Genomic DNA, 116954 nt, shown 5'->3' with positions numbered 1-116954 from the left:
AGAAGTCTCAGCCATTTACTTCCCCGTTTGAGCTACAGCAACAACTCATGCTGGTGGACATAGAGGATGAGGAGAGCGAGTATGTGGAGTACACAGGGAGGACCATCCGGGCCAGTACTTTACTCAAGTCTGAACGCCCCCAAACGCCGGAGGTTGAAAAGAAACCGAGAAAGATGGTTGCTTGGTTGGAGAAGGACAGCGAGGTGCAGGAGGAAGTATGGGCGAGCGAAGGGGTGGAGGTCCAGGGGCCCACTCCTACACATGATGAAGTCGTTGCTCTGCGACGTCCTCCCAGCCGGAAGCCTCAGCCGTTCACTTCTTACTTATTTGAGTCACCTTCGCAACTCAGCCTGGTTGACATAGAGGATGAGGAAAGCGTGAATGTGGAGTACACAGGGAAGACCATCCGGACCATTGACTTACGCAAGTCTGAGCGCCCCCAAACGTCGGAGGCTGAAATGAAACCGAGAAAGATGTTTGCTTGGTTGGAGAAGGACAGCGAGGTGCAGGAGGAAGCGTGGGCAGACGAAGTGGAGGAAGTCCAGGAATTTAAGGAAGAGGAAGATGACCCCAGTGAAATGGGAGACTCCAAGGCCATACAAGGCCATTTGGATGATGTCTCTCAGATCGATGAGCTCACAATGAAGCTCGTCTGTGAATCCTCTACTGAGACCCAGCACAATGTGAACGTCCAGAAAAAGAGCAAAAGAAAAGTGCCATTTGTTCTGTTCACCTGGGTGGAGGAGAAGGTCAAGAAAAGGAAGGAGAAGAAAATAATCAAGGAGAGGGAGCGAAGAGAAAAAGAGTTGCTGTTTGAACGCTACATGAACGATCCGAAACTGAAGCACTTGTGGATCAACAAGCACAACCGCAACTACAACTCCTCCTAATGCAGATCATCGTCCCTCTTCACCTTTAACCTGTGTAAATAAAAAAGTGTGCAAACTAAAAGTTGAAAGATCCATGACTCTTCCTGACAATTAAAACAAGTGTAATAATGAAGTGAATCAATTTGAACTAATTTGAATAATTGTTAGAACTGCAGCAGAAAGTGATTCATTCAATGCAGTTCACAACAGTGGAGTTCACAGATCATTATATTCTCTGATGTGGATCCATCAAATCCATCACCACCATGCTAGTCGTTTCCTGTCTGCTGTTGTTTTTGGCAACAATTGTATGTGTATATTTTTACAATGTCTTATTCAGTCAAAGACTGCACACTTCATGTGATCATATAAATCTATATGTGAGAGGAAATAAATTTAATTTGTCTAAATAAAGGTTGTGTTAATGAGACTAGTTAAACAAAAAAACAAAGAACTTTTTTTTTTACCGGAAAAACATAGGAGGTGCCTGGAGTCACTGCTTTAATGAGTGAGCTGAATCCTTCATTCAACAGATTAATTTGACATAGCCTAACGTAATTAATTTAACTTAGCAAACAACTGTATATATGAATGGATAGCCTAATAGCCCTTTCCGGTCATTTGATTTTTAAACAATGCAATGAATGCAGCAATGCACTACTGTTTCAAATGTTATTGTACACTTTTGTTGTACACTGTACACTATTGTACACTGGCAGTATGCAGTACACTATTACATTAGAAGAATATAGCTAATGGCTCTATTGACTTATTGATGTGATGTGAGTTACAAACATTGAGTAAGTCAATCACCTCTTTTAAATTGTTTCTCCAAAGTTAAACATTTAATTGCCTGTCTGTCATTGATCTCAGAGGTTTTTTGTCTTTGCATAACTCGTTGTGTCAGGATAGGTACATCAACTGGAGCTGCAATCCTCACAGGTGTGTGAGCATTGAGAGATACTGAGTTAAAGCTTGCGGTTACAAAACTTAGTGCTAGCAGTGTTTATAATCTAGAATGTGAAATTGCAGGGTTTGCAGGATTGGTCATTCTGAGGTGATTCACCTTCAGTAGGAATACAGTGTTGCTATGCGGATGCCACGATGTTCTGAGTGATTAGTGCGTTGCTATGCAGTTGCCAGGGTATTTTTGGTGGGGGTTTTTTGTGTGTTATTGCTGGGGTGTTCTGGGTATATTGATCTTGTTAAGTTCAAAAGTAACACTCTAAATTTGGAAAAATCGGTCACACTTTAGATTAAGCCAGGCTCAGGCTACAGGAGTTTTAAAATAATAACCGATTGTGAAATCAGGTTGCATCATGCAGATAAAGCCGGGGACACACTTAACGGCTTTAAGGGCGTTTATGAATGTAATTTGATACTCAGGCCCTACAACTGATCAGCAAATCTTCACAGAATTCTTTCTCTCAAATCTCAAACATGCACACACTACAAAATTTGAAAATTGTAGCGTATCACACACACTACAAGATAGCACCTCAGGTGACTCACAGTGAAGCGGATGTAAACATGTAGGCCTAGGTAGCAGATCTTCATTGACATCTCAACAGTTAATGTTTACATTTGCTAGCAGCTTTCTTGTTAAAAAAACAAAACAAAAAAACAAGGCGATTTCTCCCCACCTCTTGTCTTTGTCCGTACGGTTGTGTAATATTTTCGAATAAACGTTATAATCGCGTTGTTAGTGAAGCCTACACTTCCACACACTATAGAGTGCCGAAGTTATGATGTCACTTTGTAGGCCAAAACGCGGAAGTGAGTTAGCATTTTAGCACTTCCGGTTCCCTCGCCCTAAAGTCTATGGGTTTTTTGAATGGGTTTTTGCTAAATCGCCTGAAATAAGGTCTGTGGTTAACAAAGCCTCTAAATATTTTCACGTTTTGATCTATGACATAAAACACACCAGTTATAACCTGCTTATGGTTTTTTAAACTTTATTGTGTCTGCTTGTTTTTTAAACTTTATATAGGCTTCAAAATGTATACATTTTGGATTAACTTGTAAAGATCTTGATAGACAAAACGTGTAAGGGTCACAACTCTTTGTTGAACACAGATCTTATTTTTTGGGAATTTCCAAAAGTCTATGGGGAAAATGCATAGCTTTTCGAGCGAGGGAACCCATGCGCCGCTAACTTCCGAGTTGTCCTACAAAGTGACGTCATAACTTCGGCACTCTATTACGCCATCCGTTTGTTTTGCGATTTCAAAAGTGCTCTCATTCACTTCTCTTATTGGCTATCGTGAAAGAACTGATGTAATCATTGTTGTAATCGTCCCGATTTAAAATGCTAAATACCTACATGTTTGATAAAACCGGGGCGGCCCCGATGTGGCCACGAGCAGATCGTGGGTTTAAGATTTGATCTGTAGAAGATAATTTGGGCCGAACATCGGAACAAAAGATTTTTTTCTTAGATTAACGGGAGGGGTAAATTGTGCATAAACTCCTGTAGTCTGAGCCCGGTTTTAGGATCCAATTCTCACTACTATGAATTACAACGTTTGCCTCAATGAACTGCTAATTACTGCTTATTAAAGTTACTTATTAGTAGTTGTTAAGTTTAGCAATTAGGTAGGATTAAGGGATATAATATGATCATGCAGAATAAGGCATTAATTGGTGCTTTATAAGTACTAATAAACAGCCAATATCCTTATAATATTCATGCTAATAAGCAACTAGTTAATAGTGTGAATTGGACCCTAAACTAAAGTGTTACCGAAAAATCATAATGATCTTTTCAATTAACAAAAAGTTATATTGTTGTCATTGCCCTTGGCACAAAGTAATAATCTTTCACCTCTCAACTCATTGTAACAAGTAGTCTTAAAATAGTTTGAACGTAGAAAGGCTGGCACAGAATATGTTTAAAAAAAAAATATGGGTTGCGGTTATTTTTAATAGTAGCCTATGAAAAAATTTAAATATGTGATTTACACACACACTATAATAAACTCCAAAGTCCAAACTTCACTCAGTTTTTCAAATTTCTTAAGTTCATGACTTATTGTGAAAAAGAAGTGCACTTTATTGTATTGAATGTGCACTTTACTTCAGATCTTAAGTATATACCTATATATATATATATATATATATATATATATATTTGCAGATAATTTAATATGAATTAAATAAAAGGCCATGTAAATTATGTATTTTATTTATTATAATTATTTATTAAATTATTATTTCATTTAAATTATTAAATGAATTAAATAAGTAAGTATTATGCTTAAAGAGAAGTACTACACCTTCTTGACTATGGGCCTGCCCAAATACCCACATTTGCAGTTTTTGCACTTGACCACTTGTCTACTCTACATGATGTATTTCCTGTTATCTCACCGAAAGTAGTAGGTCATCCAGGTTTTTTTTACCTAATCTTTAAGTACCATGTACTTAAAGAGTACCATGAATTAGAACATACTTATTTTATCATATACTGTTTATTGCCTACTATATAATAGTGAAGTATGCAATTTCGGATGCAGCCCATGTTTCTTTAACACACTTAGGCTAAGTACATTATTAAAACGTGCACTTTGTAATAATATCAGATTAAAAGTATTTCTTAAAAGTGAATATTAAATAGTTTAATAATGTTTAGCTGAAAACATTATTCAGTTAACACTTATATTCTTTATTATTTCCATAATACTCTTTTTTTTTTAAGTTTGCTAAAGTGTACTTGTACTTCACAAGGGTTGGTTGAAATAATGTAGCACTTCAGGCTTTAGGTTTGTCCCAAGTCAAAAGAGTGATGAATGATATTGGTTTGACATGGCTCAGCACTTCTCAAATGTAGGCTAAGTGAATTTTTTTTTTAACAGTTGTGCACTGAATTTTGATGTTTATTCAAGTCTTTAACCCTAAGCGTATACCACTATATTTGCAAATAGAACAATAGAAATCATGCACTAGTCACTGGTTTGTCTCCATAAGGCTGAGACCAAATGCACATGTCTGTATCTACCTGGCCACAACTGCTTGCTCACGCTTGAGTGCTTGAACCCTTAACAACTCTCACAGGGCCAGTCATTACAATTACTCACTGATTTTCCCTCCCAACCAGGTGAACATAACATGTTGTCTCAACAGCTGTTCCGTGAAATGCCTCGAGCATCAAAAAGGTTGTATGGCACATAGTGGTGCAAAGGTCATGGTTTTGTTTCACAGGAAACACTGATATGTACTGAATGTAATACAAGTCACTTTTGATGAAAGTATCTAGATAAATGAATGCCTGATTTTAAATCTACACTGCAGTAGTAATGATGTAATACAGTGCTAGAAAACCTATTGGCACACAAGAGTAATGCTGAGCTTATATGAAAAAAGACTGTCCTCCCCAAAAGTTGAATTGAGTTGCCTTGAGCTGAATGCATAAGTCGAAAAACAGAAGCGATCTTGAAAGGGAAGAGCATGATCTCCATTGACACCAGTTGCTATGCGCAGGGCAATACTGTGAGATGGTCATGCGGTTTACCTGGTACACATGAATGAGCATGCCCATTATGGCCCTGCTGTTACAGATATTCAGAGATCATTAAACAGAGTGTACAACCATAAGTAGCTGCATTTAAGTTCCTTACCCACACTTAAAAAAGAAATGTATATAAAAATAAAAAAACGATATATTGTTGAAAGAACAAATATATTAATGAAAGCAAACAAATCTCATTCTTATAACTATAATAAAAACAAAACTAACATTTTTTTGAATTGTTAAAATATTTATACATAAGATACATTGTAGTATTTGTTTTCATTTTTGCTGTAAGTATATATGGCAATCACCACTGAAAATGAATAGATAGATAGACAGATAGATACATACATAGATGGATAGATGGATCCGCATGATCTTATGTAGATCTCAGAAGATATTTTGATGAATGTTGGTGTGTATGTGTGTGTGTACAGTGGGGGAAATAAGTATTTGACCCCTTGCTGATTTTGCAGGTTTGCCCACTTACAAAGAATGCAACGATCTATAATTTTAATCATATGTACATTCTAACAGTGAAAGACAGAATCCCAAAGAAAATTCCAGAAAATCACATCATATGAATTTATTTAAATTGATAACCATCTGATGAGGAAAAACAAGTATTTGACCCCCTGGACAAACAGCATGTTAATATTTTGTAGAAAAGCCCTTATTGGCCAGCACAGATGTCAAACGCTTTTTATAGTTGGTGACAAGGTTTGTGCAAATTGGGATGTTGGCCCACTCCTCCCTGCAGACAGCCTCCAAATCTTTCAGGTTCCGAGGTTGTCGCCTGGCAACTCGAATTTTAAGCTCCCTCCAAAGATTTTCAATTGGATTCAGGTCTGGAGACTGGCTAGGCCACTCCAGAACCTTGATGTGCTTCTTCTTCAGCCACTCTTTTGTTGCTTTGGCGGTGTGCTTAGGGTCGTTGTCGTGCTGAAACACCCATCCTCGACCCATCTTCAGCTCTCTCACTGAGGGAAGGAGATGTTGGTCCAGAATTCCACGATACATGGCCCCGTCCATCCTCCCCTCAATACGATGGAGTTGTCCCGTCCCCTTGGCTGAAAAGCACCCCCAAAGCATGATCTTGCCACCACCATGCTTGGCGGTGGGGATGGTGTTCTTTGGGTTGTACTCGGTGTTCTTTGCCCTCCAAACACGACGAGTTGAGTTGAGGCCAAAAAGTTCTATTTTGGTCTCATCTGACCACATCACCTTCTTCCAGGCCTCTTCTGAGTCGTCCAGGTGGTGAATGGCGAACTTCATGCGGGCCTGTACATGTTTCTTCTTGAGCACATGCAGGGTTCCTTACTGCAGTCCTTGATGAGAAATAACATAGCCTACACTAATTACATTTATGTTACCTCTAGATCATGAGGTCATTGGTTCAGTTTGCATTATGCATTATGCATTACCTTTGTCAACCAACACAGCAAAATAGGCAAGGAAACCTTTAGACATAATAGAATCTCCCTGGTTCCTCTCTCCGACTGAATAAAATGAGTTTTGATTGATCCATGTAAATCATTTATCAATGATTCAGGTTTTTTGTTGTGTCCCAGATGGACACAGCTGAAAATACTGATTTTTTTAAAGAATGTGCTATCCTTCTGTGAGGAAAATAAAAACACTGATTCAAGGATACACTCCACTGATGAAAATAATTCTGTGGTGAGGTAAATACTACAGATAAATGTAATTTCTACCTGAATAAGTTAGTTCAGGCAAGATTAATAAAAAAAAACACTCAATTTAAGCTTGCAGAAATTAAAGAGTAAATCAGCTCTACTCAACTTTCTGATAGTGGGTTTCCCATCATGCACTGAGGCATGAATAATTAATAAGGTTGCATTTTCCACTGTTTTCCAGCTGTATTTGCACTGTTTTGTTGTTAGGTTTAGTAACTTGCCGTTTTGTGACATCCGGAGTTCATTTTCTACTCAAAATGACACATTTCCTCAAAAATTATCCAACGAATGTTACCGTTATTGTGTACCAAGTATTGAGATCTCTGTATTCGGGTTTATGACACATTACTTCTATTATGTAGGTATGATATCAACTGCACAAAATCAACTGTATATGTATTGATGTTCTGAGAATATTAGAGAACTTTAAAATCATGGCTTAATGCAGTGTTATATTGTTTAAAGGGGTGGTAAAACACGATTTCACTTCTCTAACTTTAGCTAGTGTGAAATGTTGCTGTTTGAGCATAAACAACATCTGCAAAGTTACAGACCCCAAAAGTTCAAAGCAAAGGGAGATATTTGCTTTTAAAGAAAAGGACTACAACAAACGGCTGGTAGGGACTACACGACATTCCTCCCGGGTTAGTGACATCAGCAACCCTAAAATGTACATAAACCCGCCCTCGGGACACAAAGTCCATGTTGAGAAGAGGAAAAGTTGTTGTATAAGAGTACATTTGTGAGTCAGCTCAAACTTTAGCATCCTTCTTTTCACATGCAATAAAAAGTCACTCTTTGTGCATCTCACAACAGCTCCTATATGAGCGATTTATAGATTATCATGACAGAATATGCTAATTGAAGATAGTTAACTCCACATCAGCAACATAAATTCATCAACTAACCATTCAGAGACGTCCTGTTGCATTCTACATGTTGTCACTTCTTCTTGAGTCTCTCCATCTTTGTCTGACTCTGTTTTAACATTAAAGGCAGAACAGTTTCTGTCATTTTAGTGTGTCTGCGTGAGGTAATCACAGCTGCTAACACACAAGAGAGCTTGAAACCCCGCCCTCTGAGGCAGCTCATTTGCATTTAAAGGGCCAGGCACAAAACGGTGCATTTTTGCTAACCCTCAAAAAGTGACAAATTTAACATGCTATATAAAAATATATGTGGGGTATTTTGTGCTAAAACTTCACACACACACACTGGGGACATCAGAGATGTATTTTACATCTTGTGAAAAGGGGATTTTACCACCCCTTTAAGTAAAATTGACTTGAAACAGAGTATTGCAGAGTAAACTTCAACTAAGTAGAAATTACTTTAACTAGCCAAGGTAACTTTACTTATTTTCTTTGTTAATTTTGCTTTAAAACTTAGTTAAGTAGATTTAACTTAATTCCATAGGCTATGTGACTTTTACTTTAAAAATCTGTGTGCAAAAACTTGCAAAAGAAATTTAAATAAATGTTACTTATTATTTTTTTTTCAGTGTACAAGAAAAGGTTCCGGGGGTTCAATATAGAACCATAGGGTTCTGGACTAAGTTTTAAAGAACACTTAATGCCAAAAAGGTTCTATAAGGAAACTGTCTTAAATTATTGCATACATGTTCAAACAAAATTAATTAATTAAAACCATTACAACCACCCAACATAATCTTTAATTTTTATGAATTCATTCGATCTCATTTGTGTGCTTTCGCACAATTTACACCCCAATGATTGGTATGTTTAGGGAGGGACCTTCATGCTTACTTTTTTCTAATAATAATCTAATGATCGTAAAAGGTTCTATATATGAAGTGCCCTTTACTGTAAGGTTTTAAAGAGCGTTTTCTTTAAAAGAGTTTATAAGGTTTATTATATTTACTATGAATATTCAATCAGAAATCATTTTGTTTAACTGTTTAAATCCAGTTCTTTTATAAAATCAGGGCTCTATGCTAAGGATTTTTTGTCTAAAGAAATGTTGCACGTAGATGTAACAAGCAAAGTATTTATAATAGGCTACTCTAAATAACACTAAAAATAATGTCTGCTGTTGTTCATAAATACCAGTAGTGATATTGTATGAGGACGTTGTCATGTCACTGGAACTAGATTCATCAGTGTCTTATAGTGAGCCAAGGTCCTTACTGTCCTTACTAGTGCCCGAATTCGTGTACACTATATACTGATTCACGACCTAGGAAGCTATGACACTGAGACGCACCCATTGTCTTCACATTTAAATCTTAATGTTGTGGCCCATTTTTGGTTCCTGCTAGGTTGTAGTGTTTCTATCTGTTTCTTTAGCAGCTGTACGAGATGCATATTGTGTAAACCTAGGTAAAAGCTGTTTCCCACTCTCTTTCACATTAGAATAAAAAAGGACTCTGCTACAGAACACATACATATGCACACAGGCTGTGATACATTGAACACTGAGATGCAAATGGCCCTGTGATTGTTTTGTAAGATGCCATTGTTTGCATGAATAACTGGGCGTGTGCGATGAGACATCTTTAGCACTCCTAACCAGGGCACATCATTCCTTTATGTGGTTTCCTTTTGGAAAACATCCCTGTTATAGGCCTACATAAAAATAGCAGATTATATCACATTTGTAAGTAGGGGACATTACAAAAGCTTACTTTATTCATAAAAAACTATAGAACCATGTGCCCCGTCAGCAGTATCCAAAAAATGGAATATTTTGCTTGGCTCTGATTAACTTCATATGAGGAAAGTTTTGTGTTTAAACTCTCCATAATTAGACCCTTTGCTCCATATGGAAATATGTTTTTGAGTGCTTTTGCCATTTAAATGTTTGACTTTTGACCACAATGATCCAAATTACCTGGGTTTCCCGGCATGTAATATTATTGGACACATGAAACCATTTATTTGACAATATAAATAAATTACCCTTACAAAAAAAAAAAAAGACTGTCTGGTACAGTGATAGTAATACCATGGTACTTTAAATTGACTTTTTACTTTTAAAGATTTATATTTAGATATGCAGGAAAGTGAACAAATTATATATAGTATATGTAATATTTGTTGTCTTCCTTGTCTTTTCTGAAATAAGCATGTGAATACAATTGCATTATTTGGTTTTATTTGTTATCTTTCAAAAACATGCAGAAAACCAGTGATTCAGTACAATTCTTACTAAAAATATTAAGTAGACCTGATCAAAATATTAAATAAACTTATTTTCCTAATTTATAAACATAACGCTGTCATATTTGAGTTAAAGAAAATAATTTAATAAAAGAAGAGATGGGTTTGGCTCATTGTAAGAAATGAGCAAAGAAACACATTGGATTAAAGAGTACTAACAAATACATTGAGTCTGGAGAAATAGGGCTATGTAAACATAAGAAGATTTGCGTTTTTACTACAGTTATTGTTGCTATGAGGAATACACATCGACTCTCGCGAGATTTGAGTTTGAACTGAATGTGAGAAGAGAGCGAGACGGATGCCATTGCCAGTGAGTCAGAGCCAGAGCGAGCGGAGAACGGGACACAGGACGGCCCGACTTCAGTCCTACAAAACAACTCCCTAAAGTAGCCGCCTTCTTACACCACACTCGGAGTTTTTTGCCTTTATTTGTTACTTGGAATGAAATGCTTTTACGTGGATGACTTGAAAGGTGAGTCGCCGTTGTATATCATGGTATTAAAGGCTAGTTTGACGGGTTGGCTAACGGTCGTGTGTTCGCTTTGTAAAAGCGAACATTTACACTAAAAGTATACGAAGACTATTCTCACTTTTGTATTATTAAACGCAAATAGCCGCCTATTTAATGTTGTAACGTTACGCCCGCTACCTGGTGTACAGGGAAGTAAAATCGCTTTAAAGGGCCCGTGGTGGGTCCGACATTAGATGGACCTAACGTTACCGAAGGCATGTAGCCAGCTATCGCATTGTCATTTGTTTCTGTTTGTTCAGTTTAAATTCACACCTTTGTAACCAGGAAGTCTGTTCAAATTAAAATGTACCTAGCGTTATCATTGCAGTTAAATGTCACTAACGTTAAACCTTTGATCTGCATTATACAGAGAGATTGTTTTTTGATTCATTGTTAATGGCTTAAGTTAGTGGTTCATTTTGCAACCGATTGCACGCCTAATATTTATTGCAAGTTAACGTTACACCAAATTGTATCTCAGTCATTTGCTCAGTGTATTTAGACTGTTGCTTTCACATATTGTACGTTGGATCTTTTTTCATGTAATGGCTAACTTCACTTACACGAACTAGTACACTTATGTAGAAATCGACTGTGTTTTGCTGTAAACGAGAATTCAGATATGTTGATAAATGGCAGTCTTACGTCATCCAGTGAGTGTGTTCAAAGGCTGGTTTAGTGTAAGGGTTATTCCCCAAGAGAGTTTATTGTAGTAATTTTGAGAATGAGCTAATTAGTGTCTTGGATCATAGCTGTAGGATTCCCGCAACTGTTTTAGCTAAAACTAGTGTTAATCTCAGAACTATGGAAACTGGTGGTTGAGAGGTGTTGACCTGAGTCTGGTGTAAATGTTGATTCAGGATGCACTTTGATGTATTATTCTAGGTCACTGTTAGAGGTGTCAGATAAAGAAATGTGAAATTGTGGCCTTGTGTGTGAACATACTGTCGTGTCACCAACCCTACAAAGATCTCAAGAAGTTTGGTCTATTCTCATCATTTTGGCAGTGGGGAAATGGAGGATCGGCATTTGTTGAAAATCCTGCATGGAAGCAGCTTATCTTCAATGTCTACCAATGTGGTCTGATTTTGATCTGAAACCGTCACAGAGACACGGGTCATATTGTACCCCAGAGAAACAGTGGGTGACCGCAGACATTTGTCATAGTGGATCACATAGTGTTTTTGAAATTGATTATTATCTTGGGACAAAATAGAAATTGGTCCTGATCAATTCAAATAATTTAATTTTCGTATACATTTATGTTTATGGAAGTATTTAATTTTTTATTTTATGTTTATTTATACATTTTATATATGTAATTTTATTATTTATTGTGTAGACTTAAGTCTGAGACATTTCATTCAGGATATACTTTGCAGTATATCAGTTCTTGCTTTTGTTGGGAATCGAACCCATGACATTGGCATTGCAAAAGCCATGCGCTACTTTTTGAACTACAGGGAAAACATTGGTATAGACCTGCAATATACATGTGTGTATATGTGTATAGGTAATATTTATCAGAAATATTATGACTTATAAATAAAGTCAGACTTTAAAGCAACAAGTTTGATACTCACTCATACCCTTTTTTCCTGGGTCAAAAATTTTGAACAACAAAATTACACATTACATGGAAAAGGGACAGGTCTATTATTTTGTATTTACACTCCAAGACTCATTTGGTGTACAGTATCAAATTGTTTTGTTCTGTCCATTACTATGATCGTTTATCACTGTCTTATCGGATTCAATCATGCATTTTAATATGGTTGGCAATCCAGAAACTTTAAAATGTGTAGCCTAGTTAGCAGCATGAAAATGTATATATTCTATATACAGAAAGCGGGCACAAATTCATGCCATTATAATCACACTGAAGCTGTTGATTACAACGCAAGGTACAAAAAGTTGCACTCATGCACTGAACCACTGTTTTGAGCGGTGTTGAGTGGATTCTGACTAACAAAACGCTTCTGATTGGCCGTTGCGTTTCCAATTATTTGGCACCACCTTATTATAACGGCCCACGTATTAAAAATAGTCGAGTCTAAATAGGGCTCCGGCTCATAATGACATTTAATGCCGTCAGCCGGGATCAGACACAACGTGCACGGGTTGGCCTTGATTTTTGTTTTGTTTTGTTTTTTTGCCCGATCCGGTATTCAGTTTCTGAACGGTGTAGGCACAAGCCAACAGTTTGGTGACGCTGTCTGAGCCTAATGTCATAACTTTTAATTAGTCAGGGTAATACCGTTTACCCTGGTAAAATAGGGAGGAGGTTTGACGGTATCAAAATTTGGATACCGCCCAAGCCTACTTCTCAAAGTGCTTACCTAAACACTTGCGGGAGCATTTTAAAGCAGCCGGCTACCAGCAGGTACTGGTACTGCAATATCTTCACATTAAATTATCAAGTAAACCTTCGGCAGTGGCTGTCAAAATATTTTCAATACAGGAAAAACCCTGATTATGCCTATGTGTGTCATGAAAAGCAGTCTTTTATTTAGGATCAGGATTCAGATGTAGGCCTACACACCCGGCAGCGCCATTCGGCGTCTGTCCGTGGCGCCCAGCTACGGCTCAGGACCTTGTTCAAAACCCTGCCGTGCCACAGAGCCCCATTTACATAGTTTTATATTAAATATACATTTATTTGTCTCAAATCGTCATTAATTTATATGCTGACTTCACCCTGTGCTGCAATATACATTTAGTTTTACATTCATTTACAGAAATCAGCTGCTTGAATAAAAATTGCTGATGTTATCGTATTTCATATTTAACGGCTCTGATTTTCAGGTGATATTCTCAATTCATTCAGTTAAGGGATGCTATGAGGTAAAGTGTGCAGACGGCAGACTTAGCAACGATTGTATTTAATTGTACAGTACAATCATAACATAGTACAGACATTATCTTAATTCACTAATGTCCTTAAACATAACAATATTGCTGGCCATCCCCTTTATCATCAAAAGATGGACCAAGTACAGACATTATCTTAATTCAATAATGTCCTTAAACATAACAATATTGCTGGCCATCCCCTTTATCATCAAAAGATGGAGCAAGTCCGACCTTTCGCGAGCTGAGGACCGCAATGTTCCATGACAAATAATAACATACCATTCGTATTAGAGATGTGCGGATGGGCTATTATTATTTAATTCGGAACCGCATCACAAAACTCATCATCTGTCCGCCATTCACCCGCACCAACGTTTTTTGATCAATTTTCAAAACCGGTCTTTGAAACCATTGCATTGTGGGGCTTTATGAGTGCACACATAAACGCTGTGGTCATTATAATGAGGCCCTGACCTCTGCACACAAAGAATTCATCAACTACATTACAAAATGAGAACCAATGCTTAAACACTCATACCCGAGGCAGGCAAAAACATTTGTTTCTACAGCAAAAACTAAGTACATTAATTCTTGTAGGAAAAAGTTGTCACATTTTAACTGTGTGTTAGCACACATTGGCCATAGTGGTACTACAACAACATCCCTTGCCATTTTGAGGCATGACTGGCCTTCAACATACACAAACTCTTATTAGCTCAGTTTGGTGTGTTTAGTAAGCCACCTGACTGCATGGCACTTCCAGCTCAGGCATAAAGCGGCCATTGTTCTCCCACTACGCAGAGAGAAACAAGCCCAAGACTTTGATTAAGGTCAAGAACAAGACCATGGGGAATTCGTAAACAAGATAAACACACACGGATCACAACCTCAGACTGGTTTTCTCCTAGAGAACTTTATCATAACCTTCTCAAGCAGATCCTCTGCTCAATTGTGGTTTTCCAACTAGCCAAAACTGGTTTAATAACCGGTGACAGAGTGAGAGCTATAGCTTGGCCGGTGTGCGAGCCGCGGAATTGTTTCGCATGTAATATGGCTCGTTGCGGCGTGAAACTCTCGTCTATCCACTGGCAGGTTAGGCTAATTAGCGACACGGGGCTAACACTGCTTGTCCAAATATCCGTGGTGAAACTAAACGCAGAGGAGGCTTGCAGTAGGCTGTGGATATGTTTTTGCACGGAGTCGTGTAGTTTAGGCAGCTCCGTGTCAATCATGTACCGGCGGCTTGGGACATCATATCTGGGCTCCAGAACATGGAGGAGACGCAGGAATCCCACATTTTCTACCTCCGAGAGTGGCTGGTCACTCAATGCAATGTACTCGATAATTGCCTGTGTTATTTTCACAGCACGTGGATTGTCTCTGGACATTTTATCTCGTCTTGCAAGAGTTTGCTGCAGCGTGGGTTGTGTTGGTTTAGAAGCGTGGGTAAACTCTTTGTACTCGTTGTCATGTTGGGATTTTAGGTGCTTGATTAAATTACTTGTTAAATGCGCTACCTTTTGAGCCTCCTCTGGACAATTTTGCTGAGCACAATTTGCAGTCCGCCTTTGTTTTGTCGTCTTCATTCACTTTGAAATAGTTCCACACGGCTGAAATGTCTCGTCTCACCTCGCCTTCTCCCCGCTCTGAGCTGCAGCCGGGGCCTGGGGGCGGGCACTCGGCGCCTGTGATTAACCCCTAACACGCCGCTCAAACATAGACATTTCTCAGACTGTGGTATCGGTCCCCGGTATCGGGGGACTTTTAACGAGTACGAGTACTTTAGAAAATGTGGTATCGAGGCCGATACCAGATACCGGTATCGATATCGGTGCATCCCTAAAATCGCGTAATCTGACACAGTGACTATCGTAAAAGACAAAAAAAATCGTGTAATCTGAACCAAGCATAAAACACAATATCATTAGACATAATCCATGTCATTGGACACAACGTGCACACATGTGCAGGCCAATGGTTTTTTTCTTTTTTTTTCTCGGTGATGACGGTGACGAGCTCAGACCCGCGGTTGGAGTCACGTGACCGCGGTAATGCGGTAACCGTCCCAGCCCTTTTCCTGATATCAAGATGCGTAATCCGCCAACCAAAGCTTCACACTTGCACAATTCTGAAATATCTGCTAAATGTTTTACTTATTTTTCTCAACCTGGCAAACGTGCGGTCTGTCTCCAGACTCTCCACTCTGGATAAAAGCGCTGGCTTTCTGAAAACACTGGTAAGCTTGCTGTTTAGCGATCTCCATTTCGATATTCTATTCACAGAAAAGCGTATTACATCAAGTCTGTGTTCATTTACGAGAGAGAGAGCATGTATTACCTCATTCTGTGCCACGTTTTTCTATTAACAGTGAAGCGGTGAGTTTAATTGCTTCATAAACAGTGGTTACCAACTCCTTGTTGAGAAAGATGTAGCTCATCAGTGGTGAAGCTATTTTATTGATAAAAATGGCTGGGCAGTGAGAAGTTTCTGTGTTGCTGAATGTTTCTTAACCTGTCCTGCGTCATTACCTATATTGTTATAGTGCCGGAGTCGTGATGTAGTATTGGAGCATCTGTATCAGGATACGTGTCATATTGTGACTTTGTTGCTGATACACAAGCCTTACATTGTTATAGCCTAGTTCGCTTTATATTTGCCATACTAGGAGTGGGGCTGCTGTTTTTATTTTTTATATTTGTCTAAATTTCGCTGTAATAGCATTTTATTCTATTAGTTAAGTTTACTTGTCCCATGTCCCAATGTTTTCTGTACATGAAAATGCTTTTCTGTGTTCAGCCTCTGCCCACATTTCTGGAAGGGAGAATTTTTATCTACCGCTGTGTTGACTGCGTCTTGTGACACAGTATTCGGGAAATCCAGGGAGACACGTGTTTATTGAAGGAAGTGTGTACATAGTGTCTTTGTAACTCCATTACTATGAATTTTAATCTGGAAAGGCTCTATCTATCTTTTGAAAAGGACAACAGACATGAATCACCTGACGTTCATGTAGGAGAATAAACACAACTGATAATGTTGATTTATGTATACTGAATTTTTCCACGTAAGCCACTTATGCATTTACGTCATTTTGCATGAAAGCTCTGTTGTAATTTCCTGAAAGCAACAGATAAATCTGACCCAAACACTTTCGCTAGAGCGCTCTATATTCGGAGACGAGTGGGACATGATGGTGATGCACTGTTATGAAAGCCACATGAATGCAGTTATTTTGATGCAGAGGCATGACTGCTTTTTACATTTGTTTCAATTTGTTTGTAATACTGTTGCCAGTGAAGTTTAATTTTAAACTTCTGCATTCATGCTCGCACACAGTTAATATTTTCAGCTTCACTTTACCAAGCAGACATTTTGTATAGCAAACGCTTATAGAAAGTCTCTGTTTAGCTCTCATCAATTGGAGCTAAATCTTACTGCTGAATGACCTGGGGAGGCCAGCTGAACTTGCAGCGTCTGGGTCAGGTGGTGACGTCTTAATCTCCGTCCTTCATTCAGGATCTGAGAGGGGAGCTCCTTTTAGATTAGCCACTCAACCTACAGCAGTATTATTACTATCATTCAACAGAGTTTGTTAATCTTACTGTGTATCATGATATTATGATGGCAATGTTGGGGAAGAAGCTTGAAAACTGTCGATTCCCAATCATAATTTCAGTTTGTAAGGTAAGTTTCACTACAGTCAAGCCATTGTTCTGATAGATTAATAAGTTACTAACAAGCCACTAAAAATACATTGCAGCTATTTCTGCAGATAGTATCTTGATGCAGTCATAGCCTGATTTATCGGGCACAAAAATGTGAGGGTCCTTGGAGTAACAGCCTTAAAGGGATAGTTCACCCAAAAATGAAAATTAGCCTATGATTTACTCACCCTCAAGTCATATGAGGTGTATATGGGGATTATAGGGATAGGCATTTTTCAAAAAATATTGTTTTTGAATATTTGGGCTCATAAAAACCGAATATTTTATTTAAATGACGTTTAATGAGAAAGAGGTGAAAAAAGTGTAATTTAAAATATTTTTTTTACGTTTTTGTCATTTCTGGACAAGCTTATGGTTGGGCAATATACACAAGCTTATGATACATCTTAAGGCTTTCTTATAGTTTAAACATTAAACAATATGTGTAAACAAAAAATATAAAGAACAAAAAAGCTCAAACGGAAAAAAACACTAATAAAGCAGACTGCGCCAATTATCGGACAGAACATACATATGCACTCGAGTCAGAATATGGTTATCGTGTTTATATTGTTTCACGTTCATGTTGTGAAAAACAATAATATCCACATGCTTGAGTGAGAGAATGCGTTGTGCTGCCAGACGTTGCAGAGACTCGAAGATAACCGCGTGATAAGCGAAGTTTCTAACAGCACATTGCATTTTCTTTTCTTAAACCCGTCTCCCTCGACAAAACTTAAAGGAAGCATATGTCTCAAAATCATTTTGCTATCAGTTAAGTTATCATCTCTGATCACTCACACTACAGCTGCGCTTACCTGCTGTCGTAAATGCAGTAATGGACAGCTGTCTTTAATCATTCGACTAGTGTTTGGATTTCCTGTGATTTCTCATTCTGGTGGTGATATTATGATAATTCAGTTTCAATTTAAGTAATTTCATTTTGTAATATAATTGAGTCCGATAATTTAAATATAAGTAATTCCAAACTTCACGAGGCAGACTACGAGATTTTGAGATCAAATACATTCCACTTGTTAAACACGCTCCACAGCACCACCCAGTGCATTTAACTGACCCTTCGCTAAGCCACGCCCAAAAACCGCCACTGGCCAATCGTGTCTTAGCAACCGTAACTAGGCACGGGAGGTCTGGCAAGCTGTAATAGACGTGCTAGACGCGAAAGCTTGATAGGCGTAGCAACAGTAACTAAGGAGGGCGGGGCTTAGCGAAGGTACAATTATAACTGAGTTTTAGTGCTTGGGGTTAATCATGGATTTTTCGAATAATAATTTCAGATCGAAAATTCGAATATTCATGCATGCCCCTAGTATATGACATTCTTCTTTCAGACGAATACAATCGGAGTTATATTAAAAAATGTCCTGGCTCTTCCAAGCTTCATATTGGCAGTGAATGGCCGTTTCCGTTTTTAAGTCCATAAAAGTGCATCTATCCATCATACAAGTGCTCCACACGGCTCCGGGGGCTTAATAAAGGCTTTCTGAAGCGTGTTGCGAAATGAGGTGGATATAACGGAGTTGAAAATGTAGTAATGAATTTTCAGATTTATTTTTGGTAAAGTATTGGTTTTACTTGACAAACTAGCCAACTGAATGAATTAATTTTACCTGCAAATGCCATTTTGAGTGAACGTTTTAGGAGGGCATTAGATTGTTTCTTCATTTTGTCTCATGAGCAGCTTGCACAATAAAGTGTGATGACGTTTATCACAATACTCTAGTACTTGTTGGAAAAAGTAGCTTGTTACTGGAAAAGCTGTTTTAAAAAAGTTTTACTGAAAAGTTAGTTGGATCATTACCCCCAACACTGCCGGACAAAGTATTGATGTTTAACTGTTTGTTCTGTTCTTTATGTAAATGCACAGGATACACAGCGTTTTTTTATTTTTTATTATGTCTCTTGGCACAAGCACTGCTTGGTAGCCAGAGGTCATTTTGCTTGGTAAATATTGTATAAGGGCCATTGAACACTGCTAGCTCTACCTGTACTTGTTAAGTATCCTGTGTACTTTCTACGGTTAGATTGGAGACGGATTATACCAAACCTGAATAAGCCTTTTTATTTTAGCTGCTCAGCTGACAGCAGTTTAGAAAGCTCAGGGCTTTTAGATTTGGTGTGTCATGCTTAATATCTGATCAAAGCTCTGTGTCCGGCATAAGTATCAGTGTGATCATAGAAGGTGAAACATGGTGAGTGATCAAGAAGTAACAGGGCAGGCATTATGAGTAGACCGAATGTACGTTGTCACGGTGAGGAAGTCTGTCCTTAGTGAAGAATGTTCGAGGAAATTGCTTTAATAAGCTCATTACAGAAATCCCACTGCATTCTGTACACATGCCTGCTTCTCCTGAGCGTGTGTCTGTGTTTTTTGAAGCAGCTGGGACAGTGGCAAGCGCTCTCCTGCTGCCATAATCGGTAATTGTGCTGATGAAGAAAAGCCTATTTGGTATCTTTGTCAACACACAAACGCAGAGCAGATGAACTTAGTCCCACAAAATGCTTAGCTGCTGACATCATTTCCTCCCGGCCCTCAGCTGACTAGAAAAAAGAAGGGTAGGAGTAGAATGTTTTATATTGTGCTGGTGTCTCCGCCCTGGCTGTTGCTTTGACTGCTCTTTCTCAGTTGCTTTGGGTAGAGGGTAATTCTTAGCAACTTAACTAGTTTACATGCTTCCATGGAGTCAGACGTTACTGTAGTGGCCCTATAAAGCTTAAAATGTCTCGCTTATGTGAGCTGCTCTTTATGATGCTGGCTGCTATTTTATATGAGCCAAATGGCTTCCTTGTGCAGTGTTTCCCACAGGATTTTGTGAAACTGTGGTTGGTGGACCTTGGTCCCTAGGGTATGTGGGAGAAAATTACCCTAAATTTCTTTCCCTCCCGGAAGAGAATTTTGTACACTTTAAAGTTAAATTCATCTATCTTGTGCACTTTGAGAGTTCAAAATTAAGAGATCCAACCCATGATCAGTGTGTAAATTGAATAAAGAAAAAGTCTGCTTTTGACTTGTATCTGGGCTCAAACCTCTTTTCAGTTGTGACACAGTGTGTTTCTACAGTACACTACATTATACTACTACTAATAATAATTATAACGTTATAATATTATTCCTAAGACACTAAGAGCCATAAAACAAATGAGCTGAAAAATAAATCAAAATTTCATAATTAGTTTTGTCCTAATTTCTATCCATGCAAGAGATAAACCCCCTGAGCTTTTATTTTGACGGAAACTGCAGTCGAGCTTTTATTTTGATGGAAAACAAGTTAACAAACGGTACTCATTACAAATCTAATGAAATGCTGTAATTGTGAGCTATGCAAATGTGAAAATAATGCATAACTGCGTTCCCAAATGCACGCTAAACTCATCACATGCACAGATGGAGTTCACTGCATTCATTCACTGTGAACTTTTTTTAAGCTGATCACGTGCTGATAGCGTGAGTGAAGTGCGCACTTCTCTTTGCACAGCTCTTTTCTCTTTAATGTCTATGAGTAGTTTAAATATATTTTTGTGTCGCTACAGTCTAGTTAATGAATGGGAAGCACTGAAATCTATTTGTAGTGGTCAATGTTGATATTGTAGCGAGCCGACACGGATAATTCCATGTATGGAAAACACGTGAGAAATGGAGTCGCAAAATTAAATTGTACATTCAACAGGTAGTGGGGAAGTGGTATATTATGGATTATTGCTTAATTACTGACCTGTGTTTTTTTTTGTGTCAGTTTTAATGCTTTCTATTAGATTATTTCTATTAGCTAGAAATATAGTCTTTAGAAAATTGCTGTTCTCACGATCTCACGAAAAACAGTGTAATTACCTTGTTTAACTTTTTGGGTTTGCTTTAGTGATGCACTGAAATTTCAGAAACTGCTAATAAATTCGGTGAAACCCAATTTGGTTTTGTAGGGCTTAAAGCCCCGATATACTAGACTGGGTAAACCCAGCTCGATCTGCCGGCTATTTGATTTCGCCTTGCAGCTCAGGCTGGAAACCTGTACATTTTTCTATCCTGCTTCTGTTACAAATCCGCGGGGACCAATCACAAACTGGCTTATCCACCTGATGTGCTATTTGCGGATTTAACACGATGACGATAGAGAATCCTATCCTATTCCTTTTAATCTCTCGACGATGGCTCAATGGCTTTTTTAGTTTGGCAAATAAATCGCTTGAGTGGGTGTAAATACCACTCACTTTCATGTTTTTTTACCAAACCTGCAAAAATCTTTCAATGCCATTGCTGCTTCTGTAAACCCGCTGATCAATGCTACAAACCAACACGTTTGTTGACGTTTCCTGCCTGGAGTTTTCGCGTCGCTCTGTAAATGCAAAGTATGTCACCTGGATCGTTGGTCTATCCTATTGCGTACAGATTCATTTGAACTATGCCCGTTGATCACGCCCCTGTGCAGTAGAAAATACTGAGCAGACTCCCCAGACTAATGTTCAATCTTAAAAGATTGAGCTTGGACTGGTGATAGCCAGACTACCGATAATCAGTACTACAAGCGAAATCGAAGAACAAACTAATGTGACAATTTTTTTTTAAATCTGAATGCGACCTCTGAAGGATTCAGCCTTCAAAACGAGACGGCTTCTGTTTCTGAAGAGTATTTAGGTGTTTTAAGCAGCAATTCAAACTTTTGTATTCACAATGCCATTCATCGCAGCATTGAATACTTAAATACTTAGATTTAATAGGCTATTTATTTTCAAAATTACACATTTTTACATTTTAATCTGGACTACAACATGCCCTAGATATTGTTTGATCACACTTTACATTAAGGCTCCATTAGTTAACATTAGTTAAATCATTAATTAACATAAACTGACAATGAAAAATACTTCTAAAGCATTTTTTAATCTTAGTTTATTTCAGCATTTCATATTAAAATCATAAGTTGTAACAGTATTTGTAACAAGGTTCAGTTGTTATGGAAAGAAGGATGAGGGAACCGGCGAACATTTGAAGACTTTAATTTTTAAAATAAAACAAAATACAAAAACAAAAGGAACCGCCAGCAGCCCCTCGCTGCTGCGAGTGTACATTGATATTGACTACCAGCCATATACAGGTTCTTCTAAAAAATTAGCATATTGTGATAAAGTTCATTATTTTCCATAATGTAATGATAAAAATTAAACTTTCATATATTTTAGATTCATTGCACACCAACTGAAGTATTTCAGGTCTTTTATTGTTTTAATACTGATGATTTTGGCATACAGCTCATGAAAACCCAAAATTCCTATCTCAAAAAATTTGCATATCATGAAAAGGGTCTCTAAACGAGCTATTAACCTAATCATCTGAATCAACTAATTAACTCTAAACACCTGCAAAAGATTCCTGAGGCTTTTAAAAACTCCCAGCCTGTTTCATTACTCAAAACCGCAATCATGGGTAAGACTGCCGCCCTGACTGCTGTCCAGAAGGCCATCATTGACACCCTCAAGCAAGAGGGTAAGACACAGAAAGAAATTTCTGAAAAAATAGGCTGTTCCCAGAGTGCTGTATCAAGGCACCAGGGGTGCCGCTAAGGGGGGAAAAGTTAGGACGATTCTAAGGGCCCACACACTTTTGGGGCCCCCAGAGATTGATTTTATTAATGGAATGGTTGGGGTAGGGGGCCCAACCTCATATTCTTTCATAGGGCCCAACATTTCTAGCCGCGCCCCTGCAAGGCACCTCAGTGGGAAGTCTGTGGAAAGGAAAAAGTGTGGCAAAAAGCGCTGCACAACGAGAAGAGGTGACCGGACCCTGAGGAAGATTGTGGAGAAGGACCGATTCCAGACCTTGGGGGACCTGCGGAAGCAGTGGACTGAGTCTGGAGTAGAAACATCCAGAGCCACCGTGCACAGGCGTGTGCAGGAAATGGGCTACAGGTGCCGCATTCCCCAGGTCAAGCCACTTTTTAACCAGAAACAGCGGCAGAAGCGCCTGACCTGGGCTACAGAAAAGCAGCACTGGACTGTTGCTCAGTGGTCCAAAGTACTTTTTTCGGATGAAAGCAAATTTTGCATGTCATTCGGAAATCAAGGTGCCAGAGTCTGGAGGAAGACAGGGGAGAATGAAATGTCAAAATGCCTGAAGTCCAGTGTCAAGTACCCACAGTCAGTGATGGTCTGGGGTGCCATGCCAGCTGCTGGTGTTGGTCCACTGTGTTTTATCAAGGGCAGGGTCAATGCAGCTAGCTATCAGGAGATTTTGGAGCACTTCATGCTTCCATCTGCTGAAAAGCTTTATGGAGATGAAGATTTCATTTTTCAGCACGACCTGGCACCTGCTCACAGTGCCAAAACCACTGGTAAATGGTTTACTGACCATATTACTGTGCTCAATTGGCCTGCCAACTCTCCTGACCTGAACCCCATAGAGAATCTGTGGGATATTGTGAAGAGAAAGTTGAGAGACGCAAGACCCAACACTCTGGATGAGCTTAAGGCCGCTATCGAAGCATCCTGGGCCTCCATAACACCTCAGTAGTGCCACAGGCTGATTGCCTCCATGCCACGCCGCTTTGAAGCAGTCATTTCTGCAAAAGGATTCCTGACCAAGTATTGAGTGTATAACTGAACATAATTATTTGAAGGTTGACTTTTTCTGTATTAAAAACACTTATTTTATTGGTCGGTTGAAATCTGCAAATTTTTTGAGATGGGAATTTGGGGTTTTCATGAGCTGTATGCCAAAATCATCAGTATTAAAACAATAAAAGACCTGAAATATTTCAGTTGGTGTGCAATGAATCTAAAATATATGAAAGTTTAATTTTATCATTACATTATGGAAAATAATGAACTTTATCACAATATGCTAATTTTTTGAGAGGGACCTGGACAGCGTGCTAACCTCGAAAATCCAGCTGTATTCTAACAATAACTTAGCTCTCCTTATTATCTAGGCTCCTTGCATGCTGGCTAATAACTTTTTTAAAGCTGGGTCTCCAACATTGACAGCGCTGTGTTGGAAAGATTTGTGAAGCTTTGTTCCATGAGGGAGAGCGAGCGCGAGAGGTATGGGTGAGTGAGGGAGAGAGAGGGACGAGCGAGAGGTAGTGCTGCGCGAATGCGCCACGGCGCTCTGCAATCAAATACGATTTTAAATAGGCTTAGTTAAAAAATTAATAAAAAAACAATCTTGCATCAGCCTGATGCAATCTACATCTACAGTAATCTACATTATCCCACTTATTACATGGCTACTTGGCACATAAGTAAATAATTAGACATGAAATATTGATAGTCAAAATATTTTATTAGGTTTTTAAATGCAAAGAGTCCATGGAGAGAGCAGTTGCTGGCTCGGCAAGTTCAAACTAGGACATTTAAGGGATATGGTACAGTCATACCACTTAATACACAGCATTTCGCCACATAAATAAATATGGGGATAAGAAATATTAATTTGAGATGAAACTGTTTTAAAATCGTACCTGTTTGTTACCATGTTTGTAATCCAAACAGTGTACAAAACAATAGCCCAAAAATGGCAGCAGCTGCGTTTGAATTAAACGAGAGAGCGAGTCCACTATACTGGATGACTTAAATAACTGTACACAAAATATTGATTTGATATTTTAATATTATAGCTGTTTAAATAATTGATTAGCTCACCAAACACAACTTCCACGAAGAAAAAACGTTCCTAGCTAGCATATAGTGCCGCTGACTTAAGTAATGCGCATGTTTATCTGTTTCCAGCGTTTGTTATAGGGGAATAACATACCGCTGGATGGCGCAATTGACCAATCAGAATCAAGTATTCCACACAGCCGTGTAATGTTAGTTAATGCATTAACAAACGTTAACTAAAGACTTTATTGTAATTTGTGTGTTATTATTTAGCCTATAACTCTTTTGCACATTAATCTGTTTGAAACAGATTATTACTTTAATCTGTTTAATGTATACATTTATTTATTTAAATGTTTAGTTATTTTTGTTATAAGAAAAATTATTAAACCTGTTATAGGTTATAGAACTTATTTCAATATTGTGATATCGTATGCCATGACAAAAACAAAATTTGGTACCGTCACAGTTGTATGTCAGCCACCCATTTAGCGGCCTTTATGACGGGTATAAACAGATTCTGAGTAGTTAAAGATTGTGGTTGTGCAAGTCCTGCAGGATTGTTTGTGTGTTGTCTCTGGGTGCACAGTGCGTTTGTTTACTATAAAAGCGTTTACACCCAGTAAATGAATTTCTGTGAAGCTCTTACAGATGTAGCCTAATTAACTCCTCCAGTGTTTACATGAACTCCAGAAGACCCCCCTTTTGTAAACAAAGACCCCATGACTGGAACATCGCTACTTTTTATTTTACTGTAACGTTGTAAAAAGTTTTCTTCCTAAAACCTGTACTAAAATATTAAAAGCTAATGCTTTTGCCTTTAATTGCCATTTCATCAGAGACATTCCAGTGCCTAGGGTTCTAATATGTGATTTAATGTTCCATAATGTAGTTTTATTGTAAAAGGTTTTTTTTTAAGAACCAGATCTAAAAACAAGAAATGTATGTTTACAGTTGTTGTAGCCAAATCAAGAAGGGGAAATTGTCCTTGATTGACTAGAAAAATTTGAGTAATGTTAATATGATGTGTCTAAACAGCATGCCATACTGGTTAGACAATGTAGGTATGTTCTGGGAATGTGTCCAACGCCGTCAGCCGTTTCGCATTGCAGCTACCAAATCAGTTTCATTTCATTCTGTGCTCTTTATTTTTTAGCAGCTCAACCATCAAATGTTGAATAAAAGGAGCAAGAACTGTTAAAGCATACCAGTCAGTGTTATCAGGACGAGACTAAAACCATTGAGCAGAACAGTGGAGATGTTATCTGTATTTGTTTTGTGTTGGTAATATGATGCACCCCAAATGAGTGTAATGTGCACTGTGTGGCTCTTAATGCTTATCTTTCTTGAATGTTATCAGCTTGCCATGGCATTTGTCTTAAGGGTTCATACGTGTCTTTATGTGTGTGTTTGAGTGGTATAGGGGTGGGAATCTCTAGGCACCTCACGATTCGATTCGATTACGATTCAGAGGCCTGCGATTCGATTCAAAAGCGATTATCGATTATCTGAATCTTTTGTGTGTGTGTGTGTGTGTGTGTGAATATAAATACTTTGCTTTAAAAGTACAAAGTAATGACCCATAAAGAATTAACGTACAATATATTTTATTAACATTGCAAAGAACCAACAGGAAAATAAATGTGTGCTTGAACTAGCAGCATACTTGTAGTAAATTAATAATATAACAACAACAGGTGTTCTGACGATTCATGCTACCCATCGAGATGTGCTACTTACTGGTGCATGTGCAGACTCATTTTTCTTCTGCTTACCACACCCATAAATCTATGCATCCTTGCTGTGGATACTTGTAGGAAACTTTGACAGGTCAAAGATGAATATTTGATGATAATTTTTACTTTTCACACCGTTTTAAAAATAAAAACAGTATATTATACTGTACTCTTAACTTCGAATTTTATTATAATTTTATTTCATATAATAATATCATTTTTACTTGTTATATCAAATGTGATAATTGCTAGTTCATTTAAAATATCCAAATATGCTCCCCATACACTTACCCTGATTAAAATGAAATAACGATGTTATAATATTGTGAGATTTACACCATTATGGAAACAATAGAGAATGAATCAACATTATCTATGATCGATTCGCGTTTGGGTAGCATTTTTCGACAAGGCAGCAGAAATCGTCTGAACACCGGTACAGCCCAGAGCCATAGAGAGAAACGGCTCTGGTACAGCCGAGTGTTTTTCCTCTTCTGGGTGGAAACGTGTCATATGGCTTCTCATATTTGTCGTGTTGCCGAAATATTTTAGTTTTATTCTACAAAGCTTACAACTAGTGTGGCTCTTGTCCAGCTCCTTTCCCCCTTCAACTTCATAAAAGCCAAAATATTTCCACACATCAGCTTTTAACGAGGAGGGTGTTTGGATTTCGCGCTCAGCCATCGCGTCTCTGTTATGTGCGCACGCCACAGACAGACGGTCCGGGCACTGCACTTCCGCGCTTCAGAGTTCCGTCTTTTGCGTTCCGTCAATATTACGTCATTATAAATAGGCTACATATCTAAAAAAAATTTTTTTTGGAAAATCTATTTTTGACATTTGTGAATCGATTCAGAATCGTCCACGTCCGCTTCGCGATGCATCTAAGAATCGATTTTTTCCCCCACCCCTATATTAAATGTATTTTAGGTGCACAAAGGGAATCAGCCTTGAATACATATAAATATATATTTGGCCTAACATGCTTTTGCAAAAGTTTAACAATTTTAAGTTTTCCTTTTCTTCCTTCAGTTGTTATTCTGGAACAATAATTTATCTCAGTTATCTTTTATTAGACTAGGGAAACGCACACAGAGCTCTTGACATCTGTTGTTGATAGGGATGGGTATCGTTAAGGTTTTACTACTCTTACCGATACTGCTTATCGATCCGGTACTTTAACGGTATTCTTATCCGTTCTTTTTGGTGTTTTTTTTTTTTTACATTCGGTTAATAATTAACATTTGCTTTATATTTTGAAATGTGAAATATCTATAGCAAAAGAAAAATAAATGCTTTAAGAAAACTGTTAAAATATCTATTTGTTATGCAGCAGTGTGCAGGCTTTTTTGTTTTATATTCATGAGACAGGATACGATAAGCAAAAACAAGTACAAACACATGGTCAAAAAAAGAATTAAAAAAGAATTAAACAAAGATACAAATTATATACACAGTGCTTTAATTTCAGGAAGGTCTACCAGGGTTCCAGACTGCGACCAAATTGGTCGCATATGCGACCATTTTTTGAGAATGTGCAAGTTAAAATGTTATGTGGTCGCATTTGTGCGAGTGGACGCTTGAGCAACAGAATGCCGTTGTATCAGCTGCTGCAGTCCGTAACTTATGTTCAAAATGAACGAGTAGGCTACATCATGAATCCATTTTCCAAACAGTGTTTTTGACTTATTCTGAATCACTATGGTACGCCTATAATAAGTGTTTATATTCTGACTATTTTATCCCGGGGTCGTCTCGTCTGCGGAGTAGCCCAGTGCCTGCGTGACTCGCCATAGACATTAACGGAGAGAAGTTCCGTCTACAATGTTCTTCCGCAAGACACGTGCAGTTTATTTATTGTCGAACGTAGACGTCACGCGCATTGCACACTGATGGTGAAACGCGCCAATTACGAATTCACGAATTAAGGCATATAAAAATGATAAAAATGGTCTCACGAAACACAGAGCCCCTTCCTCCTACGTCTTTTCAGCGGTTATATTTTCCTCTGTCGAGCGATTACTCTCATGATCGCTCGAAAGAGGAAAAGGAAATTATTATAAAATGCAGAAGGTAAGGAGTGTGAGATTTCTGCTTTTTGGTTACAACTATAAACTTTGATAACGAAAAATCTGTATCAGTTTATTATAATACTCTAATCTTTTAAAATGTAATGCATACATTTGAATGTTTAATGATTTTTAAAAGATAGAAAGATGATAGACAGATAGACAGATAGACAGATAGATAGATAGATAGATAGATAGATAGATAGATAGATAGAATATGATTCAAATGTAAATAGATAGATTGTATATAATTCAAATGTAAAATGCTTAAAATTACAGATTAAAATCCATGAAAATCCTGAAATTTGGCAGTCCATTTCGGAGCGCGCGTCGCCTTGTGAACATTTTGCGCAGATTTTTGTGCTTTTAATAGCTCCTTTAATGATTAAACGCGTCCGCAATTTAGCAACAGTAGAGACTGCATTTTACAACAATCACCGATCGTGCTGATTCTGACGGTACGTTTGGGTTTTAGGAAGAAATGACAGCGCATCGCTGTGAAGGGAAGGAAGTTGCGCTAGACAGAATGCGTCTAGTTTGCAATGGTTTCATCTAGGGCTGGTTGATATGGCCAAAAAATCATATCTCGGTTTTTTTGGGTTAAATGGCGATATACGATATATATCTCGGTACTTTCTACGTTTTTTTATTTGGATAAAGAAAATGTATTTATTTAAAAAAAATGTTATTTCACATCCTGCTCAATGATATCCAAACAATGATATTGAAGGATATGGAAACAAATAGGGAATGTAATGTAGGCTATGCAATATATTATATGCAAAAAGGTGGTTAAAATCACATTACATTCTAACTTTGTAACATTACAATCTAAAAACAAAAATAATGCTTTTGTTTTTAAAAATGACTAACGGCTAAACTAAAAATGAAAATAAAAACAAAAGCACAAACTAATTATATTAGCCTGCATTTGATTACCCCGTTATAATGGTCACTTTCATAAAAATACACTTGGTTTAAAATTCCACATATGGCACATTTATTGTCTCCAACAACAAATATTTTAGTAATATGTATTTTAGTCGGAATTATTGCGCTACTGTTCTATTGTGCTCGTCTGTTTGGCGCGCATGCGCGCGGCGGCGCTCATTCACGGAAGCTTGAATTTTAGCGGAGATTCATTTGCAGAAGCTCGTCCTCTCCTGACAGTGAAATGGACATATTTGTTTGATTTGTTTGAACATTTACAGATGGAGAATATACCTGTGAAATGTAAGTTAAGCACTGAGGAAAGCATCATGTCTCAAACGCATTAAACAGCACCAGTATTTATCTTTCAGTCACTAACAGTAGGCTATCTGTCCGACCATCTGACAGGGCAAGCTGCTTTAAACTTGTTAACTATCTTACCAGTTATTTTGAAGCGCTTAATAAGCTTGTGTCATGTTTAGGACAAATTGTACTGTTCTTTCACTGCAGGAGCTCACACTGCGTACTCCACTATTTTTCACAGATGTGCATTTATTGGCTATTTGAAATCTCATTGGATGTGCCACTAACTTTCTGTTATGTAGTGGAATATTTTCAATATGCAGTATTCAATATTCAAAATTAATCGTTTCTGCGATGCAGACGAGGACGATTCGGTATCGGTTCAGTAATAGACCATAACCGATTATAATGTACGGACGCTTTTCTGACCTCATTTATCGCGTATGTGCTTTTGTCGCGGTAGCATACAATGGCAGAGGGAGGCGAGACGCGAGTGCTAGCAATTCAAAATTCTCGAACTACTTTAAAAGCCTACATCTGGGGACATTTCGGCTTTTATGAACAACCTGGTAAGCATGACCTGGAGAAGCAGGCACAAATAAGAATATGCAGGAGGTAATGCCACTAACTTGAGAAAACACGTTAGCCGTTTTCACCCCGAGCTGTTAACGCCTGGCAGAGTCTGACTGCTTTAGTAAGCGGATGAGCTCCAACGTCACCCAAATCATCCACCTGCCCCAATAATTTCCGCAGAATAATGAATCGGGTGCAGATACTTAAATCAGTGTTACGCATGATTATAAATGGATGATCGTCACCTTCAACAGCGGACTCGGCGACGGTTGATGTGCGCATCTCTAGGGTAAACATTATACACTGATGAATATGTGCTGCTTTTAAATGAACATTTCTTTAAAACAAAATTGATTTGACAGAATTTCATTTTCCTAATGGCATAAACAGAATTTACTCCCTTGAAACTTAAACTGGAATTTCACTGTTTTTGTCACTGCAACTTCCTGAACGCGCGCGCATGCACGCACATCACTTTTTAAGTAAAATTGAAAATTGAGGATGCAGTGCATCGAGATATTGAATTGAACTGAATCGTTGACATGATAATCGTAATCGAACCGAACCGTGAGACCAGTGTAGGTTTACACCCCTAGTGCACAGGCCCTATGATAATAACTAGGGGTGGGACGATTACCGGTTTCACTATAAACCACGATAAAATGTACTGGCGGTTAGTAATATCGTTTAAAATTCAATTATCATTAAAACCGTGTTTGATTATCGCGATTTTAATAACTCACTATAAATCCTGTCCAGCCAGCAACAGTCTGACGCAGGCGCGCAATGTTGAGGTTTTTCTTTTTATTCGAAAAGGAATGGCGGAAGGCAGTGACCGTGTTCGGGAGATTATTCAGCCCTTTAAGAGGACCAAATCTGAGGTGTGGTCATATTTTGGCATTTACAAAAATCCTGAGGGAAACTTAATCGAGGATGGTCACCCTGTCTGCAGAACATGCACAAAAAAAGTCGCTGCGATAGGGGTAAACACTTCAAATCTGCCGAGTCGTCCTGTGTGACCATTATCCACTGTTGTAGCGAACGCAAGGCAAGTTAACTTTGATCTCAATACTAAAACTACGTCTGGGAAATAATTGGGTACAAAATGTTGTTTTGAGTTGAAATGTTTTATCTCACTCACTTGAAATAAACTTGAAGCTTCCGCAAAGAAAAGTTCGCAGCAAGTGGCTTTGAGCTAAAGACGAACGAACACGTTCAAACAAGACTATTAAGAGTGACATTTAAGAGATGATAATAATGTATATTCATTGTAACGTTACACTTATAACACCGATTTTTTTTTTACCCATAATTGCGGGGACATATTGAATAGAGATGAATGTCTCTATTCTTACCTGTTAAATCCATTTTTACAGCGTACAAAACTCGTCCAGACAAGATGATCACAACAATATTATCAAATTCTGTAAACAATAAATCAACTCTGATTTCATTTTCAATACAATCAAAAACAGAGATACAAGATGACAAGTTGTATTTGAATGAAATGAGAGCGCGCGTCCGTTGTGATACATGGATGTGTGCGCTGTGTTATAATATGTTGCTATTGACGACGGTCATTATAAGGAAGGAAATGCCACAGAATAGAATCTTACTTTGAAAAGTGCATAGAGCTGCTTGTTTTATTTGTTGTTTGTTGATTCTCAAATATAAAACTTGTTGAAATGTTTTCAGTGTGAGCATCAGTTCTTTTTTTAACACTTTCATCTTCTTTTAACAAAACTGTGATAATATTGATAATCACGATAATTTCGGTCACTATAATCGTGATATGAATTTTTCATACCGTCCCATCCCTAATAATAACCAAACACAGTATTGGCCCTTTCCAAAATGGCTCACTTCATGTGCTCTGGGAAGTGTTTTTTTCTTCTTCTGTGATTTAACCAACCAATTAAAATGTATTAGACCAAACCACCTCTTGTCGAGTAACATTTAGTTGACTATTATGGGGCACCTCTAGTTTGTAGTACTTTTTGTTTGTTCAGAACGCTAAACTGAATCCTTCTCCAAAGCATAATGTGTTGTTGGCAATATCAGCCATTTGAGTGTGCATGGATCTGCACATATCCGGTTACCTTAGAGATGCTCATTTCAGCATATGATTTGGGAAAAAATAATTTTAATTTCAAACAAACATTTATGATGGATAGCAAGTATAGGATGCAGCATATTTCACTGGACATTTTGGAATATTCTAAGATCTATTGTTGTTGTGGGAATGTGCATCACAGTTTCTGTCAAACATTACACAATGGTAGAAAACAAAGGTGACATTGATTGTAAAGTGGGACTCAAATGGCTGACTATCTGCTTGCTTCAAGAAACTAAGCAAAACTCTAGTGTGTTCTGAATGGAGAGTGTTCAAAAAAAAACAGCTGGAAAGTGTGTGTTTGTATTTGCACAAGGAGTTTGAAGTATTTCTGGTATGGCTTAGGCCACATCCACACGAAGCCAGAGCTTTCCCTATCCGATGTTTTTTTTCCCCTCGTTCTAAATTTTTTAAAAAATTTAAAAAATACCCTAGTGTTGTGAAGGTGCCTATAGAGAGAAATGCACACTTCATACGGATTATAAGTTGCCTGTTTCTTTTCGTTTTGAATTGTTTTGTTTAAAAGTAGACGTTCCAAGCTTAGATATATTTCTGAGTTTCTGTTCATTTATGAGACAAGTTCCAGTTCACGTGGGATGCAAGTTATATCGCGTCGGCGCCTCCATGTCCTGATTATAGGCTATTGTCTGCTATATTTGGTTCCTATTTATTAAATCCAGGCAATTGGTTGATGAAACATTGATTAAAATTAAGATATAATTTATACAAAACGAAATTCACTTTAAAGAAAGGCTTTATACAAAACAAAACTTTATGAAGTGCTCAAAATGATGTCTCTCGATATTGCGCATTTTATGATTAGGCTACTCATGCTGTTCACTTTTCATATAATCAACATATATGAAATGGAAAAAATAACATATTATTTAAACATAAATATGAAACTAACTTTCCTTTAATGGCTACAACATGTAGGCCTACAGTACAGAGAAATTTAATGTCGGAGCGAACGCCGTGTTACCGGTGAGCATGAGGTGCGTTTTTTTGAATAATAATCAAATAATTCCCAGCGAACGTCGAATATTATTTTTGCTTGAAATGCCCATCCTTACAAAATACGTAATGTCTTAATCAGACAAAATACAAGCATCATAGCATAAGAAAGAAATATAAATAAATAAAGAAGTAAAATAAAGAAATAAAATAAAAATACATTTAAAGTAGGCCTAAATAATAAAGAAAGAAATAAGAGGCTCAGTAGCTTCTGAAGCATGAACTCAAGCAAGTAGTCGCAGTTGTTGCTGTTAGCCTACTGATTTAGCGTGTCTGACTAGTCGACACGAGGGGTGATGACATCATCGTTTCACGAAATATACGGATTGGCCGTACAGACGAAAACGCAAGGGTGCCGTTTCAGATTTATCCACCCTGGGACCCGGTTTAAAAAAATAGCGGTTTCAGTCTACCAAAACGCCGGATCCGTCAGGACGAAACACCGATCCGATAAAAATTTGTACGTATACAGCAGAGTTTCTGCTAGAAAAAATGGTTCCGGTCAAAGTGACCGGCAAAGGTTTCATTTTACGGACATTTTGATGATATTCCAGTCAAATATCGCCTCTTAATTAGTCAAGTTGAGGAAAACTGGAGGCAGTCTATGTCATTTAAAAAAAAATGACATAATCAGGCCGTATAGAATGCAACATGTTATTATTAGCTTAACTTTCAAATGGATGGAAAAAAACATGAACGTCCGATTGGCGTCAATCAACGCCAATTGTTTTTTATGTTCATCAGTGGTTACAGTCTATATCAAGCAGGGACACGTTTGTGTGTGCATTTTATTTTGTGATTTCACCGGAATAAATAGAGAGTCTCCACAACAGCGATAAATTGAAAAGCGCGTCCGAGTGAAGATTGCGCAACTCTTGCAGCGCGTCGTCCATGCAGCTGATTGCAGCGGACACGAGCGCTCAGCTTGATTTCAAAAACAACAGATTTTAGCGCTAGATCTTATTTAATAGCGAACTAAATGAATGATCTGCTAGTTAACAGGAGATGTTTTATTTATTTGTATTAGGTACATCCGTGCCTCAATGTTTCAAAAAGTGAATGTGTGTGAAACTATTATTAAACCATAGACTATTCAGTTTTAATTAGAGAGAAAAAAAACTGTAGCCTACGAGTGCGCGGATTAGAACCACTGATTAGAACCACTGATCTATAGGCTATAATGAGATGTTCCTGATTCACCATCGTCTGGCCTCTGAAAAAAGCTTTTAAGGCTAGTCTGCCTGGGCCTGGCCATATTTGAAATGTCTCACTCAATCGTTCGTTGTTTAGGTCTATATTACAGCCGTTTTAGGCTTGCGCTTTATTTGAAATGCAGCATGCGATGTTTCATAACTTTCAAATGGTAGAGTCTGTTGATTTATATTTATAACATAGCCAAAGATCGTTGTATTTTTGCTTTATACATTTTTATTCTCAAATTCAGATTGTGTTAGGGGGTGGGATTATTAGCCAATTATAATCTGACAATTTGACCGGAGAGATTTAATTTTGTCGGACATTTCATTTTTTTACCGGCCAATGTCCGGTAATTACCGGACAATGGAAACCCTGGTATACAGCTAAACGCGTCTCCGTGTGGACAGGGCCTTAGAGGCAGCAGAGTCTTGGATTATAAGAGAGAGGAACAGCTGGTGCAGACTGCCAAAGAGAGTGTGTGGAAAATGCCTTTTATTTTTATGAGCCATTAAGTAAATGTCCTTTTATTCCTATGACTTCTCAGCTCTCATGTGACAGACTGCAGCATTTTTGGGAAGCTCAGATGATTCATGTCAGTCGAGTGTCTCTTCCTCATTTGGTTTAAGAGTCTTTGTGCTAATCAATTGAGACTGATACTCTTCATCACTCACCTTGATTCATCATCACTACTGTTGGGGTCTGAAATGTGAGCTCTCAGAACTCTTGAGGCAGAGCAGATTTGTTGTATACAACAGTGTGAAAGGCCTGCAGGCAGGGCGAGAAGAACTTCTCTGTGAATGACGAGAAGGATTCTCATTCTCTTCTCCTGTCACATTATGTTCTGCTGGTCTGTCTCAGGTTCCTTAACATGGTTTATGTGGCTTTCACTGCCATGCAATAGTTTCTTCTATCCCTACAGTTTCAGTGATGTCACATCCTGTTCAAAAGTGGTTCTCCAGTCTTTTTGTAATGGTTTCATTACTGTGAATTTTTCTGTTTTCAGCCTTTCATCAACTTTTCCACTGAGTCAGTTCTTCTCATCTTGGCAGTGTTTTAATGTGTTTTCAGACAGCAGGAATCAATTTCAACCTTTAAACCCGCTGTTCACATGAAATTTGTGAACTGAACTATTGCTATGCATACGTATGTGTACTAGTGTTACTATACCCAATTCTGTTTTGTAACACAATTTTATATTGTTTATGTGTGTAAATATATTATCGTCAGTTGTTGAGTAACCACACCCACATCATTATTAGGGATGCTGTATCAAATCAATTTAATTTCTAGTAGATTTAGAGCTGGAATTACATTATCTAATATGCATAGCCTATCTTTTCATTTCTGGGTAAAATACGTCACTCCAACTTTTCTGTGTACAGCAAACCATTTACTACAGTGACATTCTATAAAAATGGTTAAGCAGCATTAAAGGATCAATTTACCAAAAGAGAAAATTGTTGTCATTTGTTCGCGTTCATGTCGTTCCAAACTTGTGACTTTATTTCTTCTGTGGAAAATAAAACAATATTTTTAAAAATGTTGCTAACTAAATAGATTTGGTGCACATTGACTTTCTCAAAACATCTTTTGTTTCACTGAAGAAAGTCTTAGTTGAAATGATATGAGTAAATCACGAAAATGTATTTAATTTTAAAATTATTGCTTTCACGCCACTTCCTTTTTCCTACTACCCTCACTCCCACATAAACTTTCCTCACACAACTCATTTTTAATTTTCAAATGGTCGCACCTATTATAAAAATTGTAGTCATAAATGCTTTGACATCTGAAAAAATATTTTAAATGAGGTCTTCTGTCTTCCACCGTGTAAGATGTGCAGTCTGTCTCACTCAGTTTCTGTCTCGGTCTCTCTCACAGATCAGGTCGAGATCCAGCCTGGTGACTCCAAACTGACACGTGTGTCTCAACTTCAGTTGCCTGGCTCAAGGGAGCAGCTTGCAGAGAGTTTACCACCATGTCTTAACACCTCGCGCTCCCCTCTGAAAACCCTGTCCCCCTTTCCCTCTCTCTCCCCTCCCTCCCCCTCCTCCTCTTCCTTCCCTGCCCTCCCTGTAGAAGCTTCCCAGTCCTTTGGAAACCACAGTGCCTCCTCTGGAGAAATGAGCCTGCATCATCAGCAGCAGCAGCAAGGGTCCGAGAGGGACCTTCCCTCTGCTGCCTCATCTGTCAGTTTGCCCTCTGTACGGAAGACGCCTAAAAAACGCCGCATCTCGCTGCGCTCACTGTTCCGTCGTCGCTGTGGGGAGCCCAAATCTCGTAAATCACGGGCACTAGCCGCTGGAGTGGATGGCATCGCTAGTGTGGAGAGCGTGCACTCAGAAATGTACCAGCAGCAGGACCACGCCTCTGCACTTCCTGCACCTGGTGTGGCCTCCACCTCATCTTCATCTTCCTCATCCTCAGCCTCCACCTCTGAGCTGCTGGAGTGCCCGTTGTGCCTGCTGCGTCACACCAGAGACCGTTTCCCTGACATCATGACATGCCACCACCGCTCATGTGCCGACTGCCTTCGACAGTATCTACGCATCGAGATATCTGAGAGCAGGGTCAACATCAGCTGCCCAGAGTGCTCGGAGCGCTTCAACCCCCATGACATCCGCATGATACTCAATGAGCGTGCGCTCATGGAGAAGTACGAGGAGTTCATGCTGCGCCGCTGGCTGGTGGCAGACCCTGATTGCCGTTGGTGCCCTGCTCCGGACTGCGGGTAAGTGCGCATTTAGACAAAAAATGCAAAAGTTTGTTTGAAATGGAAATCTTTTTGAACATTATAAATGTCTGTCACTTTTAATCCAGTGTGACCTTGTTTTTAATAGAAGTATTAATTTCTTTCAAAAAATATCTTGCGGACCAAAAACTTTTGAATGTTATACCAAAAACATTCAAAACAACTTTTTTGAATGAGTGTATATGCAGACTTTCTGCAAACAAAAATGTGTAGCATGGACCTGTGACATATCATAACTGTCCAAGCTCAGACATGCATGAAATCAGTGCCAGGTCAAAAAACAAATATAGGTCAACAGCAGTGCTCTTTTAGATACTATTATAGTTTTTATTAATACTTTGCATTTTTGCTTTTATATTTTTCATTTCATTTTTTTTTAAGTGTGCCTATTTATTTTTTAATTTATATTTCAGTATTATTTTTTTGTTCATCAATTTAAACCAAATGAAAATGAGAAATGTTTCCCTGGCAATTGGTTGAAATAAAATAAGTTATTTTTGTTTTTAATGTTACATTCTATTTCAGTTAATGCTTATTTTATTTCAAGTAACTTTTTTTTAGTGGTTTTAGTTTATGACCCTGGTCAAGAATTGAATTTTGGATTAGAAATGCATAAAACATTTTAACACTGTTATACTTGGATATTTCAATTATAATCAATTATTTATCAATACATTACTAGGGGCGTAACGATACATTGTTATATTGAGATATAGCAAATTAAAAATGCAACATGTATAGTTGATGTTAACGGTATTATTCTCGATATCGAGTTAGTTTTATCCAAAGCTCAGTTTACTGTATTTATATTGTACTCACCCTCATGTGGTTTCAAACCTATAAGATTTTAAAGTATTTGCCTCTGAAATGCAACAAACATGCTGCTCTGAAGTCTCTTTTTGCATGCCTAGATGAAGTGAAAATGTGGTTTTCTCAAAATGTCTTATTTCTGAATGAATCTAAAACCGAGGTTATAGTCTTTGGCCCCATGAAAACTTTAAGAACAGCAACATTGACCTGTATTACCCTTCTCCTTTTACTTCATCGTGCATTAAGAACCTAGGTGTTTTCTGGGATCAGAACCTCAAATTTGGAAAACAAATAAATGCGGTGACTGGCTCTTGTTTTTTCCAGCTATGTCTTCTCTCTGAGGTCAAATCCTCTCTCTCTGAGAAAACATTAGAGATTGCTATCCATGCGCTCATTACATCGCGTTTAGATTATTGCAACGCTCTCTACTAAGGCATGCCCGAATATTCTATGGCTCGTCTCAAATTAGTACAGAACCCTGCTGCAAAACGTCTCAAAAGAAAAACGTGAATTCGATCATTTTTCTCCTATCTTAAAATCACTGCATTGGCTACCTGTGCATTTTAGAATTGAGTTTAAAATTCTTCTTTGTTTTTAAATCCTTAAATAATCTGGCACCAAACTTTTTGTCTGAGCTACTCTGTCCACACAATCCCGTACGAAATCTGATGTCTGGTGATAAGAGACTTTTGTCTGTCCCCAGATCACGGTTAAAACACAGAGGAGATAGAGCCTTTGCTTCTGCCGGCCCTAGGCTGTGGAACAGCCTTCCAGTTTACATCAGATCGGCACAGTCTTTAACTGTTTTTAAATCTTCTCTTAAAACCTACTTTTTTTCTTTAGCTTTTAACTCATTGTGAATAGGGATGTGACGGTGAGGATATTTTCCCAACGGTTAATCGACGTGTGACAACACCGGTAATACCGGTATCACAGGCAGGGGCTTTTAAATTGCTAATTTAAAGGCAAACGTAAAATGTGCGCGTTCGCTCGGGCATGCATAATGGTGCGGTCGTGCGGAGCAGTTATTGTGCCCTGAATTGGCGCTAATTTGAAAACGAAACCAATTTTTTTTTATATCGCTTATAAAAAGCTGGTGTTTAAAATAACACTTTTAAATTAACGTCAATTCAATTCAAGTTTGATTGACCTGCGATCTGACCAATTAAAATCCACCATTATTGTCCGACAAAGCAGTCAGGAGAGTTAGTAGATTTTCGTCGGTGGATTTGAACTTGTCTTTAACTGAGGCAGTCTGTCATGACACATTAAAGAGCAACAAAACGGTAGGCATATTTATTGTTTAATTTTCTTTGACTGACCAAATTTGAAAGTTGAGACCTTGTTTCATATTAAATATGACCTGCTCGGTCCTGTCTGTCAGCGCGTTGACAGTGTCCTCTATTTTTCCCTGCTTGAGAACATGGGTTGAATCCGAAATCTCCCCCTAAACCCTCATTCACTAAGTTAGGCCTATTTCCTACGTTAGTCCACTACGTTAATACTGTTCACTTGAAGGAGTAAATGAAAAAGAGTGAGCGAATTCGGACAGCCGTTGAGCCTACATAAGCTGTATCTACAATCGTTAATAAAGTTTGACTACACTCAGCAGTCTCGCATGCGCTTAGAGCTCGTGTGAATTGCAAGTGTAAAATAAAGTTAACGAACAACCTCGATCCATCAGGAAACGGCATAGGTCGCTGAATTTCACTGCGCTTCATAAAGAGTTTTTCTTCTGCGTGAAGAAGCCGTTCGCCGGAGATGTTAAAAGATAGCGGAGTGCATTCATGATTATTAGGCTACCGGTATAATAATCCTCCTGGTGCCGGGTCTGAGTGAGTAATTTACTCTTACCTTTGTTCTTTGATTAACATTAATGCCACTTTAAGACCAGCCGCTTCTGACAGAGACGCGATCTGACATGCGTCCCATTTTCTCACAAATCTCTACGTTCATTTAAGAACTTATTTAAATCATTTAAGATTGCTCTTATGAGGACACTTGACAAAACTGACATTTTGGCATAATTTGTCTGCGTTATGGTTTGCTCAAGCCCGAAAGAGAACTCGATACTGACGCGCGTCTTTTCCGTGGGTCGTGTGTGTAATAGGCAGCACTTAACGGATACTGCGTAATTGTGTTAAATATTTTTAACGCTTTAAACTTTTCTCCTTTTTTTTGCGGTGCCAAGGTGGGCAAGTGATGAAACCGGTGTTGTGACTGAACACCGTGTAAACAGCGACTATCGTAGCAAGCCTAATTGTGAGTTTGTCTTGAATGTGTGGCTGTTGTTGTCTTTTTATCTTGTGCTATGTTCAGCACTTTGGTCAGCCATGTTTGCTGTTTTTAAATGTGCTATATAAATAAATACAAACTTGAAACTTGATAAGATTTTAAAGTGCGAACATCATTTAAATCATATTACATTTGTTTTTTAGTAGCATGATTATTGAAAGTGTTTGATGGTTTATTTTGATATGTACAGTATAGTGCATTAATAGCAGGAGAGGCGGGACATAGCGAGCACCAGGAGAGTGTGTGCGAGAGATCAATACTTCATTAAACGATTATAAATAATGTTGAACATCATGTTGGCTATAATAATGCAATGAGGGAATATTTGTGGATCCTGATAATAAAAAAAACTTAAAAAAAACAACTTTATTTTGGCTTTAAATATCGCGATAAGTATCGTGAGTTCAGTATCGTGATTTGTATTGAATCATAACATGAGTGTATCGTTACACCCCTATAGCCTACATTACATTTTCGATGTATTATGAATCAAGTCATCGCGTCACTGCAGCTGCCTTTAGAAGCCCCATTTGCTAAAGAAACAGTCCGCCTTCACACTGGCAGTTGAAATCAGCTCCGATACGGCTCCGAAACTACCGGAAGTCATTCATTTCCTATGGAGATTAGCAGACCGCATGCGAATGGGTCCGAAACGGGTCCGAACGAGTGCGGTGCGAAGAAAATCGTGTCAGTTGGTCATCCGGATGCGTTTCAAAAATTTAACTCGTGCGAAAGGCTACGGACGGTTCCTATCCGACAATTCCAGCGGAAGTTAGCGTTGCTATGGTACTGATAAACAAACCTGAATCCTTAAGTTTTAATAAAATAAATAATGATTTTATAACGATAAGTTGTCATTTTTTTATTTTCATGATTTTCTAACGTAATTAGGGCGGTTAATACAATTAAAATGTAAGCTATAATTAAATTTATGTAATAATATAATTGTATAATTCTTGTATGTATAATTCTATTTATGTCTCTATAACCCTCATCACAGAGATCATACAGAATTGTACATTCTGACACTGACAGAATCAACCTTTCTAATCTCTCCTCCATTTTTGTTCTATTCGCTTCGGACGCTTTTCAGCGGTGTAGTACGACGTCCGCTGGGGACGTATTGCGTATTACGGAGCTGATTTCAACTGCCAGTGTGAAGGGCGGCGTTAGGACTGCACATGTGCATTGGCTGCTTTAGCCTGAAAAATAAGCTTTTTTTAATGCTTTTTGAACATGTGAAACTACATTTATAATACAGTTGTTGTCGGATTTCATTGGTGATTTCAAATATGAAATTGAATTGTAAGCTTGGTGAACAGCTTTGGAGAATTTGATGCTCCCCAATCAAAGAGATGGGAACTGCACTTGCATGACTGAAATAGCTGCCTGCGAGGCATTTCAAAGATGGCTGCCGAGTGAAATGACTTGCCTGAAAAGGGACTTTGACAGTGCTGCTAACATCCTGTTGCTATAGCAGCATGATGGGAGTTGGGGTTTTCATGACTTTTGGCTGTAGATGGCTGTGATGTTGCTACAGCTGCCTTTGTGTTGCCACAGCTGCCATGTCTGTTTGTTGTGTGTATTTGCTTATTTGTGGTCTGTTTGTTTGGACTTGCGAGTGTAGAGGTCAATTTGTGTGTGTGTGTAAGCATTTATAAACGGCCTCTTACCTAAATTGACTTCAGAAGTGTCTGTATTTTTACATGCACAGTTATAATGAAGCTAAGCTACACCAGGTTTCACATAGTCGAGCTACATTCTTAATCTTTCTGTCAAAGTATGAATGTAAACTACCATTCAAATGTCATTATTATTATTAATTAGAATTTAAAATAGTTTTCTAATTGAATATATTTTAAAATGTAATTCTTCTCAAGCAGCCATTACTCCAGTCTTCAGTGTCACATGATCCTTCATAAATATGCTCACAAAACATTTCTTATCAATGTTGAAAACGGTTATTGAAACCGTGATGATCTTTTTTTTTTTACCTTATTTAGAAAGTTCAAAATAAGTGTTAACCCCAACATTTTGAAGAGTAGTGTAAATGTTCTTATTAAATGCCCCAGAAACTTTACATTACATTTACATTTATTCATTTAGCTGACGCTTTTATCCAAAGCGACTTACAATTGCTATATGTCAGAGGTCGCACGCCTCTGGAGCAACTAGGGGTTAAGTGTCTTGCTCAGGGACACATTGGTGTCTCACAGTGGATTCAAACCCAGGTCTCTCACACCAAAGGCATGTGTCTTATCCACTGCGCCATCACCACCCCAGTGGTGGCCACCCCCATTTACAATGAACGCTGTGATATTGGGCAGGGATTCAGCTTTTCTCTTTTTGATCGGCTTGGACTCTGAGCCAGATCTGTCTGGGACGTCATCTTGAAGTTAACAAGCCAAAGGCACAGTATTGTGTTGTGATCAGCGCTTTTGAAGGCCTGACACTGGTGACACTGTCACTTTGAATGGAGTCTTTATCAGGCCAGTGGAGACCCTGGCAGCATATCTTGTCATGCTAAGCATTTAGATCTGCATCCAGCTGTGCCCTGTGTTTGAATAACACAACATTTTGAGCTGCCTTTTTCTCTTGTCCTTTTTGATAATCGTTTACCCTTGTTTATTTTCTCAGTAGGTACTATTAAACCTGTAATTTTAGAGCAGAGGTCTTCAACCCTGTTGCTGGCTACCCACTGTCCTGCAACGTTTATTTCCAGCCCTAATTAAACACACCTGAAGCTGCTAATCAAGCTCTTCAGGATCACTTGAAAATACAGAGGCAGGTGTGCAGGTTGGAAAAACTTTGCAGGACTGTGGGTCCCCAGGAGCAGGAATGAAGACCTCTGCTTTAGAGCAGTGGTTCTCAAACCTGTCCGAGGGACCCCTCACCACTGCATATTTTGTATGTCTCCCTCATCAGACACACCTAATTCAAGTCTTGCAGTCTGTACTAATGAGCTGATAAGTTGAATCAGGTGTGTTAGGTGGGGGAGACATGCAAAATGTGCTGTGGCGTGGGGGCCCTAGGACAGGTTTAAGAACCACTACTTTAGAGGATGTCTGTTGTGTTTGGCAAAGAGCTCTTCCCAGTTAGATAAATTAGGTACTTTTTCTAGGTATTTTTTTTAAATGTGCCAAAGCACCAGCAAGAATGTAGGAAACAAGAACTAGTCAATGTGTCATGGCAGGTTGCAGTTATATAGTGTGGTATGCTTTGAGGGGTGATCAGAGAGAGATTTTCCAGTGATACGGTTCCGGTGCAGTTTCCTGGACGTCGTACGTTATTGATCTGTTCTGCGTATTTCCGCTTCAGAAAAGAGGGTTCCTGGCCAGAACATTGCTCTTTATATCTAAATATATAAAACTGTGCTTGCAAGAGAGACCCTGTGCGTGAGAGAACAAGTGAATCAACAATAAGCTGCCGATAAACTAGAATCACTCCCGCTACTGTGAACAGCAAAACAGAAATGCTGCACTGCTTGCTGAAACACTGGAAGGCACACTGTTTGATTTTAGACTCCTTATAGTCATTTAAACAACACGTAGCAGCATTACTGTAAGTCACTGTTTGTTCCTCAAGTCTGTGGAAATATGCGGCCAGTTCGCAATGGGCTCGATTTTACCTGGCCGAGAACAGGCTCTGGCTCAAGAACGCAAACTATTCTGGTGGAAAAGAGCTACAAGAGAACTCCGGTGACCCCCAGGTTATAAAACATTGCATTAGATAACAGTATTAAAGCAAGCGACCTTTATATTGAATTAAAGGGATGTTGAAAGCTTTAAGCAAACTTTTTGCAAAAAGTAATTTTATTTTTAAAAAATAAAACTATATAGGGTAAGTGTCCCCATTGAGCCCATGTACCCTTTAAGCCCACTTTCAACTTGAAGTCAAATAAAAAAAAGAGTAAATCATTTTATGCTGCCCATTATTTTAATCAATCCAGTGTGTTTTTACTTCCCTGGCATTTTTTATTGTATACCAATCACATCTGGCAATGTTGAGTTAGCCCCACCCATGTGCATGCTGTCTCGGGGGACCTAACACAAAGTCACCCCAAAACTTTGGTGTTTCGGGTAGGGGTGTGCCATATCATACCATCCACGATAATACCGGTATACATTTTTACATGATAAAAACGTGTCATATCGCGATATCAATGATATACCGACGCGATGACGTATGGCGCATTTACGTTCCCTAGCAAGCACAACAACAACAACACCTGTCTGAGCGCGAGAGCAGCCTGTCAGCCTCCGATGACGATTTAGCAATTTCACAAACAGCTTGAGTGTTCAGCGGGGCTGCCGACGCGCGTCTTCTCTCTCACGCGTTTAGGAGTCGGGACATGACTGAATGGTCTCTTGCACAATCGGGCCATCAGGGCACCGTAACTAAAGTTTATAATTTTCAAGTCTTCTTAATTCTTATCAGTTTAAACATTCAAACGGTTTTAAACTATCCAGTAAGCTACTCGCGCACTCTCTGAGAGAGCTGCACTGCGTGCATACATAGAGTACAGCTCGCGAGAAACTAAAGTTATTTTTCGCGGATTATATCGCTTTAATGGGGGGAAAACACAAAATTGTGTCAAACTTCCGGTCTTGGTAAGTATACTCATAAACACAGTCGGTTATGTATAAAACGCATGTGACAGTGTGACAGACAATATAATGAAAACAGCAATGGATCCGTGCACTAGCTGTAAAAGTGACAGCAGCCATAGGCCATGCGTCTGTCATTAATGTTGTCGTCAAAACAACAAAAGATAGCTTTAATTGTAATGAATGAGAATTAATAGCCTATGTATTTAATTTAATCAGGAAACAGAACTAAAAGACTATGCGTTATTTTACATTTGATTACTTTATTATGTTTCTGTAGTATTTCTGAATACTGATGTTAGACCTACACACATTTAACATTTAATTCAAAGATTGAAATCAAGCTTCCTTGTGTTGTGTAAACTCTTAAGATTTAGGCGAGATAAACATAAGAAAATTTTCAACAACAACAAAAAAAATGTTTATATCGTCATAAATATCATTATCGCAAATATTCTTGAAATATCGTGATAGAATTTTTTGAGGCTATATCGCCCACCCCTAGTTTCGGGACCGTTCAGAAATCAATACATTTCTGCAATTTTCAGCCATTTATTTGGTAACTACATTGATATTATGGCAAATAAGAGATAAATGTGTTGTTTTTTGTGCATGAACAAATAGTACTTTATCATTTTATATAGTTTTCCTTTAAATGGGAAGATGAGTTTTATTAGCTTCTGTTCAAAGTTAATCTCTAGGTCAAACCATTTAGCCTTACAGAAAGATAGACTGCCAAAGAATTAACCTGTTAAGGTCGTAAACCCGGTACCGTCTTGGAATTGCGTTATTAAGATCGTTATTATGATCGCCCTTTAATATTTAAAGGTCCTGATGAAACATTAACAGTCATATGTGATATCAATACAAAGCTTAGACCCTCTACTTTTCACACAAAACCATCATTTTTTAATTCATTTTACATATTGCATAATTTAAATGTTTAAATTCCTCCACACCCAACCGAAATACCGATCAAAAGTAAGTGTGATTATGAATTTGAGTATTGATGGCATTGGTAAAATTTGATGAACAAAGGCAAGTCATATATCAAACAAAACCTTTCTTTCTCAGGATTTGTGCTATATAGTTTATTTAGTTGACATAATACAACAGATCAAATGATTGCAGAATTAATCGCGAAGTACATCTTTGATATTTGTAAACAAACTAGGAAAAGCGATGCACTTCGTCTCCGATTACAGCATGTCTGAGCTAAAAGTAGTCAAAAAGATGCATAGACTTTCACCTTAGACTGTTTTCTTCAAAAGGAGTCCATATTCACCTTCATGTGAGTTTCGCTTGAGAAATAATCCCCCGTTGTATCTCATTTAGTCCAGTAATGCAGGAAATAAGTCATTGTTTTCATACGATCCACATGATATGTTATCGTCGCCGGATGATGATGAAGTACGCATCATTGGAAAGCTTATGATCTCAGCATTACATGAACATGTCTTAGACACACCTTTCCTCTAAACCAACCAGAGTCTGAGATATTCAGCGCGCATTTTTACCTCAGATGGGAAGTTACGACAATGATGGAAGGAAATAAACATGATATGCAAGAAAAGATGATTTTGAAAGTCTTCTGCTCAAATCTGATGTTCGTGGCTATCTTTACGAGCCGCAATACAGCGAAGTGTCGGATTGCCAACACGAGCAGGTAGAACGACAGGACCAGTCCGCCTCAACTCGAGCCAGTGCGGGCTCCTCGTCCGTAACAGGCAGGTCTTCTGCATCGGCTGCAGAAGAATATTGTTCTAATTTGGACAGAAGAATATTGTTCTAATTTGGACGACCAACATTCCGTCAGTGGAACTATACCTGTAGTTACTAACCTACTGTTACCTTACATGATAATAGATAACAAAAATGGTCATGCCTACATATTTTTATTCTTATTTTGCAAATCCAAATTGCATTACAATGTTCGGACTGAACATTCAACATAAATAGAAACGAGGAGTAATTCAATAATGATTTCGGCAACAAACTAGATTTTTTTTTTCTGTGAAATGAATTTCAAACTCTGGCGGCACCCAGCCTGGTAGACGGTCGAGTGCTTTCTCTGAATCTGATAGGCGGATACCTCCTCAGCCTTGCTCTGGATTCGTGGGAGTGGCTTGCGGAGCTGTGCAATGTGGTGCATTGTGGGAGTTGTGGTTTTCAGTACAAATGCGCCCTAAAGTTACTTTCTGTCTTTACTCGGTCAAGTAGGCACCAAACTCGAAAATGTTATTATATTTCGACTACATGACCCACTTTCAATAAAGATGAATTTTCCCACGGGTGAAATGCTCCTTTAAGGCTCCAGATCACCGGCCACTAACACCTACCCACCCCACCCAGGGCTCTAATCAAACATTAGCAAAAGTAATTTTTTTAATAATTCCCCTGTCACTGAATAAATATATTGATGTTTTACTACTTTAAAATCAATAATTTTTTTTATATTATGTGAATAAATGATGATGTGGGCTTATTTGGAACACACGCGGGCTTAACTCTCTGGGGTCGAGAAACGCGCCGGCGCGTTTTGCTGTTTTTTTTCCACATGGCAGCAACATAGACTTAAAATACTCCGTCATTTTTGGTCATATAAATAAAATCAATACATGATTATAAACTATAGAGGGTCTTCTTTTTTTTGTGTGCACTCACATTAACATCAAAACCGTGTGCTTTTGTAAAATGAAGAAAATTAACAGGGTGTGCTTTCTGCCTCTCTGTCTCCGTTAAATTTTTTTCTGGTGCACGTCTCTAAACTTAAACAAAGCTCAGCGAATACTATTCACACAAGCATGAGCAAAATATCTTTATAATCATTTAAGTTTGTACTTTTAAAATATCTAATTCAAAACTAAAATAAATATTCTCTGTTTATGTAATCTATTAAAAAAGAGAGAGGTGTCAGCCGATCTCATTATCGTTCTCTCAGCTCATTATTCTGCTAATGTGACACGCCCACGGAGAGCGCGCGCTATTCAAACGCAAATGATCTGAAGCAACACATGCAAAGTGTCAACGCCCCTCATAAACGCAACATAAACACAACAAATGTAATCATCAGATTAATGTAGCCTACTATTTCTTCTTGCGAGGCTGTGTGAGGAGTAATCCTGGGACATTTACCTCAGAACATGTGCTGTTTTTTTTTCATTACGAGGAGCAACGGATCCATCTGATAAGTAAGTTCTTTATTATTATTGTTCTAATCGTGATATCATAGTGTATGTAAACCGCAAAAAGACTGTTTAAATATGAATCGCGTCTGTGTGTGAATGAATGAACTGAACAGTTTTTACCAAACCCTATTACTATACTGAGATGAGTGAAAATCGACTGAAATATGTTGAAATAACTTTAAAATGTCTTTGTATTAGCAACGTATTAAACTGCAAATTAATATTTATGCCCTAATATAGGCTCATAAAAACAACAAACGATATGCCTATGTTACAGACGAAATATGAAAGACAACATTTTGTTGACTAGTTTTGGATAGATTATTAACTGTTTAATGTAAAATATGCTACTGCCACATCGAATAAGCTTTTGTTCACCAATTTCTGCTCAAATGTTATATATTAGGCTATGTTTTTTGTCAAAAATAGAGTCAACAAGTAGGATGCTATTATAGTGTTTGTTCCAATGTAGGCTTTATTCAAACTAATGAATCCTTAACTTTGAAATATGTATGATAAAATGTATACTTTAGTTTTTACAAAGAAATATGAAATATCCATCTGAGAAGTAAGTTTTTTTATTAGTGTTCTAATTGCGATATCATAGTGTATGTAAACCGCAAAAAGACTGTTTAAATATGAATCGCGTCTGTGTGTGAATGAATGAACTGAACAGTTTTTACCAAACCCTATTGCTATACTGAGATGAGTGAAAATCGACTGAAATATGTTGAAATAACGTTAAAATGTCTTTGTATTAGCAACGTATTAAACTGCATATTAATATTTATATGCCCTAATATAGGCTATCATAAAAACAACAAACGATATGCCTATGTTACAGAAGAAATATGAAAGACAACATTTCGTTGAGTAGTTTTTGGATAGATTATTAACTGTTTACTGTAGCCTAAACTATAGACTACTGCCACATTGAATAAGCTTTTGTTCACCAATTTCTGCTCAAATGTTAAATATATTAGGCTATGTTTGTTTTGTCAAAAATAAAGTCATCAACTAGGATGCTATTATAGTGTTTGTTCCAATGTAGGCTTTATTCAAACTAATGAATCCTTAACTTTGAAATATGTATGATAAAATGTATACTTTAGTTTTTACAAAGAAATATTAGGCTACACTTGAAATATTGTTATTTTAATTGTTGCTGTAATTGTAACCTTTTTAATAAAATAGCAAATAATATATTTACAAGGTAGATGTAAACAAAATCTTAAAATGTCAATATAAGCCTTCTCTTCAAATTATTTGTATTGTGTTTTATTAGTGACAAATTTGGGGAGAGGATACATATCCAAAACTTTCTGAAAATACAGTATGAGAATTAACTACACAATTACTAGAAATGTTCACCTTGGATATTATACAATTTGCAAGCAAAAATACAAGTGGAAAAATACTATTTTTTTATAGATGTTTCCAACTGTGAACCAATTTTGTAGTATATATACACATTTCTTTTCTTGTGTCCTTGTATTCTTTCTTGTGGCTCAGTGACACACCTGTGAAAAGCTCATTATGCAGGCTCATTAAGCAGGTCTTTTGTCTTCACAGGTGTGAATCAGACCATTATACATGAGTCACGCCCATTTTGCATATTGCCTTTCCAAACAAAAAGTGTTTTACGAAATTTAAATCAATGTATTGTTTTATGTGAATGATTTGGAAGGATGATTTTCAGATCATTTTGAAGCAAAAATCCTAGGCGAGAACATCCATTAGTCAAAGGTCTTGTGGACACATATTTAGTATGTGTTTTGTGGCCTTATTTCAGAGACTTTAAGTTTTAGTTTTTTCAATAACCATGCATAAACAATATTCTCTCAAAAATACAAACATGTACATACATCTTGCTAACATATTATGGTAGCCCTGTTTGTGCTATATAGAGTGAATTTACACCTTTGCCATTAACATGTTTATAAATAACTGAAAAAAGCACAAATGTTAGAGCATGTCAGAATGCTCCAGGACCCCAAAAACACATAGGACCCCAGAGGGTTAAATTGTGCCAAAAGTACCAATTAAGCCCATGCCACACTTCTCACTTCATTCCTAAATTATCTTAATTTTATATTCAAAAATGTACATCAACTAATTAATACATTTTCAAATGAGAGATAAATCTTGCATTTTAACTAATTATTTTCCTTATAAACCTTGTCAATATCTATGAAAAAAACCTAGACTTAGATTTTGGTGGGCTTAATGGGTACACTTACCCTACCCATACTTTTCAGACAATTTCTGGTTGTCAGACATTTAGTAGAGCATGTTCATAGTTAATGTGAATAGCAGACGGAGTGAGTTGCATTGATTCTACATTGTTGCATGCACTACAGGGCTGGCTAAGGTTTGGTGAAGTTAGTCTTGGAAGACATGTTTAAAAATTTGCACATATTTTCTGTTTAGTTGAAAGGCTTTGCGCCATGTTTCATGCTGTGACTTTTGTTCTTGTGCTGTCACTATCCTTATTTTGAGATTACTATTTTTTTTGTTAGGGTAACTTGTAGATCAGGCAGGGGGTGTCTTATGTCTCCAGCATTGTGTTTACTCTTACACTCTCTCAGACTCCTCTAGAAATATGGCAAACTCTAATGACAAAGGCCACATTGTTTGTGGAAACAGATCTCATGGAGTTTATCTGGCTGAAAACCGAGTTCACCAAATGGCATCTGGTTTGCACCAAGGAGTTGTAGCTTCTTTTGTATCTAATTAAATTTTGTAATTATGTCAGTCCACATGCAAACATAAGACTCTTTCATGAGGTTTTGAGATTATGTCTTTGTTGCTGTAACTGACTAATCCTGTAGCGCACATTCAATCTTCTCAGCTTCTAGTGCTTTATCACATTACAGGGACTGTTGTAGGCTCTTATGCAACTTTTCTGTCTAGCTCACACATCAGTTAGCATAGTGATCCTGTCACTGTTTTCTCTCAGATCACTCCATCTGCCCCCTTGTGACTTTCCAACAACCATTATCCCTGCAGACAAGCACAGCTTCCAGCATCATTTAATAGGTTCTCATTAATAGAGATCGGGTCACAATGGCCATTGCCAGCGGTAATTGATGATGCCATCAGTTTGAATTAGCAGGGCTGTTAATCTAGATGGGTCAAAAAGACTCAACATGCTGTTAACAGATAGCTGCAGTTATGTAACATGGCATATTTGTTTTGGATAATGAATAAACTTGAATGATTAGTTCACTAATTATTAGTTTACTGTAATCATACTAATGTTGATCTTGATTTTTCATAATAGATGGGTGCCCTCAGATATGTATGAGATAATGCATCTTTTCTAGTAAGATCTTGTATAGCTGTGAAAGTATTTGTCTGTTTGATTTGACAGGTATGCAGTCATTGCCTTCGGTTGTGCCAGCTGTCCAAAGATCACGTGTGGTCGTGAGGGCTGCGGAACGGAGTTCTGTTACCACTGTAAACAGCTGTGGCACCCAAATCAGACCTGTGACGCCGCCCGACAGCAGAGAGCTCAGAGCCTCCGTCTGAGACCCTTCAGATCATCGTCACTCAGCTACAGCCAGGAGAGCGGCGCTGCTGGTAAGCCCATAGTGCAGACCATTGGCCACTTTACATCAAAGTTTGGTCTTTTATTGGTGGTATATCTTTACGTCAGATGTGGGCCTCACTGAAGTTTGATTCATGAAGTTTAGGAATCACTGCTCTAAAATCAATCAATCCGTTTAAACCAATCAAATGGTGTCTAGAATGAAAATGGCATCTTACAAAATCACATACTGTGGTTTGTACCCAATGAATATACCAAACTTGGTGTGAAAACATCCGAAATCTCATGCATTTCAACAAGGATTGGTTTTAACCGCTGTGTTTTGTGTCCAAAAAGCTGATGACATAAAGCCATGTCCCCGCTGTGCGGCCTACATCATTAAGATGAACGATGGGAGCTGTAATCACATGACCTGCGCTGTGTGTGGCTGTGAGTTCTGCTGGCTGTGTATGAAGGAGATCTCTGACCTGCACTACTTAAGGTCAGTGTACTGAAGACCACTGCAACGTTGATAATATTAGGCCAAATGACGTAAATCAGACATTATCTGTATTATTGACAGTGTGAGAATAGACGAAGGTCAAAGAGTGGTAGAATTTTTTATTTATTTTTACATTTAAGGTTACATTTCTAGGTGTAATATCTCTGTTTCTGTCACAGTCCTTCAGGATGCACGTTCTGGGGTAAGAAGCCCTGGAGCAGGAAGAAGAAAATCCTCTGGCAGTTGGGGACACTTGTGGGCGCTCCGGTTGGCATTGCACTTATTGCTGGCATTGCTATACCTGCAATGATCATTGGGATTCCTGTGTATGTGGGTAGAAAGGTGGGTGGCTACTCCAAATAATTTCTGAATGTTGAGAATGAAAAGTAAGGTTTAATTTTGCTGTACCCAATTGCAATTTTTTTTTTTTTTTTAAATACATATTTGCTAAATCTACATTGGTTACCATAGTAATAAGGGCCTTTTGCACCGGGTTGTTCTAGGAACTAGCCACTACAGGGCTTGCAAAATTTCTAAATCGCTGGTAGCCGTTCGGGCAGTCACTCTTCAGATTTTTGTAGAAAATTGGTTAGGAGTCAAACATCAATCAAAAACTGTTTCTAAACACATTTCAACAAGTGCGCAGCTCCGTTGTTATAAAGTCTGAAAACGCTAAAATTGTTAATTTTCTGATGGAATAATTCACATTTTGAAGTGTAACAATAAATAATAATAATAACAATACCAGACTTTTTTGAGGCAAGTAAATGGTGCTTTAATTATTTTATGCTGTTTATAGCAGAATATATGATGGTCAAGTCACCTTTATTTATGTAGCGCTTTTTACCATACAGATTTGTTTGATTCAAAGCAGCTTTACAGTGATAGTGTGTTAGCAGCAAATGGATTCAAACATTCTGACACGCAAAGTAAAGCATTCATGTGAAAGTAGAGCTTTAATTTTTATTGTGCATAGGCGTAATATATGGGTGGGACATGTCCCCCCCACTTTTTCTCAGGGTCAATATTGTCCCCCACCACTTTGTGAAACATTTCAAGGCACGGATGTACCTTCATTTAGTTCGTTATTAAATAAGAGACAATCTAACGCTAAAATGTGTTGTTTTTGAACTCAAGCTGAACGCTCGTCGCTGCGGCGATCAGTTGCATGGATACAGTGTCCTCTTGTGGCTCGCGCAGTCTTCACTCGGACGCGCGCTTCAATCTATTGCCATTGCGGAGACTCTCTATTTGTTCCGGTGAAATCACAAAACAAAATGCACACAAACGTGTCCCTGCTTGAAATCTTATGTAACCACTGATGAACATATTCGGTTTTGATGAGAGAAAAAAAAAACTATATGTGTGCGAACCCAGAACCTCTGACACGCTTGGCAAAAGTTTTAACCACAAGACCATTAAAGGGACAATGTAGTTTTTTAGGTATTTTATTATCTAAAATCAATATTTTTATTCATAAATATGTCCTCAATGGTGTACAAATACCTCTGCCAATTATAGGGCTGTTTTCGACTAAGGATTTTCATAGTAGAATCTGATTCGTTAGATTTTGCCGTAGTCGACTGATAGTCGAACCTGGAACCTTTTTTTATTTTTTATTTTTTTAGATAGCAGCTAGACGTTCGGTTGAATAACTGTTCGTCTGTTATAGGACAACTCGCTCTACGTTTATTTAAAATGAACAGCAAGACAACTAGAAGTGAATGTGCTTTCCATTAAATGAATCCTTAACCAAAAAAAAAAAAAAACGTTTCAATGAACGTGCTTTGTTTTAAATAAATCACACACAGTAAACAAAACATTTAACAAAAAACTTTGCAATGAACTTTGCAATTTAGACGCGCAAACTGCGTGCCGGTGCGGTGAGACGTACATGCTCGAGCAGATTCGGCTTGAAGTCGTTCATCCTCGGATGCGGCGTCGCGCGCTGTTACAAAAAAAGCCGTGTACACAGCCAAGCGAAATGGGGTCTTGCCGGTCTTGCGCACCCAACGCGTCATTTTTTGGCGCGCGCACCTTCGCTCTTGTGCGGACGCGTCTGGTATAAACAAGGCTTTACTCCGTTTCAGTGCGCGCTCTGATCGGTAAAGGTGCACAGACCTCTCCCGAATCATCTCCAGCACTCAGCCTCTGAAGCAATACTAACTCCGCCTCCGTTTCCCTCGTAAGATGATATTAGTGTTTAAACATTCTCTATGATAAAAAATGTTTGTAAAAAATATTTAAATAGCACGGTTTTGGCGGTTATAGAGTTATAATGACGGTGATCAACTATAACCGTCGGTCTCACGTTATCATAACCGTCACACCCCTATTGGTTACATAACACTTCCCTACTAATCAGACCTATCCAAATCGAATCATCGACTATTAGAAGTCAGCCCTAGGCCTACTATTAATACTGTAATTGATGTTATCTGATCTCTTATTTTTGCTTTTTAACACAACACTTCCCTACTATTCGACTATGAGGCTCATAGTTGAATCAGACCTCTCCGAATCGAATCGTCGAATCCTCGACTATTAGAAGTCAGCCCTAGCCAATTATCTAACTTATCCTCGTAAATGAAAAATTTATTATCTTTATATACATGTGACGGGTACGTCCACGGAGGCTTCCATGTAGTTCCCCATCTTGAAAAACTATAATAGCAGAGAGGGTCAAAAAGTACTAGGCCAACGCGTTTTCGTTCAGAGCCAGCTTCACGTAACTGAAAGCAGCAGAAACGGAGGAGCAGAGCAGTGAGAGGCGCTTGTCTCTGCCCCGGCAAGTCAGTCAGTAATTCATACTGTAACATTCGTTTGTTCGTTGTGTCCAGTTGCAGTTTGCTTGAAATAACAAACCTGTTCACCCGAAGGAAAACTCAACAAAGTGATATTAGAAGACATCCTGTAATAGCTTTTTGGTACATAACAGCTACCGTAGATGCAAAACGCATTTGAAAAAGCGAGGCACTGGAGAGCACAGTTCGTTTGAATGCAAAATACAATTTCACCGCTAGATGGGAGAAATTCCTACACAATATCCCTTTAAGGTACACAAGGAAAATTGCTGATCTATGCATTTATTCATGCGAAAATTCTCGGCACTAACAATATTCATGGATCTCATTAAAAGACTAATTAAACCCAATGTAACGTTACTATTGAAATTGATTTCTAGACATCGTAATGTTATTTTTTTTCTAAAATTGTTATTGTACATATAGCTGATTTTGCATTGTATTAGCAACACCCCACTCTCCCAAACCCCAACACCCCCACCCCTGTCCCAACCACTTTTTAAAACAAACTTACGCCACTGATCATGTGTTTCTCTTAAAGCAGGCACGGAAATTCATGAGAAATTGCTCTGCGGAAAAATCAACATGATCAAAAACGTGTGCTGTCATATTTTTCCTTAAAATAACTTGTCAATAATGGAAATAAAGGGAGCAATTTTATTACACTATTTCAGATAGCCCGCCGGGCCGGCCGGTTATGCATTTTGGTAGCCCGACTGGAATACACAATAGGCCCGGGACGTTGGGCTAGCGATTTTGCGAGCCCTGCACTAGGACTGGGCGATATGACGATATTATCATAAATTCATCATAGATTATCATAATCGTCAAGATCAAAAAATGACATTTCTCACATAGCCCTATAGTTATACACATTTATTCACATGCAATAACATGAATTAAATATTTTTATAGGCTAGTTAGTAGGATTAGGAATAGAAAATCGATTCTTCTTGATGGCATTCTTTAAGCGCTAGACGCAAGAGGACACGTCTGCATACGCGCTGTTTTCTGTGCAGTGCACTCACAAAGCACGCAAAGAGCCGCCTCTCATATATAGTGCACAGATACATACACGATTATATCTCACAATTATCCTTCTAGTTCATTTATAGCATCAAATAAACATGAATAAACATCAGAGGAATTGTTGTTTCAACCACCGAAAGACGTCAGTAGGTACACACCCTTTTTCAAGTTCAAATATCCCCGTAAACAGACGGTTTTGTTTTAAACGGTTTAAGAAAGAAAAACAGTATGTCCTATGTCTATTGAATCAGTGCATTGGCAGCCTATACTCGCTGCCACCATTAATGTTGATCAAAGAACAAAAGAAAATTACTCAATGAACTTTTGTAACTTTAATTAGCTTTAATATTTTATTTGCCTGTTGTTTGGTGCTGACTGCTTCAACCGCAACATAATAATAATAATAATAATAATAATAAGTTTATTTTATATAGCACCTTTCTCAAACCCAAGGTCGCTTTACATAGTGGGAAGGAAAGTATACACAACAGCAACAACCAAAACAATACAACAAAGACAAGTTATCAATATGAAGCTATGAGTTTGGTGTGGAGAAATGATCATTAAACAAAAAGGTCTTGAGATGAGCTTTAAAGAGGGGAAGTGAAGGACAGTCACGAAGAGGTTGTGGGAAGCTGTTCCAGAGTTTGGGGGCCAAGACACTGAAGGATCTGCCACTCAGGGTGGAAAGTCTGGAGCGGGGGATAGCCAAGAGATTTTGGTCAGAAGATCTGAGTGAGCGGGATGGAGTGTACGGGATCAGGAGGTCGCGGATGTAGGGGGGAGAAAGGTTATGGAGCGCTTTGAAGGTGAGTAGTACTACTTTGTATTTGATCCGGGACGGAACTGGTAGCCAGTGGAGTTGGTAGAGAATGGGGGTGATGTGTGCTGATCGTCTGGTATGGGTGAGGAGCCTGGCTGCTGAGTTTTGAATATATTGTAACCTTTGAAGTGATTTGACAGGTAGACCAAGGAAAAGTGAGTTGCAGTAGTCTAGACGGGACATAATGAAGCAGTTAACTAAAGTGTGTGCATCACTAACAGAGAGGAAGGGTTTGAGGCGAGCAATGTTGCGGAGGTGAAAGAAGGCAGTCTTAGTGAGTGATTTGATATGAGGATCAAAGCTAAGGGTGGAGTCAAGCAAAATGGCAAGGTTTTTGACAACAGGGGTAGGGTGGACAGATGAACCATCAATATTGAGAGTGAGACTGGGAGATTTAGAGAGGATGCTTTTAGGGCCAATCAGCAGAATTTCAGTTTTATCTGTATTGAGTTTAAGAAAATTGTTTTGCATCCATAATTTTAGGTCAGAGAGGCAGTCAGTGAGGGAGCACGGTGGTAGATCAGAGGGAGAGTGAGTGGTCAAATAGAGTTGGATATCATCTGCATAACAGTGGAATTTAAGACCGTGGCTGCGTATAATCGGGCCAATAGAGTGTCTATGCAACCTTGCGTTGATCCTTTGTGTTTGATGCGTTCCCTGTCAAACATAATTTATCCTTACTTTTGTAATTTTTAGGGCTAGGAAAAGATTAATCGTGATTAATCGCATCCAAAATAAAAGTTTGTGTTTACATATTTTATGTGTGTGCACTGTGTATAATTATTTTGTATATATAAATACACACAAATGCATGTATGTAAATGTACAAATGTACAAACCTCTGTGTACAAAGCCTGCATATATTTTCAACCAACCTTTCATGAATTCTAAGCTGTCCTGATAATCATGGACAATCTTATATAATTTATCATTAGAAAACCATTACAGTTTCTGCATTATCAACCTTAACTTGTAATATCAACTAATTGGTACATAGCATGGGTTAAATTAGGGAAAAATATACGTCAGATGATTTCTTTTCATTTGGTTCACAAAATGAGCTGTCATAGAAAATGCAGTCAGTTTCTCCAAATTCCTTTGTCATGACGACAAGATAATAAAGGACCTTCATTTTATCTGACTAGAAAAACACGGTTGCTTATTATATACCCTGTTAGAATGGTGCCAGCATGTTGAAATCAGTTTGGCAAGCGCTATTCTTACGTCTGTATTAATAGATTTGAGATTTAAGTCCAGCAAATAAGTATAATTTGTGTTTTAGGATTTAGGATTTGGTTTTGTGTTTGAGTCAATATGCAGCACCGTCTCTGAACCAGATGAACCCACTGCAAACTGGGTTACTTTTTACAATGATTAATAGCACTTCAGATATGTGCTGTTCAATCTGAATTTCATTATGAAGGGATTTCCATAACAGTCTGTTTATCTGACCTGAATTCTAACTGAGCTGTGCATTGTGAAATATGACGACCTACATGTCTTATCACACACTTATCCACCTTGTTTGATCTTCATGAGACTCGTTATAACGCTAGCATAATTTCCAACTTGATGATCTAAGTTAGCAAAGTGTAATTTATTTGAGAATAATGAATGTGCATGAGCAGTGTTCACTCACTCTTTGAATCCATCTACTTCAGATTCATAATCGTTATGAGGGAAAGGACATCTCTAAGCACAAAAGGAACCTTGTCATAGCCGGCGGGGTGACATTGTCAGTGATCGTGTCTCCAGTGGTTGCCGCTGTCACTGTTGGTAAGCCGACTCAATTTCTTTTCTTTTTCTCCCTAATGAGTCACTATGATTTAAATTACAGCAGTTTGATTTGTACTGTTATTAAAGAACTTTATTGTTTTTCCACCCAGTCCTAGATCTTTGGCTATATTATAGCTGCATTTTACACCACACAGCCAAAGCCTAAAATTAAGCTCGACCACAAATGTAATGCTAAAGGCCTGTATAACCAAGAACAATGACTATAACTAGATGAGTAAAGTTTGTGAACACACTTAGATGCTGGCTTCAGAAAGCCTGAATAGAAAGTTAGTAGTAGTTGAAGTTTTAAGGTCATAGAATCTACACACACACAAAAAAAAAAAAACTGACACAGATGCGCTTGCAATGCTCACACTTTTTACAGCCAGGTGGATTCCGATTTGCTGTTGGCTGATTCATTGTTTTTATTGCTGATCAGCTGGTGGTGGAATGCAGAAAGTGATTGCAATGATGTTGTTCTTCTGTTTTGTTATTGTTAAATAGGCCTTCCTTATTCTCACAGAATTAGAACAATTATTAAGACTTTATAGTTATTAACACTTTTTTTTTTGCTGCCTTGTAAGTCCTGGCATTTCCTCCAGGAAATGCAAATTTAATTGATAATCTATCTGGTTTAAAGGTGGCTGTACTGCTTGTGTAGCAGTATTGAGTAACCATTATATTTTGTGTCTGCATAGGGATAGGAGTACCCATCATGTTGGCATACGTCTATGGTGTGGTGCCCATCTCTCTGTGCCGCAGCGGGGGTTGCGGCGTGTCTGCGGGGAATGGAAAAGGTGTGCGCATCGAGTTTGATGATGAGAACGACATGAACGTGGGCACCGGAGCTGCTGTGACTGGTGAGTGAAACTCACTGAAGGCAAACACACTGCTGTTCTCAACACCTTTGTAATGGAGTTCACAGTGTTGAAAAGCTTTCAGAATCTGGCCTTCTCTCTGTTATTCTCTCATTCACAGTGTCTGTCTTGGTTGTCTCTCCCCCAGGATTTGTCTATCCCATTTCACACTTTCTCTACTCCTTGCTCAGGCTTAATGAAAATGTGTGAAATGTGTTCTAGTTTAAAGTGCTCCTCCTGGAGTTTGCTAAAATGTGTACGATTTACCGGGTAAAGTGGGTCCCACTAGAATTGAAGGTGAGCCATATCTAGAGACCTTGAGTTGTATTCTTTTCCAGACACAACTACTGATACTCAAGGATCAAGTTGTTGTTGTTTTCCTCAAACACCAAATCGTTCCCATGAAGCCCAAGTAACGCTGGGAACAAATAGCTTTTGTCTTGATATGGAGTGTAAGCTAGAATCAGGTTTCTCAAATTTTCTTTAAATTTTTTTCTACATTCCGTTTTAATTGTTTAATTAAATTTTTATGATCAAAAGGATGTCTAATTAATCTAATTTATGAAAAATGTAATATATATATTCTGCAATATAATTAAAGAATTTAATGATAATAGTTTCCATGTAATGTTTTTTTATTTATTCTGTTATCTGCGTTGTCTCTATTTTGTGTTTTATGATTTAATGGAATTTTATTATCAAACTTAATCAAATGAATGCATAAAACTTTAACAATTTAATTAATCTTGTAAAATGTAATCAAATGAAATGGGAACAGTTCTTTCATTTTTAGCAAACTAAATGATTGGTTTATAGTTTAAATTAAAACTGATATTCCATAAAAAAAAATCATGTGTTAATAAACTGTATTGTTACTTTGAGAAGAACATTCTATTGGATAATAGTAATATATTTCTGTCATAGTTTTAAATTAAACCAACTGGGTTGTAATGAGGACCTTTGAGTTTCTCTGTGTATCTGATGATAGTTTTGTCGCATTAAATGGTGAAATGCTGGTGAAGTGATTTTCAGAGCAGTTCTGAAAATGAAGCTTGTGTCCTATAGTGTGTCAGACAGTGACAAAACATGCCATATGTGTGCTTGAGTTTGTATGTAGTAGACCCACATTCAAAGAGACATGCAGAACACGCAGTCTTTTTGTGTTTCAGTATTCACAGACACATCCATTTCATGTTTTCATTTAAGTATACATCCCAACATTTATTCATCCAAAATTGGCTAAATTCCAGATCCTACGATTATGTCTGCATTTTCCACATCACTGAAATCATAGGGGCCGAATCAGTTTTGAAGGTGCAAATAAAAGTTTGAAGCATTATGGGAACAAATAAAAGAGTTTTTATTTACTGCTGTTATGTCCCCCTTCTACCTCAACAGACACCACTTCAGTAGCAGAGACCAGGCATAACCCCAGCATCGGTGAGGGCAGTGTAGGGGGTCTGACGGGCAGCCTGAGTGCCAGCGGGAGCCACATGGAGCGTATTGGAGCAATGAGAGACAACCTGAGTGAGAACGCCAGCACAATGGCACTTGCTGGGGCCAGCATCACTGGCAGCTTGTCAGGAAGTGCCATGGTCAACTGCTTTAACAGGTCAGTGACACCTTGTTTACATGTCAAGTCATGTGCAAAAAAAAAAAACCTTAAAGGGCGATGTCTTTTGAAGTCTGTGAAAAATTTTATACATGCAAGAATGTGAGTACATTTTGATGCTTAACTTTAATTTGCTAAATGGGAATACAGACGTTCTCTGGGACATTAAACATCTTTACTCAAAACACTTTTTCGCATCTACTCACTAGTCTGCTTTCACAGCCACATTGTGTTTTCGTGCTCTTGCAAACTATTCTTTTTTTAATAAAGACTGAAGCTCAGTGATTGCCGCATGTGTAGTTCGTTTATATCCTACATTTAGCTGTTCACTACTGCTGATTTGTATTTAGGCTTCAAATTCTTAGTTGTAAAGATTATCATGATGAGCAAAACAGCTACGAATCATACATTTTAGCTGGCAACAGAGCCTATTATCGGCAATAATCCAAAAGCCAATGGTAAAGTGCAAAAAATGTATGCCCAACATTAAGGTTGGTGTGAACAACCCTTTAATTTGTTGTTTGTTTGTTTCAGGTTGGAGGTTCAAGCTGATGTTCAAAAGGAGCGTTGCAGTCTGAGTGGGGAGTCTGGTACCGTCAGTCTGGGGACAATCAGTGACAACGCTAGTACCAAAGCAATGGCTGGATCCATTCTCAACGCCTACTTGCCTCTGGACAGGTCTGTATTTATGTAACTAAAAGAATTTAAATATAAAGTTCTGTAATGAAACTCTAGATGGTGCAGGCTAATAGGTCCTTAACTCAAACGCTTGCAATTTTATATTTCAACAGCTGATTAGTTCCTGCTGTATCACTAGCTAATGAGCTGGCATGCTTTACCTTCAAATACTTGATTAGCATTTGCCTTAGCAGTGCAGCGTGCTTACAGAAACCCTCCACCTTCCCCAGCTTCACCTGTATAGATCTCCTACGGGTAATTCATGTATGCTATATTGTACAGCAGCAGCATGTCTTACTTGCTCACTGCAGCGTGTCATGTATGTATTGGCAGTAGCAAGTCCCATACTTGCTCTGCAGCACCAGCGTAGCAGATCTATTCCGCCAAGACCAAATATATATTAACATTGTCATATCCATTACCATGCCAAATAAGAGTTGTCATGACAGAATTGTAGTTTACAAGCAAATCTGTTTGTGTAATAATGATGTAACATCAGGGCCTGTAGGAAGTTGGGCTGTAATTAATAGTTTTCTGTTGTTGTGGAGCAGAGATGGGAACAGTATGGAGGTGCAGGTGGACCTGGAATCTAAACGAGGGAAGCTCAGGCACCACAGTGGCAGCAGCAGTATGGACGATGGCAGCAGTGGAGGGCACGGGGCCAGCGTTTGCCCCTCTGGCTGTCCGCATGAGGGCAAGTGCGTGTCTTCTCGCTGGGCCAAGGAGCCATCCTCCACCTCGTCCTCTTCCTCCGGGAAGAAGAGTAAAGGAAAGCTGCGCAAAAAGAGCGGTGGCACCAAGATCAACGAGACGCGCGAAGACATGGATGCCCAGCTGCTAGAGCGCCGCAGCACCAATTCCAGCGAGTTGGACTCGCCCTCCCTGAGCGGCAGCCTGCCGTCTGTGGCCGACTCGCACTCCAGCCACTTCTCCGAGTTCAGCTGCTCCGACCTGGATGCCTGCAGACCCTCTTGCTACGAGTCTCACATCCGACATCCCAACACAGGCGGAACGGTCAGCCCTCTTCCTGAGGTCGAGAACGACCGGCTGGAAAACTGCCCCGCCTCTGGGACCCTCCCACAAGCTGCGGTAGCCCCTCTTACCCCTGACGGGGCAGCAGAACGTCCACTGTGCTATATTGCAGAGGAGAATGTGAGTTTAATCTCTGCGGCTGACGCGGGCCAAAGCTCACCTAAAGAACACAATAACAACCTTCCTCAGCCAGATAGTCCTGTGCGCAATGCCTACATTCAAACAGAGATATAACCAGACGGGTTGAGTTAACCTAAATGCTTTCACAGCTAACCTCAACACCCACTTTATTACCAAGGATTGCACACTGAATTCAAGATTTAAATGCTTGTATGGGTTTCATAGAGGTTTAATGTGCCGGTTGGTTGATAATTTGAATGTTGGAGATGGAACGCCACTATTTACACTAGTCAGGGGCAGGATGTGCCTCGAGGTTTCAGTAAGCTGACCGTGACCAAAGGTTACCATTTGATTGACAGGTTGTGTAAAGGCCTGTCAGTCTGCATACAGTTAGACTAAAGCTCAGATAACATTCAGAAGGTCAAGGGTTGAAGGTAGGGCAATTGAGGTTGATGATGATGATGATGATGATGATGTAGCTGTCAATCACACATGCCTCTATTTCAGTGTTCAGGGTCGCTGCGATGAATCACCTCCCCAGTGAGGAACGAGTATATGGATGAATCTTACAAAATGGGTCCAGCTCATTATTCATCCCAAAATTAAAAGAAACAAAATGGGGGGAATAATCATTCCTTTCATACATGAAATGAAGCCGCTGTTTAGGACAAGCTAGTATTATGACAATTTTTGTTTGTATTTAGTGTGTATTATGACAATTTCATGGTGCTTAAAAGCATAGTCCACCTAAAAATGAAAATTGTCGTCATTTACTCACCCTCATGTTGTTAGAAACCTGCATGACTTTTTTACTACAGAACGCGAAAGATATTTTGAAGAATGTTGGTAACCAAAATTTTTTGGTTCCCATTGACCAAAAAAAATTGAACTCAAGGGGAACCGAAACTGTTTGGTTCCCAACCTTCTGTATTCCACAGAAGAAATTCGTACAGCGACGTGAGTGTGAGTAAATGATGGCTTTTTTTGTTGTTGTTAGACTATCCCTTTAAATACATTTCTTCCTGTGTTGTACTACTTCCTCTTGAAATTTTGCTTTAAAAAAAAATGTATTACTATAATACAGACTTTTTTTGTATTAATGTAAAACAATTATTTAAGTCTGCATGAAGGCAGTACAATAAATACTACCGTGATTTAAATATATACTATTTTTTGCATTACAGTAATACGAATGGGATTTTATTTTTCATTATGGTCATGAGCATTAGAAGGGGAAATGCATCTAATTTTAATGAGATTTTTTTTTTTTTATCTTATTATTTTCAAATTGGCTTCATTTTCTTTAAATATAATTTCTCACTCCGTGATTTTGGGATGAAATATGACCATGACTTGTTCTTGACAGATTCCATGTGATTGACCCGTGTATTCAGGCACCATCACCACACATATACACTATATATTCTCAGTTACCCAGCATATAGCTTTAGTTGAAGGAATCTACATCTATTCAAAGGCACCAAGGAAGTCAGGGGGGAATCTGATGCTCTTTTCGAGATGTTCATATACAAGATGAGCCCATAAGGGACCAGGCAATAGTAGATTTCCCTTTTCACAGCAATGATTCTTGTACATGATTGTGTTTTTAATTTTCTTGGGATTCTTTTCATTTTTCTCATCTAGTGTCACTGTTCATTTTCCATTTTTGGGAAGAGATGTTCAAGCCCCGTGCAGGGTGCTGCTTCTGAGTTGAAAAGCCAGTGAGAAGCTGAATGAAGCTGTGTCGCGCCCCCTGCTGGTAGGATGGGGACCCTTGACCAAACCCATTTATGAGGAGAAGCAAGTCTGGCATGTTAAAAAAAAAAAACATCAATTCGTTTTTGTTCTTACAAAGCCAAGTCCACTAATGATTCTCAATAGAATAACTGTTATGGGTGCACTGGGTTTGTATTTATGATGCAGAAGAATTTGCATCCTGTTTAAAAAAAAAAGTTGTCAAACTACTTGCATTGTAATGGCTATGATGGTAATCACATTTAGGTCTTCAACCAGTTAAGTGATTTTATTTTATTTTACCTTTCTTTTCTTTTTTTGTATCTGTATTGACTCATGGTGCCTTTTGGATCATCGAAAAACTGTTTGTTCCTCCGGTTTGTGTCTTATGAAATCAGATGTATTGGATTAGGCTGAAATGAATGTTAGCGAGGCGGCGTGGCATGGTATCCTATCGTCCCTGTGTTAAACGGTCAGGGACTACACGACCGACCGCCTACCAAAGACAGCACTCAGGCTCACCGACGACTTGTCGTCACCCCTGTGACCCCTGCACACTTCAACGCACTCACAGTTTACAGACGCCTCCTCGGACTCGAGGCTCTGACCCGTGTGTTTGCACTGTTCATCCTAGTTCTGTCCTCGTGTACAGCCGTGCCGTGAGCGCACGGGTCTAGTTCAAGAGTTGAGTTTATTCGTCTTTCTCGCTGCCGTTCTGGTGCTGCTCCGTAAATCTTTCGGGACTGATCCAATGCCACAAGCTGCTTTTTTTTTTTGTTCCTTCTATTTCTTTAGTGCTTTTGTTTTTTTTCTTATGTTTTGAGCCTTCCATGCCCATATCTGTACGAATATTACTTCAGAGGCTAGGGCCGATTGATTTCTAACTTGTTCAGAACAGCTTGGTATTTGTATATTTGCTTTATAATATGCGTGTAAATGCATATATAAATGAAAATAAAAACATGAATCCAGATGTTTTCTCTTGAGTGTTTGTTCAACAAAAAAAAACTTCAATATTGAGATGCATAATGTATTATATGGGGTGTCAAATATTAGCACAATTTGAGTGAAAGGTTTAAATTAAATCGATATTAATTTGGTTAATATCATAATATGGGTTGAATTTTTGCTCTACAGAGAGCAGTTCTCAAAGTGATTTTTTTGTGCACATTTTGTGTACTGTCAAAGTAGATACATAATATATATACAAATATATAAATATATACAAAGAATCTTAAATATGCATTTAGATGAATAATCTTTTTTTATTTTTTTATTAATGAATAAATGAATTTAGATTATTTTTTGATGGCTATAATTGCAAATGTTGTACAAAACCTTAACATTATGTTACTGAATTTAAATGTTTATATTATGTTTATTTTGTTATATTATCATGAAAATGTTATATATAAGTTTGTGGTAAGATTTATTTGAAGGAAATCTATACTTTTGTTTAGCATGGCTGCATTAAATTGATCAAATGTGGTAGACATTTATAAATGTTTTCTATATTATAATGTATTTCTATTTTCTTTTTTTAATTGCTGTTTTTCAAACTTATCAAAGAGTCCAGCAAATTTATTTGTATTTATTATACAAACCGTTATTTAAAATTGTAATAATATTTCACATTATTACAAGTTTTACAGTATTTTTATACTTTTAATAAATGTTTTTGAAAGAAGTCTAACAAAAATTTGCAGACCCCAAACTTTGAATGGTAGAGTATAATCAAATTATTTGGATGTATTATCCAAAACCGGGGATGCTTTTTTGCTTAATATTTGCAGTGCTTTTGCAATTATGAAACAATTGTTTTATAATTACAAGACATAATCATTTCTAATGGCAAACATTTCTCACCTAGAAGTTTATAAAGCCATTTATTTAGCTGATGCAAATTTGTTTAACTGAAACATTTCTTTTGCTGACATCCCAAAGAAAAAAATACATCTTATGTAATTGTTGTACATTCATACCTTGTGAGATCTAGTTTTATTTATGCATATTGAGACAATAGTTGGGCTGAAGGCTGGAAGATGTCAAAAAAAAACATTACACTACATGAGCTACATGTATTCTTAAATTACACATTACAATGGAATAGCTATTAAAAATATATTAAATCCTGAGAAATGAGACATTTTAAATGTAGCAAATTAAACATTCCTATACAATTTCATCTGTGAGTGTTAAATCACTCCATATGTGAGCCACAGCTTCTTATAAAAGGCACATTCTCTTATACACACGACAACCATCACATTACAACCCCATAATCCCGTTTGTTACACGCTTCCCAGCCGTGCCATGCTCACACGTGCCTATTGAAGCCAGAGTTAGAGATTATGAACTGTTTGCATGCGCTGCATGTCAGCATTGCATCAGACACAATATTCCTAGAAGAACGTGAGATGAGTGGTTTGTTGGAAGGGAAACTTTAGTTGCGGCGCATGACAGTCTACACAAAGATGAATGGAGCCTCTTGGCGGGACTGGGATCTCAGAGCTGGGACTCTCAGGCTCGTTGGATCCGCTGTGTCTGGCTTTAATGAAGGAGGCTCTGTTCTTCCTGTAGCTCTCTGTTCACTTCATTATTTATTGTCTTGATATCAGCCTACAGAGAGGAAACAATCATAGTCAGCATCATGCATGTCATATTAAAGACAACTATTGCCATTAAAGTCACCATGATATCCGTGCACATCAATTTCATGTGCCTTCATAATCTTATAACTTCCCCTCCCTCTGACCCCAATGACATCTCTTCTCTTCTCTGATGACATGTTTAATGACGCAAGGGCAGGATATCCTGTCACTCACATGACATCACAGCATTCCAGTGGTACAGGGATGAAGTCAAAACCTGGAAGACTAATTCGCCGCTGGTTCCCTCAAGAAATTTTTTTTTTTAGAGAGTTTTTCAATTTATGAGTGCAATGAGGTCTGTAGTAAACATTACCCCAGACAGCAACATAGTGTCGCCCAGATCCGGCCCACATCTGGAACGCGTTCCACATGTCACTATGCTGCTGTCTGGGACGATACTTAAATGTTTTACTCTACATTGTAACTACAGTCACTCACTCTCCAAACATTCTTATCCAGTTACATAGAAACATATGTTTTTTTAAATACTTATTTTTTTTTCTTTTTCAAAAAAAAAATTCGTTTTTTATATTATATGTGTGTGTGTTGTGAGAGATTTACATTACATTGTAGAGCAAAACGTTCAAGTATCATCAATTATTTTTGTGTTAAAGGGTTAGTTCACCCAAAAATGAAAATTAAGTCATTAATTACTCACCCCCATGCTGTACCAACCCCGTAAGACCTTCGTTCATCTTCGGAACACAAATGAAGATATTTTTGATTAAATCTGAGAGGTGGATCACTGCTACATAGGCTGTCTGAGGGAATGAAACTTGACGGCCCAGAAAGTCATTAAAGAACATGTTTAAATATTCCATGTGCCTACAGTGGCTCAACTATAAGTTTATCAAGCGACGAGACTACTTTTTTTCGACGAGACGAGAGTTCAAGAGATTTCCACGACGCATGCGCGAGAACTGAACAAGAAGTATTAGAAGAAGAACGTCCTCTTCTCAGTTCTCGCACATGCGTCGTGGAAATCTCTTGAACTCTCGTCTCACGCCCACAAGGAAGAAAAGGAATAGTCGAATAAAGTCGTTATTTATGGGGGGTTTTTTCGGAAAAAAAGTAGTCTCGTCGCTTGATAAACTTATAGTTGAGCCACTGTAGGCACATGGAATATTTAAACATGTTCTTTAATGACTTTCTGGGCCGTCAAGTTTCATTCCCTCAGACAGCCTATGTAGCAGTGATCCACCTCTCAGATTTAATCAAAAATATCTTCATTTGTGTTCCGAAGATGAACGAAGGTCTTACGGGGTTGGTACAGCATGGGGGTGAGTAATTATGACTTAATTTTCATTTTTGGGTGAACTAACCCTTTAACCACAGACCTTATTTTACTCATAAATTGAAAACCCCCATGTAATCTTGAGGGAACCATTGATGAATTAGCTTTCCGGGTTTTGATGTCATCCCTGCAACGACTCAATGATTCAATCAATTTGCCCTACACTTTTCCTTGTTTGGAAGCCGATTCACTTTTATAGGCTACGTCACAATAGGAAAAAGACTTCTGAAATCCCAACTTCCATTTCATGCTGACTTTAAATGCTCAATTTGATTTGGTGCGAATGATGAAGCTCGAAAGACAAAAATAAACGTAATACACAATAGAGTGAAAGTTTTTCCTAATCATTTAGAATAAAGGCGCATTCACATCCAGAACGATATTTGCATCCACATCAACACATGATAACTGTTTATTATAAGCGAGTGCTACAGTTTTGTCGTCTGTCATTTTAAATGCGCGACCTTTAAAGTTTTGTGGTTTCTTATTTTGTATTGTGTAAAGCACTATATAAATAAAAGTGACTTTATAAACTGTTCAGGCTTTTTTTGTCTATTTTCTCATTATGAATATGATACTTTTCAAGTCAAATAAACAATTGTTTAATAAATAATTTAGTTTTGTCATGTACAAAAAATGTTTTTTTCCAAATTGTTAGAGACCAACTATCCACAAAAAAATGGGTAGACAATTTTCTTTTTAAATACACACTACCACCATGATGATATGCGGATGGTTGTCAATTTCAAAAAGCTGCTCCATTGGAGGAATCATTCATATCTGTTGCATAAACATGTGGGACAAGTTACAGGCCAAAGTGTAGTACCCAGGCCAGGTCTGGGATTTGTTCAGTTATGAGCAATTTAGTAACAATGACCCTTGCCTCAGTAAATAACACTAATCAGCTAAACCTAAGGTTAAAGTTCACTGAGGTAAGATGGCTGACTATAGTTGCTGTAAGGTAAAAACAGTTTAGGAGTTTTTATGACATGGTAGATTGGTCAGTTGCAGCATTCTGCAATTAAGTATTTTAATAAAAAAAATTGTATTTTTTATAAACCCTTTCACACGTAAGTTTAAAATATTCTAACTGCCGCAGCCCCCCCCCCCCCCGCCCCCGCAGCGTGAATTTTTCAAGGCGACCGTTATTTTGAACCTGTCACTTTAATTTTTCCATTGTGACGCGTCATTGTTTGTCACGTGACACAGCGCAACCACAACACAGCGCTGAATGAACGATGATCTGCTTCTATGTCATTTTCCTTTTTTATTAAAAATATTCAGAAAATGTATTAGCTATAGTACAAAACACTGCTATTCCGATTGTCAAATATGTGCAAGTGGATGTGTTTTGTTTTTTAAACACCTTTATAATGATCGCGTTTGTTGAGCTGTATGCGTGATGGGCGGCGCCATGTTAGTTTGTGCCACAGTTCAGAGAATCGGATCTGTTGGATTTACAACACGTCAATTCTTCCACATCTCAAGAAATACATGAAAGTAAGTGGCCGGTGAACTTGGAGAAGAATAGGGTAAAATGTAAAGCTACTTGCACAATGTGTATCTGATATGAATAAAACGTGTCGTCCTTTTATAATGGAAAGGATTATTATTATTAATCACATCGGTGTGATCGTACGTGCGAAAGGGTTAATACAAGCCGTTCTGGTTCCAGTCTATGCATTAACGTTAGTTGTGGCGATTTTTCTGTGACTCTTTCTACAGTTACTCTGTGTTGGCGAATCAGTAACGTTAACTGATTCGTTCAAAAGTACTGATTTATTCAATAGCGCCACTGCTGTTAATTGTTTTGTTGGTGAAATAAGAATAGACACAGTAAAAGGACTGTGTCTGTGTCTAACTTGTAAGTTACTCAGTATTAACTTGCTGTTGTGATATTGATATAAATATAAACATGTAGGCCAAAATAGTAATAACCGTTGCACCGTGCCACTAACCAGACTAGATGCTGCATCAAGGATTCTTTTTTTGGAATCGTTTCTATTTCTGTGAGGTTGTGGCTTACAACTCAATGATGATCTCAGGTAAGCCAAAATTTTTTGTTGTACAAGCCAAAATTGTTTAATTGTAGTTCGAATGTCATAATTGCTTCAGTTTACATTTAAACCGCCATAATAAAAGCGACAATGGTTTACCTCAGATCTCGAAAATAAATTAAAAGGCAACAAGAACGTTCAAACTTTAACTCTTTATGAACAAAGGTTATTCCATGAAAAAGATTGTATCAATCACTGAGTATGTATGTTGAATTATGTAAAAATAGTTTAATTTTCATTGATTTGATTACTTTTGTCTTTGCAAGTGCGAGACAGGGCTTGCAGAGAGATCCCGCCCACACGCTCTTCTGATGATACGGGCCGGGGTGCTTTTCAATACTCAACAACTGGGGTGCTTCTCATTTCTTATTTTTGCATCCTCGTTACTTTTTCTCGCTTCCTTCCCTCGCGTCTCAGCTCCTCCCCCTGTAGGACGCGAGGGAAGGCTGCAAGGAAAGAAAATGAGGATGGAGGAATGGAATGAAAGCTTTTTTATATATTGGAATATTGATCACTCAAGCGTCACTCCACAGCGTCATCGGCAGCACTCAAAGGATCTGCCCTTATGTTGTTAAAGATTGTTTATTTAAGAAATTCATCATAATAATAATAATGCAAGATACCCTGTTGAAATATGTGAGATGTGTGGTTTATATAAACTGCAAAGGTAAAATATAAATTAAAATGATTGTGACCGATGTGAAGAGGGAGGAGAATTTGTGCGTCACAAATCGAGGGCACACAAGGTTTCTCGCTCTCTCCCTCTCTGCCGTGCTCACGCGCTACACGGTTTGGAGCACATACAGTAGGTTATGTTCTGCTTCGCATGCGCGGCTCTAGATTCCAGGAGATTTGAACTAATTTACGGGCATCAGGGAGCCGCTGTCAATATGCGGGATTTTTATAGGTTATTTTTTTTTAAATAATTCAGCGCAACTCCACAAAGGAGGACAAATGAGTGTCCGGCTTGAGGCTGTGCCGGACGCCGGACAGGGGGCTTGAAATCCGGACTGTCCGGGCAAAATCCGGACGTATGGCCACCCTAGTGTTTCTCAAACGGAAAGCTGCATCCTACGAAGGTGATATCAATATAAAGTATCATTGGAAGGCAGCCTTCAGCTGAATCCGAAATCGTCCCCTAAACCCTCATTCACTATTCCCTACGGCAGTCCCCTAATACGGTTTACTTGGAGTGAATGAAAACAAGTGCGCGAATTCGGGACAGCCGTTGAGCATGCATCGTTGTACCCTCGTTATCGCGGTGCAATGTGGGATTAAATAAGTGGACTCAATAACGTCCACTGGTTTCGGACACAACTCCACTACAAATGAGTGTCCACTCAAATAACTCCCTATTTGAGGGTATAGGGGGCGATTTCAGATTCAGCCTTAGTTTCGCGTCCTTCATTTGGCCTGTTTTGAATCGGATGTATCCTTGCTGCCTTAAATCACCCACAATCCTTTGCACACATTCCAATTCACAAAAATAATATGACCGTGTGGTGAAGATGAGTCCCACATTGCGATAACTTCTTGTAGCTAACGTGAGCTGTTTTAGCTTTATGTGGTAGCTTTATGTAGCATGCTAAATCCCACTGACACAATATTCCTACAAGAACGTGAGATGAGTGTTTGTTGGAAGGGACACTTTAGTTGCGGCGCATGACAGTCTACACAAAGATGAAGTGAGCCTCTTGGCGGGACTTCTATGTAGCCCTACAGCTAAATACCGCTGCTATGTACAAGATAAGATAAAAGCAGTTTTTATAAACATTTTAAGCAGGTAGTCTAGCAGTATTCTGCCATCAAGTAATATAAATAAATATATTTAGACTACCTGCTTAAAAATGTTTTTACAAAGTGCTATTTGTATAGCGCTTTTCAGAGTACACACAGTACACAACTTTCATTTATTTTAGATTCATTGCACACCAACTGAAATATTTCAGGTCTTTTATTGTTTTAATACTAATGATTTTGGCATACAGCTCATGAAAACCCAAAATTCCTATCTCAAAAAATTAGCATATCATGAAAAGGGTCTCTAAACGAGCTATTAACCTAATCATCTGAATCAACTAATTTATTCTAAACACCTGCAAAAGATTCCTGAGGCTTTTAAAAACTCCCAGCCTGTTTCATTACTCAAAACCGCAATCATGGGTAAGACCGCCGACCTGACTGCTGTCCAGAAGGCCATCATTGACACCCTCAAGCAAGAGGGTAAGACACAGAAAGACATTTCTGAACAAATAGGCTGTTCCCAGAGTGCTGTATCAAGGCACCTCAGTGGGAAGTCTGTGGGAAGGAAAAAGTGTGGCAAAAAAAGCTGCACAACGAGAAGAGGTGACTGGACCCTGAGGAAGATTGTGGAGAAGGACCGATTCCAGACCTTGGGGGACCTGCGGAAGCAGTGGACTGAGTCTGGAGTAGAAACATCCAGAGCCACCGTGCACAGGCGTGTGCAGGAAATGGGCTACAGGTGCCGCATTCCCCAGGTCAAGCCACTTTTGAACCAGAAACAGCGGCAGAAGCGCCTGACCTGGGCTACAGAGAAGCAGCACTGGACTGTTGCTCAGTGGTCCAAAGTACTTTTTTCGGATGAAAGCAAATTTTGCACGTCATTCTGAAATCAAGGTGCCAGAGTCTGGAGGAAGACTGGGGAGAAGGAAATGCCAAAATGTCTGAAGTCCAGTGTCAAGTACCCACAGTCAGTGATGGTCTGGGGTGTCATGTCAGCTGCTGGTGTTGGTCCACTGTGTTTTATCAAGGGCAGGGTCAATGCAGCTAGCTATCAGGAGATTTTGGAGCCCTTCATGCTTCCATCTGCTGAAAAGCTTTATGGAGATGAAGATTTCATTTTTCAGCACGACCCGGCACCTGCTCACAGTGCCAAAACCACTGGTAAATGGTTTACTGACCATGGTATTACTGTGCTCAATTGGCCTGCCAACTCTCCTGACCTGAACCCCATAGAGAATCTGTGGGATATTGTGAAGAGAAAGTTGAGAGACGCAAGACCCAACACTCTGGATGAGCTTAAGGCCGCTATCGAAGCATCCTGGGCCTCCATAACACCTCAGCAGTGCCACAGGCTGATTGCCTCCATGCCACGCCGCTTTGAAGCAGTCATTTCTGCAAAAGGATTCCTGACCAAGTATTGAGTGCATAACTGAACATAATTATTTGAAGGTTGACTTTTTTTTGTATTAAAAACACTTATTTTATTGGTCGGATGAAATATGCTAATTTTTTGAGATAGGAATTTTGGGTTTTCATGAGCTGTATGCCAAAATCATCAGTATTAAATCAATAAAAGACCTGAAATATTTCAGTTGGTGTGCAATGAATCTAAAATATATGAAAGTTACATTTTTATCATTACATTATGGAAAATAATGAACTTTTATCACAATATGCTAATTTTTTGAGAAGGACCTGTATTGTAATTGTGTTGTATAGCTAACTAAAAAAACTAAGAACGAGAAATGTATAAATTCTATAATCTATAGATTCGGTTCTATACTATATGAAACATATAAGTTAAAAGACATGAATGGTCGTTATAACGTAGTTCAAATGTCTTATAATAAAGTGATTTTGTCTGATTTGTAACGAGGCACTATAGCGATTACCCATAAAATGTGCTTTGAACCAATCGGATTGCTTGGTTCCTAAGGTGGGACTCATCTCTTCACCCCAATGGAAAACGAGTCGATACTGAGCTTGTCTGGGTTTATTGTGAAATCTTAGACAAAAATAATGTTTTTGGACATGAAAGCATAGATGTTATCTTTTGTTTTGCTGTGAAATAATCACTAACACTAAATTGACAATAATGTAAGCCACTGGGCAACTGCCGACGGCTGTTATTCGCTGTATTGCATTAATAAAAAGCCAAGTAGTATGAAGATTTGTAATACAAAGTATTTTCCCAAAATTACATTTTAACAGTATTTTCGTGCTGTGACCGTGGGGGCGGAAACGTGTGACGTAGGCCACAGACTTGAGACTATTAGCATGGAATTTTCTCACTCAAACCACTGACTGCTGCTGCTTCTGATTGCTTTTAGAGGGAAAAGCTACCCATATCAGTTTTCTCAGTAATAATAGCATATTGGCAAAACAGAATTGGCAAATTATCCAGTATATACAGGGCTCCAGACTAACTTTTCCACTGGTTGCACTGGTGCTACCAACTTTCTCAGTTGGTAGCACCCGCATATGATTTGGTCGCACCTTTTTTTCTTTTTTTTTTGCTACATGCCATGGGATTAATCAATGCATGCTGATGAATAATGGTTTTAATGGACCAAGGCTAGCAAAGGCTTTCTGGGTTGCAGCAGAAATACCTGTAATATATTAATTATCATTGCCAAATTTCAGGATTTTCATGGATTTTGGACAGTAATTTTAATCTGTAATTTTAAGCATTTTACATTTGAATTATATACAATCTATCTATTTACATTTGAATCATATTTTATCTATCTATCTATCTATCTATCTATCTATCTATCTATCTATCTATCTATCTATCTATCTATCTATCTATCTATCTATCTATTATCACCTTTCTATCTTTTAGGGGCGGCAGTGGCTCAGTGGTTTGTCTACAAACCAGAAGGTTGGTGGTTCAATACTCAGTTCCACCTGACCAAGTGTCGAGGTGTCCATGAGCAAGACACCTAACCACTGCTGCTCCCGACGAGCTGGATGGCGTCTTGCATGGCTGACACCGCCGTCGGTGTATGAATGAGTGAGTGAATGGGTGAATGTGAGGCTATGTAAAGCGCTTTGTTGGCCATAGGTCTGTGAAAGCGCTATATAAATGCAGTCCATTTACCATTTACCATTTTAAAAATCATTAAACATTCAAATATATGCATTACATTTTAAAAGATTAGAGTATTATAATAAACTGATACAGATTTTTCGTTATCAAAGTTTATAGTTGTAACAAAAAGCAGAAATCTCACACTCCTTACCTTCTGCATTTTATAATAATTCCCTTTTCCTCTGTCGAGCGATCATGAGAGTAATCGCTCGACAGAGGAAAATATAACCGCTGAAAAGACGTAGGATGAAGGGGCTCTGTGTCCAACCCTGTTCCAGAAATACCCCCAGCACTGCATATTTTAGGGTACAGACGATAACGTTGTCAACATGGTCAGCGTTTACACGGATCCGTAAAAACTATTAAAAATGCGGTGTTGTGTATGCCAGGCCAGTAGTTGGGAAAACTACGTGCCTATAGACTGAGCACATAATCCACATGCGCGTGACATCACCGTTTTCACAAATTCACGTTTTTGTAGTTTACACGGAGACAATAACGGTATCGTTTTCAAAACCATGCACTTTGGGGTTGTTTACATGACACTTTTTTCAACTGAAACCCTTAAATGTTGTGAGTTTTGACCGTTCATTTACACGAAAAGGCTGTTTTGGGGGCCTGAAAATGCAAACTTTTGAAAACGGGTTTTAAAGTGCAAGTTTTTGAAAACGATACCGTTATTGTCACCGTTTTAACTAAAAAAATGAAAACGCTAAAGAGTGACGTCACACACATGTGGATTACGTGTTCAGTCTACAGTGTATGTCTAAATGTGTTGGGTGTACTCCAGGACCAGTGTTGGGAACCAATGTCATAATGCACCGCAATAAGGAGTGCACAAGTGATGTACAAAGGAAAGATGGCTACCAAAGAATACCCATGCTCTGTGAGCGTCACGCAGAATGAGTTTCCGCATATTGCCTGAAGATACCATCTGCAGCACCTAAGGTGCACTCAGCAGGGAGGGAACTTAGCACCCGCCACCAGCCAATGGCTGGTACTTTTTCAAAGTGGCGGGTGACTTTGCCTTGTATACCAGCCGTGACACATAGGTGACACATAGGTGAGCTGAGGTACAGATAAAAGGAAAATTTAAAAAATGTGGCGACATATACCCGGTGTTAAGAGGCCCGCCGCGGAGTCAGCAGTATATGAATGTACAAACTGTTGAGGGCGAAGTAAATAAAAAGTGAAGGTACTTTTCGAACAAGTGGCGCATTGATGACGAAGGGAAAACGAGGGAATGGTTAGCCTACCTTCCCGTCGAACAGTCCATGTACTGTACTTACTGTCGAACCTATGTGTCGTCCGAAAATGCAAACAATTTGTTCGTTAGAGGAACAACTAATCTTAAAATAGAGTCAATAATGAATATGACCAATTCTATTCAGAAACGTCCATGCGATCGGCAAAAAGGGCAGACCTTTTTGGGACTACGTTTGGATGTGCAAGTAAATTACTAACTTGAAGTTGTGTTTTGTGATGGCTAGATAGCTATCGTTTTTTTAGTTTAGCGATAGTTTTACCAGCCGCGAGGATCAAGGGTGTCACGATTTCGATTTTAAATCGAAATCGATCGAAATTAATTCACAATCTCAAAAATCGAAATAAAAAATGGAATCGTCGATGCTGCCACGCCCCCATGTCGCGCCCCTGATGGAAAGTTCGGATCGTTTTAGTGACTCTATTGATCAATATAGTTCATCAAAATTATCTAATCTTTTTTCTAGTCATTTCAGGGGCTTTAAATGTTATACCTTTAACAGGCAAATTCCCCGAACACATCCACCTACGCACTCTTTATAATGCAAATCATTATAATGCAGTCAAAAATAATTTACAGGGAACATTAATAATTACTTGACCTTCCGAGTCTTTTGTTCATTTGTCGCGTGACAGAGGCAATGAACGGATCGTTCATGAACGACTCATCACGGCGCGGGGAAAAATACACACGTGTTGAAAGGCTGTGATTCCTCTGACTTAGATTCTATACCCGAGCCCGAACTTGGCCCGACCCGGGCCGATATTTCCCGCCACTATCCTCGGGCCGGGCTCTTGATCTATAGACGTGCACTCCCAACGCAATAGAGTGGGGCGCGGGACTAGATTTGATGGCCGAGTGCGAGCGTGGGCGGTAATGCACTCACTCTGTGTGTGCGGGAGAATAAAACGATTCGCAGACTCCCGCAAACTAGATATATCTATGAATAAAACATAAAAACTAATAAATTTGTATTCATCTGTTGCAGAAAAGCAACAAGAACAACTAAAACAAAATAGAAACGATTTACAGGCCAGAGTTTCTATTTATAACATGTTTGCAGCGTTGAGCGATTTAGCCAATCACAGACATACGTGTTGATTTCTTGAACGCAATGACCAATCAGAAGCATTTAAGATAGACTCTCCTCACCGCTCAAAATGGACTTTTTGTTCAGTGCTGAATTCTGTAAGCTGGCAAATCCTCTAATTATAACAAAAAAAGTGTAGGCTATATATTATGAAAGATTCATTGTGCAGTCAGCTTCACTGATAATAACAGAGATGTGTGAGATTGCGATTAACTGATGTCAGCTTTTTAGGAGCAACAGCAACCTGTGCTTAAAAAAAAAAAAAAGTAAAAATCGAGGATCGAATCGAACCGTGACCTTAGAATCGAAAATGTAATCGAATCGAGGATTTGGAGAATCGTGACACCCCTAGCGAGGATAGGAGCCGATACCGTGCGTGCTGTGGAGCTCGATTACGTGTCAGTTAAACTTTTCATCTCCAATCCTATCTGTATTTGTGAGAAGTGGTGCTGTCCTGAGTTGAAAGATAGCCTAATTATCGGCTTTATAATCGAGTTAAACCTCTGGGGTCGACAAACGCGCTGGCGCGTTTTGCTGGATTTTTTTCAAATAGCAGCAAAATACATTTAAATACTCCATTATTTATGGTCATACAGACTTAACTAATATTAAAAAATAAACTGTAAAATAACCATGCATAAAATTCTCTCATAAATACAAACATGTACATACATGTTGTTCACATATTATGGTAGCCCTGTTTGTGCTGAATAGTGCTTTTTTTTTTTTTTTAAAGGGCGTGCGCCCGTGAGCATCCACGGAGGAAAACATAAATTGGCTCCTGAGTGCAGCATAACTCATATTGTTAAATGGATAAAACTAATTACATATTTGTAATGGACGTCAATGTTATCAAAGTCACAGTTCTCATTCATAAATTTGAATTCCAGAAAAAGTGGCTGGTAAAAAATACAAGTGGCTGGTAAAATTGGGCATCCACCAGCCACTGTGGCTGGTGGGCAAAAAAGTTAATTTCCCACCCTGGCACTCAGTCTCTGAATTCTCTCACTGGTTTTCATTTGCTCAGTGGACTATATTAGTGGAGCAATGTCGTGAATAGTGAGTATTGAATTAGGTTATATAGTGCTGCAGAAATGACATTTTTGTAGGCCCGTAAATGAGTTGCATTTTAGCACTTCCAGTTCCATCGTCCTGAAGTCAATTGGTTTTCTAAATGGGTTTTTGGATAAATGCTTGAAATAAAGTCTGTATCTAACACAAGTTTAAGATGTATCCATGTTTTCTTGTACAACATAAATTATATCAGTAATACTGACTGCCTTGTGCTTTTTTTAAAGATTTCTCTTTAAAAGTCAGTTTCTAACAAGTGTCTAAATGGGACTACAGAACAGAAAAAAATCACCACCTTACTAGTCCACTTTCACTGTCCCATTGTGTTTATATTCATGCCATTGCAAACTATTCTAACTCAAACTTTCAGGGAAAATGTTTTTAAATAAAGAATGCAAGAGTTAATGGTGGCGTGATTGTCATGTGACCGTGGTGTAGTTTGTTTATAGAGTGGTGCAGGTATGATGCCACTTTTTAGGCCAACCGGCAGTTAACATCACACTGGCTCCCTCGACAAAAACCCAATAGGATTTTTCGATAGGCTTTTTGCAAGAAACATTTTCCAAGAAAGTTTGAGTTCAGTTTATTCAGAGTAGTTTATAAGAGCACAATTATAATCATAACGAGGCTGTAAAAGCGGACCGAGTTTACCTGTCCATCGTGATGATTTATAATGTTCCCTACAGCCTCTGTAGTTCCATTTAGCCACTTGTTAGCAACCGCCTTTTTCAAGAAACGTAACGGATTAAAAAAATTTCGAGTGGGTTAATACTGATGTATTTTATGTCGTAGAATCACCACAGACCTTATTTCAGCTATTTAACCAAAATCCCATTAAAAAAAAAAACATTGACTTCGGGACGATGGAACCGGAAGTGCTAAAATGCAAACTCGCTTCCGGGCTTTGGCCTACAAAGTGATGTCATACCTGCACCACTCTATAGACCTTATGCACCAGGGAAACGAGGGCGCAACCATCTTTAGAATATCGTCTCTGAACTTCCGTTTTTGCGGTCGCTCTGTATATTTCTATGGCATTGCTGTCCTGGAGTAATTAGCCTTTGAAGTGGATTTACTTAATTTAAAGTTAACGAAAGTTATCATGGGGATTGTAATGTTTAAAGCAGATGTCTTAACAAATGTCAGTAGACCGGGAAGATTTTAAAACAAACCGTTCATTCATAAATACGCAAGATCGCTGTGAAAATACAGACCGGAAGACAAAAGACAACGAGCGCAGCGCTGAAAAGGGGCGGGGCTACATAAGGTCTATAAGGTGTGTTCACTTCATATCGTAATTACCATAACAATTCTGAACTGTAAAAAGCGTTCACATTCATGTAGATGATGTAATTACAATGTGTAATCTCAATTTTCTGAGATCTAAGACTTTTACCTGACCACTGCAGCTTTAAGGTGTGTTCGATTTGAAGCGCCGCTGTGTAGACCGATCAGTGTATGACATCAAAGTACCGGGAAAGCGATTCGAAAGCATACAGAGCTTTATTTACGGTAATTATGAATAGCAATAGTCTGCATTTAGCTTTTTACTCCTAGCGATTGTATTTCGGCTACAAAATTCATAAAAGTTGTGTTCATTTGTGAAGATTATTATGATGAACAATACTTTTGTTGGTCACAGAGCTCATTTTCTTTAATAATCCAAAGTCCACTGTAAAAATCCTATTGGGTTGTGTCGAGGGAACAAGGGTGATGCGAACTTCCCGGTTGGCCTACAATAATACGTCATCACTGCAGCGCTCTATAATGATTTTGGATACAGCCAGACAAATTGCTTGTCACTGGAATAATATCACATTGCAATTTAGGAAACAATGTTGTACCAAGGAACTGATTTCCTACATACTAGTCTAAACTGTGTTAGATTCTCGACTTCCAGTTCATTGGCTAGTGAGAGTTTACCTTGGGCATTAGCCAGTAGACTTTCTCTTAGCAGGTTAGTCACCAGCTCCAGCTCCTGCTCGGCCTCCTGCACTTTTGGATCCAACTGCAGTACTTCCTGTAAATCAGTGCTGGCTGACAGGTAGTCCTGTGAGAAAACATACAGACAGACCATCTAAACTCTTACTGCACTTACTGCACTGAATTCTACAGTAGTACTACTAGTCAGTTTATTCTCTACTGCACACTTGATATGCACACAAAATAACAATTTACAATGTTTTAAATGGATTGATTTACCACTGTAAAATGCACAAAAATAAAAGAGAGATACTCTTTTCACCATTAAGACAAAATATAAACCTTCAAGCCTTTGTGTGCCAGTGCACGTCTGTAAAACGCTTTCTTATTGTTTGGCTCGATCTGAAGTGCCATATCACAGTCCTGTTTGGCTTCTGCGAAACAATCCAGCTTGAGATAGCACAGAGCTCTGGAAAACACAACAGACATTTCTCATTCAGCAATGCGGCCTGGCTCTGTCCTTGGGTGTTTTATGCTGGAGTCGTCAGAGCCGATTGCTGACTGAATAGCTTCGTCCGAGCAGCTCCAGTCTCAGCACTTTCTGGAAGGCTCGATCAAATGAGAGACAGGACAACATGTACAGCTATTCAGGATTCATTGCTAGTATTTAGTGTGAACTGCAAAGCACCAAACTGCGACTGTAAATACTAGAGGATGGCTTGCTTTTTACTGCGCAGTGTATACTAACCCACGTACAGTATGTCAGATAGTATGCATTATGCAACATTTCAAACATTCATATGCATACGGTTTTCACCAGTGCTATTTTAGTATAATTTATATATAATTATAATATTTTTTATATTTTAAGTACATTTTATTTATATACCGGTTTTTAAAGTTTTTATTACATTCAATTTGTTGTCATTTTATGTGCTTTTGTCATTTTTTTCAAGTTTTTTATAAATTTTTTATTTTAGATTTAAAGGCACCAAGAAATCACCATTTTTTTTATTACAAATTATTGATCCGTGCTCATCATTTAAAAAAAAAAATCATGTGCCCTCATAATATTTCATCAAAATAACTTCCTCTCCATCATCACGTGTTTACTGGCGCGAGGACGGGACAACCTGTCAATCACATGAGAATCATAGCAGTAGCAAACCACAATGATCCAATCAATTCAAGTCCCACCGTACATTTTTTCATGTTCGAGAAGCAGTGTCGGATATACGTCACAATAGGGAAGAAAACTTCGCAACTTCTGTTTCATGCGACTTTAATCATTTTAGTACTTCAACTTTTTACATTTTATTTCAGTTTGTTGTCAAGGCAATATTTCCCATTTTTTCCATAAGTTTTTCATCTAATATTTATGTTTATTTTAGCTTTAGTTCATTTAACGAAATCAAATTGAATTTTAATTAACAATAACAACACTGGTTGTCACATGATCCATGTTTAATTCAGTGTTTCGAAATTAAACTTTTATTTAGCAATTTTTTGATAATTCGTCATACTGGACCATTCTTGAACACACCGACTGAATATTTGTCAAGTGTAAGGTTGATTCATGCACATTGCATTGTGGGATACAGTATTCTGCATAGTGTGCTGTGCTATATACTTAACATTTTGGCAAGTAGTAAGTCATTTAGTTAATAATTTGGCTTTTCCATGCATTCCAAAATGTGCATACTGCACACAGTACAATATAGATACTGCTGAAATAGTAGGCCTATGTGTAATGTGGTGTGCTTTTCTGAACTCAGTTCACTAAAAACAGTTGTAAAGCATTTTATATAGCAGCCTTATTTCAGTTGGTCATGTTTACCTGTTGGTGTAGATGGCACATTCGTCAGATTTGATAGCCAGACACTCCTTGTATTTGTCCAAAGCACCTTGAAACTGACTGTTCTTCACTAGTTCATTTCCTTCTTGTTTCATCAATGTGAATCGAGCCTCTGCTTTTCTGGCTGTGGAAAAAGTAGATACAGTAGAATTAAACATCCAACTTCCATCCCAAGACAGAGAGCCGTCACCTTATTTTTTCTTCAGTAAATTATCATTATCCACTCTAAAAAGCCGGATGTAACAAAACCTGTTTACTTAAAAAAAATATATATATCCATGCATCCGTTGCATCCATTTTAAGCATATTCAAATTCTCATTATCATAATGCAACAACAAAAACATTTTTCATAATGTAAATAAACAAATTAAAGATCGAAGTTATTGTATTAAGGTAGTGTGAATTGTCATGGAAAAAATGTCACAATGCATAAAATCTTAAGGCTCATTCAAATAAGCTTAATTTTTCTTTATGAAAATTATTTTAGTAATATTTATATATTATTGCACTACAGTATTCATTGATAATTTGAATGAGCTTTTATCTGTATATTTTTGTTTTCATTTTAATATTAGTGTGTGCTCTTTTTTGTATTTAGCTTTATTATTATTATTATTATTATTATATTATTTTATTATTATAGCATTTTTATTTCAGTATTAGTTTTAGTAATTGTAAAACTTTAAAAAAAACCTTCAGTTTAAAACTTCAAATTTCAGTTTTTTCTATCAGTTTTCAGTTGTTTTTACATCTAATATTTGTATATTATTTTAGCTTTATTTCAATTATAGAAATCATTTTTTTATTGATTTAGTTTTAGTAATGATAACACTGGGAATTTTTCTTTTGGTTTTAGGTTCAAATGAGACCTGGACATGTTATCGTAAGAGTTAGGCTACACAAAAGAGATGCACTACACTACACAGGCTTATGTGGCAGAATGTTTGGCAAGTTTGCAATAGTTCTCATTTCTAGTAAAGGCAGCAAATGCTGTGGGAAAACTCCCATTATTATGTCATCATCTGGCTCATAGTACAACAGAGCAAAGGTCGCCCCATTGTTAATGTGATCAGGTGCTGATGTGTGCTGTCTGATCATGTGGGTTTTCCTTTCTCAGTTCAGAATGAAACCGGAGCTGTCTGGTTCCATTACGATGAAAGCTGACTATGTTACACCTTTGCATAATTGATTGGCATCTAGTGCAGTACATACATGCTGACAAATGCTGTTAGATGCTGCTTGTGACTGAAACTTAATTTAATTATTATAAACATGGAAACGGCAAAAATGTAAACGTCCCACACTAAGCGAAACCTAATAAGGCTTTCCAGCAGCTGTCTGTTATCATTGTTCAGTTTTATTTTTGTCAGCATCATACTGTATTATTTATCAGCACCGGCCTGCATTTGCAGTTCTTTGGTGTTCTGGCATGGATTTTTGTTTTGAAACGCATTGTTTAATCCATGCAACCAGCTTTCATAACCTCCGCATGAATATCCTAGCAGGTTGAGACTGGTTTATGCTGGTTAGCGTTGAACCACTCTGAGTTATTAAAACTGTGCTTGTTACATCCTGTACTTGTCAAATCAGTGCATCTCATTCAATAATAATTGCATGGATTATTCATATTTATATGCACAGGAGAACATCTCACGAAACATGTCCGTCTATGCAAATAAACTTATTGTAATGTTAATGAATTTGCATTTTTTAAACGAGCAACTGCATACCCAAGGATAGTAATTTGCATAAAACACTCCCAAATACCTCCATATAAAGGTTTTCCGCACAACCTTTCCTTTAGTCTTTTGCCACTCTCAGCAAACTCATGACGCTCTTAAAACTGAAAGCATGTTGTGCAGCAAATCCTCAAGCAATAGAGTGCAACAGTTAGGTTTGTGAAGTAAAAACTCAAATTGATTTTGAACGGTATCTTATAAACCTTTAAAGCCAGACCTAATGTGAGCTACGAGGTTGGTAATCCATGGTATTTGCTTCTGCTGAAGCCGTCAGCCTGCATTATTTCAGCTTTTAAATAGTCATGTTTAACAGTGGAATTTCTGGTGAAAACTACATTACCCATTCAAAAAATTACACCAATTACAGAGTCGAAAAAAGTAACATGCTCCTAAACATAGATATGTATAGATCCACATCGACCGCCATCTTGGAACAGTCAGCGTGTCGTCACTCACAGTAAGAATCAATGATGCCACAACATTGCGCAGCTTCTGGTTGTGAAGCCGCCAAAATTTATTGGATAACCTTTCACAAGTGAGAATGTGTTGGTTTGTGTTTTTATATATATTAATTCAATATTACAGGTTTTTAAACTAGGCTAGCTTTTTAATGTTGTGTTAGCTGACGCCTTAGCCTTGTTGGATGGAGTAAGTTCAGCAAAATCATCTGCTGAAGTCTACTGCAGATATAGTGATTGTCGGCGCCAGGACACACGAATTGGAACAGCATAATGAGGGATTTATGTTTATATATCTATGCTCAAAAATATCTCTTTAGCTCCGCCCACTCCCATTAAGGCATGTGAATGACACAATCGAGTCAATCTCCCTATGCTTTTAAAATACTGAAATGTTTGTTTGTGTGTATATATATATATATATATATATATATATATATATATATATATATATATATATACATTTATTTATTTATTTATATATATTTTAGTGAGGGAAAGACCTACAATCCCATGAAGCATTGCAAACAGCACAATCGAATTAAAAACAATGGAGAATTATAAAACTACTCATTTACACTCATAATATATATATATATATATATATATATATGCATATTTTGCAATAAACATGAAATATACTGTTTTTATACATATAATCAACATTTGTAAATGAGTAGTTTTAACTCCCTTTTCTGTTCTTGTTGTTCCTCTTATCTTCAGTTATTCTGCTTGTTAACCATGGTTGTCATCACTAATGCTCAATCATCACTTGTAGTGTGAATCTAATATATTTCCCTAACTGCAACATTGATTCAGTCTTACTTTTACTGTCTATAGATTGGGACCATATGAAACCTGAGCAGTGTTTGTTTAACACGGGGGATTTTACTGTGAAAACATGTAACCAGGAACATGTGTTTTTCTTAAAAAAATAATTTATTGAAATTCTTTTGGAAAATTTGGTATAATGCCCTTTTCACAAGATGTAAAATAAGTCTCTGATGTCCCCAGAGTGTGTATGTCAAGTTTTAGCTCAAAATACCGCACAGATATTTTTATATAGCATGTTACAATTGTCACTTTTTGAGGGTGAGGGTGCCCCTTTAAATGCAAATAAGCTGTTGCTCCCAGCACAGAGGGTGGAGTTACAACAGCTTGTGTCCTTATGGTGCGTTCAAGTCCTCCTGGGAAGTTCGTACGTACGAGGTGGGAAGTCGTGTTTACGACCATAGACAGTAAAAGAAATGGACACAGCGACCCCATTGATTTCAACGGAGAAGACTGAAGCCCGATTATTGCACTTCCTGCCTGATGGCTGAGCGACTGTGCAGGCTCAGACTGAGCTTGACGACAGTCTGAACGTTGTAAATCGTCTAGTAGCTGTGCCAAAACAAATCTGTATAACCTAATTCCTCAAAAACGTTGTTGAAATATTTTGTCCCGTTGTATTTATGAACTCTCTAACTATGGGCTTCTCCCTTGACTTTATGCCTTTATGACTTTATGTCCCCCCGATTGCTTCATAGACAGTAAAAGATTGCCTGTTAGCTTCTCCTCCTGTCTATACGGTAATGTCTCTATTGTGCGACAAAGTCGCGTGATTATGACGCAATCGTTAGCCTGTTTTTAACAAAAACGTCTTCTACGGGGCCATAACGTAAGATACAAATTAATGGAGCCTTTTATACATTGTCGTGTTTCTTTAGAAATAAATAATGGACAAATGAAGTCTTTGGACGCCTCAGATGTAAAGTTATTCGCTGTCAAAGTGACGCCAAAATAACTGGGAGTCAATGGTATGCTAACAGCAGGTGAAGTTCTGCTACAATGGCGGCTCCCGCGAGGCTTCAGTTTCCGGCTGATGGATTACCCCCTTGTTTACGACGTGAGGTCCGTTCAAGTCAGTTTCATCGGAGCCAGATGGCGGTGTACCTTCTTTTAATTAATTACACGAAAATACAGCAAGGTTTGTTAACTCTGTTTATAGAAAATGAAGAACAAAGAATGCGCATCAGGTGTGTTTTTCTTTTTATGTTTTTAATAAACTTATGAAGCCAATGTAAACTGTTAGCATTTTTTGTTGTAATTCATTAACGTGCTGCTTATAACAAGATTAATGATGATCATTATAAATAACAGTTTCTAGGACGAGTAAACATTGAAATCAATTCAAATTTACTGTAGTAAAACTACAGACGTTGCATCCATTGATTCCGCCATTTCTCACTGACACGCCCCCAACTCGTACAGATCGGGCTTAAAGAAAATCCCAAGCTCCCCACTGGTATTTATGACATTGTGGTGGTGTTCAAGTGCATTCAACTCGTAATTACGATCTATACGAGATGACTTGAACGCACCATTAGCAGCTTCGATTACCTCACACAGACACACACTGAAAATTTCAAAAATGTTTAGCCTTTTATGTTTAAACCGGAGTCGGACAAAGATGTAGAGACTCAAGAAGAAGTGACATCATGTAGACAACATTTCTGAATGGTTAGTTGATGAATTTAGGTAGCTTATGTGTAGTTACCTTCTAGTCATTGATTAGCATATTCTGTCATGATAATCTATAAATCGAGTTCCCGGGGACGGGGCTTAAGTAAATTTTAGGGTTAGTGATGTCAATAACCCGGGAGGAAGCTTGTGTAGTCCCTATACCAGCCATTTGTTGTAGTCCTTAAAAAGCAATTTCTTTAAAAGAAAAATATCTCCCTTTGCTTTGAACTTCAAGCGTTGCAACTTTGCAGATGTTCTTTATGCTCAAACAGCAACATTACACACCAACTAAAGTTAAAAAAGGGAAATCATAATCAACCACCCCTTTAACTACGAACACACACTAATAAATGTGATATTATTTAACACATACACAAGTTTTGTTGTGGTCTTGCTGGGATCATACCGGCCCCCAAAAGACAACATTTGCTGGTCCACCAGCACACCAGCATCCCAAGCTGGTCCCAGCATTCAAAACATACCTTATGCTGGTGACCAGCAAGGCTGGATCTTTCAGCAGGGTTGTGCCTTCTAAAGAGAAGCATCGCTATTGCTCATAATTGAGTACCAAACTGTTCTATCTGGCCACTTTTATCTTTTGGTGTTGGTTTTGATTCAGTTGCGATCTAACTCACCCTTCTCCTGTTCTGCTCTGTCTGCGCGGGCCTGCAGAACCTCTGCACTGGGTTCATCTTTACGGTGCTGCTGGGCAGAAAGCGGAACCTTTGGAATCTCTGGAAGCTTCTCTCGCCAGTCAGGACCGTCCTGATCTATCAGCATTTTAGTGATTCTGAGAACACATAACAAACACAATCAGACATAACTGGAATTTTTACCATTTAACCTAAAAAAAAAAGAGATTTGTTGACTTGAGGACAAAAAATTATAAAAAGATATAAATACTTATTTACAGACAATACATCTTGAATATTGAAGTTTTGGCCTATTTTTTTGTTTAACAATGAAAACAACACTGTAAGAAAAAAATATGTAGGAAAAAAAGATACTGCTAACCTTCTGCCTGGACATTATCTGTTCATTTTAAAGACATTTTAAATTCATGTTTCTCTGTGGGGAATATATCCCCTATGAATTATACCTGTGCACACTGTCGTGAGCCGCCTGCACGCTGATGTCTATCTGCAGTACTGTCTTGTAATCCACATACGCCATCCTGTAGCGCTCCAGAGATTCATACGCCATAGCTCTCCGGAGGAGGGGCTTCATGGAGAAGGGGTGGAGCTCGAGGGACCTATAAATAAACAGGATGAGACACAGAGGATCAAGGTCTTTCTCTGATCCTGTGTCCTACAATTAACTCTCTAATGCTACATTGGTAGCCATTCATAAAGCGGCATGTGTTTGAGTGTTTTGAAATATTACTGTTAAAATAAAATAAAAATTCAATTTCCTTTTATCAATTTGAAACGGTCCTGTGTCTTTCCTCTATGGTGTTTTGTAGGACAGTGGAACGTACAGTATGATTACAAGACTCAGTGACAAAATGAAAATAATTGTATTATTTCCCTGAATTCCCTCAAACGGAGCAGAACATGGTAACAGATTGCTGATGTTCTTTATGCTGGTTAACCAGTCTGCTGGTAAAGCTCCTTACAGTGCAACTAACTGCGTTGTGTGTTAATCTTACTGAGACAATCACATGCACTTGCAGTGTTACCTCACACATAAATCCAAGCTAAACGCAGCATCGTGGCTCTTATTATTTGGTGAAAGCCTGGTCATTGGCCATTGAACAGTGCGTGCAAAGAAATGTGAGGTTAACCTGGTGCAGTCCTGAATGCAGTCTGTGCTGTTTCCATCTTTGAGGTAGCATGCAGCTCTATTGGAGTACAGAACACAAAGATCCTCTGGGCTGTCAATACCTGCAAATACAAGCACAGCACTGAAAATACACCAAGAAAGCAGCTTTAGTTCTGCTGGATACACGTGGGAGGAAGGGTTCGTAGTGCAGGCAGCCATTCATTTTGGAAAACATTTTGTTTAGTCACCTAATATCATGTTACAAACCCAACTAGTCATATAAAAAACACTCTGGGGAAGCTGAGTTTAGAAAGACGGTATATCCCATCTTTCAAAAGGCCCATTACGTAACTTTAGTGGGCACACCCACAATGCAATGTGGCGGAAGTAGGCAGCAATCTTGTGAAACACTTTCATTTCTAACATAAAAATGCGGCTCTTGTCCCTAAAATGCAGTGGCTCGATCGATGAACCCTAGTTCAAAACCTTTTCCATGGGAAATTTAAACAGCTGAACCTCTCTATGAACCGGTTTTGGAAACCTATCCCTGTATTACTCAGCGCTGCTGAACAGGATCTTTGCAATGTTTGCGCACTTGATGCTTTCATAGTCTGTACTACAAAATGACTCATTAAAATGTGCTGGTTGATTTGAAAAAATCACGCTATGTACTGTCGCCTTGCCAAAAGTGGCATTTTGGTAACACCAACAACTGTTAAATAAAATATTCTGATATTTCCCAATAAATACTTAAGTAGCATGGCAGATTCATTAAAACATGTTGGTTAATTTTGAAAAACACAGTATACTTTAAGTCAGTATATCATAAAAACAATGGTCACCTTGCCAAAACAATCACCTTACCAAAATATGTCATCTTGGTTACATCAAAATGTTAAATATAGTATTTTAACGTAAATCATATCATTTCAAGGTACATAAGCACAAACTATTTTTACCCCACCAGAATCTTTGAGATATGCTAATTAATTAGAAAAATCCAGCACTTTTAAGTCAGTATACTATAAAAAAGTATGAAAATACTGTACATACTATAAAATGTCACCTTGGCAAATTTTTGTAATCTTGTTAAAATGTAAAAAAGTAAGAAAGTTATACTTATAGTTATACTTTATACTATATATATATATATATATATATAATTTTTAGATAAATACTTTTACCCCACCAGAATGTTTGGAATATATTGGTTAATTAGAAATATCCAGTACTTTAAGTTATACTATACTATAAATGACAGTTTATTAACACCAAAACCTGTTAAATATATTGTTTTAACAAGCATAAGGTGTATGATTTCAAGATAATTAAACACAAAATGCTTTAATCTTTTAAAACCCAGTACTTTTAAGTCTGTATACTAGAAAATCACCTTGCCAAAACAATCACCTTACCAAAACATATATATATATATAATCTTGGTAACATCAAAGACTGTTATATCTTCTGTCTAAACACGTATGTCATGCATGATTTTAATAAAATACTAAAACAGAATATTTGTACTCTACCAGCTTCTATACATCCGTCGATGGCCTGTGTGTATTTCTCCAGCGCGTCCCCAAACTGTCCATTTTTGAACAACATATTGCCCTCATTTTTTAGCCTGGCCAGTGGAGGAGGAAGGGCCCCACACGGGGCGTCCAGATTACAGCTCTCCCCACCACTGAACGCAGTACTAGAGCCCTGAGGCTCATCCTGGCTCTTGTCGGCTGGAAGGGTGCCATTCACTGCCGTGTTCTTCCCCTGGACTTCCTTTGAGTTGGCTGTGTTGTTTCCATGGCTCCTCCTGCGCCCCGGGGTCCCAGGTTGAGAGTGCGGGCCCCCTCCCTCTCCGTGACCGGGGGCCTTCTTCTGTGAATTCCCCATGGCTGCCCTCAGTCCCTACCAGAGTAAAGCGAGCTCTCGTCCTCACGCAAACTCTCATACACACTCTCCCTCTCTTCCTGTTCCCTGCGCAAACTGTACAGGCTAAGCCAGAAGTAGGAAGACACACCTCCTGCCGGGTGCACTGAGCTGTGACATCACCGAGGGGGAGGGGCTGTGCCGCTGCTGCAGAGTGGGGGTGGTTTCCTGTGAAACAGCAGCCAGGGGAGTTCAAAAGGCCCTGCTGGATTTCACTGTGCAGAAAATCAGCTGCAGAGCCCTTGAGCCGACACCGCTTAGGATCTCTGTGCTCTCCGAGACTTGTGTTTATTTAATGGCTCCTGAATGTTCTTACGATGCCATTTCCGTGCTTTATACTGTCATCCAAAAGCTAATTAAAGCTCTTCGAGGAATAGTTCACCTTAAAATGACGGTAGCCATTGACTTCCATAGTAGGAAAAAAAAATACTATGGAAGTCAATGGTTATTATCAACTGTCTGGTTACCTTCTTTTTGTTTTCAACAGAAGAAAGAAATTCACACAGGGTCGGAACAACTTGAGCACCAGAAAGTATTGACAAACATTTTTGGGTGAACTGTCACTTTCATTTGAATACTTTTGATCCAAGATAGAGACCAATTTCACAACCGCATAGGAGAGAGAGAAATGTGAGTACAATCACATAAATATCTATAAACAGAGGTGTAAAGTCCAGGGGTCAGAAAGTAAAAGTCCTGCCGTATGTTTATTCCACCCATGAGCTCAGACAGCTGATTTCACTAGTTAGTTGGAAATCAGGCTGAAGTTAGGCTGAAAAACTGTGCTAATTAGCAAATCCAGGTGATTGGAAGAAAATACTGAGGGCTTTTACTTTCTGAACCTGGGGCCTATACCATGAAGCCGGTTTAGGTGGCTAGCCAGCTATGTTTCAGTTTAGTTTGCGTCAACCCTGGGTTTTAGGGACCATGAAAGTGGTTTGGCTTTTAGCAGTGTTCATCGCCATAGTAACTTACGCTCCACAGCTAACCTGGTCCGGGGCAGGTTATGTTCTAGGTATGAGGTTGCAAACTGAACTTGGACCAATTAGCTGTGAGCAAAGTGACACATGTCTGATGCCATAAAGTCACTCCACCTGTTTCTACTCCAAATTAAAGGTCACTACATAGCAAATGATTTTTAAAGACAAAAACCTCTGGTTTTTAGTGATGCTTATTTAGAATAATAAATTTGTATGATTTAGATATTATTTATGTAATTATTATACCCTTTATCAATCACACAGGTACAATTTTAGTTCATCAATTATTATTACGCAGTTTAAATGAATAAATATATGAAGGTAATATAAATACGCTTTAGCATCAATAGATGAAGCTATAAAATGACTACATGTTAGCTTAAATGTTCAATTCTCTCTATACCTTTATCAGCTGTATAAAATAACTTCACAACTTTTACTTGCACTGATATACAGTAGCGAGACCTTTTCTTTTAGTTGTCCTCTTTCATAGACAGCTGTTTTCTTCTTGCTGTGTAAATTTGTTTAAATTCTTACTATTTTAATACTTTTATTTAATAAGTGAATTGCGCTGCTTCTCTCGTGGGAAATTAATCTGTTTCAATCTTTCTTAACATGTAATTGGCTGTTCGCTACTGATGTCTTAAACTCCTAAACTCAGGATCAAAGCCTGAGTTGACAGAGAAAGTTGATGATCAGCATCATGGTACCAACAAAGCCTGGTTGGATTGGTTTGGTTTTTCAACCCTAAACTAATCCTGTAAACCTGAGTTTGTTCAACTACCATCATGGTACAGGCCCCTGGACTTTACACCTCTGTCTATAAACATGGTGTGTTATTGTTTCCTCTTCTGTGCTTGACTTGAGGTTTTTGTTTTATTCATTCATATTTTTATCTTCTTGAATTTCTTTACTGTCCCTTGTATTTACACCCCGTAGGCACTTTTCACTTTGTGTAGACCTGCTAGAACATGTCGTTTTCAAATACAAGAGTTATTCTGTTCAGCCATTCAAATTTTGATCACAGTCATTTTTGAATTTGCCAAACACAGAAAACAAAAATTGTATAGAAACAATTTTCACTCAAAAACTGCTAGTAAGAAGTTACAAATAAACAGCAAGTAACACATTGAATTTAACACAAAATTCTGAAGTAGAAAGACTGAAATAGTAATTTCTTTGTAAAACACTCCAATAATCTTTTTTTTTGTGTGAAATGGACATTTTGTGAGATTAACCTACATACCTATCGTGTAATGTCTATTATTTGTATTGTTATTGTGGTTTGATTTATTGCTACAGTGTTTACATTGCATACATAGAGTTTTGTAATATTGTAGTGAATGTTAGTTGCTTGTAAAACTTACTGTAGTAAATGTTACCCAAAAATCTTGGATTTCAAAACATTTAACTGTCCAAATGTTAGCAATTTTAATCATCTGAATTCATTTGTACAGGTGGTCAATTGTTTTTGCGTCCACTGAAGCACAAGATACTCTTTTTTTTGGAAAGATACTCTTTTCTAAAAATCACGCTGTATCGCATGATCAACACGTTTCACACAAACTTGTGGAATCTAGATGAATCCAATCTAAATGAATACTATAATGACACAAAATACTATTGCATTCTTTAATTTATATTTACTTTACAATCCAATAAAGGTGCAATCACATTTATCGTTCTTGACAAAAGCCAGTCATTTCAGTAAGATTCCACGTGATCAGGAATTTCACAAAAGGGCAAAAGATTTCCTCACTTCCGGATCAATTTGGTCGCACAAATTTGCCATGTTAACTAACAGAAAACTACTTGATTTGAAAGTGACTTCTGTGTGAGCTGTGCTTCATATAATTATGGCATAATACTATTGGCAACTTTTTTACTATTGGCTCAAGATATTTAAAAAAATGTAACCACACCTTAATCATGGCTCATAAAATGTCTATTTGTAATGAAAAAATTCTTAATCCATTCTAAATCTTACAAGAACAACACTACACATGATTCGATCAGTGGTTTCACCCCAAAATAACAATTTCTAACTCAAAAACGTTGAAGACAAACACTTGAAGAATTTTTTTGTAAATTGTTTTTTTTTTACTCAATTTTGATTACTGCGTATTCAAATTGTATACATGTATTTACATAATCAAAAATAAAAAAAAGCTAATTATAATAGAAAAAACAGCAGGATGCATCTCAACGGGCATCAAATACGACCACTGGAAACAGGAGTCAAGGGTAAATATAAAGAACATCAGGCATAAACCAAGACCACAAAAAACAAAAACCTAAATATTATAAATGGACTTAAAGGGTTAGTTTACCCAAAAATGAAAATTCTGTCAGTATTTACTCTCCCTCATGTTGTTCCAGCCCTGTAAGACCTTTGTTCATCTTCGGAACACGAATTAAGATATTTTTGATGAAATCTGAGAGCTGGATCACTCCTCCATAGGGTTCTTCAGGGATTGAAACTTGCCGGCCTCGAAAAGTTATTAAAGACATCGTTAAAATAGTCCAAGTCGATTACAGTGGCTCAATCTTAAGTTTATTAAGGGACGAGAATACTTTTTGTGCGCAAAAAAAAATGAGGGCAAATACTGACAGAATTTTTATTTTTGGGTGAACTAATATCAGATTCACAGAACCTGTGACACACCATCACTGTGTGCTGTTATTTTTTCCGTGAAACACTGAATTTTCAAGATTGCTTACACACTTAGGGTGAATCCCAATTCTCTGTCTTACCCCTTCCCCTTAGTTTTACACGTTCACATGAGTGTAAGGGCTATCCCAATTCTCGTTTTGATCGAGGGGTAGCCCTAAGGGGAAGTGGTAGATACCCTTTAAAACCAAGCATTTTCGCAAGCTTACATGAAACCAAGGGGTACCCCTCGATCAAAACGAGAATTGGGATAGCCCTTACTCTCAGTGAACGTGCAAAACTAAGGGGAAGGGGGAAGACAGAGAATTGGGATTCACCCTTATTCTCCATACAATTCATCATGCAGTAGCTGTAAAGCTAAAAAAGGATATCTTTGTCATATTTGACGTCTTTAACGGCAATTGCAAGTGGTTTTGTAATCGAAGGATTGAAAATTAGTGAACTAATCAGTGAAAAATTCAAGTTGTCTGTTTTTCATAAAAGTTATTATAATTTCCGACTACTGGGAAAATAACAATGTTGGTGTTCTTTACAGATTTGGTGAACAATCATTATAGGTAAGAAGAGCAGACGAAAAACATTTCAAAATTCTCTCGTTTTTTTATGGGAAAATAAATATTTAACCACATATGATGTTTGGAACAATTATGGTTTGGAACAACATGAGGGTAAGTGAATGACATTTTTGGGTGAACAATTATTTCAACCACTAAGCATTATTTAGTTTAAAGGATACATCTTTTGGTCCTTTTTTTGTACATGATTCTGTAACCACATTCTCTGCATCTGATGGGGTCTCTAGCTTTGATCTCATTTTCTGTGTGACACTCTGAAACACAAGAGCAAAAATACACAACTGCTCAGAGACATGATGGGAATTTTGTTTGCATAGTTATTAAAGACATGATTATATATTTATAAAATGACTAATACACAACACATGACAGACATAAATTAATGCATGAAGAGTGTTATTACCTCCACAAATATAGATCATTGGCTGCTGTTTGGGAGGCTGAATATCCTTCGGAGGATCCATTGCCTGAAACACAGATACACAACTACTTCTAGTTATTACATATTTTATGTTCTATCAAATGTAATTATATGAATTTATTAGATATAAATTATTTATTTGTTTACTATATTATGCGTATATAAATGATATGACCTTTATAGTTTACCAAAAAACATTTAAGAGATTTATTCTATTCAGTGCTGATGGACTGTCTAATGTGTGTTTGGACACGTGCTGCTATCACACACAAAGCTAGATGTATTAATCTTCAAATGAATATTAAAATATCAGTGTTCATTTCATTTATCAGAATCTACAACTATTTAAAGTACACATTAAAAGCATTACCTTTCACGCGTGAGATCTCAGTTTGCTACAAAACGCTGTTGTCGTTCACGCATGCGCATAACTTACAGAACGACATCAAAGTAACACACGCTGCTATTGGTTGAAGCGGATGATTGACACAAAATTGAACGCCTGAGCTGGGCTCATCATACAGTAGTGGGGGGAGCTTATAATTATACGCAGTTACTGGTCTATCAGGGAACTTTTATTTTATACCCGATGTCACAGCGAAAAACTCGCCGCGACGTCATTAATCGGCAACCGTACGTATTTTGTGTAGATATTGATGAAGTATTTTTAACTTGATTCATTATTTGAAAATTTGACGGTTAAGAATATGTCTATAGCACTGTCATTAAATGTACTTTTTTTGGACAATAGTCCGATAAACATTTATTTACAAATAGATATGTATTTGTATTATTATTATAATATATTTTTTTGTATTTGTATCTCTAAAGTGTTTTTCTCAAAGTGTCTCTTGTTGTGTCAGTGTTGTCTCAAAGCAGGAAGTAACGTTAGTGAGTCGCAGCAGTCGGCCTGTAAATGTGCAGTTTTCATGTGAGTCTGCTTAATTTAACTCTCAATATATATTATTCAGTGTTGGTATTATGTACGTATGGTCAAACATTTCCGTGCAACTTTATATTAATATTGTATTATACTCTGAGTTACCGTATGTCATGATCCAGCGTCAGATTTCAGTTTCTCTTTCTCGTCATTGGGCTTACACGACATAAGATTTCCATAACATCCAATTACCAACTATTTATAATAATCTAATACTAACTATTGATATCTGTCTGTCTGTCTGTCTGTCTATCTATCGTAAACACACTGTTGCAATAAAGAAATATAACCCAACCACAACAACATTTCATCTTGTAATTAGTTTCTTTTAGTTCAACCTCACATAAGGTTTTGCAGGTTACAGTGGCAGGAATATCCGTTATCCTCAACCGCATAGTTCATGTTTGTTTCCTGTTTTGTTAGGATGGAGGAGCGGAGTTTGGATGTTTTTGATATTCCTGATGATTTGGACGATGACTTTCTCATTCTCTACTTTGAGAACAAGCGACGCTCTGGAGGAGGGAACGTGACTTTTTTGGAGAGACGTGGAAACCAAGCGTTGGTAGTTTTTGAAGATGCTAAGAGTAAGACATCATCAACACACTGTTTTAGATATTAAGTTTCCTCAGTATGGATTCTATAAAATTACAGTATTACAGGCATTTATAAGTTAAACATATAAAGAACTTGTTTCTCTTACACCAGCTGCTACGAGAGTTCTCTCCCAGTCCCATGTCCTCCACAATACCACACTGAAACTGCGAAGGAAACCACCAAAAGACCCTGGAAAACTGTTGCTAAGAGGGCTCAATCCACACACTTCCCTGGACCATGTGGAACTTTTTATGGAAAACATTACTAGAATGGCCTTTGAAACAGACTTCACCTTGTATCCATCTCCAAACAAGGACCTGGTTCTAGTACACCTAAAAAGACCTTTGCCTAAAGGTTTGTAGCTGTTCAGCTTTACATCGTACAGTATACAGGCACACTTTAGCCACACTTAAAATGTGTCTTTATGTTAGATAATAAAATATTAAACCAATTGGAAAGAAATATGAAAGAAAGAAAGAAATATAGCACAAGCTACTTTTCAAGCAAAACATTTATTTTCTTTGGTTTTAAAAGATAAAGTATCAATCTAATTGTCTCAAATTAAATTTAAAAAGAAAAGAAATTAATTATTCAGTAAGGATGTATTAAATTGATAGAAAGTGACAGTATAGACATTTGCAGTACTTTATTTTACGGTCATGTTTTGCATGTACATACTATGTGCTTATTGTAGTAATGACACTAACTGAGTAATAACTAGTTACTAACCCTGTAACTACCCCTAATCCTAACCTTAACCCATGTAGTTACCCTACATTACTCAGTACCTTCGTGGGTAAGTACACTGTAAGTACTTGAGATGTGTGGATGGGCTATTATTTCATCCGCAACCGCATCACAAAACTCATCACTTGTCCGCCATCCATCCGCACCAACGTTTTTTGACAAATGTTCAAAGCCGCACCCACCCGCCATCCGCTGATTGTTTTAAGGTCTATTGGCGATGCAAGGCGCTGCTGACACAAGCCGCGAGGCAAGAAAGCTCTTGCCTGTTCTAGAAAGGTTACGGATGTACTTTTCGGATGTAGGTAACTATTTAACAATGTATATATTTTTTTCTTTTGATTGGTTCAACCCAACACCCGCCCAAATTGAATTAAAATATAATTTTTCGTCACGTCATCCGCCCGATCCGCGGAGTCCGCGGCTGTAACCGCCAACCGCACATCTCTGGTAAGTACATTGAACGTGCATGTACTGTAAAATAAAGTGCAACCAAAACATTTGAAGCAAATCAGCATATTTTAATGATTTCTCAAGGATCATGTGACACATCTAGAACCATTTCAAATAAATGCACCAATGAATTTATAATAATAATTACGTATAATAATAATAATCTCTTAAATATTTTGTCATTGTGTACGTGATTCCATAGATTTTCAGATGCTTAGTGACGAAGTTTCCAAGAAGAGTCTAAATGGAGCAAAGGTCACTTTGGAGCAGGTAGAATCTACAGACTCGGTTTTGGTGGCCAATCTGTCTCCTGCCCACACAGAGGATGTGCTGGAGCTCTACTTTGAGAGTAGTCGTGGTGGAGGGGCAGATGTTCTCGGAGTTAGCATGCTGGCTAACGGATGTGCTAAAGTTTCTTTCAAGGATGTGAAATGTACGCCAAGATGTTTTTCTTGAATCACTTTCTGGAAGTCTATATTTTACAGTTCTGAATCTCAATTGAGCTTTGTCTTTTACAGTTGTGGACTGCATTCTCCAAAAATCCCATCATTTGGAAGGTACCGATTTAGTAGTCAAGCCGTACTTTGACTTCCTGCATGTGAGCGCTCAAGACGGACAGGGAATGTTAACGGAAGAGGTAAACCAAATTGACACGGTCTCATCCCAAAGTCCTACTGTTTCTGACCCAGTTACGAGCACCACCTCAGGACACGGTGCTGCTCTAACGGACATCACCACTAGTATAGCGAATACAACTACTGCATCTGCTACTGGGCCATCTATCCAGAAGGAATGTGTTAGGTTTATATCTGTGCCTGATGCCACTAAACATCAGCTGCTCAGTTTGAGTAATTTGCCTGAGAACCTCACAAAGGCTCACCCGAAATTTGATGTCAGTCTAGCAAAAGATGGCGTCCAAATCAAAGGTCCTGACCAAATTGAGGTTGAAAGACTGAAGAACAAAGTTCTTGAATTCTTGACTGGTGTTGCGCAGGAGCACCTGACATATGACAAACTCAAAGCTGAGTTTCTTAAGAGAGAGGATGTTAAAAAGAGGTTACATTTGTCTTTAAAAGATATTTCATCAACCTTCAGTGTGTCAGACTATACAGTTACTGTAACATCTTCATCCCGTAGCGCAGTCAAACAGGCCCAAGACCTGATAGAGTCCCAGATAGCAGAGTTTACTGTGCCGATGGCCAAAGAATACGAGAGTGTGGTCTTCTCAGAGGAGTGGTCGGACTTTCTGGTGGCTCTGGACTTCTGCTGTGCCAAAGTATCCGACACTGGTGGAATGATTACTGTGGTTACCCTGACAGGGATGGAAAAGGACAAAAAAGACAAGATTGTTGAGTTTCTCAGCACACCACACCAGAAGGAGACAGTCCTGTCAATGGAACCAGGAATGCTAAAATTTCTGCAACTCCATCATCGAGATCTACTGGCGGACATGGGAGAGGTCATCTTATTCCCACTGGAGACTGGAGATGGATTGAGTGTTAGTTACCAAGTTTGCATTCGTTTGACTTATTTAATTGACATTTGCAGTACTAGTGGTGGGTTTGGGGTCAGTGCATTTAAAAAAAAAAAATTAATACTAATTATAAATTAATAAAAATTAATTTGATCAAAAATGACTGTAAACACATTTATAGTGTTTTAACAGATTTCTATTTCAAATAAATGTTGTTCTTTTGAACTTTCTATTCATCAAAGAATGAATTGAGTAGCAAATAAGGATATTAGAATGATTTCTGAAGGATCATGTGACACTAAAGACTGGAGTAATGATGCTGAAAATTCAGCTGTTCCATCACAGGAATAAATTACATTTGAAAATACATTCAATACAGTTCTTTTTTTATACTGTAATAATATTTAACATTATTGCTGTCTTACTTTGTTTAATCAAATAAATACCGCCTTGGTGAGCATAAGAGACTTCTTTCAAAAACATTAAAAATCTTACTGATCCCAAACTTTTGAGCTATGTTGTAGAATTTATTTAGTAGATGTTCACAAAATAATTTTGTTTCTAAAATTTAGGTAAATACAAAATAATCTTTATACATAAGATAAATAAAATGTATCTTGAAATTTTAATTTGTTTATAAATAAATAAATGTAAATAAATAAAGAATTAAAATAATAAAGTTATGCAATAACTTATTTTTTTAATTTTTGCAATAAGAATTATGCAATATATAATTAAAGTATAGTAATTTTATATATATATATATATACACACAGTATATATATATATATATAATTACATTTTGATCAACTCATATACAGTATTTAATATAATTGTTTTAATATAATTAATATCATTTTTTCCCATGTGTTATCATTTCTATTATAGTGTATTATAATTTTTACATAATACAATCAATCCCACTATGAATTGTGCGATCATTGTCTTTAAATGTCTTCTGTAACGCTTACAGATGCATCTTGTAATCTCTTTATTTCTCTGGCAGATTCAGGGAGATTCGACTGTGTGTCAATCGGCAGCGGAATTATTAAGTGCTATTATTGGCTCAATCTTTACAAAGAACATTGTGGTCAAGCAGCCTGGCATTTCCCGCTTCCTGCTGGAGGAGGAGGAGGGTGTCAGCATACTCGCAGAGATGACAGCCAAATTCGAAGTCTACATAGACATGGCGAAAGTGCACTGGGACCCTCTAGAAGACAATGTAATGTATCCAGCCTCGTTCTTTATCTGTATGTATCTCAAATACTCAATAATTCTTTATAGTCGATTGTGGTTGTGTTTTCCACAGGACATATTGGAGCTGGCATGGAAAATGACACACTGTCAAAACTTCCAGAGAAGTTCCTGTGCAAATTTCATTCAGGAATCCAAAGTTGGAGTACCCAATGGGGGCAACTCTACTGATGCACGTACTTCAGGTCATTATGGATAATTGTCCTGATTGATTCTTTACCAGTGTTTGAATTAGGAGGGGACCGAGATCCTCTTGTTTCAGTTCTTTTCTTTATGAAATAAAATACAATTTTAATATGTTGGTTTTTGTTGAACCCAATGGTTACTGAAGGTTTTCTGTCTTTCAGCTCGTATTGAAGAAGCTAAGAAGATGTTGGCAGTTATTGGCAGCGATTTAAACCCCCAACCTTCTAGTTCAGGATCCATTGACATAGAATCTCAAGATCTGTATTCAGACCAGAGCCAAGATACCTCAGCAGTGGCAGAAGGTGAGGCCGACTCCCCCCGTTCACTGCAGACCCTTGACCTCCAGAGCTCCCCTACACCCATGAACGCCTGCAGTCTAGACGAAGACGCAAGCCTCTTATTGGCGATTCAGCTATCAATGGAGTTCAACCAGAGAACGGAAACGGAGGACATTCAGGCGGCTCTAGAACTTTCCAAGGGAGACTCCATGCCAACCGAGGAGAACATACAGCTGGAGAGAGCATTTGAAATGTCATTGCAAGACGCGATCAAGTCATCCAATACAGCCGAGATCTTTGTATATGCTAACTACAACCATGATCTTGTAAGGGTGGACATTGCATTGGGCAAGAAGGTTGGAATGAGACAGTGTGAGGAGAAGATCGAGAACAAAAACTTGAGGAAACTTTCCTCCTATCAGAAGAAATGCATAGAGCTCATTAAGAGGAAGCATGCCGTAGAAATCAGCATCCAGGGCACCACCGCCATCCTCTCTGGCTTTAAAGATTACGTCTCTGAGGCCGTGATTGACCTAAAGAATGTCCTGAGACGGACAGAGAACATGATGAACGATGCTGAAATCGTAACGGCTGTACAGTGGGTGTGGTACGAGCAAGGGTCATCTAAACCGATACCGTACCCACCAGATGCCACTGTGTTCATTGAGAATGCTTGGAGAATAAAGCAGAAGAAGATTGATATTTTGTTCAATAATCAGCCGTACAGCATTGACTTTGAGAAGATGGAAGAGCATAGTTTGGCATCCGGGAAATCTGTGCCTATTAAACGGAAAATGCTAAGCACAAATGACTTGTACACAGATGCTACAGGTACAAATTGTATAAACACTATGAAATCCCCAAAAAGGAGAATACTTAATGTGCAAGTATAAAGTCCAGTTCAATTGTTTATCCACCATTTTTGCTGTTGTTGCCTCATTTTCATTTAGTGTGATAAAAATGTGACACCTAAAGCTAAAAATTGCAGATCAACAGTAAATGTGACTGCATCACAGGTAACTGTTAGGAACATGATTATTTGTGTGTGATTTTTGTAATTAATCACCTAAATGAATGTTAAATTGACATCCCTAATAGAAATGATGTTTATTTTTTAGATGAAGATTACAGCCTGCTGTCCAACATGCCTGAAGTGTCTACCGTGGATGTAGATTCTGATGAATTTCAAGAGGTGGTCAAAGACTTCTATGACACCCTTCAGGACAACCACAACAAAATCAAAATCATTAAGGTACGATTCAACATAGACGTACACAGAGGTTGAATTGTTAAAAGAATTCAAGGGGGGTGGTGTGGTGGATGATTACTACAGGTTAAGGCTAATGATTACAATGATTAATTGTGTAATTTTTAAAACATTTTTACTTAGGATTAAAGAGTAGAATAAAAATCTACATAGGCATTATTAATGAAATATTTTATATGACTGCAATATTGTAAGACTTTTTATAGTCTTGTCATTACCTACAGATTTATTTAAACAAAAATAATTCCCCGCAGGATAGTTCACCCAAAAATGAAAATTTTGCTTGCTCAGGGCTTGTTTAGAAAATACATACACAATAGGAACACATACATTTAGCTAACGTATGCATGTGTTTATTATCACCTCAGTGATTACATTCACTTTCAATAATTAAACGTAACTGTGACAACGACCCCTTACTAAATCAACACACTTTAGCCATGTTCATTATTCTTTCTAATGTTGTCGGGGGGATGTCATACCTGCTGTTCTCTTCTTTTTAAATTCATCAAAAGATGCACTTGAACCGTTCTCTTGGCCATTTTGAACGGCGCAAAAATGACGAAAGCTCGCTTGAGAGTGCTCAGCTCGTATATTGAGTTCTGATTGGTTAGTCGCTGTTATTTATAGTTTGTTAATTATCAAATGTAGAGAATTTTAATATTTAATTTGCATGATAAGGTTACATTATACACAACACTCTTAATCTAATGGGGATGATAGTTTTATAGAGGGGATGTTTTTTTGTCATTTGCTTTCAACAAGGGGGATGCCATCTCCCCTCAAATCGAGCCCTGGACTCACACCTTGATATCTGTCAGTGCATGTGCAGTTGAGTTTGTTTTTTTCTACGAGCAAGACAAGACAAATCTTTCTTTTAGTTTTTTAGGTGAAAACCTGTGTATTTTCTTCAGAATCAAAATGTTTGCACATTGAATTATCGGTTAGGAATGATTATCTGCTTTGGAAATATTCTTGGATTTTCACTATTGACTGTGTTTTCTGTGTTTATTGACACTGACTTTCAGGTTGAGAAGCTCATGAATAAACTTCTGAATGACCAGTACCGGTTGAAAAAGGCCAGCATTGAACGGAGCTCCTCAGAGCAACAAGTGGAACGCATCCTGTACCACGGCACCAGTGAAACCAGTGTGAAGGAGATATGCATTCATGGCTTCAACCGAAGCTTCTGTGGAAAAAATGGTATTATGCTGTTAAGTATACTAGAGTTTGCTAATACTGTTAGCATTGCTTATACATTGGGATTTAACCAGGAACATCCTAATCATCCAAATGCATAGAGGGTTGTTACACTAAAAATAAAGGTTCTAAAAGGTTTTTTTTTGCATCGATTCCATAGAAGAACCATTTTGGTTCCCCAAAGAACCTTTAAGTGAACAGGTCTTAAAATAACTAGTTTTACTAAGTGTGAAGAACATATATTTTTTTGTGATTCTCAAAGTCAAAGGATCTCAAAATCTCAGGATTTCAAACTTTTTTGATATAATCTTAAACGGTCCAATCAAAATTTGTGTAGAACTTAATTTATTTTTTTTAAACACAAAAAAAACCTTTTGAGGAATGGAAAGATCTACAAATATGTGCCCTTTATTAAAAGCACATAACTTGAACCTTTTAATTTCAGCTAGTTACCAAGGCATTGTTTCTCATTTTCATTTAGTTTAAGTAGATGTACTAAAATAAGTCAATCCAAATAAACTAAAAACTTAATAAAAAAAAAACATGTAGACATAAAAAAATAATAATAACCTAACAATACAATCAATTCAAAACATGAAATGTAATCATACTAATATTTCACTAATATGAATTTAAAAATAACAAATGAATTTTCTCTTTTCCTTCACAGCGACTGTGTATGGTCAGGGTGTCTACTTTGCGGTAAACGCTGTGCTCTCTGTGTCAGACACCTACTCCCCACCCAATGCAGATGGGCACAAGTTTGTTTTTGTGGCCAAAGTGCTCACCGGAGACTTCACCGTGGGCAAACACGAGATAAAAACAGCTCCGCTTAAGGAGAATTCTGCCGTACCGGTCAGATACCACAGCGTGACAGATCAGATCGACTCCCCGACTTTATTTGTCATCTTCAATGACACACAAGCTTATCCACAATACCTGATCACATGCAAGAAGATCTACAGATAATTACATAGTTTCAAATGCTTATGTTGGCATGCAGTCATGATATCCCTGGAAATCATGTCTAATAATTAAATTGGGATTTAAGATCTGCTCTTACTTTACTGTTGATGTACTGTTGTACTTAAAGTAAGATTTTGTCTGAACAACAGTTGAGTGTGGTGAACGTGATTTCACCAAGTACCACGTTCCTGGATCAACATCTTTGTTGATCCTGAAGCAACTTTAAGATCAACCAATCATATTTGAGGGACAAGTTTTCAGTTTATGTCAAGTTTAGGCTGAGAACCAGGGTAAGGTGCTTCAACGTGTTATTCACCTATTATTTCCCTCAGATTTTAGGGAAAAGTTATGGGTAGGGTTAGGTTTACGGGTAGGGATAGGGTAAGGACTAAATTTTTGGACGGGAATGTTGTTCCAGGATCAACAAAATATGTCTTAGTTGGCAAAATCACGGTGACCAGTTGAGTGTTGTCACTCATTTTTTGAATAATTTAATTCTTATGTATTGAAAGTGTCAGAACATTTTTATATGTTGCTGTTTAATTATTGCTGGATTTAAACAATTGTATTAAATCATATAATAAATGTTTTGGTTTAAACATTAAGCCTGCCAGATTTACATCACTCAAATTAATATTTTTTGAATGTCAAAAATAAAGTAGATAAATGCTGGAGCAAAGTAAATCTCTGTCTGTCTGTCTATAAACTGGCATTTTATAACATTTGAATATTTGAAAAGTTTGCACAATATTTGCTTTTAATGACACTAATTAAACAATCAAAAAAGGAGTATGTTATAGTGGGAAGAAGAATACACTAAATCACAACATTATTTGTCAAGAAAGGCAAACTCCAGCATATAATTAAATAAAGCTTTTATTGTTTTATGCAACAATTGACTTCAATATATATTTTGTTAGTTCTTCCTTGTTTTTGATTATATAGCAGCCATTCTCCATGGGCATTGACTCACTAAGCGTTGCGGATATGCCATCTTTAACTTCTTTCCAATACTCCTTAAGTTCTTCCCAAACTGGAAGACCTGCATGACATATCACCATCCAGGTTTATATAATTTCCCACAGGTTTTCATTGGCTTTGAGGTCAGGGGACTGAGGAGGGCACTTGAAGACTTCAAACTTCTGAGCATGAACAATTTCAGTTTTGGGCAACTTTGTTGCATGAGCGGTGTGTTTGGCATTGTTATTATGTTGGAAAACACACATTTGTTCTCCAAACAGATCCTCCATACTTGGCTCAATTGTGTTCAGCAGGACTCCGAAGTATTGGTCCATTTTCAAAGTGTAGACTCTTCCAACTCCTGCTGTAGACATGCGTCCCCAATACCATTGTTTTCCTGCCATGTTTAATGGCACCACGCATGCATTTGGTATTAAAAACACTCCAGTTGTCTCCTATGAACATACCTGACAGGGTGACCACATCCAATGCTGGGTTGTTATTGACTTGTCGGACTGCAGAACACGGCTCCAATCTTCCATACAATCCTTATGTTCTTTGGCAAATGCAAGGTGTTACTGCTGCACAATCTCATTCCAGCCTCTTACAGTTCAATATCAAAATAGAGGTTGGAGAGGTCTCATCCAGGTCTTTAGAAGCCGTTTTCAGGTTGTCCCACATTCAGGTGATTTTTATCCTGTCAAAATGCATGACACAACCTTACAGATGGGGAGAAATCGCCTTGTTTTTTAACATCTGAAATACAGTGTATAAAGTTGCTAGCAAATGTAAACATTGCCTGTTGAGATGTTAATGACGATCTGCTACGTACATGTTTCCATCCGCTTCCCCGTGCGTCACGTGAGGTGCTGTCTTGTAGTGTGTGATCGCTACAATTTTCAAATCTTGTAGTGTGTGCATGTTTGAGATTTGAGAGGAAAAAAAGTGTTAAGTGTGTCCCCGGCTTTATCTGCATGATGCAAGCTGATTTCACAATCGGTTAGGATTTAAAACTCCTGTAGCCTGAGCCCGGCTTAACCCAAGTATGATAATTTTTTCTGAATTTAGAGTGTTACTTTTGAACTTAACAAGATCAATTTGAAAACCCCAGCAATAACACACTAACAACAACCACCTATGAATCATACCCTATCAACTGCATAGCAACGCACTAATCACTCAGAGCATCATGGCAACCATCAAGCACTTCAGAATATTTGTCAGAATGACCAATCCTGCAAACCCTGCAATTTCACATTCTAGACTATAAACACTGCTAGCACTAAGTTTTGTAACCGCACGCTTTAACTCAGTATCTCTCAATGCTCACACACCTGTGAGGATTGCAGCTCCAGTTGATGTACCTATCCTGGCACAACGAGTTGTGCAAAGACAAAAAACCTCTGAGATCAATGACAGACAGGCAATTAAATGTTTAACTTCGGAGAAACAATTTATAAGAGGTGATTGACTGACTCAATGTTTGTAACTCACATCAATAACTCAAAGTCAATAGAGCCATCAGCTATATTCTTCTAATGTAATAGTGTACTGCATACTGCCAGTGTACAATAGTGTACAGTGTACAACAAAAGTGTACAATAACATTTGAAACAGTAGTGCATTGCTGCATTCATTGCATTGTTTAAAAATCAAATTACCAGAAAGGGCTATTAGGCTATCCATTCATATATACAGTTGTTTGCTAAGTTAAATTAATTAGTACGTTAGGCTATTTTGAACGAATCGGTTGAAAGATTCAACTCACTCATTAAAGCAGTGACTTGCTGCCATCTCCTTTGTTTTTCATGTGAATTTTTGTTTTTTTGTTTTACTAGTCTCATTAACACAACCTTTATTTAGACAAATTCAATTTATTTACTTACACATATAGATTTATATGATCACATGAAGTGTGCAGTCTTTGACTCTGAATGAGACATACATGTATTGTTGCCAACAGCAGACAAGAAACATTAAACATTCTCCCCATCAGAGAAGATATAATGATCTGTGAACTCCACTGTTGTGAACTGCATTGATTGATTCCCTTTCTGCTGCTGTTCTAGTTAAACAATTATTCAAATTAGTTCAAAATGATTAACTTCATATTACACTTGTTTTAATTGTCAGGAAGAGTCATGGATCTTTCAACTTTTAGTTTGCACACTTTTTTATTTACACAGGTTAAAGGTGAAGAGGGACGATGATCTGCATTAGGAGGAGTTGTAGTTGCGGTTGTGCTTGTTGATCCACAAGTGCTTCAGTTTCGGATCGTTCATGTAGCGTTCAAACAGCAACTCTTTTTCTCTTCGCTCCCTCTCCTTGATTATTTTCTTCTCCTTCCTTTTCTTGACCTTCTCCTCCACCCAGGTGAACAGAACAAATGGCACTTTTCTTTTGTTCTTTTTCTGGACGTTCACATTGTGCTGGGTCTCAGTAGAGGATTCACAGACGAGCTTCATTGTGAGCTCATCGATCTGAGAGACATCATCCAAATGGCCTTGTATGGCCTTGGAGTCTCCCATTTCACTGGGGTCATCTTCCTCTTCCTTAAATTCCTGGACTTCCTCCACTTCGTCTGCCCACGCTTCCTCCTGCACCTCGCTGTCCTTCTCCAACCAAGCAAACATCTTTCTCGGTTTCATTTCAGCCTCCGACGTTTGGGGGTGCTCAGACTTGCGTAAGTCAATGGTCCGGATGGTCTTCCCTGTGTACTCCACATTCACGCTTTCCTCATCCTCTATGTCAACCAGGCTGAGTTGCGAAGGTGACTCAAATAAGTAAGAAGTGAACGGCTGAGGCTTCCGGCTGGGAGGACGTCGCAGAGCAACGACTTCATCATGTGTAGGAGTGGGCCCCTGGACCTCCACCCCTTCCCTCGCCCATAATTCCTCCTGCACCTCGCTGTCCTTCTCCAACCAAGCAACCATCTTTCTCGGTTTCTTTTCAACCTCCGGCGTTTGGGGGCGTTCAGACTTGAGTAAAGTACTGGCCCGGATGGTCATCCCTGTGTACTCCACATACTCGCTCTCCTCATCCTCTATGTCCACCAGCATGAGTTGTTGCTGTAGCTCAAACGGGGAAGTAAATGGCTGAGACTTCTGGCTGGGAGGACATCTCAGAGCAAAGACTTCATCATGTGCTGGAGTGGGGCTTGGAGGAAGTCGTTTGGGATGACGCACTTGGGATGAAGAGTGTCGGAGGGAAACAACTTCATCTGGACATAAAGGAACCGCCAACAGTTTAGGAGGATCCACTTGAAGCGGAGAACATGGCAGGGATAACACATCCTCAGGTGCTAGAGCTGGTTTCTGAGGATGCACGGGAGGTTTTGTCACTGGCGGCAGGGGTTTGAAGCGAGCGGCTGGTAGAGCGAGGGGTCCAGATACACTTGTAACCGTTGGTGGTTCTCCCTCTATTGGCTTTAGGGAGGAACATCTGACTGTAGTAGGCAAAGGTTTGACCTCATCAAGAAGTGACATTGGCTCTGTGATCTTCCGTTCCTTGCGTTTTCTCTCCTTCCTTTTCTTTTTTCCAGCTTCTCTAAGCTCACTTCCTCCCTCCATTAAGTTTTCCAGACTGTGGACTACCTTGCGGGGTCTCCTCCTGCACTCCCTGTCCTTGACAGTGAAGTCGAAGGCCTCACACTCCTCTGGAAGTTTCTCTTCTGCCGCTAATTCTTGCACTGCACACTGCTGTGCTCTCTGAGGTGTCCCTTCTCTGCGCAAGAAGTGAGTAAAACACTCAAACAGTTGTTGAAATACACTGCTAAACAGCGCCATTATGGACACCGAATGCTGCAATTGAATTCAATATTTGTCGTCGATATCTGCAGAAAGTCTTTCGATCTATTCACTCCTAACACACCAACAGTAGACCAGAGTCAGAGCTGTAGTTTTCAGTTGCCAGAACGGAATCTCCACTATGATGTCACAACTCCACTGAGTGAGAACTCTGAACAATCTAAGCAGCTCCAGAAGCAGCAAACACACACTTTCACACTAATGGCACCAAATTAAATACTGACTGTTTTCAAACAAGTTTCCCAAACACTCCTCCGCCTCACTGAATAATAAACTGATATAGTAGAAATAAATTGAGTTCCCTGGTTTTCATATTGGTTTCATATTTAAAAAGTAGCCTATACTTAATTTTTTCAATCAATTAAAATTTCTACATTAAATTTGTTAAATAATTACTGTCTACTTATTACATCTTCAACTGTGTAATTTCAACTTCAACATTTAGATTAGTAATAATTACTCTCTCTCAAAAATATTCCATTATTTATTACTAATTATTTTTCTAAATCCCATATCAACCTTGAGCATTTGAACAATGCAAAAATAGACATGAAACTGCTCTTTTAATTCTTTCAAATAAATAATATAAAATTGCATAAATTATTCTTGAACTGACCAAAGTATTTAAAGGGAGAAGGTAACATTACATTTTAACATGTACTATTGTTTTATATATATATTGTTATAAAGTCTATACAGGAATTACATAGGAAGTAACTGTAATTAGAAAGAAAAATTAAGAGTAATCCTTTACTTTACTTTTTGGGGGGAAAAGCTGGAAAAACGTTTTGAGCTGCATTAAGTGTAAATACAAATATGGATTTTGTTAATACTGATTTTTATTTGATTGGTAATAGCCATGCAGTGTCTTTTTATTTTTTATTGAATTTATTGATTACATTTAAGAATTTGACATAAGAGGACACAGATATGGCAATACATTCAAAATACTGTTAATCCCTGGCTTTATTGCTCATTGTTATTTCAGGGTTTTTATCTTCTCTCAACTGAGAGAGCACATCCTGTATTTTATAATGTCTATTTAATATTACCTCTAAATTTTGACTTTAGAATCAGAATCAGAAAGAGCTTTATTGCCAAGTGTGCTTGCACACACAAGGAATTTTCCTTGGTACTGAGGCTTCCAGTGGACTATACAAATACAGATACAACAAGTAATAGTAATACAAATAGTAATACAAATTCTACAAATAAAATTATAAAAAATATGAAAATACTATAAAAATATATGGTCACAGTTGGGTTTTGTCAGAATAAACATTTACAGATAATGAACATATTTACAGTATTTTGTATACTATGAATAAATATAAATATAAATATCACCTGAATTTTTAAGATATTGCACTAAACAGTGGGAGTATTGCACTTACAGGCATATGCCTTGGGAGGTGTGTTAACTGTTCAGGAGGGAAATGGCCTGTGGGAAGAAACTGTTCCTGTGCCGAGATGTTCTAGTGGCCAGTGATCTGAGTCTCCGTCTTGACGGTAACAGTTCAAACAGGAGGTGTCCAGGGTGAGTGGAGTCTGTGATGATTTTACCTGCTCTCTTCCTCACTCTGGAAGAGTACAGGTCCTGGAGGGATGGCAGGGGGGCACCAATAATCCTCTCCGCAGTCCGGACTGTCCGTTGTAGTCTCCTGATGTCTGATTTGGTAGCTGAACCAAACCAGACAGTGATGGAAGTGCATAAAACAGACTCAATAACGGCTGAGTAGAACTGAATCAGCAGATCCTGTGGCAGGTTGAACTTCCTCAGCTGGCGAAGGAAGTACAGTCTCTGCTGGGCCTTTTTCACAGTGGAGTAAATGTGATTGTCCCACTTCAGGTCCTGAGAGATGATAGTGCCCAGGAACCTGAATGACTCCACTGCTTCCACAGTGCTGTTCATGATGGTGAGTGGGGGGAGTGCTGGGCTGTTCCTCCTGAAGTCCACGATCATCTCCACTGTTTTGAGTGTGTTCAGCTCAAGGTTGTTATAACTGCACCAGACAGCCAGCTGTTCAACCTCCAGTCTGTAAGCAGACTCGTAACCGTTTTGAATGAGACCGATGACAATGGTGTCGTCTGCAAATTTCAGGAGCTTGACAGTGGGGTCTTTAGAAGTGCAGTCATTAGTGTACAGGGAGAAGAGCAGTGGGGAGAGAACGCACCCTTGGGGAGCGCCAGTGCTGGTGGTGAGAGTCCTGGATGTGTGTTTCCCCAGTCTCACTCGCTGCTGCCGGTCCGTCAGGAAGCTGGTGATCCACTGACAGATCGAGGATGGCATGGAGAGATGGGTCAGTTTGGCTGTGAGAAGACCAGGCATGATGGTATTGAAGGCCGAACTGAAGTCCACAAAGAGGATCCTTGCATAAGTCCCTGGTCTGTCGAGATGTTGCAGGATATAATGCAGTCCCATGTTGACTGCATCATCCACAGACCTTTTTGCTCTCTAAGCAAACTGAAAGGGATCCAGCAGGGGTCCAGTGATGTCCTTCAGGTGGGCCAGCACCAGTCTTTCAAATGACTTCATGACCACAGACGTGAGAGCGACAGGTCTGTAGTCATTAAGTCCAGTGATTTTGGGTTTTTTGGGGAAAGGAATGATAGTGGAGCGTTTGAAGCACCAGGGAACTTCACACTGCTCCAATGATCTATTGAAGATCTGCGTGAAGACCGGGGCCAGTTGGTCAGCGCAGGCTTTTAAACAAGCAGATGAGATGCCATCTGGGCCTGAGGCTTTCCTAGTCTTCTGTTTTTTGAAGACTCTGCTCACGTCCTCCACACAGACCTTAAGCTTTAGGCATGTTGCATACTAATTGTTCTAGGAACCTCAAGCATATTTTCATTTTTGTGTATTTTGTGCTTGTCCATAATGATGTTCTAGTTTAGGTCATTTGTAGCGTAAGCAGGGCCCCAACATAAACTCAAGCCCAGGGGCCCCAGCCCCCTCAGTCCTGATTGTATTTATTTGTGCTATTGCTTGTAATTTTTACAGTTGTTCTTATTTTATTACTGAGTGTTTACTTATATTTATATGTATTAAAATACTACCGGTAATAATACTCTATCTATCGTTCGATAAATTCAAAGTAGGGTGAATAAAAATGCGCATTATTCCTCGTAGTGGCAGGAACTCGGATTGAGCAAACTGCGCATCTCGGACACATTTCAGCGTAGCACTGCTGGCGCGAGTAATTCTGGGATAATGAATGAAAAGTGCTGTCCAGTGTGCTGATTATGTGCTGAGTTTGGTGTTAAATATCTATATTCATGAGACCCAGTGGTCAGAGGGCTCATTGGAAAATTTGCATAATCATTCGCAGGTATGTTCAAGTTTATTTTGCGTATGTACAAATTGTTTATTATGATAAAATACAGCTAGCTAGCATGTTAGCAGGATATGCTTGACATGCAAATAATGTCAATAAACCTTAAAATCTGCGTAGAAACCAATAAATCGATCAAATAAATCAGCGAATGTGTATATTTAGCGTATTATTGGTTGTGTGTAGTGTTAGAGAATGTAACGTCCCACTGTACAGTCTGTAAAGGGTCAGATAAGAAGCAAACAGCATCAGTATGAATGAAACTTTAACTTAGTCTCCACACTGTGTTTGGTTCGTTAGGTGCTGCTGACTCTGAGAGGAGCTGCTCTTCATCATGTATGCAGTTTACCGTCAGGCTCATCCGCCCACTGCTGTGGAGTTTGCCGTGTACTGCAACTTCATTTCCAGCCAGGAGAAAAACCTGGTGGTGGCAGGGACATCTCAGCTGTATGTCTACAGGATCATTTATGATGTGGAGGTGAGGGTGGAGAGTTTTATGTCTCTGAAGTAAAGCTGTCAAATGAAATGTACGAAGATATTTAGACACAGCAACTGTCATTTAAGAAAGTGGATAAGTGGATGTATGAAGTCAGTTCACATAGGTGTCTGATTCGAGGAACCACAAGTGTGGTACACACACACACACACACACACACACACACACACACACACACACACACACACACACACACACACACACACACACACACACACACATATAATTCGTTACATTTGTATATCGCTTTTCTGGGTGCTCAAAGTGCTTTACATATGGAAGGGACCGGGGGAATCTCCTCAATGACCACCAAATATATATTATTGTAATATTTCACAATATTAAAATTGTTTGCTGTATTTATGACAAAATAAATGTAGCCTTGGTGAGCATAAGAGACTTCTTTAAAAAACATTGAAAAAAACATATAATTTTCAAAATTTTATAATTTGTTCTAATTTCATTCTAGAGCACTTCTAAATCAGAAAAGCCATCAGGTAGGTCTTTTAATTTCATTATCTGTAATCAAGTATTCTGTAATAAGATGGATTTGATTATTATTATTATGTTCAATAATAAACCTTGTAGATGGCAAGAGTCGTAAAGAGAAACTGGAGCAGGTGGCGTCTTTCTCTCTCTTTGGAAATGTGATGTCCATGGCCAGTGTTCAGCTCGCGGCCACCAACAGAGACGCCTTGCTTCTGAGCTTCAAAGATGCCAAGGTATGTTTGACTACATCACAGCTACTTCCTGCAAAAGTAAAGCTTTGAGGAGAGTTTAAATAATAAGTAAATCTAATGTTTGCATGTTTTTTTTTGTTTTTTTTTTCAGCTCTCAATTGTGGAGTATGATCCAGGCACACATGACCTCAAGACTTTGTCACTGCACTATTTTGAGGAACCAGAGTTGAGAGTGTGTATTGCGTTCAAGAGCATGTGTTGAACTGCCGTTCTGCGAAGATCTGTGTTTTGATTGTTCTGTGCTTTATATTTGGATTAATTTAGGAAGGGTTTGTTCAGAATGTGCACATTCCAATGGTGCGAGTGGACCCAGAAAACCGCTGCGCTGTCATGCTGGTGTACGGCACATGTCTGGTGGTTCTGCCCTTCAGGAAGGACACGCTGACCGATGATCAAGAAGGGATTGTGGGAGAGGGGTACAAAGAAATATTTTCTAAATATTTGCACAGATTTTTGAACACTACTGTTTAAAAATTTGTGATTTATGTTATTGCATGAAGTTGCATTTATTTGATCAAAAATACTGTAAAACAGTAATATTGTGAAATGTTATAACAATTCCGAAAAAACGTTTTCTACTTTAATATATTGTTAAAATTTAATTTATTCCTGTGATGGCAAAGGTGAATTTTCAGGATCATTACTCTAGTCTTCAGTGTCACATGCTCCTTCAGAAATCATTCTAATATGCTGATTTGCTGCTCCAGAAACATTTGTGCTGCTTAATAATTTTGTGGAAAACCGATTTTTTCAGGATTCTTTGATGGAGGAAAGTTCAAAAGAACTGCATTTATTTGAATTAGAAATCTTTTGTAACATTATAAATGTCTTCACTGTCACTTTTGATCAATTGAATGCAAATTTGTTGAATACATTTTTTTATTTCTTTCAAAAAAGACTGAAATAACAGTAGTGTATCAGACTCTATTAAAATGAAACTAGTAATTTTTTGCAGCATGATTTCAATGAAAATGTTTTTTTTCTTTCAGGCAGAAATCAAGTTTTCTACCCAGTTACATAATTGATGTTCGTGAACTGGATGAGAAACTCCTAAACATCATTGATATGAAGTTTCTCCATGGTTACTACGAGCCCACACTTCTTATTCTGTTTGAGCCCAATCAGACATGGCCTGGGTATGGCTGTTTATCTGCTTATCAACACTTCATTTCCTGTCTCAATCATATGCAATAAGTCTTTAGCATGACGGACTTAGGCCTGGTTTCACAGACAGGGCTTCAATTAAAGGACAATTCCAGCCACAAATGAACCTAGGGGTAAATAACATATGGGTCCCGAGTCGACCGTTCTCTGGGATGCGTTTTTATGATAATCGAATGTACCAAGTTTTATCTTTAGTTTTAGTTTAACCACAGATTAGCTTATAACGCTAGTATATAGGGCATAGAATAAGTAAAAATAAAAATCGCTAGGTAATACCACTAACAAGGCTCAAAATAGCCCCACACTAACACGGTAGCATAATGAGGGTCTCTACCTGCAAACCGAAGCATTGAGAACTTTGTAAGTGTACAGAGAGTTTAATAAGAAGATAGTTTATAAAGACAGTACACTTCGCGTATTTAGGCAGGAGTCATCTTTGGAAAACAGTCTCGGCTGTTAGTGTGGGGCTATTTTGAGACTTGTTAGTGGTATTAACTAGCGATTTTTATTTTTACTCATTCTATGCCCTATATACTAGCGTTATAAGCTCATCTGTGGTAAAAACTAAAATTAAAGATAAAACTGGGGACATTCAATTATCATGAAAACGCATCCCAGAGAACGGTCGACTCGGTACCCATGTGTTATTTACCCCTAGGTTCATTTTTGGCCGGAATTGTCCTTTAAGCCAGGATAAGGCCTTAGTTCAATTAGGGCATTCAAGTAGCTTTTATAAAAATGGCTTAGAATTACTGGTGTGCATCTTGAGACAAAACAATGACACTGACATATTTTAAAATATATCAGTGCAAGGTGCTTTCATTTAAAACAGCTCAAACATGTATTTCAGTCAGGGACTAGGCTTAAGCCTTGTCTGTGAGATCCAGGGGTATGAGTTGTATTGAGACACCTCTCCACATGCTGATAAACAGATGTGTTTTTTGTGGCTAGGCGTGTAGCAGTTCGTCAGGACACGTGCAGTATTGTGGCAATCTCTCTAA

At 38.1% G+C, this 116954-nt stretch overlaps 5 protein-coding genes across 8 annotated transcripts in view; 3 read left to right on the top strand and 2 right to left on the bottom strand.

Annotated features, from left to right (window-relative positions):
- The first annotated feature begins 10383 nt into the window (after positions 1–10383).
- Positions 10384–65991, top strand: rnf19a (ring finger protein 19A, RBR E3 ubiquitin protein ligase). Of its 2 annotated transcripts, XM_077196561.1 has the most exons (11): positions 10384–10730; positions 36754–37603; positions 51898–52106; positions 52411–52555; positions 52735–52897; positions 58873–58987; positions 59686–59847; positions 61243–61456; positions 61991–62134; positions 62686–63286; positions 64931–65991. In XM_077196561.1, the coding sequence occupies exons 1-11, from the start codon at positions 10700–10702 to the stop codon at positions 65009–65011; spliced, it is 2715 nt and encodes a 904-aa protein (XP_077052676.1). In that variant the 5' UTR covers positions 10384–10699; the 3' UTR covers positions 65012–65991. The 2 variants fall into 2 exon arrangements, with proteins under 2 accessions (XP_077052676.1, XP_077052675.1); XM_077196560.1 differs by lacking the exon at positions 64931–65991 and having other exon boundaries at positions 62686–63537.
- Positions 65992–66889: 898 nt separating this feature from the next.
- Positions 66890–91573, bottom strand: spag1a (sperm associated antigen 1a). Its single transcript, XM_077196548.1, has 8 exons — positions 91059–91573; positions 89549–89648; positions 88865–89017; positions 88401–88555; positions 83045–83186; positions 81550–81676; positions 81208–81334; positions 66890–67639 (listed from the first exon to the last, which is right to left on the bottom strand). Exons 1-8 carry the CDS (start codon positions 91414–91416, stop codon positions 67635–67637), a joined length of 1167 nt encoding a protein of 388 aa, XP_077052663.1. The 5' UTR covers positions 91417–91573; the 3' UTR covers positions 66890–67634.
- A 2477-nt stretch (positions 91574–94050) lies between these two features.
- polr2k (RNA polymerase II, I and III subunit K) lies at positions 94051–96569 on the bottom strand. 2 transcript variants are annotated; one of them, XM_077196558.1, is made up of 4 exons: positions 96470–96569; positions 96082–96145; positions 95840–95932; positions 94051–94657 (listed from the first exon to the last, which is right to left on the bottom strand). In XM_077196558.1, exons 2-4 carry the CDS (start codon positions 96140–96142, stop codon positions 94635–94637), a joined length of 177 nt encoding a protein of 58 aa, XP_077052673.1. In that variant the 5' UTR covers positions 96143–96145; positions 96470–96569; the 3' UTR covers positions 94051–94634. The 2 variants fall into 2 exon arrangements, with proteins under 2 accessions (XP_077052673.1, XP_077052674.1); XM_077196559.1 differs by having other exon boundaries at positions 94510–94657; positions 96082–96164; positions 96470–96554.
- Positions 96570–96617: 48 nt separating this feature from the next.
- Positions 96618–106134, top strand: parp10 (poly(ADP-ribose) polymerase family member 10). Of its 2 annotated transcripts, XM_077196535.1 has the most exons (12): positions 96618–96732; positions 96963–97030; positions 97463–97623; positions 97745–97987; positions 99033–99263; positions 99349–100328; positions 101311–101526; positions 101614–101743; positions 101906–102853; positions 103141–103274; positions 104318–104492; positions 105160–106134. In XM_077196535.1, coding segments are annotated over exons 2-12 (3519 nt in total). In that variant the 5' UTR covers positions 96618–96732; positions 96963–97028; the 3' UTR covers positions 105459–106134. The 2 variants fall into 2 exon arrangements, with proteins under 2 accessions (XP_077052650.1, XP_077052648.1); XM_077196533.1 differs by having other exon boundaries at positions 96649–96732; positions 101311–101743.
- A 7234-nt stretch (positions 106135–113368) lies between these two features.
- The window catches only part of cpsf1 (cleavage and polyadenylation specific factor 1), a 19862-nt gene continuing 16276 nt past the window's right edge, over positions 113369–116954 (top strand). The window contains exons 1-8 of the mRNA XM_077196532.1: positions 113369–113550; positions 113854–114031; positions 114519–114546; positions 114638–114771; positions 114881–114961; positions 115054–115205; positions 115779–115925; positions 116905–116954. The exon at positions 116905–116954 is cut by the window's right edge and continues 90 nt beyond it. Of these exons, the coding sequence (XP_077052647.1) occupies positions 113888–114031; positions 114519–114546; positions 114638–114771; positions 114881–114961; positions 115054–115205; positions 115779–115925; positions 116905–116954 (736 nt within the window). The 5' untranslated portion in view covers positions 113369–113550; positions 113854–113887. The remainder of the gene's footprint in view (positions 113551–113853; positions 114032–114518; positions 114547–114637; positions 114772–114880; positions 114962–115053; positions 115206–115778; positions 115926–116904) is intronic.

The sequence above is a fragment of the Siphateles boraxobius genome, unplaced genomic scaffold (assembly GCF_051911475.1).
Source record: "Siphateles boraxobius isolate OS27281-9 unplaced genomic scaffold, OSU_SipBor_1 35, whole genome shotgun sequence".
NCBI classification, from domain to species: Eukaryota; Metazoa; Chordata; class Actinopteri; order Cypriniformes; family Leuciscidae; genus Siphateles; species Siphateles boraxobius.
The sequence above is the reverse complement of the archived record's forward strand: the minus strand, read 5'-3'. Positions and strand labels throughout refer to the sequence as shown.

Excerpts from the sequence above, each read along its gene's own strand:
- rnf19a (XM_077196560.1), top strand. The coding sequence starts at position 10,700 with ATGAAATGCTTTTACGTGGATGACTTGAAAG. Across the intron at positions 52,107-52,410 it reads CCAGGAGAGCGGCGCTGCTG|CTGATGACATAAAGCCATGT; the intron begins GTAAGCCCATAG and ends GTGTCCAAAAAG. Across the intron at positions 61,457-61,990 it reads ATGGTCAACTGCTTTAACAG|GTTGGAGGTTCAAGCTGATG; the intron begins GTCAGTGACACC and ends TGTTTGTTTCAG.
- spag1a (XM_077196548.1), bottom strand. The coding sequence starts at position 91,416 with ATGGGGAATTCACAGAAGAAGGCCCCCGGTCACGGAGAGGGAGGGGGC. Across the intron at positions 89,649-91,058 it reads CGACGGATGTATAGAAGCTG|GTATTGACAGCCCAGAGGAT; the intron begins GTAGAGTACAAA and ends TTGTATTTGCAG. Across the intron at positions 89,018-89,548 it reads TGCATTCAGGACTGCACCAG|GTCCCTCGAGCTCCACCCCT; the intron begins GTTAACCTCACA and ends GTTTATTTATAG.
- polr2k (XM_077196558.1), bottom strand. The coding sequence starts at position 96,142 with ATGGATCCTCCGAAGGATATTCAGCCTCCCAAACAGCAGCCAATGATC. Across the intron at positions 95,933-96,081 it reads AATGATCTATATTTGTGGAG|AGTGTCACACAGAAAATGAG; the intron begins GTAATAACACTC and ends CTTGTGTTTCAG. Across the intron at positions 94,658-95,839 it reads CAAAAAAAGGACCAAAAGAT|TGGTCGTATTTGATGCCCGT; the intron begins GTATCCTTTAAA and ends TCCTGTTTCCAG.
- parp10 (XM_077196533.1), top strand. Across the intron at positions 97,624-97,744 it reads AGTTTTTGAAGATGCTAAGA|CTGCTACGAGAGTTCTCTCC; the intron begins GTAAGACATCAT and ends CTCTTACACCAG. Across the intron at positions 102,854-103,140 it reads CTTGTACACAGATGCTACAG|ATGAAGATTACAGCCTGCTG; the intron begins GTACAAATTGTA and ends TTTATTTTTTAG.